At 48.2% G+C, this 139,137-nt stretch overlaps 8 protein-coding genes, 2 long non-coding RNA genes, 1 other non-coding gene and 1 pseudogene across 36 annotated transcripts; 7 read left to right on the forward strand and 5 right to left on the reverse strand.

Moving 5' to 3' along the window:
• The first annotated feature begins 19,767 nt into the window (after positions 1–19,767).
• LOC120641310 (ATP-dependent DNA helicase Q-like 5) lies at positions 19,768–27,417 on the forward strand. Its single transcript, XM_039917369.1, has 21 exons — positions 19,768–20,879; positions 20,949–21,068; positions 21,153–21,206; positions 21,582–21,694; positions 21,920–22,132; positions 22,265–22,343; positions 22,453–22,506; positions 22,581–22,655; positions 22,745–22,798; positions 22,910–22,954; positions 23,042–23,136; positions 23,220–23,346; positions 23,966–24,064; positions 24,304–24,359; positions 24,454–24,556; positions 25,550–25,678; positions 26,074–26,252; positions 26,369–26,393; positions 26,482–26,597; positions 26,676–26,850; positions 26,979–27,417. The coding sequence occupies exons 1-20, from the start codon at positions 19,917–19,919 to the stop codon at positions 26,758–26,760; spliced, it is 2,784 nt and encodes a 927-aa protein (XP_039773303.1). The 5' UTR covers positions 19,768–19,916; the 3' UTR covers positions 26,761–26,850; positions 26,979–27,417.
• Positions 27,418–28,644: 1,227 nt separating this feature from the next.
• LOC120641313 (uncharacterized membrane protein YuiD-like) lies at positions 28,645–32,945 on the forward strand. Its single transcript, XM_039917372.1, has 5 exons — positions 28,645–28,950; positions 30,697–30,853; positions 31,163–31,213; positions 31,944–32,036; positions 32,502–32,945. The coding sequence occupies exons 1-5, from the start codon at positions 28,853–28,855 to the stop codon at positions 32,568–32,570; spliced, it is 468 nt and encodes a 155-aa protein (XP_039773306.1). The 5' UTR covers positions 28,645–28,852; the 3' UTR covers positions 32,571–32,945.
• A 40-nt stretch (positions 32,946–32,985) lies between these two features.
• LOC120641311 (malate synthase, glyoxysomal-like) lies at positions 32,986–35,404 on the reverse strand. 2 transcript variants are annotated; one of them, XM_039917371.1, is made up of 5 exons: positions 34,945–35,404; positions 34,529–34,854; positions 34,091–34,421; positions 33,339–33,987; positions 32,986–33,253 (listed from the first exon to the last, which is right to left on the reverse strand). In XM_039917371.1, the coding sequence occupies exons 1-5, from the start codon at positions 35,311–35,313 to the stop codon at positions 33,234–33,236; spliced, it is 1,695 nt and encodes a 564-aa protein (XP_039773305.1). In that variant the 5' UTR covers positions 35,314–35,404; the 3' UTR covers positions 32,986–33,233. The 2 variants fall into 2 exon arrangements, with proteins under 2 accessions (XP_039773305.1, XP_039773304.1); XM_039917370.1 differs by having other exon boundaries at positions 33,120–33,987.
• An 18,900-nt stretch (positions 35,405–54,304) lies between these two features.
• Positions 54,305–57,575, reverse strand: LOC120641314. 8 transcript variants are annotated; one of them, XR_005662223.1, is made up of 8 exons: positions 57,430–57,575; positions 56,973–57,291; positions 56,777–56,895; positions 56,450–56,557; positions 55,929–56,004; positions 55,352–55,410; positions 55,083–55,154; positions 54,305–54,637 (listed from the first exon to the last, which is right to left on the reverse strand). It is a non-coding gene; the product is annotated as an uncharacterized LOC120641314 (long non-coding RNA). The 8 variants fall into 8 exon arrangements; XR_005662224.1 differs by adding an exon at positions 54,948–54,997 and having other exon boundaries at positions 55,929–56,557; XR_005662225.1 differs by having other exon boundaries at positions 55,929–56,557; positions 56,777–56,890.
• Positions 57,576–66,622: 9,047 nt separating this feature from the next.
• Positions 66,623–68,903, forward strand: LOC120641315. 2 transcript variants are annotated; one of them, XR_005662228.1, is made up of 5 exons: positions 66,623–67,429; positions 67,568–67,746; positions 67,915–68,004; positions 68,096–68,150; positions 68,408–68,903. It is a non-coding gene; the product is annotated as an uncharacterized LOC120641315 (long non-coding RNA). The 2 variants fall into 2 exon arrangements; XR_005662229.1 differs by having other exon boundaries at positions 66,623–67,343.
• A 1,315-nt stretch (positions 68,904–70,218) lies between these two features.
• LOC120641317 lies at positions 70,219–74,843 on the forward strand (annotated as a pseudogene).
• Positions 74,844–75,713: 870 nt separating this feature from the next.
• LOC120641316 (U-box domain-containing protein 6-like) lies at positions 75,714–81,155 on the reverse strand. Of its 2 annotated transcripts, XM_039917374.1 has the most exons (6): positions 80,818–81,155; positions 79,581–79,655; positions 78,976–79,161; positions 78,622–78,729; positions 77,000–78,312; positions 75,714–76,861 (listed from the first exon to the last, which is right to left on the reverse strand). In XM_039917374.1, the coding sequence occupies exons 2-6, from the start codon at positions 79,629–79,631 to the stop codon at positions 76,012–76,014; spliced, it is 2,508 nt and encodes an 835-aa protein (XP_039773308.1). In that variant the 5' UTR covers positions 79,632–79,655; positions 80,818–81,155; the 3' UTR covers positions 75,714–76,011. The 2 variants fall into 2 exon arrangements, with proteins under 2 accessions (XP_039773308.1, XP_039773309.1); XM_039917375.1 differs by lacking the exon at positions 78,976–79,161.
• A 90-nt stretch (positions 81,156–81,245) lies between these two features.
• TRNAL-UAA lies at positions 81,246–81,328 on the forward strand. Its single transcript has one exon. It is a non-coding gene; the product is annotated as a tRNA-Leu (tRNA).
• A 10,701-nt stretch (positions 81,329–92,029) lies between these two features.
• Positions 92,030–95,271, forward strand: LOC120641318. 6 transcript variants are annotated; one of them, XM_039917380.1, is made up of 12 exons: positions 92,030–92,382; positions 92,495–92,743; positions 92,836–92,891; positions 93,041–93,195; positions 93,374–93,448; positions 93,618–93,710; positions 93,841–93,945; positions 94,023–94,107; positions 94,204–94,296; positions 94,399–94,541; positions 94,637–94,712; positions 94,790–95,252. In XM_039917380.1, the coding sequence occupies exons 1-9, from the start codon at positions 92,230–92,232 to the stop codon at positions 94,250–94,252; spliced, it is 1,020 nt and encodes a 339-aa protein (XP_039773314.1). In that variant the 5' UTR covers positions 92,030–92,229; the 3' UTR covers positions 94,253–94,296; positions 94,399–94,541; positions 94,637–94,712; positions 94,790–95,252. The 6 variants fall into 6 exon arrangements, 4 of the variants coding, with proteins under 4 accessions (XP_039773314.1, XP_039773310.1, XP_039773313.1 ...); XM_039917376.1 differs by having other exon boundaries at positions 92,032–92,382; positions 93,305–93,448; XM_039917379.1 differs by having other exon boundaries at positions 92,032–92,382; positions 92,845–92,891; positions 93,305–93,448.
• Positions 95,272–95,617: 346 nt separating this feature from the next.
• LOC120641319 lies at positions 95,618–97,886 on the reverse strand. 9 transcript variants are annotated; one of them, XR_005662238.1, is made up of 6 exons: positions 97,694–97,886; positions 97,485–97,583; positions 97,157–97,358; positions 96,833–96,936; positions 96,450–96,647; positions 95,618–96,137 (listed from the first exon to the last, which is right to left on the reverse strand). XR_005662238.1 is itself a non-coding variant. In XM_039917381.1 (5 exons), exons 2-5 carry the CDS (start codon positions 97,182–97,184, stop codon positions 96,050–96,052), a joined length of 468 nt encoding a protein of 155 aa, XP_039773315.1. In that variant the 5' UTR covers positions 97,185–97,583; positions 97,694–97,879; the 3' UTR covers positions 95,618–96,049. The 9 variants fall into 9 exon arrangements, 2 of the variants coding, with proteins under 2 accessions (XP_039773315.1, XP_039773316.1); XR_005662235.1 differs by having other exon boundaries at positions 96,833–97,027; positions 97,680–97,881; XR_005662233.1 differs by having other exon boundaries at positions 96,833–97,027; positions 97,694–97,880.
• A 3,101-nt stretch (positions 97,887–100,987) lies between these two features.
• On the reverse strand, positions 100,988–108,418 carry LOC120641320 (transcription factor bHLH129-like). 2 transcript variants are annotated; one of them, XM_039917385.1, is made up of 6 exons: positions 107,711–108,418; positions 103,036–103,376; positions 102,422–102,547; positions 102,053–102,118; positions 101,797–101,865; positions 100,988–101,514 (listed from the first exon to the last, which is right to left on the reverse strand). In XM_039917385.1, the coding sequence occupies exons 1-6, from the start codon at positions 108,312–108,314 to the stop codon at positions 101,455–101,457; spliced, it is 1,266 nt and encodes a 421-aa protein (XP_039773319.1). In that variant the 5' UTR covers positions 108,315–108,418; the 3' UTR covers positions 100,988–101,454. The 2 variants fall into 2 exon arrangements, with proteins under 2 accessions (XP_039773319.1, XP_039773318.1); XM_039917384.1 differs by having other exon boundaries at positions 101,782–101,865.
• Positions 108,419–129,389: 20,971 nt separating this feature from the next.
• On the forward strand, positions 129,390–137,845 carry LOC120641321 (diacylglycerol lipase-beta-like). 2 transcript variants are annotated; one of them, XM_039917387.1, is made up of 14 exons: positions 129,390–130,032; positions 131,030–131,168; positions 132,058–132,277; positions 132,362–132,462; positions 133,358–133,479; positions 133,564–133,655; positions 133,970–134,075; positions 134,542–134,696; positions 134,927–135,045; positions 135,162–135,292; positions 135,799–135,896; positions 136,021–136,241; positions 136,374–136,773; positions 137,172–137,845. In XM_039917387.1, exons 1-14 carry the CDS (start codon positions 129,580–129,582, stop codon positions 137,257–137,259), a joined length of 2,445 nt encoding a protein of 814 aa, XP_039773321.1. In that variant the 5' UTR covers positions 129,390–129,579; the 3' UTR covers positions 137,260–137,845. The 2 variants fall into 2 exon arrangements, with proteins under 2 accessions (XP_039773321.1, XP_039773320.1); XM_039917386.1 differs by having other exon boundaries at positions 129,395–130,032; positions 134,924–135,045.
• Positions 137,846–139,137: the final 1,292 nt, after the last annotated feature.

Raw genomic sequence — 139,137 nt, forward strand, 5'->3', positions numbered from 1 at the left:
CGTTTCGACAAGACAGGGCATGGCTATGCCGGACGAGAGATTCCCATGGGCAGAGCAAGGAAATCCAGGAATGAGATCTCATTCGCCTGCAACGCCATAATGTCTGTACAGTATGTTATTTTATACTACATCGTTGGGCCCACCTGTCGGGGACTCAACGGTCGTGTACGCGCCTCCCTTGAGATATAAAAGGGAGGCGCTCGCTGCACACTCAAGACTCTCGAGGGCCAGGCGAGAGGGGGGCAGACACAACACAAGCTCGGATTCACTCCGAACAATCCCGTTCTCAACCCCTGAGAGCACAAGCAATACAACACACAGTGGACGTAGGGTATTACGCTCCGGCGGCCTAAACCACTCTAAACCCTCTGTGTTCATCGCATTCTTGCATCGAGATTGGGCTAATCCTAGCTAACCCCCGAGTACCCACCCTCTGGGTTTAGGTGGGTGCACTACGCCACCCGGCTGTGGGTTTGCACACCACGACAAGCACCAATGATTTTTTTACAAAGTACAAATGGATTGTTTAAAAGATGGCATTAGTAGAAGCTATGTTTCATGCATCTGCAATGTTATATATTCATTTAACTTACATATGTACTCATATACCATTTGGTAAACTCAAAATTAAAATATTCTGTATCAGAGCCATTTCAATTCCTCTAGATTCAAAATTCCAGGTTTGTGATGAAGTTTTTTATTCCAACCAAGTGAAACTGGCCCAGTAATATGGCTGACATATGGCTTTTCTTCTCTTGAACCATGATCGTTGAACTACAGAAAAAGATTACTGTGAATCTCTCTTCATGCAATGAGCAATATACAGGAATGCTACCTCATCTGCCGCAGTGAGTTCAGGCAAGAGTAAATGGGTAAGCACAGGGTAGGCAAGTAGGAACTTGCAACTTATTGTGTTCTTTGGACATTTTATCGAACATAAGGGGGCGTCACTCCAGCGACTCAGGATCAATGGAATATCAGCAGCCATGATGAACGCGCCTTGAGGCAAGGTGTTGAGAGTGGTCTCATGGAGGTGCGGAGGAGGGCCAGCCGCCATGCTCTCCTTCTCAGGCGGGTTCCTCGGCGATCCTCGTCCAGGAGCCGCGCCACTGGCAAACGCAGCCGTCCAGCCCCGGCCGTTGTCGCTCGTCGGCCTCAAACTTCCATCCCGAACTTCGCGAGTGGGACGGAGAACTGGACGAGCATGGCGTCAAGGCGGGGTCTCCGCGTCAACCATGGCGGTGCGGGCAGCAACCGAGGGAGACGGCGTGGGGCCAGGGCGGGATTGCTGGCCGAGAAGGTTGCCTACCCGTTGTCCGGGGCGCCTCCCCGTGGAGGGAGCCATCGGTGCGGGGCAGCGAACGGGAGGGGGATGCGGCCGGCTCAGCGGCGACGGCGTGGGACATCGATGAGGGCGGCGAGGTAGGGGCGGGCAAGCGGCAGAGCAGGGGCGACAATGAGGTAGGGAGCGGGTAGCGGCGGAGCAAGGAAGATGGGAGCAGAGGCGTCGGGGCAGAAGACCAAGGAGATGATTTGGATGGAGAGGCGACCCGATCGGACGGCCGATCTGTTTTTGGGCGACGTGGCGCGATGAGAGGCTAGTGAATGGCCGGAGCGCGTACGCGTTTTCGTGTTTTGAGATTTGCACGGTGCACACGCGGAGCCACACAGAGGCTGATTGGTAGTCCGCATGAGCCTGGCCGGCGTTGTGCGAGCCTGGCCGGCGTGGTGCGAGCAGGGATAATTAAACTTGTGGGAATCGGTCCGGTTTCGATTTGGGCTAGTACTAAACCGATCCAAATTCAAATTTTAAATTTAAATTCAAAAAAATGAAAAATTCTCAAAAAATTCCTAAAAATACTTCAAGGTGCGACAAATCTAATGGTGTCAAATTTTCTCAAAAATTCATTCATTTAGTATAGTTTGCGGGGATTTGAAGTTAAACAAAAAAAGTGTGTATAAAAAATATACAAATACAATGTAAAAGTAGTACAAAAGAGGTTTGGAGGGTTCATTTAGGCTAAAATATATTATACAAACATTTATTTAGTATACTTTGCGGGTATCTGAATTTAAACAAAAAAATAAAAAAAATGAATTTGGCCGGTTACCAGTCAAACCGACCGGTAAACCGGTCAAACCGGCCGGTATACTGGTACGAACCGTTCGCACAGCGGATTTTAAATTCAAATTTAACTTCGATCGGTTTGGACCGGTTTCCGGCCAAACCGATCCGGTATACCGGTACCAGACCCCGCCGGTTTGGCCGGACCGGTCGGTAACGTGAACCTTGGGTGCGAGTAGGTCAGTGTTTGGGTGGCGTGCAGAGAGAAAAAAGATAAGAGGTTGTTTGGTTCTACCAGGTTTTTTTAGCTCCTGTCACATCAAAAATAATTTTAATATTATGAGTATAAAATAAAATCTGTCTATAAAACTTTTTTGACAGATGGGTGATAATTCGATAGACAAATCTAATGAGTCTAATTAATTCATAATTTATTATAGTGATGTTATATTAATTATTTGCTAATTATGAATTAGTATAACTCATTAGATTCGTCTCGCGGTTTAGCCCCAAAATCCTGCAATTAGTTTTGTAATTAGATTTCATTTAATACTTCTAAGTACTAAAATTCTTTTGATGTGGCATGATCTAAAATTTAGCCATTGAATCCAAACAACCTCTAATTTGGGTCAGCTGGACAACCAACCAAACACGTTCTCACCTAAACCTGGATATATACAATAACAACCAAAACAAAAGACTGTCGCATCTGGTGAGCCTGACCGGCCAGAGCCTGGGGTGCGTGGTGCGAGCCAAGCTATTGCTACGAAAACCAATCATGCCCAAATAGTAGCTCGTCTTCTTCGAGCCTGTTTAGGAGGAATATTTTTTTTTATTTTTAACCTATTTTCGATTTTATTTTAAAAATAACTCATCCGGATAAACATTTGCAGATCTAATCATTTTGGTCGTGCCGAGCAGTGCGGCGTGACCAAAACACTCTGTCGCGCCATATACAGTGGCGTGACAAGATGCCCACGTTGGCACGTTTAGGAGCGTTCGAAAAGGGTTTGCCAGCGCATATTTCACGTGTCAAGTTTGTCACGCCACTCCCACCGGCGTGACAGTTCAGCCTTGTCACGCCACCCCGCCGGCGTGACAAGGTCTGATCTTAGAAAAATCATAACTTTTTTATACGAACTCGGATGAAGATGATTTTTATATAAAAATTATAGCTCTAAATGAGATCTACAACTTTGTAGTTTTGAATTTTTTTCATTTAAAGTGGTTAAGATGGTTAAATTATTGATTTTTGCTTTTAAAATATTAAGCACACGTACCGTTACGGGAGTCTATTTGATAACTCTCGTTTATCGACCCACATTCTGGTATATGAAATAATGTGAACTAAATAATAATAATTTGATAAGAAATATAATGAGAAATCAAAATATATCATCATTGAGTATGAAATATAATGTAACACCTTAGATATTAATTATAGTTATAACCTAGATCAAGTAACTTTTTGAAAGATTAAGACCTTAAAATATGATAACAGCTTGAAAAGGATACAAATGTGTAGGTTTTATACTACTAATTCAGTAGTTTAGACTAGATTTGTACCCGTGCGTGGGTTGAAAAATTTTGAAGCATCAATTTCACAATAAAGAGTTAAAGAAAGCATAAAAAATAGCTATCCGCCTTGGTCTTCTCCCCACTTGGCCTGCGCGAGCCCGGAGGTTGGTGGAGGTGGTAGAGTGAGAAACAGTCGGGAGACGCGTGAGTGGGAAGCATAGGGCGGGTGAGGCGGGTCCGGGCAGAGAGCGACGAGTGGCTCTACTGGTGGAGCCACAGGAGGCAACATGGATGTTACAAGTTTAATAGTATAGAGATAAAATGAGTATGTTTAGTTGTTCTTCATCTTATATGTCCTTTTTTCGACCATACCATCTCCATTCTCTGGTCTGCGGGATGCTCATCGATTGCACCACAAGCTTGGGCTAGCCAAGACTATCGCTTGAGGTGCCTCCCATAGATCCCAGTATCCCACCACTCTAGACTATCGCTTGAGGTGCCTCCCATAGATCCCAGTATCCCACCACTCTAGATATTAAAGCTATCATTAATAAGACTGTTACGTTATATTCCATACTAAACAATTATAGTTCGATTTCTCATTATATTTCTTATCAAATTATATTTGTTAGTCCATAATATTTCATATATTGAATATTATATAAAATATAATTGGTTGAATCATGATAAACATGTCAAGTTGGAGATGATGCGATAGAGGTACAAGTGTTTAATATGTTGTCGAAAGTTTAAATCAATAATTTAACCATCTTAATGACTTCAAATGGAAAAACTCAAAACTACAAAGTTGTAGATCTCGTTGAGAGCTATAATTTTCATATAAAAATTATCTCCATCTAAACTTGTATGAAAAAGTTATGATTTTTTTAAGGTCAGACATTGTCCAGCCGGCGGGGGTGGCGTGACAAGGCTGAACTGTCATACCGGTGGAAGTGGCGTGACAAGCTTGACACATGGAATATGCACTGGCAGACTCTTTCCGAACGCTCCGAAGCATGCCAACGTAGCACACCTTGTCACGCCAATGCATGTGGTGCGACGGAGTATTTTTATCACGCCACGCTGCCCGGCGCAACCAAAAAGATTAGATCTGCAAATATTTGTCTTTGTGGATTATTTTTAAAATAAAATAAAAAATAGGTTAAAAATAAAAAAATATTCATTTAGGAGGGCTCCTCCAGCGATTTCGCCTGCAGCTTCACCCGGAGCCAAATGCTCGAGTGGGTGGAGCCGGCGCGATGGGAGAGCTGGAGCTCTTATATGAGGTGCTCTAGAGCCGTAAAATATAGCTCCAACTATACTCCAGCTCCAGAGAGTCTTTCCAAACAAGATTTAGGCCTCGTTTGGGAGGGCTCCGCGTGAGGCTGGAGCCGGAGCCGGAGCACATGGACCTGCATTTGTAGCTCCGTCGGCTCCACCGGAGCAGCACATAAAAAAGTTCCAGCTCTCTCAGTTCTATCAGCAGAAGCGCTCTACCGTTTTGGGCGTTTGGCGCGGCTCCGGCCGGAGCTGCCGGTGGAACCGGGGGAGGAGCCGCACCAAACGGGGCCCTACTTTGGCCTCGTTTGGGAGGGTGTTGTCGGTCGAAACCCACCGACGAGTAGCGACAGGCAACACGAAGAGCCGGGAGGTTGCCGGGGCGCTAGCAGGCACTGCTCCCTCGTCGACGGCACGCAATTCCAGCACACGCCGCGGCTTATGAAGACGCAGGGCGTGCCACCTGACCTATACCCGATCAGGAAGGTGCGGACGTGCTTGCAATGGTTTGCCTGCATACACAAACACGTGGAAACATAAGTCCGAGCCGTGGTCGGCTCCCCGGGATGACTCTTCCATCGGCTTTAAAGAGCCGATCGAGTCCCGGTGTCAGATGGGATCTGTTTGCATCCGGATATCGATAAATAAAGCAAATAACTGTAAAGCTGCTTCAATTAAATCCAATTAATCTAATCCACGACAGTACAAGTTTCACTGGTAGATCGGAACATCCTACACGTGATTGGGCCTAATAAACGTACCAGATAACTAGACCATAACCAAAACAGAGGCCTAAGAACTAGCAAGAGCCGATTCCCGGATCAATTCCCTGTTAAGACTAGAGCAGAGCATCTAAGACACCACCGGATCATTCAATCCGTTTGCAAGGCCTAACCTAGCAGATATTACACCAACTCTTAAGAATAAGAGCAAACCATAACAGATTAGATCTACCAGACATAAAAGAAGCAGGGTGTTGCCTTTACGCAGCTAACTCTATGCAACAAGAGCTAGTATAAGATGATGACATGATCGCATAAAGACAACATGATGTTCGTAGATGATAAGCAACAAAGCACAACAGATCTACTAAAAGCCATGCTACGAACATCGAGATAACTAGTACTACTCGCCATCAAAAACGCTTCAGTACGAGTAACACCAAGGTAAAAGCAAGAACAACGCTGCCCTGATCGCGAGAAGCGATCAGGGCAGTATGGCGCTTACTTGGATGAAAACCCTAAGATTAGGGATGGCGATGCGCCGAGAGTTGTTGTTTGTGAGACGTGATGACGTTCTTCCTTCATGAATAACATAGGGTACATATTTATAGTCCGGAGACTTGGGAAACAATCTAAACTAATCTTGTCCCGATCGGACTCTATCTCTAATCTTGAACTAAATCTAAAGATACATGGCCCATGTGGCCCAAATGCTCACGCAGGAGCCGATTTACAAGCCTTCTTATTCTCCTGCTTCAAGCTCATCTTGCTTTCGGCCCATAAATTAATCATGTTAATTTATGGCGATAACACATGCCCCCCTGGTTTTGGCAATGATAGTTCCAAAACCACTCCGTCGCTTCATCTTCCCGTTAATGCTCATTAAACATACTGCAACCACCAAGGAAGATGCAACGTCTCTGCAACTGGCTCCTCGTAGAATGCGAAACTGCCGATCCGTCTTCCGTCTTTTCACTATTTAATCTCACCCCGAATCGGCTTTTCTTCACAGCAAACTCCTTCTTCCTCCCAGAGCCAAGTAGCGCAGAAAACCCCACCCCTCTGCCAGCCATGGCAATCTCTTCTTCCTCTGGCTCCAACTCCTTCGGAGATTCCTCTTCCTCCTCTTCTCCCTCTTCTTCTTTTCTTTCCGCCTCCTCTATTGACTCCATCCCGGAGAGTCGGGAGCCGACTCCCGAATGGGACCCAATAGCAGCCTACGAGGCACTGGCTCCTCTACACTGGGATGCAGAGGAGTTCGACTTCGGGGTCGCCTCTGAGGAGGACGAGCCCGAAACTGAAGGAGAAGAAGACCTCCAGTTCCTGTTCCAAGAGAAACTGGAGAACAGCGAAGACGACGTCTTCTCTTGGGAAGGAGCCGACTCCTCCGAAGAGATCGACTCCTCTTCCAGCGACGACACGGCGGCAGGAGGAAACCCCCACCAATTCCTCAAAGCCCCCACGGAGGGGAGCGAAGAAGGAAGCAGCAGTGGCGGCGGACGAAGCAGCAACAATGCCGACGACGACGGCAACAGCGGCAGCAACGACGACGATGACGACAGCGGAGACGCACCGGCGCGAAGCCCCAAGCGCCGTAGGCACTTAGACACCTACGATTGGTAGATGTAGGTAGCATCGTAGGGGTAGGATCACAAAGCCGAAAGATTAATTCCTTTGTAACAATCGACTTTCCTTGTAATGACCTTTTATTAATGAAATCAATTTCCTTCAATTCTGTGTGTCTGATGTTTACTTTCCAAAAAGCCGATGGCAACGCATCAGGATTCTATAAATATCCAAGAGCCGACGAAATTCAAACTAGAAGCAACTCGCATAAGAGAAGAGTAACACTTCCACCTTGAACCGAACTCGAAACAAGCTCTCAAATCCGAGCGTAATTCGAAAACCCAGCTCTACAAATTCGAGCAAGTACTCTCCAAGCATCCGGAATTCGAATCAGAACCCATAGCAACCAAACCCCAAGTCAACGGATCTGAACCATGGCAGGCTCTGTAGCTCAGACAACAAATCCTACTGATGATGATGCAACCGGTGATGCGGCAATCTGCGGCCTGAAGGTAATATCCGGCCTAATCCTTTAGTTTCCCTCAGCTTATTAAGCCTCTGAAATACTAAACTCTGAAACATGACACCATATGCATACTTCTGAATTTCTGAACTTCAGGTGTCAGACATCCTTCTGCCGCATCCTTCCAATCCAAAATCTTTATGTCTTGGCCCACGAACCTATGAAAATCCCATAGATTTGATTTCTTGTGAAGCAAATAGGATCCCATTCGTGAATCAAAACATCGATTTGAACCTCTGGGCCGACTGCTTAAGAGCCTGGCCCAACCCTCCTGAGAGCTGGATTACATGGTACAGCAGAGTAGCAAAAGCCTATATGCCCTTGTGGCAGGATTTGAACATAGCCGATGCACTTAGCTTATCATTATCACCCCTTGACAAAGATGAAAATCTTATGAAAACCATCGGCTATTTCTGGTCCGACGCTCTGAACTATTTTCTCTTTGGTCATGGACCCATGACCCTTACTCTGCTAGATGTCACCATGATCACTGGTCTAGACATTAGATCTCCCAATCCAGCTGCCCACAAAATGGCAGAAGTCCCCTTCAAACTTTCTTCCAAGGTAACCTGCACAAACTGGGGCACTTACATGAATCAGCACATGAAAATAAAATGTCCAGTGACTGAAAAGGAACACACAGCCTTCTTAAACCTTTGGCTAGAGCACTTCATCTTCTGTGGCCCTTCTTTAGCTCCAACTAAGAACTATCTTCCCTTGGCCTATCACCTGGCCCATGGCAATCACATCGGCCTCGGCAAACTTTTTCTTGGAGAAACCTACAGATATCTCCATTTGATGACATGTAATTTGGTTAACCAAAAGAAACTGAGAACTGGAGGCCCTTGGTGGTTTATTCAGTTGTGGGCACAACTGTACTTTCAGCACCAGATCCCGAACTTCCAAGGCCTAACCAAGAACTCTTTTCCTGATGAAAGTGGCAAACCAATTAGATGTACTAGCTATGGCCAAGCTTTATTTAGTCTTCCTGGCAGCAAACTGAATTCAGCAGATGCAGCAAAGTGGTTCAGAATCTTCTACAAGGGACTGGATAATCCACTCTATTTCCCATTCACTGAATCTGAATCCTTTGAAAACCCAACTGCCTTCAGATTAGATAACTTTGCCGATGACAACAGTACTCGGCATCTATACTCTTTAATGATCCAACCTGGCTTCCTTCCTGTTGGCATTAGTACCTCTAATAGAATTATCAAGCCAGGTTATGAATCTTACCAACCAGTCATAGCAGCTCGGCAATTTGGCCTAGGACAGGTCCCTCCCCACTTCCATATTCACCACTTGGTGGAGAGTAGAGACGATCTGTCTGATGGCCTTACCAGTTCAAGATGCTACATCATGTTCGATGATTTCCACTTTCCAATACCAGCCGATCTATCCTTTAATCCTTCATCAATCGATTTTAGCACATGGTGGGGAATGTGGAAATCACATGCATTTAGGAAAGCTCTAGGTCCTCGACTACAGCAAATTGATCCTGAATATGTGATTCCCGAGGAAGAGGTACCGAATCTATGCACTTTATCCTTTCTGAGTACTCCATCATTCCACTTGTCTAATTCTTGCTCACCCTGTTTGTAACAAGATGGTCCCGAACCTATGACCAGCAACGGGGAGCCATTCCACTTTCTTCCAACTGCCCCTGATGTACTCTTCTGCAAAGGATTGCCATCAATGAAGAAAGTGATAATGACCATTCAGCCAGACTTACTTCAGTCGGCTTCCAAACGAAGACAAGCTTCTGCAATTGTTGCCCCCCGAGTCTTAACCAAGAAAAGGAAGATAATCACGAGGCGCGTTATCAAGAAACCAGCACCAGCTTCCCCGAGTCCATCAGAGTCCAACACCAACCAGGTAATTCATTTTCCTAAAACTTCTTCTTTATTGCATACACACATACTCTGGTTGACTGTAATTCTATTTTCAGGACGCAACTGAAGACATCCTTGAAACTGACACTTCAAATGCTCTGACGGATGTACATGACGAACAGGTTAACACGGTCGAAGCCCCTGTTGTCACTCCCAATCCAACCAGATCAGCCACATCAGAGCCGATCATCACTTCTTGTTCAGAATAGGTAACATTACAAGAACCAATTCAGAACCAGCCGATAGCTCCATAAATGCATCTTGCTATTAACTTCAGATATGTCCACATGGCTTTGACATTTCAAGTTTGCTTTCCTTTGACCCAGCATCAATGGGTCTGACTGCCCCTGGAGCAAAAACATCATCTTTACAGCAATCGGCTAACTTGGCAAATCAACTTCAACTCATCAAGGATCTACTATCTGCTCCACTCACTGCTCTAGTTGGCGATTCCAGTGAAATAAAGAACATCTTCGAGCAAATAGAATCCCAACTCACGGAGCCATTGCAAATCAAACTTTGGCCAGCCAGCAATCTTCCATTCTTTCGAGTAGAAGTGAATAAAGCACAACAAAGAGTAGAAGCACGTCGCTCTCAAGCTTCTCTAAAAACTAACATTGCTCAAAAGTGCAAGGCCCTCAACCAGAAGAAGGCAACCCTATATATCAAAGCTGACGTGTCTGCCAACATGAACCGACTCGACCTCCTGAAGAAAGAACTGGCAGAACTCGAAGAAAAGGTTCGTACCACCAAGAAACTCATCCAGGCCGAGGAAACTTCCATTGCAAACTCCAAACAGGAAACTCAGGAAATAGCCGAGCAGATACAAGCAAAGTTTGCAGAGATAACCACCTTGAGTCGGCAGATAGTAACAAGTGATGACAAGGAAGACGAAGCAATCATAGCACGAGCAGACGCCGTCCGCACAGAAGCCATCCACGCCATAGAAGAATTCCTGAACCAATAGATAGGCTCCAGAAACAATTAGTACTGCCTGTTAATCCTGAAACTTCTAACTGTTTAAAACATCTTAAGTCGATGGTTGCACATCGGCTATCTTGCTTTTCATATGTATTTTTACTAGCCAACTCAACGTGTTGGCCCCTCATTCGATTTTTTTTTGTCGGCCAACTCAACGTGTTGGCCTTTCTTTCTCTTTTTTTTTACCGGCCAACTCAACGTGTTGGCCTTTCTTTCTCTTTTTTTTTACCGGCTAACTCAACGTGTTGGCCTATTACACTGCAGCCAGATGGATCTCATCGGCTTTCGTTACTCGCTTTCCCACATGCTCGGGAAATACTTCTTGAGGTGTTGGCCATTGACAGCGACAGGAAACTTGGTGCCGTCCAATTCCTCGAGCATGTATGCATTCCCAGGCAAAACCTGATCAATCTTGTACGGCCCGTGCCAAGTTGGAGACCACTTGCCATACTTTTTATCTTTAGTTCCCAATGGCAATACTGCCTCCCAAACCAAGTCTCCAACCTGGAAATTCTTTGGCTTGACCTTCTTGTTGTACGCATGAGCAACTTTAGCCTTATTTTCCTTGATCTTCTACAGCGACCAAAGCCTTAGCTCTGTCAGATCCTCCACATTATCGTTTATCAAGGCTGCATACTGTTCAGCAGACAGATCATTCTGAAACTCAACACGCCTTGATCCGGCCGTAATTTCCCATGGTAACACAACGTCTTGGCCGTAGACTAAATGGTATGGCGATGTCTTGGTGGACCCGTGACATGAAATACGATACGCCCACAAAACTTCTGACAACACCTCATGCCAGTGCCTAGGATATTCATCGATCTTTCTCTTTATGAGCTTGATGAGGCTCTGGTTGGATGCTTCAGCCTGTCCATTAGCTTGGGCATAATATGGAGATGATCTGATCAGCTTAATTCCCATGTCATCGGCGAACTTCCTGAATTCCTCTGATATAAAGACCGATCCTCCATCGGTCGTAATGGTTTGAGGAATCCCAAATCTGTGAATGATGTGCTCCTCGACAAAGCTGATCACATCTTTTGATGCTACTGACCTCATGGGCACTGCTTCTACCCACTTTGTGAAATAATCTGTAGCAACTAAGACCCATTGGTGACCCTTGCTAGACGACGGGTTGATCTGACCGATGATGTCCATGGCCCATTCTCTGAATGGCCATGGTTTGATGATAGGATTCATTACTGATGCTGGCACTATCTGAATTTTGCCAAACCTCTGACATGCATGACATCCTTTGTAATATTTAAAACAATCCTCAAGCATAGTGGGCCAGTAATAACCCGATCGCCTAATCAGCCACTTCATCTTATGAGCCGATTGATGAGTACCGCAGGTTCCTTCATGAATCTCGTGCAAGAGCCGATTTGACTCTGAAGGTCCCAGACATTTAAGCAGTAGTCCTTCCAAAGTTCTGTAGAACATGTCATCCCCTATCAGAACGTACTTCATCGCCTTGAGTCTTATCCTTCTGGGTGCCCCCGAGCCGAATCCTTCAAGTAATTGAAGATATCGGCTCTCCAGTCTCCGGGTTCTAGAAACTGAACCTCTACATCGACTCCATCGGCTGTTTCCTTGTACCCAGAAGCCATCTGTGCCAAATCATTGGCTTCATTGTTCAGAGTTCTGCGTATCCAGTGGAAATTGATGTACCTGAATCATGACATCAACTCACGGCACTGCATCCATATTGGAAAAAGAGCCTCGCTCTCACATCTATATTCTTCCGTGAGCTGAGAAATCACCAGCTTCGAATCTCCAAATATTTCCACCGCTTCTGCACCAGCTTCGAGGAGTAGTTCCATCCCTTTGCGAACGGCTTCATATTCCACCAAATTATTGGTGCATGGGGCAGTCATCCTGATGGAAAAAGAGTAAGTTGCCCCTCGAGGTGACACCAACAGAATTCCCACACCGCATCCATCATCACAAGCCGATCCGTCAAAAAACATAGCCCAAGCACGAATAAATAATGCAGCAATATCAGTGCTGATCCTGTCTGCAACAAGATCCGCCAGTGCCTGTCCTTTGACTACTTTCGCAGGCTGATATCGGATATCAAACTCTGATAATGCAAACATTCATTTTCCAAGCCGGCCTTTTAGGACAGGAGCCGACAGCATATGCTTTATGACATCCGATTTGCATATGACAATTGTTTCCGCCGAGAGCAAAATATGACGAAGCTTTGTACACGTAAAGAATAAGCAAAGGCAAAGCTTCTTGATTTCAGGGTACCTGGTCTCGGCGTCTAACATGCGCCTGCTGAGGTAGAAAGCCACCCTCTCCTGGCCGTCGTGCTTCTGGATCAATACTGAAGCAATAGAAGTGTCACCCACAGATAGGTACACATAGAACGGCCTATCTTGCTGAGGAGGAACCAACACTGGAGGCTTTGATAAATATTCTTTAATTTCATCGAAAGCTTGCTGCTGTTCTGCCCCCCAGCGAAACTCATCATCGGATTTGATCTTCACTAAACCCATGAACGGTTCGATGCGCCCAGACAGATTAGAAATAAATCGTCTGACAAAGTTAATTTTACCGATGAGCTTTTGCAACTCTTTCTTTGTAGTAGGTGGCTTCATCGTCCTCACAGCTTCTTGACTCTTCAGGCCGATCTCGATTCCCCGTTCATGCACCAGGAATCCCAAAAATTGACCGGCCGACACACCAAAGGCACACTTCTTTGGGTTCATTTTGAGCCCAAACCTTCGAGTCCGCTCCAAAACTTGACGCAGATCTTCTAGATGCCCCCCAGCTGATTTGGATTTGACCACGACATCATCAATATAAATTTCTACCAGTTTGCCGATGAGATCATGGAAAATGTAATTCATGGCACGTTGGTACGTTGCACCGGCATTTTTCAGTCCAAAGGTCATAACCAAATATTCGAACAAGCGACTGCGCCTGGTATTCTGAACGCAGTCTTGTTCATGTCTTCTGGGGCCATGAAAATCTGGTTGTATCCGGCATTACCGTCCATAAAACTCATCATTTTGTGGCCGGCAGCTGCGTTGATCAATGTCTCTGCAATAGGCATCGGATACTCATCTTTTGGCGTTGCTCTGTTGAGATCTCTAAAATCAACGCAGACATGCCATCGGCCATCCTTCTTTTGTACCGGTACCACGCTAGAAATCCACTCTGCATACCGGCACGGCCTGATGAACCCAGCATCCAACATCTTCTCCACTTCTTTCTTGACTTCTTCTAGGACTTCGGCCTTCATCTGACGTGCTCGTTGCTGAAACGGCCGAAACCCTTTCTTGAGCGGGAGCCGATGCTCGATGATGCTTCTGTCTAAACTGGGCATCTCAGTGTAATCCCACCGAAACAATCCCGGTACTCTTTCAGCAGTGCAATCATCTCCTCACGCAAGACCGGATCCAACTTTTTGCTGATAAATGTCGGCCGTGGCTTATCCCCAGGACCGATGTCAACCTCTTCCAAATCGTCAGCTGACGTGAACCCGTATCCTAGCTTGCCGTCATTTGAAAACCCAGCTGCGAACGCAGGCAAGTCCCCATTATCCACAAGATCAGCAGCAAACACAGGGAGATGACAAGAAAAATTATTTGGCCAACCGCACGGGCTGGCTGCTTCTATACTTTCATCATCATTCGAAACCAAATAGTCGATGAGTGACCAACTGCCAGAGCAGGCCATCGTATATACATGATGTGACAATTCCGACCCCAAATAGGATTTTTCTATTTTTTGGGGCCGGTCGCTGGGACCGGCCTCTCCTACCCTATTACACCCCGTAGCATGCCAGGATATGTCTACTCTGTGAGGCCAGTGGATAAGACCAGCCTCAGTCCGTTTTTTGTCGCTTCGATCCGATCACAATCTTCCAGGGCGATCCCTGAGATCGGCTCTAGTCCTTCTGCGTCCCAGGCATTCATATCTGCAAGCGAGACTTCGCTGGAATCGTCCGCAGGGACCACTTCCACTTCATCGCCATCCCATTGGACTAGATTCTGATGCATTGTGGAAGGGATACAACAGTTGGCGTGAATTCAATCCCTCCCAAGCAGTACCGTGTATGTACTCTTGCTATTGACGATGAAGAACGAAGTCGGGATCGTCTTGCGACCCACTGTCAGCTCCACATTAAGAACCCCCATTGCCTCTGATGGTTGTCCGTTGAAGTCATTAAGCATCACATTGGTCTTAATTAGGTCGGCAGAAGAACGCCCCAACCGGCGCAGCACTGAATACGGCATCAGGTTGACTGCAACACCGGTGTCAACCAACATCCTGTTAACGGGTTTGCCGTTGATGAAGCCCTTGAGATACAACCCCTTCAAATGTTTGTAGCTTTTTTCCTTTGGCTTCTCAAAGATGATCGGCTGGGGGCCAAGATCCAACTGTGCAATAGGCAAATCCTCCGGTTGGGGTGCCCGGAACTCTGATGGGAGCACGAACACCATGTTCACATCAGCCGATGGCTTCTCATCGGCTTTTGCCTGCTTGGGGCGCCACTCTTTTCTTGGAGCGCGCCTTTCCACCCTTCGCGAGTGTTTGACTTGTTCCGCGAGATCCGGACGCACCTTCCTCAGCACGTCAAGGTACTTTGCTTCTGCTTCTTCTAGATTGCGCAAGCGCTGCACTCTGCGCTTCTGCGAGCGATTAAGCCCGTCAGGACACCACCGTGGGCGATGGTACCTGTCTTCTTCTTCTGGCTCGGAATCACCCTTGGTCGACCGCTCAACATGTTCATTGTGACACACTTTGGGCCCCAAGCGTCGAAACACCGAAGTATCGCCTGACTGGCGTGTCCGAGGCCTTCACTCCAGACAATCATCTATAGTGGGCAATCGGCTCATGCTGGAATTCCAGCAGTACCTGAAGAACGGGCAATGCCAGTGGTCGCGTACAGCCTGGCGCCTTCCCAGCGTCCTCCCTATGCGGTACTCGTATTCCTCTTCTTCCGATTGATATCGGCGACGCAGCTTGTGCTGATATTCATACTTTTCCAAAAGCCGATCGGAAGCAGGAAGCTGATTACGGATGTGACGCACTTGCTCTTCAGTAATATGCTGTCGCCCTAGCTCAATTTGGTCCTGGGGCCATTTGCCAGAAATGGCCTATCTCCTTTGCTCGTCACGACGACGTACAGGTCCCGCCATGTTGATCTGGAATGAAAAATTCTGGCCCGTAGGAGTGAAGTCTGACAGTTCTACCACGTTAGCTTGCGGGAAGGGCTTCGTGTCAACCTTCATGGTGTGTTGGGCCAAGATTAATCGGCCCTGCTCGATAGCCTATTGAATCTGACGACGGAGCTCCTTGCATTCACCCGTGGCATGAGTGAACGAATGATGCCATTTACAGTATAGCCTCCCCTGCAGCTCTTGTGCGGTTGGCAACTTGTGATTCTCTGGGAGCTTCAGCTGTTTTTCTTTGAGTAGCAGATCAAATATCTGCTCTGCTTTGGTTATGTCGAAGTCGAAACCCTTCACAAGCCCCTACTGTTTGATCCATTTGCACGGGACGGGGTTTGCCCCTCGAGTCCACTCTGCCACGGCCACTTCCTGCTCCTCGCCAGAGTCATCAGATTCATCTGTTTGGGCCATGTTCACATGGCGCTTGAACTTGTCCTGGTATAGCTCAAGATGGTAGTGTTCATATGCCGTAAGCTTCTGTACCATGTGTGCCAGAGAAGTGAATTCCAACTGAAAAGCCAGATCCTTGATCGGCTTAGCGAGTCCCAGAACCGCCAGATCGACTGCCTCCTTTTCTGTGATGCGTGATGAGTAGCATCGATTCTTGACCTCTCTGAAACACTGTATGTATTCCGACACAGTCTCTCCTCGCTTCTGCCTGACTTGGGCGAGGTCGGCAATCCCAGCTTCGGCAGCCTCTGAGTGATACTGGGTATGGAACTGATCTTCCAGCTGCCTCCAAGTTCGAATTGAATCTGGAGCCAATAACGCATACCATCCAAAGGCTGGGCCTGTAAGAGATTGGCCGAAGAACCAGACCCTCAACGGATCCGATACTGAGATCATCCCAAGCTGCGTTAAGTATCGGCTTACAATTACATGCTCGATGGAGCTGGCTCCTTCTGACCCGTTGAACTTGGTGAACTCAGGGAGCCGATACTTGGGTGGCAATGGGATCAAGTCGTAGTCACTCGGATACAGCTTGGAATAGCTGATCGCTTTTCTCTTGGGCAGGATGCCGAACTGGTCTCTCAGTATTGCACTGACCTGCTCCACACTAAGAACTCCTGGGGCCGATGGCTCAGCACTCGGCCCGGTAGCGTACTTTGCCAGACACGCTTGTTTCTCCGCGTTTGCTACAGAAGCTCCTGAGTTTGCCAACTGCACCAAGCGTGTTGGATTGACGCTGTCAGGGATGTATGCGCACGTGTAGCCGTGCGGGATCTCCTTGGGTAGCTCGGTGAGGGACTGGCCTTCTCCAGGATCACCGCAGATCTTGTGGACGACGTAGATCGGCGAATTCTGCTGTATTGCTGCCGCGAGCGAGTAGGACACTGGCGGTTTGGTTTGCAATGCAGCTTCCCCCTGTGACTCCCCAGAGTTGGTCCTGATGGGGAGTACTGGTTCTTGATTACCTCCTGGACAACGCGATGTGCCACGCGCACAAGCTTGTTCACCAGGCTTTGTGAGTGCCGATGGAGCGTGTGAGCCACCATGTAGTTCATCTCCTGGCGTAGGGCCCTGGTACGCTCCTCTGACGGCACAGACAGATCGACGTTGTCGAGAGCGCCTTCTGGTGAGAACCCCTTCCACCTAATGCCATGGTTGCGGGTCATCTCAAAAGAGCCGATGAGATCGGCTTCGAACTGAGCTTTGATCTCATCATATTTTAGCTTGTGTTCTGGAGTCAGCTCTTCATACGTGATCGGCTTGGGAGCGGGTTCTTGATCTTGAGCTCATGCCATCTCTGCGGTGGGCGTTGTTGTTGATGAAGGTCCCACTGGGCGTGCCAGAATGTGTTGTCGGTCGAAACCCACCGGCGAGCAGCGACAGGCAACACGAAGAGCCGGGAGGTTGCCGGGGCGCTGGCAGGCACTGCTCCCTCGTCGACGGCCCGTAATTCCAGCACACGCCGCGGCTTATGAAGATGCAGGGTGTGCCACCTGACCTATACCCGATCATGAAGGTGCGGACGTGCTTGCAATGGTTTTCCTGCATACACAAACACGTGGAAACATAAGTCCGAGCCGTGGTCGGCTCCCCGGGACGACTCTTGCATCGGCTTTAAAGAGCCGATCGAGTCCCGGTGTCAGATGGGATCTGTTTGCATCCGGATATCGATAAATAAAGCAAATAACTGTAAAGCTGCTTCAATTAAACCCAATTAATCTAATCCACGACGGTAAAAGCTTCACTGGTAGATCGGAACATCCTACACGTGATTGGGCCTAATAAACGTACCAGATAACTAGACCATAACCAAAACAGAGGGCTAAGAACTAGCAATAGCCGATTCCCGGATCAATTCCCTGTTAAGACTAGAGCAGAGCATCTAAGACGCCACCGGATCATCCAACCCGTTTGCAAGGCCTAACCTAGCAGATATTACACCAACTCTTAAGAATAAGAGCAAACCATAACATATTAGATCTACCAGACATAAAAGAAGCAGGGTGTTGCCTTTACGCAGCTAACTCTATGTAACAAGAGCTAGTATAAGATGATGACATGATCGCATAAAGACAACATGATATTCGTAGATGATAAGCAACAAAGCACAACATATCTACTAAAAGCCATGCTACGAACATCGAGATAACTAGTACTACTCGCCATCAAAAATGCTTCAGTACGAGTAACACCAAGGTAAAAGCAAGAACAACGCTGCCCTGATCGCGAGAAGCGATGAGGGAAGCATGGCGCTTACTTGGATGAAAACCCTAAGATTAGGGATGGCGATGCGCCGAGAGTTGTTGTTTGTGAGACGTGATGACGTTCTTCCTTCATGAATAATATAGGATACATATTTATAGTCCGGAGACTTGGGAAACAATCTAAACTAATCTTGTCCTGATCGGACTCTATCTCTAATCTTGGACTAAATCTAAAGATACATGGCCCATGTGGCCCAAATGCTCACGCAGGAGCCGATTTACAAGCCTTCTTATTCTCCTGCTTCAAGCCCATCTTACTTTCGGCCCATAAATTAATCTTGTTAATTTATGACGATAACAGAGGGCTCCGCGTGAGGCTGGAGCCGGAGCCGGAGCACATGGAGCAGCACATAAAAAGGCTCCAACTCTTCCAGTTCTGATAGCAGAAGCGCTCCAATGTTTTGGACGTTTGGCGCGGCTCCGGCCGGAGTTGCCGGTGGAGTCGGGGTGGAGCCGCACCAAACGGGGCCTTTGACTCCGTCCTCTAGCGGAGCCCTCCCAATCTCTCATTTTCATATTCTCCTCACTCGCTAAGGTCATATTTAGTTTTTTTTTAAAAAGTCTACAGTACTCATCATATTAAATCTTTAAGCACATACATGAATCACTAAATACAGTTGAAAAAAATAACTAATTATACAGAATAAGTGTTTCATACGATATGAATCTTTTAAACTTAATTAATTCATAATTGAACATTAATTATCAAATAATAACAAAATATACTATAGTATTAAAATCCAAACTTTTTCGCGAATTAAACAGGGAGTCTTCTGAGGGGTACACAATCCTATCCAACGCTCCGTGAAGTGGAGCGGCTATGTCCAAAGATTATGAGAAAGTGGAGCAGACGGAATTTTTTTTAAAAAAAACCTAACTCTGCCTGCTCAGGGCCGTATCTAGGCACGTGCGGGCCGTGCGACCGCACAGGGCCCCTAAATTTTAGGGCCCCCAAAATATAATAAGTATACTAGGTATAGTTATATAGTAGATTTTGTTTTAGTTATATTTTGATCTAATACGAAGCAAACTGTAGCCCAAATATGTCATAGAAGAGAAAATATGCCGCTTGACCATTGTCTTTCAATCAAATCTGCAGATCGCAGTGCAATCTTTTTCGCTTCCACTATAACTGCTCGCCAGGCACGGCACAAGTCACGTCTGCACTTCCACCTTCCGGATTTCACTGGGCACTCGCAGGCACAACAATGGTACTAGGGTCTTCACTGGGCACTCGCAGGCGCAACAATGATACTAGGTCCAGTTCATAATTTCGCACAGCGCCTTCGAATTTGCCGGTACGCCCTGCCTGCTCCGATGGAGCCGGAGCCTCCAAAGGCGCCCTCCACAGCTGCCTGCCGGCGTCTTGGCGGGAAGTTTTGCAAATCTCCCGCAAATCCCTGGCTTCCCCCGCTCACGACCACGGCAACGAGCGGACGAGCGCCGCCCCGACGCGCCACCGCCAATGTACTCCCCGCCGCACGCCGGGGAGTCCGATTCCGAGGGATCCCTCCTCTCCGGCGTTTCCGTCTCCCCGCCACGCGGCCGCTCGCCGCCTCCCCCGCCGCCACCCAAGCCCACCGCCACCGCGAAACCCAAGCCCAAGCCCAAGGCGAAACCGAAGCCTGTATCATCCGCCTGCGCCGCCGCCGCGCCGCCGCCTCCCCTCCCATCCGCGGCGCTGTCCGACCCGCACGGCCTCGCCTCGCGCATCGCCGCCGCGCCCGCGCTTGTCGCCGCCACCAGCACCGTCTCCTCTTCCTCCTTCCGCCGCCTCGTCCAGTCGCGCAACCCCTCCTTCGATCCCGTCGCCGCCTTCAGCGCCCCCGCCCCCGCCCCCGCCCCCGCCCCCGCCCCCGCCACGGCGCCCACCCCCACCCCAACCGAGACACCAACCGCAGCGGCAGCGCCGTGTCCTGAGCCGGACGCTCCGCCACGGGCCAGGCCCAAGCGGGTGCATCCCAACTCGGTGTCGGAGGTACCCCCCGCGGCTGCCGAGGCGGAGCAGCCGAAGCGACCGAGAGGGGGCGGCGAGGGCAACTTTGTGCGCCTCAACATCAACGGGTACGGTCGGAAGAGGACGTTCAGGAACGCGCAGGCGAGGCGCCCGACGAAATACCGCTCCTGGCGGCGGCAGCGGGCTGGTGGTGTGAAGCCTCAGGGATGCGGCGACGAGGAAGGAGATTTATTGGCCGAGGCGCTGATGGAACGGGAGAAGAAGGGGGCTGTTGGTGTCGTTGGTGTCCTTAAGGCCGTGGAAGCGGCCAGAGAGGATCCATCCGAGCAGAATCTCGAGAGCCTGCTCAGGTTGGCTTATGGGTATGACTCTTTCCGCCAGGGGCAGCTTGAGGCAATCCAGAATGTTGTTGCAGGGGAATCGACCATGCTTGTGCTGCCAACTGGTGCGGGCAAGTCACTATGCTATCAGGTGCAGTGAGAAACTTTGAATTGAGTTTGTGTCTGTAAATTCTGAGCTAATGGCGGATGCTTTGTTTAGATTCCTGCTATGATTTTGTCTGGACTGACACTGGTGGTGAGTCCTCTACTTTCCTTGATGGTGGACCAACTGAGGAAACTTCCTGCATTTTTGCCAGGAGGTCTTCTTGCAAGCAGTCAGGTAAACAAAGATGTATATATTTACTTGCTGGTAGTTGCCGTACTTATTCAATTTTGACAATGTGTTCATTATTTCATGACTCAGACAAGTGATGAGTTTCATGAGACATTGCAAAGGTTGCGTGCAGGGGACATAAAGGTGCATTTACTTGACTCCTGTTATTTGGACCACCAATGTTGCATCCTCTTTGATTTTTGTTTGAGTTAGTTGGGGATCTGCCTATCAGGGCTATTTTTAACGCAATATATTATGTTTTGCTGAAATAACATGGAAGTCAACATTAAATCTAAGAAGGACGACAACAACAACAAATCGTGTTAGTCCCAAGCAAGTTGGGGGTAGGCTGGATTCTTGAGCTGAAACACAACCTGAGCTGAAAACTAAGACAGACAGTTGCCTAAATTTATATTGAAAAAGAATCCAATCTGATACATATGCTGCTTCATCCTTTGTGGTGATAATGTTGACATGAACCTGTCTGACTATTCTGAATCCCTTTCCATTTGTGACCAGGTGCTTTTTGTTTCCCCTGAAAGATTCCTGAATGAAGAATTTTTGCTAATATTTAAAGATGCACTACCGATATCTCTTGTTGCTATTGATGAAGCTCACTGTATTTCTGAATGGTAAGTCGATTTGTCCTTGTAGTTCAGTTGATATGCTGCACACTCGAAACTTTTTGGCAGTGCACCAGCAATTTTTTTTTAACTTTTCTGCTTTGTGTTTGCTTATTTCCTCTTATACATCATACTGTTACTGTTCTTCTCTATTTGTGCTTATTATGTGCTTGCTGCTCCTTGTTTAGTGTTAGTTCAGAAAAATTTATGACTTCATCTTGAACAAATGGGCAGGTCTCATAATTTTAGACCTTCGTATCTAAGGCTCCGTGCATCACTACTTCGGAGAAAGCTTAATGTCCAATGTATCCTTGCAATGACTGCAACTGCGACAACTCAAACGTTGGAGGAGATAATGAATGCCTTAGAAATACCATCCAATAATCTCGTTAAAACATCTCAAATAAGGGACAATCTACAGCTATCTATTAGCATGAGTGATAACAGGTAGGTCGCTTTCTATCCTACTATCTTGATTGCAATCAGGCAACACTGGACTGTTTAATTGGTTTACCTATGAGGCTATGAAAGAAGCAACATCACCTGGTTACTGTGAGCGCTTTTTTTTTTTCCCAACAGACTGAAGGACTTGATGCTGTTGTTGAAATCTTCCCCTTTTGTTGACATGAGGAGTATAATTGTCTACTGCAAGTTTCAGGTAGACTTTTTTTTCCCTGTTTTCTCAAGATTGTTCACACATTTGTTCAGTACCTAAATCCTTTGGATACAATTCTGTTGCAAAAATATAACATTTTTGTCTTCAACAGGGAGAAACTGACTATGTCTCAAAGTACTTATGTGACAACAACATTAGTGCTAAGGTCGGTATTCATCCTTGACATGACAGACCTTTTGTTGCATTTATTGTTTCTTGACATTTGATTTTGCTTTGTAGAGCTACCACAGTGGACTTTCTATGAAGAATAGGAGTCGTGTACAGGAGCTCTTCTGCTCTAATAAAATAAGAGTGGTAACGGAAGTTCTTTGTCAGTGCCTATTTCATTAAATGTATTATGCAGGCATTGGTTAACTTTGTTGTCTGCCTCACTATGACCAAAGGTTGTTGCAACAGTGGCATTTGGAATGGGTCTTGATAAAAGTGATGTTGAAGGGGTATGACTAGCATAAAATATTTACATATTCTTTCAAATGCGACAGTTTACAACTTTAAGCAAAGTTATACTCCTTACACTTGGACTGATTTAAGCATTTCCCCTTTTAAAGGTGATTCACTATAGCTTGCCAGAAAGCTTGGAAGAATACGTACAGGTACTGAACTTCTAGTTCAAGGAATGACTTTTTTTTTAATTTTATTTTCCTTTCTGGTTTCAATGCATCTTACTGTGCTCTTTCCAGGAAACTGGCCGTGCTGGAAGGGATGGGCGGTTGTCACATTGTCATCTACTTCTTGATTCAACGACATTCTATAAGATCCGTAGTCTTTCACACAGGTGAATCTTATCGTCTTCTAATTTATGTGGTCAATCTGCTTTAAGCTTCCTATGTAATGTTTTTAATCAACCTTTTTTTACAGTGACGGTGTTGATGAATATGCGATAAGCAAATTTCTTTACCAGGTGTTTTCTTGTGACAATCCAATGGGGTCCATTTGCTCATTGGTTAAAGAGCTGACTTCGCGCAAGTTTGATATAAAAGAGGAGGTTCGCAGCTATCAGCTGAATGCACCTAGTTTCTTTTTCATTTTGTTCATTCTACATTTCAGTCAGTTATGTGGCTATATTCTAGCGTAAGATTGTGTTTCAGGTGGGTGTGTTCTGTCTTCTGTATGCATGTCATAGATCTTAGATACTCTTTTTTATGATGTGGTACATTTAATGACTTTCATCGTATTACTATAGATCTTATCCTCTGTTCATTTGTTTAAAGCACTACATTAGTTGACATCTGCGGATCTGCCTCTTGACATTTCTGGTCTGTAATCTAGGTGTGTTGCTTCCAAATGCTACAGAATTTTCTGTATCATAGTTATATGATTGTAGATCACTTTGCTATGGTGACATGGTGTCAACTTTAGGGCAATCATGGTCGTCACCATGGTAGCTGTTTTCTGCGCTACCTATTATTTAGTCACCTTGAGCCAGTATCTAGACATTCTTTTCTTTCCCTCTTGATTTTTTAACAATTAATTATGGGTACTTGGAATTCTGACCCCCCAAAGTATCTATTGTTATTGCATCGTTATCCAATATGGAATATTGAGTAGCATATGCACATCTAGTTTCCAGATGTTAGTATCAAACTTGATCATTTATCCTGCAGGTGCTTTTGACAGTCCTAACACAATTAGAAATCGGTGGTCAGCAATATCTCCGTTTACTTCCTCAGTTCAGTGTTACCTGCACTTTATACTTTCACAAGGTAAATCTAATTCTTCTAGAACGATCCAGTGATCTGGAATTCTTGATGTGGTTGATTCTATTATGAATCAAAATCTTGCTTAGTGTGCTCAGCTGTACCATGGTACTAGACCAGTAATCACTAATCAGAGAAGAACCCTTAAGGAGACACCTTCACTTATGTATTGTTCTTTTTTAAGCTATCATACTTGTCTCCTGTTATTTTTACTTCTCCTGATTCATTGAATTACGTTGATGCAGACATCACCACAACTGCTTGCAGACAAGGATGTACTAGTTAGATCGGTTCTGAATAAGTAGACATGATCTGCTCTTGTTTCTATGTCCTCTCCTTTCCTGTTGCACTTCTGACTTCTGAGATTCTGATTCTCCATTCTTGGTAATAATTAGGTCAGAGACAAAGGATGGAAATTTTGTCTTCGAAGTGACAAAAATAGCCAATGATCTGAACATCACAGTGAATGAAGTTATTGATCATTTGCAACAGTTAAAGGTTTGCCCGAACCAAGTACATTTTTCTTATTATTAATACACATGTTGTCAAGGTGTTCATTCAGTTCTCTTCATGCCTGGCTGTCTACTGTTTTCCTTTTTCAACTATAGTGTGAATAGTGCAGGGTGACTGGATGAGCAAATGTTATCGAGTAGTGAAACCAAAATTTAAACCTTTTGAATTGAATTCCTGGCATTATATTTGGTGCACTGCACACATGAGGATGAAATTCGTGTGTTATGCATGTTTATACTTATTTGCCCCTTCTGTCTGTAGCCAAATCTGAATGCATTGTTCGAAGTACCAAAATTAAATTGCTGTGCCTTTTTTTTTGTGTGTGTGTGTGGGGGGGGGGGGAGGAGGGGGTATTATATTACAATAACTATACAATACATTAAGATATTGTGATTACAGGTTGCATTTACCGTTTGTACATTCATATAGATAGTGCAACTTGTTTCTAGGAAAATGCATAGAGCTTGTACTCTTATTAGTCTTTTTTTTAAAAAAAAAGTACTCTTATTAGTCTTTACCCATAGCATTCGCACAGTACTCTCTCTCTCTCTCTCTCTCTCTCCCTCTCCCCCCCCCCCTCCCCCCCCCCCCCTCTCTCTCTCTCTCTCTGTGTGTGTGTGTGTGTGGTGGTGGGGGGGGGGGGGGTAGCTGTTACATTACAATCACTGCCTTAAGATATTGAATTGTGATTACAGGTGTACATTCATATAGATAATGTTGCTTGTTTCTAAAAATACAGAGTCTATACTTTATTCCATAGCATTTGCATAGTATACTTTAATATTTTATGATGTTGCTCTCCTTATTGAGAGGAGACTCTTAAAGATTGATTCTGTAGCTACAGGTTTTTGCAGTTAAGAACAGAAGTTTGACTTCATTTACGTGCCTTTTTGTTTAGCGATTTTCTATCTCCTTTGGCCTCAGATTTCTGCAATTGCTTCTATGTTGACTATATATTTTCTATCCTCTGCAAATCAGTTCTCCGGAGAAATTTCATTTGAGTTAAAAGATCCAGCCTACTGTTACGTGATCTTAAAGAAGCCAGATGACTTGAACACACTTTCAGCGACTATCACAAAATGGCTTTCTGAAGTAGAAAGTTCAAAGGTGCAGTGCAAGGCCTTTCGCTGTCTTCTCCTAAAATTCTGATCAATGTTCTTACGGCGTTAAGGCGAGTTGTGGCGAGTCACCACCGCCTAGCCGCCTAGGCGGGCTAAGGCGACGCCTAGGCGGGCTAAAATGCCTAGGCGGGCCAAAACAGGGGAGCGCCTTGTCGCCTAGGCGTCGCCTAGGCGACGCCTAGGCGACGCCATAAGAACATTGATTCTGATGTTTCCTTACTCCATAAATAGCAATTTGTTTGTTTCTTGTCCAAATGTTAGCTGACAAGACATTATTCAGTATCCAAGATGTTTTTTCATTTGATTGGCCAGCACACTGGCAGCTCTCAGCACGTTTCTAGTTTGCCTTAACTAATCCTTGATGCTTTGCTGTGAAAATAGATCATGAAATTGGATGCTATGTTTGCTCTGGCAAACTTTGCTGTCAAGGGGTGCCAAAGGACTGATGGTTGTTCTGGTTCCCAACACACTCAGTGCATCCAAAAGAAGATCACGGAGTACTTTAGCAAGAACAAAGCCACCTCAGACAATGACTGCCGTGCTCAGCCGCACAAGAGCAGGTTTGTGTCCTCCATGTTCCCAATGGATACAATACATGATCTTTCACTTCTCTTTTTGGGCTGCGCTCTTCTGATCCGAAACATCTGTTTGACTTGGCATATTTCGCTTGCTGCAGCCCATTCTTACAGGCCGATATCAAGGTAAGGGCCATCTGTGCATTTTCTATGGTGATATTCATCTTTTTCACACCTCACAATGCACAATGATAACACCTTCACTGCACCGCAGGTGTTCCTTCAGAGCAATTCATTTGCGAAATTCACCCCGAGGGCTGTTGCCAGGATTATGCATGGCATATCTAGCCCCGGTTTTCTATCCGCCACTTGGTCCAAGAACCACTTCTGGTCTGTCTAATCCCTTCCATGTCTCCCATCTAATTTACCTTCCCACCAATTTCTCACGGACCAAAGTTTTGCTCGCAGGGGGCGCTATGTGGAGGTTGATTTCCCGGTGGTCATGGAAGCTGCCAAAGCTGAACTCGTCAAATTTGTCGGGAAAGGAGAGTAGTTATCGTCAGCACGTCAATCAGAACTAGGGTCTTCGCTTGCTCCATTCCCTACAGAATCGAATGCTAGCAAGCCGCAACTAACGAAACGGGTAGGCAGATAACACAGGTTCTTCCCAGCTTCCAAGCTAGTCTGTCTGTCGGTTAGCACTCTGCATGCATCATGCAGTTAGCCGTTACCCTGTTACTATTTGCCATCTTTGCTTCGTGTTTCATACAGGTACTTGGACCAGGTGCTAGAAAGCGTCCTCCAGAAAATGAAGCACCAGCCAAGAACAGGCCTGTGTTCCGTGCAGCAGTTGTATTTATTCGAGCAGTGCTGTCAATCAAGCTTTGCTAGTACGTGGGACTTCTGCTGTGTGGGGACTGGGGGTACGGTTCGATTGAAGGCGCTGGGCCATGAAAGTGATGGATCTCCGAAGTCCGAACCGTAGAGCCGTAGAAATTATTGTATCAGGAGGGGAGGAAAAACGCGTATGATGGTAGGAGTGTCCAGGAAGCAAAGATGCAGAACCACGGCCGTGTTTGGTTACAGTCACATCAAAATTACACAAAAAAGACGAATGTCCGTATGAAATACTAAATGAAGTTTATTTGTAAAATTTTTTTACGGATGGGTATAATTTTTCGAGACGAATCTAATAAGTCAATTTTCACTATAATTGGCTACAGCGATGCTACAGTAATCACCTCTGATCATTCTCTAATCATGTGGTCAAAGACTTTATTAGATAGAGCATGTGTTACAGTACTGTAATTATGAAGAATATTTTGTAATTACATTTCATTTAATACCTCTGATTAGTGGTCAAAGGGACAATTTTTTTTTCACTTTTTCACCTCCAACCAAACAAAGCCCACCGTCGCTGTAAAGTAAAGGCGTCGGCTGATGAGGTGATATGCTTGATTGATTGTAAATAGTTAAAAACTGTTGTTTCACCACGACGGGGATGTTAGAAAGAAGCTGTGCATTATCCAGGTCCATCGCTTTCATCTGGTATCCTGATGGCTGCTCCCATTACTTCGGTTGATTTCCAAGGTCGTTCGTGGGCGGTTTCGTGCCGGATGCCCATCCGTGAAGACAAGACACCCGGTCCAAATTTGCTTTGCCTGGTGGGTCTCGCGGTTTCTGCTCGCTAGATCTGGTCCGGCATTGATGACTGCACGCCGCTCTGCATCTCTCGATCGATCGCTAGCTTGCCTGGACCTGCGTCCGTCCGTCTGTCTGGATGGATGGGACGCCGCGGGCTGCTGGGTGATGACCTGCCTTCCCCCGGCGTTTGGCTTCACGGATTAGCAGCGATCGAATTAGTTATGAGGAGGGGCGATCAGATGCATATCCATCTCGTCCTTGTTTGTTATTACTACTATCCAGCATCCATATCAGAGCCTCTTTTTAGCGGCTTTGATAGGAGCATGTTAGCGCAATTAGGACTGAGCATACCGACACACGGAGTACCTGTGGAATTCAATGGAGGCACCAAGGCAGGCAGCATATTCCGCGGCTCGAATCTAGCGGCCGGAGCATATCCGGCCGGAGGGACCACGTACCAGTCTAACAGCGCCGCTTGAAGGAGGAACCGAGCTTCAGCTTTGCGTGCTACGCGATTCGTTTGGAGATCCATTCGTTCGCGTTGATGATGTGCGTCCATGGTAAAAAAACAGCCGGTTTGGAGTGCAGAAGCGTACATTGACAAATTACCTAGGCAGTAGTAGTACTAGGCTACTAGCTCGTAGCCGTACGCGCAAGCGTGTGGACGTAGCGGATCTGTACGCAATACGGCGGCATTTACAAGTGAATAAAAGGATGGGGAAAAAAAGAAGGGGGGTGGGGTGTGTTGGGTGGGGTGGGGGTTGGAAATAATAAGGCGGGGGCGCGGGGCCGGGAACAAGTGAGAAGAACCTACGAGTCTACGACTACGAGACGAAAAGCACAAAGGGGAAAAAAGGACGAGGCGCTCGCGAAATCAAAACAAATCGTTAAACAAGGCTCCTTTCTCCCTCTCTCTCGGTTGCTTCCTCGCGGCGGATTCAAGTCTTCCGCGGCAGGGGAGGGTTCTCCGCCGGCGGGAAGGAGAGGAGCTCGAGGTGGCGATGGCCGCCGCCGCCGCAGCCGGCGTGGTGAACTACCCGCTCGTCTCGGCGCTCCTCGCGTTCGCCGTCGCGCAGTCCTCCAAGGTCTTCACCACCTGGTGAGTCCGAGTCGCCCCCATCAGTTCAGCGGCCGTACACGTACCTCCTCCGCTCCTGCTCCCGTCCCGCCGCTGCATTTCTGAGCCGGTGATTTCGGGCCCGCTGGTGGCGCGCGTCGCTGCCGCTCGCGCGTTCGGTGCGCCCCGTGCGGGCAATGCTTAGCTGAGGGGGGAGTCATGTGATTATTTTGGTGGTTTTGGGGGTTCGTAGATCGTGCTATATGCACTGGAATTATAAGGATTTGGGCCTGTGGGTACTTGTTTTTAGTATTTTTTAGGTTATTATTCAATTCTCTTGCTCGGTTTGGCAGCTAGGCTGCAGATCCTCTGGGTTGTTCAGCGAGACCGTTCTCCTATATCAGCGTTCTAGTTTTACTTCACGATAGTGTGATGACGTCTGCGTTTTGGAATATTTCCTACTGTCGTCAGTGCTCATGACTCAGAACTTCCTCATAGGATATTTGGTAGCTGAGATGCAACGAAACGCCTAATTCATGCGGTTTGGTAGCTGGACGGCAATTCCAACGGCTTAAATTTTCCTGTGCCTTTTAGGTATTTTTTTTATACTGCTGTAGTGGAGACACCACTTGGGGGTGCATTATTAGTTATTTGGCTTTTGCTGTTACCTGTTAGCACTCAGAACATTTTTAGTGTTATGCAGATTTGGTTTATAGTACTCTGCTGCCCAAAACCTGTATTTGGTTTCTATTGTGAATGCTAAAACAAGTATCCCAATACGTTCGAAGATGGAGCAGTTTGGTCTATTTGCGTAGCATGATTTTGTTGCATACTATTTATGGTGGCTACTACGGTTCAAGGCCTTGATAATATTGGAAGATTATCTCAACATAGATGATAGTTTTGGGGTATATGGCATCAAATATATCCTGCCTTTGCATTTGAATTTGAGTTATCTCAGCCTTTTGTTTGCAGCTACAGAGTACCATTTGCCATTTGGCGCATTCTGAGATGCTGGAATTTTTTAAATTAAAATTAGTTGCTTGGTTATCCTGTGCACACCTTATTGGCATCAGGGCAGAGAAATTGGGGGCACTTTGTGTTTATTCTTGTTAGCGCGCCCCACCTAGCCAACCCGACCATAAAACCCAGGTGTTATAGTGGGAGGGGTGGGGGCTTTTATCCATAGTCCATCATTCCCCCTACGGCGTGCGAGCCCGGCGTAGCCCGCAGCAGGTCTCAGCACACGAGAGGCGCAGCGGAAATCGCGCAGCGGAAATGCGTGACCGGGTGGGTTCGAACCCGGGACCTCGGCTCTGGTACCATGTTAGCGCGCCCCACCTAGCCAACCCGACCATAAAACCCAGGTGTTATAGTGGGAGGGGTGGGGGCTTTTATCCATAGTCCATCAATTCTTACAGGAAGTTGATCACTCATATGGCTTGTTTGGGTGTTTGTTAAGAGTTTATTTCCTTTGCTCTAGTCATAGCCACTTCTTGCTGTATTTCAAAAGGGAGTGAGAAAAGTCATAGAAGTCAGTAAATTACAAGTATTCTCTGACTTATGAATGACAAATTTTTATATCATTATATACTCTGCAACGGAACTGATTATAAAAGCATAGGAAAAACTATTAAAGATATGGAATGCAAAAACCAAATTCAAATACTATCTATATCTACTCCTGATTGCCTTGGTGTATGCTATGATGTCAGCAATTCTATATTATATGCATGTTTTTTCCCCAAAATTTTCCTGGCATTTACTCTAACATTGATTTTGATGTAGGTACAAAGATAATCGTTGGGATGCTAGACAGTTTATAGCTTCTGGAGGGATGCCATCATCCCACTTAGCTACAGTGACAGCACTTGCAGTGGCTGTAGGAATCCAAGAAGGCTTTCGTAGTGCCACCTTTGCAACTGCACTGGTCTTTGCATGTGTGGTACGTATTATGCTTCAAGCTATTTATCCATAATTCTATTGCTTGTTTGGCATAATGATTTTACTGTAGACAAGATTATACCAGTTTGCATTCATTTGTTTGGTTTCATCTTGGTTTAGCTCTTCTGCATCTAGTGCATCCGGGTATCCTCTTATATATTGCTAAACTTCTACTAAAACTGTTTTACGTTAACAGGACTCAGTTCATTTCTTTGAACACTTAGTCAAGGATGCACATATCTTGCTGCAAGTTAAATAATTTTACGAATGCAAGCTCTGATTTTGAACCTGCTTAAATTTTTTTCTGCAGGTGATGCATGATGCATTTGGAGTTCGGTTACATGCTGGAAAGCAGGCAGAGGTTTGTCAACCTCACGCTAAAATGTCATTTGGCCTTGTTTTTAAATAAGAAAAACTATTTAAATAACAAACACTATTATTTAGTGCAAAGTATATTTGGCTTTAGTTACAATGTTACATAGATAAGTACTTGGCTTTTTGTATAAAAATTTGGATATTTTCCATGGATGATATTTACCTTGTTTGATGGGACATTTGACAATTTGGTGATGAATATCTTTGTCTGAAATTAGTTCAGTTGTCAAGTACTCAAATATTACCCTCTGTATGAGCAGTAATGAATGATGAAATTCACCATTGATATCCAAATGTAATTGGCATTAAATATGAAGTCTTGGGGCGTGTTTGGCATGGCTCCAACTCTAGAAAATTCGTGGAGTTCATGGGGCTGCTCATGCCCAGCTCAAGAAATTCTTGGAGCCAGAGCTGTAAATAAATAAAGGGTCTTTTGCTGAGTCATTATACTTTATTTAGATTTAAAATAAAAATATAAAATATTTAAATCTACTTTACAAACTCCAGCTCCAGCATGGATCTCAGAGCTGGAGCTGTGCCAAATAGGAGATTCTAACTTTTGTCCTATCTGCATGCTTCATCGCAAGTTATACCAAATTTATTTGGTTATTCTGCTGATGTATTCTCTCTTTCACCGCGTGATTTTTTCTTGTTTCTCTAACGTTAAGGCAAGATGGAGACTACTATTGTTTTCACCAAATTGCAAATCCTTTCAGGTGCTGAATCAAATTGTCTATGAGCTGCCAGAGGAACACCCATTATCAGAGACAAAGCCATTGCGTGAAATCCTTGGACATACTGTTCCTCAGGTGAGATTGAATTCTTTGTGTTGCCTTTCTTGATGTTCGTCTTCATCTATGGCCTTGCGAATTAGTAAAGGCAATAATTGATTCTCAAAACAACTTATCCATTGGTACAGACAATGTATATAACTATATATCAAGGTACTGGATGCACCTTTTAGCTGCATCACAACCTGTGATTATCCATTAGTTTCAGCTTATCCTAGTATTATTGACAAACACTTCAAATGCATAAAAACCTATGAACGTTTCATAAGTTCATATGTATAGATAACTGATTTCTCAATTCTCATGCTTATGACAAAACATGCCCTCTTTCCACATCCTTTTATCCTCTATACCACCAAGATCACCTAAAAGGATTTTCCCTTTTCTTCTCATTGTCTGATACAATAGATTGACGGCAGTTGATAACAGATACATGCATTATGCTAGGTGTAACATGTTCTCTCTTTGGTCATCTCATCTCAGGTTGTGGCTGGTTGCATCCTTGGAATCCTAATGGCTGTCGTTATGCACTTAGCTCTTGGACGTCCTTAATCAAGTGGTGTTCCTGGATATCTGCGACACATGGTCTCCAAATATCTCTTTGGTGATGACTTGTAAAGCGTAAAAACATGATCTTACTGGTTTGCCCAAGTGGTTGGATCATCAGGATATATGAAGTTCTAACTGATGTAGATCTTCTCTATAGGATAATAGTAGGTTGTAGCTTTAGTTGGTACTGTAAATCTAAAATGGTTAGTTTCAATTGGAGCCACGTAACTTTCGTCATACAATCTGCCAGAACATACAAGGCAAAGATCAGAATGGTTGATACCATTTCATCTCTGCTGGCTTAGCTTTTACAGTGTGATTCATTGCTAGTGGTACCTTGAGAATTGCAGAGTTATACCATTATTGGTTTTCAGACAAGCCTCTTTTGAAAAGTCAGATCTGGCCAACTGCTACAGAGTGAACTCATTCAGGCTACTCTGTATTTCTCAGCAATCCTCTGGCAAGAAAATTCTCTTCCTACCTTTCAGTGAACTGCACATGTTTGGTATTCCCCAGTACAGTCATCTTTAGGAAACCTCTTCAGCCTCAGTGCAATGAAGTACCAGGTAAATGTTCTTTATTACATACTCAGCACCTTACTACATGACAACCTCAGAATATGCTGTGAGCATTACACTGCTGTTCATGTCTATCAAGCTTGAAGCTTTATTCAGCCTTATCGGCAGCTGCAGCAAACGGCAACACGTTATTCGAAGGCAACGACAATGCCGACAAAGCACGCACACGCTCAAAGCTTGCACGGCGACGCACCTCCGGGATGGTGCACCACGATGAGGTTGTACGCGTCCAGCGTCAGGAAGTCGTCAAGCTCCGGCGCCGTGCACTGCCGGCTGAAGATCCTCCCGGCCTCCACGTACCTCCCCTTCCGGAACCTCTCGGGCCCCACCTCGCCCTGGATCCTGGCCATCTCCTCCTCCATGACGCGCGCGAGCAGCTCCGGCGTGGCGCGCACCTCGACGCCGCCGGCGTCCAGCGCCGCGCCGTGCCGCAGCCACTGCCAGTTCTGGACGCGGCTGATCTCCGCGGTGGCCGCGTCCTCCATCAGGTTGTAGAGCGGCACGGAGCCGGAGCCGGCCAGCCACGCCGCGAGGTACTGCACGCCCACGCGGGCGTTGAGCCGCAGGCCGTCCACCGTGCGCGCGCCCCGCGGCGGCTGGATGAGGTCCTCCGCCGTGACCGTGACGGGCTCCTGCTCCTGCCCCGCGGGGGCGTCGCCGATCTGGTTGGGCCTCCCGCCGAGGTGGCCCTCGAAGACCTCCCGGATCGCCGGGATGAGCCCCGGGTGCGCCGCCCACGTGCCGTCGTGCCCCGCGCGCACCTCCCGCAGCTTGTCCTTGCGCACCAGCTCCAGCGCCGCCTCGTTCGCCGCTGCGTCGTCCTTGATCGGGATCTGAGCCGCCTACAGTCGTCGTTGCACACACGGCCGGTGTCAGACAGTCAGTCACCGTGATGAGCTTTACGCTGCAGGAGGCGTGGTGTGAAACTGCTGTGAGCTTTGTTACCATGCCGCCCATGGCGTGGACGCCGCGGCGGTGGCAGGTGCGGATGAGGAGGTGGGAGTAGGAGCGCATGAAGTGCTGGCCCATGCCGACGAGGGCGCGGTCGGGCAGGAGGCGGTCCGGGTGGGCGCGGAACGTCTTGACGTAGCTGAAGATGTAGTCCCAGCGGCCGCAGTTGAGCCCCATCGAGTGGTCGCGCAGCTCGTACAGGATCTCGTCCATCTGGAACACCGCCGGCAGCGTCTCCACCAGCACCGTCGCCCGGATGCTTCCCCGCTCGATCCCGGCCGTCTGCTCCGCCCTCTCGAACACGCCGTTCCATATCCTCGCCTCCCTGGCATGAAGGAGCACGTGTCATTGTTGTTGCTGTTGTTGTTACAAAACCAAGAGTGCGATCGATGAGTCGTCGCGGCGCACGGGCGTGTCGTGTCGCGAACGAACCTGGAGTGCTCCATCTTGGGGAGGTAGAAGAAGGGCCCGAGCCCGGCGCCCTGGCCGGCGCGGAAGGCGGCGTGGTTGTGGAAGAAGTAGAGGCCGAAGTCGACGAGGCAGCCGATGGCCGGCTCGCCGTCGATGAGGATGTGCGCCTCCGGGAGGTGCCAGCCGCGGGGCCGGACGAAGAGCTTCGCGGTCTGGTCGTTGAGCCTGTACTCCCGGCCGCGCGCCGCGTCGCGGTAGGTGATGGTGCCGGCCACGGCGTCGCGCAGGTTCACCTGCCCGTTCATCAGGTTCTCCCACGTCGGCGACAGCGCGTCCTCGAAGTCAGCCTACCACACGGCACGGGTTCGATCCGGTCGTCTTAGAGAAACATCGGAGTGTGCTTCATCATTCGCACGCCGCCACGCAGAAATGCTTACCATGAAGACCTTGGCACCGGAGTTGAGCGCGTTGATGACCATCTTCCGGGGCTCGGCGGGGCCCGTGATCTCCACGGTGCGGTCCGCGACGGCCGGCGGCACGGGCGCGCACCTCCAGCTCCCCTCCCGGACGAACCTCGTGGCCGGGTCGAACCGCGGCGACTCGCAGGCGTCGTACCGCCGCTGGGCCTCCCGCCGCTGCTCCATGGCGTGCCGGACGGCGCCGCGGAACTCGCGCTGCAGGCCCGCCACGACCGCCAGCGCGCCGCGGGTCAGGACGGACGCGAACGCCGGGTCGTACCGGCCCCGGACGTCCACGCCCTCCGGCATGTCGTAGCAGCCTGGCGCCGCCGCGGTGCTTGCAGCCATCGTAGCGTTGGGCGTGAGCAGAGCAAGCGTTTGGCGGCAGTGGGACGTGTGCGCAGCTCGAGCTCGGTGTGCGGGTTTCTGCTTCGGTGCCCAGGGTCGAGCCAATATATACGTGCCGTGCAGTGTCCAATCTGATCAGTGCAGTGCAGTGCCGTGACAGTGGCAGCGCTCTCACGCAGTCACGCCCATCCCGGCCACTGCTCTCACCCACCGCCAGGCGCCCGGCGGCGGCTGGTGGCAGTGCCAGTGCCACCAGGCCCCAAAGCGCCGAAGAGGCTGACATCACGCGTGACAGAGCTCGGCGGCACGGCCGAATTATAGAACAGATAATAAATAGTGAGGCGTTCAGTGAAGGGTGACGAAGCGCCCATTCATCGGAAAGAAAAAGAGAGCAAAAAAACAAACAAACTTGGCATGGAAGCCCGGGACGTGGTGGTTACGATAAAGGCAAGTTGCCTTGCGCCGCGGTGCATCAGCATTCAGCAGCGACTCAGCGCTCGGCTTGTAGTTCGACGGGGATAAGCATAGCATGCGTGCGTAGCTTGCCGCTGCGGCGCACCGCGAGCAGGAGTGTTGGCTCAACTTCCAACAGCCGCGTTGGCCGCTTCCGCCCCTCTTCTTATCCGATCCGTCTGCCTGCCCCCGGATGGGCGTCGGCGTCGCTAGCTGCCGCTGGAGAGAGCCGTGGCGTCCCGTTCGCGGCCTACGCGGTGCCGTGCCAGCGCCGGCGGCCGGGACAGATACCCCGGCACCGCTCGGGCTGGGAGACTTGCACGGGTCTTGCGTAGCTAGCGCCGGGCGGGCCGTGAAACGGCGAGGCTTCGGGGTCTGGCTCTCTGAAAACGGCGGCCTTCTGCGGTTCTGCCGTTCCGCGGCGTGCCGGCCGGCGGTGGGGGAACGGGACCGGCCAGCGCGTTGTGGGCTTAGCGAGTTTTTTTTTTTTTTTTTTTTTGAGAAACGGTAGTCATTCATTGATGCAAACGGTCATTACAAACAGAAGGCCAGAGAAACTCTGGCACACCATGAAACCAAACTGATACAGATAGTTGATCAGCTGATCTAGCTAAAACATGAGCAACCTCGTTACAACATCTAGTTACATGAGCAAAAGAGTAGACAACAGTGGAAGCTTGCACAGCTGTCTTAATATCTTGAATTATAATTCCCGTATGCGAATGATCCATGGCTTCTGACCGGAGCTTTTGAACCAAAGAAAGACAATCAGTAGCAATTATGGCATGACTATGGAAGCTCCGAAACAAAGAGAATTGCCTGCCTGACAGCAATAGCCTCTGCTAATTCAGGATTTGTGATCGTATCAATGCCCTGTCTGCAAGCAGCCAGAACTTCCCCTCTATGGTCTCTGACCACAATGCCCAATCCCATTCTATTAGCCTTCTGAAAAATTGCTGCATCTACATTCACCATAACCCATCCTCCCGGCGGTGGACTCCAAAGTTTAGGCTTAATAGAGTCACACCTATTAGGATCGACAGGATCATACATATGCAGCAGCACCATATCAACATATGCAAGAATCTTTTCAACTAAACAGTGGGGGTGCACTTCTTTTTCTCCATTACGAACAACATTCCTGGCCTCCCAAATATGCCAGAGAAAAGTCACAAAAATGGTTGCCTCCCTATCTGTGCAGCCAGCCAGGATTTCAAAAATACATTGCCGGGTCAAAACAAAAGGTTTGAGCAATCTGCTGAGGCCACATCTTTTCTTCAATTCCTTCCAAACCTCAACAACATATTGACAAGTGAGAAAGGTATGTTCTGTAGTTTCATCTCCCACAGTGGCAACAGAGATCATAAGCTGGGATATTTCTCTTTCTAAGCTGTTCTCCAGTTGGTAGGCAATTGTGTGCCAATCGCCACAACACAATTTTCATCTTGGGAGGAACTTTAATACTCCACAAACTCTTCCATTCTTTTGCAGTGCTAACTTGATCAGATGGCTCCCCTGTACCCCTAATACTGGCCTTTAGATGTACTCTCACTTTTTGCCATGGTATATGCTGATTTCACTGTGTATGTGCCTGTTTTTGTGAGTGGCCATGAAACATAATCAAGCACCCGGTTATGGCTCGGAGGAATATTTAGAATACGGTCAGCATCAGCAGGGTTAAAACATATGCGTACCAGCTCCACATTCCATTTTCTAGAAGACTCATCGATTAGAGAGTTCACCTTAAGATCATCAGGAATGTCAACAATCGGGCAGATTGGATGGCAAGGTGCATCAGGAATCCATTTGTCCTTTGTGATTCTAATTTCTTCTCCATTACCCACTCGCCAAAGGATGCCACGTTCCAAGAGGCTTTTCCCATACATCAAACTTCGCCACGTAAAAGAGCTCAACCTTGTAGAAATAGAATCAATAAAGGAACATTTTGGGTAGTACCTTCCTTTAAGAACCTTTGCACACAAGGAATCTGGCTCTGTCATTAGCCGCCAACATTGGCGCCCGAGCATTGCTTCATTAAAAAGCTTCATGTCTCTAAAACCCATTCCTCCCATGAACTTTGGAGTTGTCAAGCAATCCCAGGATCTCCAATGCATTTTCTTTTTCCCTCCTTCAAAACCCCACCAGTGGTTTGAAACTATTGTCCTCATCTTTTCACATATAGCATCAGGGAGCTGAAAACAACTCATTACATAAACTGGTATGGCTTGTGCCACAGATTTAAGCAATACTTCCTTTCCAGCTCTAGACAAAGGCCTATCACTCCATCCCTGAATCCTTTTCCATATCCTCTCTGAAATAAAATTGAAAGCATTCATTCTTGATCGACCCACATAAGTTGGCATGCCAAGATAACTAGATTGGATTGTTTCATTATGCACATTCAGAGAGTTCATTACCTTTTGTTTAATATCATCTGAACAACTAGAGCCAAAGTACAGAGTTGATTTATGTAGATTAATCCTTTGACCCGACCCCTGGCTGTAAGTCTGCAAGACATTTTTCAGAGTATTAACACATTTGTCATTTGCACGTGTAAAGAAAATACTATCATCTGCAAATAAAAGATGTGAAATAGGTGGTCCCGAGACACTATTTCTCACCCCCTTGAGACGACCAGCTTGTTCCTCCTTTTTTAATAGACATGAGAGACCTTCAGCACAGAGTAAAAAGAGATAAGGGCTAATAGGATCCCCCTGCCTCAAACCTCTTGTTGGTATAAAAGGTTTAGACAGTTCTCCATTCACTTTCACTGAGTAGCGGACCATGGAGACACATCGCATAACGCTATTAATCCACCTCTGTGCAAAACCAAGCTTCTGTAAAACTCCCCACAGGTAACTCCACTCAACACGGTCATATGCTTTCATCATATCAATCTTGAGGGCAAAAAAAGGTGTTTTAGCATGCTGCCTTCTAATTGTGTGCAAACATTCATAGGCAATAAGCACATTATCAGTGATAAGTCTACCTGGAACAAAAGCCCCTTGTTCTTCTGCAATTATGTTCGGTAGAAGCCCTTTTAGCCTATTAGCAGGCACTTTGGATGCAATTTTATATAGGACATTGCAAAGGCTAATTGGTCGGAAATTTGTTAGATGTTCTGGCCTCGACACCTTCGGGATGAGGACAATTGTTGTATCACACAAACCCACTGGTATATCATCTCCTTCTAGAAAATTTCTCACTGCTTGGCATATGTCATCATGTAGTATGCTCCAGTGCTTCTGATAAAACAAGGCTGGAAAACCATCTGGACCCGGGGCTTTCATTGGTCCCATTTGAAAGAGTGCATCCTTGATCTCGTCATTAGAATAAGGCTTGCATAAAGCATCATTAGTAGCTTGATCAATACGGGAAGGGATTGCCTCCAAAACATGGCTCACATCAGCATGTGGTTCAGTTGTAAATAGATTTGAATAAAATGAACGAGCCATCTCTCTAATTTCTGATTGGTCCTCACATTTCGTCCCATCTTGCCGTAGAAGATATTTTATTGTATTAGTCCGTCTCCGAGCTGTGGCACGTGCCTGAAAGAAAGATGTGTTACGATCCCCCGCCTGGAGCCAATGTACTCTAGAACGCTGCATGGCCATTATTTCTTCTCTCTCGAACAGCTCACAAAGCCTTCGTTCAATATCTCTTTCTTCTTGGGAATAGTTCCTTGAGGTACTGTCAGATCTCAGCTTCGCCAGACGTTTTTCAAGTTTATTGATCTCCTTATGGGGAAAACCAAAGGATTCCCTGCTCCAGTTAGATAATGATCTTGCCATTTTGGTAAGATTGTCCCAGGTATTTTGTAAGCTTTTTGGTCCAGCTGAACCATCTACCCAACTTTTCTCGACTATTTCAAGGTTATCTGGTGACCTGCACCATGCTGCCTCGTATATGAAAATATAGCCTTTTGTTTCCCTAAAGCTTCTCTCAACATGCTTTGAGATAGATAACAGCACTGCAAAGTGATCCGAGGATGTTGTAATAATATTTTCAACTTGGATATCATCAAATATTTGTGTAAATTGGCCATTAGCAATTGCTCTATCCAGCCTGACCCTAATATTATGATCTCCCTGTTGTTTGTTGGACCACGTATATTTTGGCCCACAAAAACCCAGATCCAGAAGTTGGCAATCCTCCAAACACTCACGAAACAGCCTCGTCTGAGCCTCACATCTATTGGTAGGCCCCAAGTGCTCCTTACTACTTAAAACTTCATTAAAATCCCCAATGCACACCCACGGCCCTGTCCACTGGGCCTTAAGGAAGCGTAGCCGGTCCCAGAAAACATATCGTTATTCAGTTATTGGTTCCCCATAGACAAAAGTTACACGCCAAATCACACCTGACTCCTCTTTAATGTGCACGTCAATAAAGTTTCGGCATAAAGATTGCAAGCATACACAGACTTTAGATAACCAAAAAAGCACAAGGCCCCCACTCCTCCCTTTACAATTGACAGGTAAACAACAATCATATCTGATAGCCTAATAAGCCTAGTGTTTGTATCTTAATTATGCATTAGCTTTATGTTTAAGACTTTTGGCTTCCAAGTTGATGAGTCGGGCTACTTTTGCTTTAAGCACTTTAGTGGGTGAGCTCCTGCTATATAGGCAGAACATCCCCCCTCTCTTTGTAACTGAATTCCATTTCCAATTCAATCAAGCGGCCTCAGGTCAAGCTGACCTCCGGCTTTTACCATGAGATTGTGAGTTACCTGGGCAACAATTGGCATCAAGAGCTAGGGTTCTAGTGTGCTTTTCCCTCCCCAGCCGCCGCCGCCGCCACCATGTCTACCTCCAGCTCGAGAGGTCGCCGCCTTGCGGACGCCTCCAAGGCCTCTGGTGCGGGCGGCGACGACGATGCCGCACAAGCGCGGAAGGTGCGTCTCGAGGCCACCGAGGCAGCTGCTGCGCAGGCGGCGCAGGCAGCTGCAGACGTAGCGGCCGCGGCCAAGGCCGCGGTGGAAGCCGCTGCAGCTCTGCGAGCGGAGATCAAGGCGGAGGAGGCGGGAGAAGAGGAAGGGGAGGCGGAGTCAGAGGAGTCCGACGGATTGCGCCAGTCGAAGAACCACCGCCGCCGCATGTCGCCGTCTCCACCGCGGCACCGCGGGCGTTCGCTGGCTGCGCACATCTACCGTGAGATCGGCACTGGGTGGCCGATGCTCACGCGGTTGAACTACTACGAGTGGAGTCTCCTCATGAAGGTGAAGATGGAAGCTCGCTTCTTGTGGGACGCCATCAAGTACGACGACGTCGACTTCGAGCAGGATCGCCAGGCGATGGAGGCCCTCTGTGCCTTGGTCCCGCCAGAGATCGGAGCCACCCTCGCCAACAAGCCCACCGCCAAGCTCGCCTGGGAGGCGATCGAAGCCAGGCGTGTTGGGAGTGATCGCGTTCGCCGCGCCGCGCTCCAGCGTCTTCGCGGGGAGTGGGAAGGTCTCACCTTTCGCCCCGACGAGCAAATTGAAGATTTTGCGGTTCGCCTCACCAACCTGATGGAGCAGATGGTGCGCAACGGTGACACTGACCTCGACGAGGCACGCGCCCTGGAGAAGTTTCTCCGGTGCATGCCCAAGAGGTACGAGCAGCTCGTCTTCTCCATTGAGACCCTCCTCGACATCCAGGATCTCTCCATCGACAACGTTGCCGGGCGGTTCAAGGTGGTCGAGGACCGCGAATGTGCATCGGAGTCAGAGCAGGGCAAGCTGCTGTACTCCGAGCAGCGGCGCGCCGGCGGCCGGAAGGGAGACAACGCCACCACGTCCAAGGACGGCTAGGAGCGGCGGATGCGGTGATCGTGGAGGTGACGCCGGCGGCGAACACAGAGCGGGCCGTGACGACACCTGCCACAACTGCAACCGCGTTGGGCACTGGGCTAAAAACTGCCCCCAGCCGTGGCGAAATCGCGGTGCCGCACATGTTGCGGAGGGAGGCGTCGACGTTGGCCTCTTCCTCGCGCACGGCACCATCGAGCTGGATGCAGAACGTGCAGCAGCGCACGGTCTCTTCCTCGAGCTCGACGAGCGGCGCGCCCGAGTCGTCCTCAACACCGCCGTCGAAGAGGACGTCAACGAGTGGTACCTCGATAGCGGCGCGACCCACCACATGACCGGGTGCCGTGAGCTCTTCACCGACCTCGACGGAGATGTGCCCGGCTCGGTGCAGTTCGGCGACGCGTCCAGGGGTGGACATCCAGGGCGTCGGCACCATCGCGTTCGATGGGAAGAATGGCGAACGGTGGCTGCTGCACGGCGTCTTCTACATCCCGGCGCTCAAGAACTCGATCATGAGCCTCGGGCGGCTGGACAAGGACGGATTAGAAGTGAGGATCTGAGACGGTGTTCTGAGGGTCTGGGATCAGCGCGGACGTCTCCTGATCAAAGTCCTACGCGGTCCCAACTTCCTCTACACCCACCACTTCACCGCGGCCAAGCCGCGCCGCCCTGAACAAGTCGAGGACCAGAAGCTCTTACTCGTCGTGCGCAAGGATGATCAAGCGTGGCTGTGGCATGAGTGCTACAGTCATCTCCACTTCGACGCCCTGCACAAGCTCTGCAAGGACGACATGGTGCGCGGGATGCCGGTGATCAAGCACACCGGCCACCTCTGTGACACGTGCGTCCTCACCAAGCAGAGGCGTGCGCCCTTCCCTGCCCAGGCCCAGTACCACGCGTAGGAGCTGCTGGAACTGGTGCACGGCGACCTGCACGGACCGGTGACGCCGGCGATGCCCGGCGGCAGGCGCTTCTTCTTGCTGTTGGTGGATGACGCCACGCGCTTCATGTGGGTGTCCCTACTGACAGCAAAGTCAGCTGCCGCGGATGCGATCAAGCGCGTCCAGGCGGAGGCGGAGAAGGCCAGCGGGCACAAGCTGCGCGTCCTCCGCACCGACAACGGCCGGGAATTCACCGCCGCAGAACTCACCGACTACTGCGCCGACGAAGGCATCGCGCATCATTACTCCGCTCCCTATTCGCCTTAGCAGAATGGCATGGTAGAGCGGAGAAATCAGACTGTGATGGCCATGGTGCGGGCTCTGCTCAAGCAGCGAGCCATGCCGGCCAAGTTCTGGGGGGAAGTGGTGGCCACGGCGGTCCGCCTGCTGAACCGATCGCCGACCAAGAGCCTGCAAGGCAAGACGCCTTACGTGGCTTGGCACGGGCGAGCTCCGGCGGTGGCGCACCTGCGCGTCTTCGACTGCCTCTGCTTCGTCAATGTAACATCCCGAAAATTTACCTAATCAAAACACGCGCCCAAATATTTTCAAAACCTCTTTTCAATCGTTGAGCTCAGTCCATTCAAAATAGATCCCCGCCCGATCTCCCGAAAACACGGTCCCGACATCTAATCGCTGTCCCGCCTCCCTGTTCGTCCTTGTCCCGCGCGTCACGCCCGACCGGCGCGCGTGCAAGTCAGTCGCGGTCGCCGACGCGATTCCCGCCGTCTCTCTCTCTCTTTCCCCTTTTTCTTTTTCTCCATTTCTTCTTTTCTTTTTTCTTTTCCCATTTTCCTTTTCCTTCTCCCTCTCCTCCCTCCCTCTCCCCAGCCGCACGCCCGCGCGCACGCTCGGCCCGCCACCGGCCGCTCCCTGCCCGCGCACGCCGCCCCCTTCTCCCTACCTAGCTCGCACGCGCTCACTCCCGGCCGCCTCCAAGCGCCCCCGCGCACGCGCTCCGCGTGCCGCGACGCCCGCCACGCCGCTCGCCGCGCACCACACGCCGCGACACCGGATTGCTGCGCGCGCGCCCGTGCCACGCCGCCCGCCGAGACGCCCGCGCGCGCCACGCGGCCGTGCTGCTCGCCGTGCCGCTCGCTGTTGCCGGACTTGTCCCATCACCTAGCCGTCTCGCCGCTCGCGCCGCCGTACTCGCACTGCTCGCGCACAGTGCCGTCGCTGCGCCGCCCGCCGAGCCGCACAGGCCGACGACAGGCACTGCAACCAGCCCCCTCCTCCACGTGCTCGACGACGTCCTCGACACCCACGCCACCGCCCTTTGCACGCCTCGTCCTCACAGCCGCTACGCGCCATCGCCTCCACGACGCCGCGCCGGCCCCAGCCACCATTACTGCCCGTGCACAGAGCACCGGCCGGCCATCGTCGCCCCCCCCCTCGCCACCGCCTCTCCCTGCCTATAAAAGGGTCCTCAACGTCGCCCTCGCTCCCACAACCCCGGCCGCCGCCACCAGCGCCCCTCCCACTGCCCACAGCGCCGCCACCACCACCACAGCCGCCACCTCCCGCCGGCCATCGCAGAGCTGCCTCCTCGCTCCACCCCAGCCCGAGCCAAGGTGGGGAATCGAACCCCCTCACTCCCCTCTCCCTTTTCCCCCTGATCCCGGCCGCCGCCGTGCCCTGGGCCGCCGGCGCCTAGAGCCCCCTCCCCTGTTCTGCGTCGAGAGGAAGGGGATGAAGGGCTATTTTGCCCTTAAGCCCTCCCCTTCTCTCTATTTCCTAAAGAGTCCCTCCCTCTTTCTAACCATTTTGCAAAAGAAACCCCCTCTTTTATTATATTTCAAAATAAACCCTTCCACCATATAAACTTAATTCTAAATAAACCCCTACCTTTTCCAGAATAACCCAAAACACTTCCCAAAATTCTAATCAGGTCCTTTAACTAATTACAAACAAGTCCCTGGATCCTTGTTAGACCCTAAACACCCCGTTAACTTATCATTTTATGCGCCAGACAATCTCCGATCGACCTGAAATTTTATCACGCCATTTCTAACATAGTTTTGGCCATGCCATTAGAAAATCTTCTAAAATATTATTCCAGTCCCCATATCTTAAATTGTTTCCAATTCGAGCTCATTTTATTTTTATGCTTGCTTATGTTGTTTGTCGGTTGTGCTGTTCCCACCGCGTATGACGAAGTAGAACCGATTCTAGAAGAGAAACCAGAGGAGCCGGGAGATCAGGAGACCACCGCCGCCGACGCGTACGAAAGCGAAGGCAAGTCTCATCGATCCCTTACGTCGACTATGATTGATCCCAAGTAAGGTTAAATATAAAATTTGCTAGACTTAGGGATTTCATGAGACGATACACTGAGGGATTGAAAGAAACCATTGACTGAAGCCATGTTGCATATTGATTTACTGTCAAACTGGCATATTATCAGACCTTGTTAATTGATGAAACTGGAATGGGAATGAGACTAGGGCAGTGTGGAATGTGTTGGTGCAAGCGCAACCGTGGTGGTAGACTTGCGACCGAGCTCTGTCGTGGTGACATCTCGGGTTTGGTTGGTTATGGTTGTTGGCTGCCCTGATGAACCTTAAGGACCGTGTATTGTGGTGCCATCTCACCTAACTTACTTTCAGTACGACCACATGAGTTTGTATGGGCAAACCTTAGTCTAATCCCACTGGCTAACCTGGCAGTCGTCCGAGGTGGATATGTTTTGGGGTGAGACCTGGATTGGTTCAGACCCGAGGGGTTTGTGGGCGACTAGTCGGGGTTGAGCCATGGCTGGGTGTCGGCTATGATGGAGCCGTCTCTGGATGGTGAAGTGCGTGTGGGTAAAGCGTACAACCTCTGCAGAGTGTACAATCCATTCGAATGGTCCGTGTCCTTGGTTTGGACAGGTTATGGTGTGGACATCTCAACTAGTTGAGCCACCTAGCCCCTGAGATGGATGAGTGTTTGGGATACCTTTAATACTACATTTGTTATTTATTCTGGTTGATTAATGAACCTTTGCATATTAAACTGTAACTCCCTCCCCCGTAAGGGTGAGGTGGGACTTGCTGAGTAATTTCGTACTCAACCCTTGTTGATTATTTTTTTTCAGAGGATCCTGACTTTGTGCCTGAAGATTACGAGTAGATCGTGTTCGCACCCAAGCTGATCGAGTGGAGCCGTGATGGACGAAGAGCTAGTCTTGCATGTCGTTATGCTACTCGTTATCTTGTGATTATTTGCGGTAGCTTTGTGTTGTCACTTTACTCCTCGTGTACGGGTTGAATAAATCTCTGTATGAATTTGGACTCCACTTGATGTAACATGTATTGTACCGGAGACTTGCTTTGGTTATTAATACATGGTTTAGCCTCGATCTTTGGGGTCGGGGCGCTTCAGTCAAGGAGCTGAACCAAGTGCGGAAGCTCGACGATCGCAGCAGGCCGGGCTTCTTCATCAGCTACGCGGACGGCGCCAAGGCGTACCGCGTCTACGACCCGGTGTCGCGGCACGTGCTCGTGTCGCGCGACATCGTCTTCGACGAGACGCGCGGATGGGACTGGAGCAAGAGCGCAGATCATGCTGCGTCGATGACGGAGGAGATCGTCTTCGACGATGAGCTGATCGACGCCGGCGGACCAGGTGCGCAAGACGCTTCGGCGACCACGGCCTCACCCTTGCCTCGATCTCCATCTCCGTTGGAGATTGGGAGCGCAGCATCAACGGGCGGCGCGCCCTACTCTGCTTCCGCTCCGTCCCCTGTTTCCGCGCCATCCCCTGCTTCGGCGTCGCCCTCGCCATCCCCTGCTTCGGCAACTCCTGGAGGGGCAGCGCAGACTCAAATTGAGTCAGCCACCCCTCTGCAGGATGATGAGGACTGCCTCGATGCGTTCTACGATGGCGTGCCTCTCCAGTACCGCAGGATCGACAACATCCTCGGCGACGAAGCTGTGCCGGAGGTGGAGCCGCGGGTGTGCGCAGAGCTAGATCTGACGCACGCTGGCGAGCCGTCCAGGTACGCGGAGGCACAAGGTAATCCAGCGTGGCGCGAGGCGATGCAGCTGGAGCTCGAGTCCGTAGAGAAGAACAGGACTTGGGAGCTCATGGATCCGCCGGCCGGTCACCGCCCAATCACCCTGAAATGGGTCTTCAAGCTCAAGAAAGATGAGAAGGACGCCGTGATCAAGCACAAGGCGCGGCTGGTGGTGCATGGCTTCGTCCAGCAGGAAGGGATTGACTACGACGACACATTCGCGCCGGTGGCGAGTATGGAGTCCGTCTGTGTCCTTCTCGCGCTGGCTGTAACACCCGATTTATAAAAGGACATAAACCGAGCAATCATATACGTGCCAGGATCAAGTCACATGTATATATAACAGAATGAACAGTATATCACAGCACATATCACGAATAAGACATAATAAATCGAAATACGAATGTTATTTATTACATTAACGACAAAAATGTCTGATACAGCGGAAGCGAAGTACAAATACGATAAAGACTCTCCGAAGCTGAAGCAGGGCGCCACAGGGACGTCGACTGGGAGACAAACGCATAGAAGTCCTCGTAGTCCTGGAAGCGCTGAGCGAACTCCCTCGAGTCGGCAGGAACTGAGCAGCAGTAGCGTAGCCAAGAGGAAAAAGTAGAGAAGAGGCAAGAGTGAGTACACAACTTGTACTCAACAAGTATAACACAAACTATGAGGCTCTAAGGTTGGCTGACTCAACTGCATTAGCTTTTAAGTGTTGGCAAAATTTTATTAAAGCTATTTACTACGAGTTGATGAATTACCATTAACCCAGTTACATAGTAATTAATCAGAATCAATTAAGAAACTACTGAGAACCAAACCAAAACCACCAAGGTAACCCCGGGAAGCACCTCCCTCGTCGGAAGGAGATAACTCCACTAATCAAAAGGAGGATCTGGGCCGCTCATAACCGTGAGCACGGCTAGTATACCAGTTTTACACTCTGCAGAGGTTGCACATCTTTACCCACAAGTCGTGAGCTACGCCAGTTGTTCATCACACTTCCTTAGGTGAGATGACTAGCGACTCACTACGAGGCCTTTACAAAGAATCTCGTTGGTAGGGAGTAACCGCGAGGGTTGGATCGGCGACCATGTAGCAGGTCTAGTGGGCGTCAAGAATACCACAGACGAGGCCACTCAGTACGAGGGACATAGAAGCTTACCACCCTTGCCCCGCAGGTAAGTTACTCCAAACCAAAAAGACCTAATTATTACGCCAAGACCGTCCCATTCCAGTCTTGTGGTAGCGCTGTTGTCCCAGGTTGTCGCTCTATGAACCGGTCCTTATGGAGAGTGGCCAACCAGGCAGTAAGTACCGTGCTGGCCCCCTAAACCATGTTTCTAACAAAACCAATTTTAACGAGAAGTGAGCCACTCAAGCCACACAGAGGGCCACTCTCAGAATTAAGTTGCATATACCATTAATCAAATTAATTAAAAAGGACCATTATGTGTTATAGCGCGGCACCTAGCACAACTAACCGAAATGCAACCCAAGGGATATATATAAAGAATATAAAGTGGCTAGGAAATCCTTATAGGCATACAGTATTAAAATGCAGTATGAAATTGTAATTAAAGGTGATAGGTTGTTCATGTTACACTTGCCTTCCTCGTACTGCTCCTGCTGCTGCTCAAAGTGCTCGGAAGACGGCTGCTCCTGGTACTGGTACTGAGGCTCTTCAGATGGATCAACGTCTACTCACGAACACATGGCCAAAACAATACACGAAATAAGCATACAAGCAAACACTAACAAAAAGCTAAGAAACAGTACATCAATACATAAAAGCAGCGAGAAAAACTAAGCTAAAACTATTCTACGCGTTACAACGATCGCGTGGACATAAAGAACACCTAAAACTGAGCTAAAACGCATATTCTAGGCTAAAAACAAGGTTCAGGGACTTATTTGCGAGAAAAACTAAGTTCCAGGGGGTTTTCTGCAAAAACCGAGGACTAAAACGTGAATAAGGGATAGTTCTGGGGTCTAACTCGCAAAATTACCAAGCTAGGACGGCGGGTTCTATATTTAGAAAGCTCAGGGTCTAAAACATAAAAGGAAGGGCAGATTTGGAATTATTTTTCAACTGAGATGGACTGCGGGTTAAATCTAAGAAAGCTGGGGGGGTCTTTAACAAAAAGGCTAGGCGAAGGGGTACATCCAGATCTGGACCGCCGGATCTGGATCCGATGGCTCAGGATAGACTAGATCCCGATCTAATCTCAGGCGTTGAGACGAGATCTGACGGCTGGGATCGGTTGGGGCACGGAAGGCGGCGGTGCTGTCGCCGAAGCAGAGCTCCGCGGCGGCGTGCGGCTCGGGCTCGCCGGAGTGCTGCGATTCTGGGGTTCCCGGGCTCGATTTCGACGCGGCTTCGGCCTAGGAGCATCTCCATGGCATGAGTAGTCCTCCTGGACACTCATGGGAGGGAATTAGGGCGCGGGACGGGGTGCTCGACGGCGAGGGAGTATCTGGGCGGCGCACCTCGCCGGCGTGGGCACGTTCTAGGGGTTCTGGTGGTCTACTGGGGACGAGCTAGGGTGCAAAAACATCAGGGAGGCGGGCCGAACTTTACCAAGGGCGCGGGGTGGTCGAAGTAGCAGCGGAGTGGCGTCGGCGGCGTCGTCTAGCGGCGGCGCACAGACGGCGTCGGGGAAGAGGTCGAAGCAGAGGCTTGCCGGGCTCCTAGATTGCACGGATCGACTTCAGAGGTGCCTGTGAGGAAGATACGGCGGTCAGGGTGATCGGAGGGGCTCCAACGGCGTTGAATTTCCACGGCGAAACTTCTCACCGGCGGCGGATCGGGGCGGAATTCCCGACGTGGTAGTGGCGGAGCTCGAAGATGGCTGCCTCGGGGCTGATCCTGGATCCAAGGAGGAGCTCACGCAAGGATTTGCAGGGGCTAGGGCGCTGCGGAGCAGCGGCTCCATGACGGCGCAGAGGTTCTGTTCCGGCGGCAAGGCGCGGCGTGGGGGTGGGGTTGTGGTGGCGGCTGCGGGATGGGGTTTTGGGTTCCAGGGGGTGCGGCCTGGGGTGTTTAAAGGGGGTGCCGGGTTTCTGGGCGTGCGTGCCCCGTGAAAGACGCGGCGAGATCCCCGGCGGGGATCGTGGGGCTTCCGTTGCGTGCGCGCGGCGAGGGGAAGGGGATGACCCCGACGCATGGGCCCGGCCAGGCGGTGAGGGAAAGTGACGCGGGCCGAGCGCGTGGGAGGGAAAGGAAGCCTGGGCCATGTGGGGAGCGGGCCTTTGCGCGAGCGCTTGCTGGGCCGCGCGCTGGGTGAGGCTGGGCCGAGTGTGTGCGGGTGGAAGCGGGCCCATGCGGTTTGAGTGCTGGGCTGCTGTGCCCGCGGGCTGGGCTGAGGGAGAGGGTTGGACTGGGCTGAGGTTTGGGCCTTCCTTTTCTATTCCTTTCCTCTTTTCTAATTCTAATTCTAATTCAAACGAAGTTTGAATTCAAATACAAATTTGAATTCAAACTACACTCAAATAATTAAAACTATGCACCAGCATGAATGCAACAACAAAATTTTAAACTTAGTCAAATTTTAATTACTTTGTGAAACAAAAATAAATTAAATGCAAGGCTAAACACATTAAACCTTAGAAATTTAAATAAAGCCAATTAAATTTATTATTAAAAGCTGGAATTTAAACTAGGGTGTTACACTGGCGGCCCAGGAAGGATGGGGCATGCACCACATGGACGTGAAGTCCGCCTTCCTCAACGGGGACCTCAAGGAGGAGGTGTACGTGCGGCAGCCACCCGGCTTCGCCGTCCCCGGAGAAGAAGGCAAGGTGTATTGCCTGTGCAAGGCGTTGTACGGGCTCAGGTAGGCGCCGCGGGCCTGGAACACGAAGCTGGACGCCACGCTCAAGGAGATGGGCTTCCAGCAGAGCGCGCACGAGGCGGCGATGTACCAGCGGGGCAGCAGGCGCTCTGTCCTGCTGGTCGGGGTCTACGTCGACGACCTCATCATCGCTGGCGCAGATGCAGGGGAGGTGGAGAAGTTCAAGGCGGCCATGAAGCAGAGGTTCGACATGAGTGACCTCGGGTTGCTGAGCTTCTACCTCGGCATCGAAGTGCACCAGGGCGCCGGCGGCATCACGCTCCGCCAAGCTCACTACGCCAAGCGCATCTTGGAGCTCGGCGGCAGGGAGGGCTGCAACCCCGTCCACACGCCGATGGAGGAGAAGCTCAAGCTCAGCCGCGATAGTGAAGCAGAGGAGGTTGATCCTACTCACTATCGCCGGCTGGTGGGCAGTCTCCGCTACCTCGTCCACACCCGGCTGGACCTGGCGTTCGCGGTCGGGTACGTGAGCCGATTCATGCAGCGGCTGACGGCGGAGCATTTGCAGGCTGTCAAGTGGATCCTGCGCTACATCGCTGGGACGCTGGACTTCGGCCTGCACTACAAGTGCGCCCCTGGTGCGATGCACTTCACCGGCTGCTGCAACAGCGACCTCGCCGGCGACATTGACACAAGCAAGAGCACCAGCAGGACCATGTTCTTCCTCGATGGCTGCTTGGTCTGTTGGCAATCCACCAAGCAGAAGGTGGTGGCGCTGTCCAGCTGTGAGGCGGAGTACATCGCCACCGCATCAGCCGCCACACAAGCGCTGTGGTTGTCCAGGCTGCTCGGGGAGTTGCGGGGCAGCAGCGCGGATATGGTGGAGCTCAAGGTGGACAGCAGGTTAGCCTTAGCTCCGGCCAAGAACCCCGTCTTCCATGGGAGGAGCAAGCACATCCGGATCAAGTACCACTTCATCAGGGATTGCCTGGAAGACGGGAGCATCAAGGCTGAACACATTCCCACCACTGATCAGCTGGCCGACATCCTCACCAAGTCGCTGGGCAAGACCAAGTTCCAGGAGATGAGGGAGAAGATCGGGCTGAAGCAGATCACTCAGCGCTAGGCTTAGGGGGAGATTGATAGCCTAATAAGCCTAGTGTTTGTATCTTAATTATGCATTAGCTTTATGTTTAAGACTTGCCTTGGCTTCCAAGTTGATGAGCCGGGCTACTTTTGCTTTAAGCACTTTAGTGGGTGAGCTCCTGCTATATAGGCAGAGCATCCCCCTCTCTTTGTAACTGAATTCCATTTCCAATTCAATCAAGCGGCCTCAGGTCAAGCTGACCTCCGGCCTTTACCATGAGATTGTGAGTTACCTGGGCAATAATATCCCAATGACCACATTAATCGCTTTACCCTTTCTTCCCTCATTTTGGTTTCAGCTAAAAACAGGAGGGAGGGATGGTATTGCTTCACTAACCAGCGAAGCTCTCCCACTGCCGAGTCCCGTCCCAAGCCTCGGCAGTTCCAACTTAGGAGATTCATTGCTCCCGGTGGGGCTGCCCAGCAGCCACCGCCGATCTATCTGTATGTGGGCAATTAGCCATCCTCAGCTTCTTTGCCATCTCATCATCTCCTTTATCCAGCTCGACTTCCGTGTTCAGATGTTCTCTTGCTGAAATGAGCTGCATGGGTGGGCTTGCAACAATGAGCGCCATAGCATGTTGCCTAGGTTCCACGCTCAGTCCTTGACTGTCATTAGCAGGGCAAGAACAGGGTGTACTTGCTTGCTTACGTTTGGTACCCTGACTCCTTGGTGGGCTTGGGACCAATTCATCATCCACACTCTTCATCTCCCTGTCCTCTCTTACCTTTTCCTTCCAACTTTGCCTCCTGAGAGGAGAGAGAGCTTCACCCTCCCGGCCACTCTTATCTCTGTCACCCAATGTATCCGAGCGGCCTGTAAATCCACGACTTTCGTTTCTTAGCAAGGTTACCAATTGGAGCGGCGCGTTGTGGGCCTTCGCATAGCCTATTAATAAGTACTTAACGCTTCCAAGCGTGAGCCCGCAAGAACTCTCGGCAGTTCTCTCTCCGGTGAAAAGAAGAGCGAGACAGAGAGAGAAAAAGAACTGTCAGGATTCATAAACAGAAGTGACACTGATTTGGTCAGACCTCTCATCTAACGGGATTGGATTCCAACAGACGGCCTCGCTAAAAATGAATTACTGCTAATCTACTGGTACCTTGAATTATTATCGATTCTAAGATGGGGCCTTACTAGACCCTAACAAGTCAGATACCGAAATTGCACTTCAAGCTTGGTGCTGTCTCGACGCTCCGTACGACATTAATTACCATGATTTAAAAAAGAAAAGAAAAGAAAGAGAGGTGCTTTAAAATGGATGTCGCCAACTCGAAAGGAGAGATTGATAGTGGTAATGTAAAGCTCCTCGTTATGAACTCCAATGGCAGAGGTGAAGCTGGGTTGTTTTTTTTTTTTGAAAAGGAAAAGTTGCTTTTGTTTGGGTCCTCAAATTTTTCATTTGAAAATAGGCAATTTCAATCCCTCAACTTTCTTTGAAGCCTCAAATTCAACCTTTAACTATTAAAAAGGTCAATTGAGTCCTCAAAATTTTCATTTGGGCTCAATTTCAACTCTGGTGCGATGTAGTATGCCTATGTGGCATGTGAAATCATCCCAAAGTGCATGTAAAATTCTTGGTATGTTACCAAGTGCTATATTAACTCATAATTCATTAATATAGTAAAAATAAGTTATTGTTGATCTTATGTTTATGAATAAAAGTTTACACTTTTATTTATTTATGTATTCTTATTATCCATTGAACTATATTCTTTAGAGATATTGAACATGAGGAAAAATCAGAGACTAAAGAGTTTATTTATATTCATTGACTCATTTTACGTCACTCATTATTGGCTAGGCATGCCACGTAGTATTGGGGATGAGATTGAGTTCAAATAGAAAGTTTGAGAACTAGATTGACCGATTTATAGTTGAGGGATAAATTTAAAGCTAAGGTAAAAGTTGAGGGAACGTCGAAGGACTATAAGTCCAGCGTTAGTTAGGCTCGATCACTCTATACACAAAATATGAAAATGTAAGTTACAAATACTCTATCCTTTTCTAACTAGTCGTTTTAATTTTTATAGGTGCTTAAATTTCTATGCACATAGAAAAAAAAAACCAAAACGACTAATTTAGGGCGAAGGGACCAGTAGTTGAAATGCCCAATCAAAATATCAAATAGGTTCTTTAACTAAAAGAGGCCAATTTGGCTGACATGTAACATCTCACATACATAATCCAATCATCTGATGAGAAAAAAAATATATATATGGGAGATTAACTCAAGCAAAATCCAACAGCCGTCGTGCTACCATATTTTCTCATACTCTTACTACTAGTAGTAGGGTGGCCCGCGCGATGCCGGGCATCCCGCGTGCTGTTGATATGATAATTTAAAATTTCAATATAACAAGATATGTTAGTCTTATTCATGCGAATCATTCAAAAAATAGCATTTGTAATATAAAGCACTCCACTGTATTGATGGTCTTATAAGCTAGACCAACATATTCATCAAAAGATGGGATGCGCTGTATCCCTAAAAAGTTTGCAAATTGCTCTTGATTGAAACGGCAATGGTACCACATGACTTTAGGAATGTAAGTGCTTGTTCACAACAGTCCAACACTGATATCCAAATGCTTGTTTCACGAGTTACAACATTGTATCTCGTCCTCAACACACAACCTTCTCGTTACTTGCACTCATTATTTTGAGCATTTTTCTACAAGATCACCCAAATTATCTATTTATTCTGTACAAGACAAACACAAGGCATTCCTATTACCTGTAGCCAATGATGGCGTTATTCAGATGAAATTCATCATAGAAACAAGAGAGATGTATGACTCATCGTACCATTTGTCATTAACTCCTTCATTGTTGAATCTTTTCATCAAGAATGACAAAATATTATAAGCAACAATAAAAATAAACTCTTTTGCTTATTATAATTGCCTCCACATTATTCACTTAAGGTTTCTCATTTTATCATTTCATCTCTCGAATGCATAATACAGCCCCAAACTCCAACACCAAAAAACCATGTGCTTACATCTTCATACTCAGAACATATTATATTAGTATAATAAACTAACTAATACTGCCAAACTAATGTTCATTGAAAAAGAAATAGATATACATTAAAAGATGTGTTCCAAACTCCAAAACATTCTCTTTAAACATAGCTTACTGAGACATCACTCCACTGTGTACTTCAGGCTTGATTTTGCAACCATCAGGATGAACCTGCCCAAATAGTCATAGTTAGGTGCAAAAATTAGGAGACAGCCAACAATAGCATAGTGACTTTATAGAATAGCATTTTGTTCCAAGCATAGCAATCCAAAGGAACAGTGTGGAGTTGATCACAACAGGATGTGTGCGGTGCAGGAAAGATTGATGGGATGCTGAGGAAATGCCCGGCCCTATAATTTGTGCATGCGTGTGCGGGCGGGTACCAGCTGGTCCTGTAATTTGGCAAGCCATACACTAACAGTTGATGTGTACACCACCAAAATCTACCTACTACAAATAACAGGAACCGAGATATATCTACCTACTACAAACTCAGCCATGTGTTCTGTTCAAGTGACTAAGCAGTGGATCCTGCAAACAGTAGAGCCTTTAGGAGTGGCAAGGGCACAAACTGATACAAGCAGATCAACCGGTACATCGCTTGCCTGCTACCCACCCTTATCATTGGCTCCATCCTTGCCGACCTCTTCCTCCCAAGCATTGACCAAACAGTTGTGGTGCAAGCCAGCTGCACAATTTATTTAACATAAGCAACTATAGAAAAATTAATCTAGCAGTACTCCTACCATGAAGGCCATTGATACTTTAAGAGAAGCTCATTGATCTACCAAGAATGAGAAAATATATTAAATCAATCAACAAGAAACTACTCACACATCTAGCAAGATCAGGAAAAATTCAAAATAGGAGGATTGCCAATTCGACCTTAAATATGAAAGATAGGAAGCCTGCACCAGTGAATCCCACTCCTTGATGAGCTTAGTCTGCACCCACAATGCAAACACCAAGTTAAGTAGAAACGAACCAGCATTAGAATGGGCCACACATTGTTTGAAAACTTACATAACCACAATCAAGTTTGGAAACTTACAGCCCCCCTCCCTCCCTCCCTCCCTCCCTCCCTCCCTCCCTCCCTCCCTCCTCTCTCTCTCTCTCTCTCTCTCTCTCTCTCTCTCTCTCTCTCTCTCCCAATTCTATCACGAGCTTTAAATAATCAAGCTGGAAATTTTGATAGGAAACAATGCACAAAATCCTAAACCTATATCAAATTGAATCACAAACAAGGCTGTCACATGGTGCTCTTAGATCATAAATCGTAGAGGCAGTGCTTGATCAAGAACCTGCAAAGAAATGTTATTTCTCCACTGTCGGAGCACGTGTCGTTAATCAGATATTTGGTACAGAAAAAATAGCTTCAGGAGATTTTCATCCAAGACAATATCAGAATTAAATTCATGACCGTATGAGAAAAGACCGGCAGGATGAATAGAAAAGCTCAGACCTGCATAATGCAACATCCAAGGGAGGTGCCAGAATGCGAATTTAGTATAACTCTCAACATCAATACAGTGAACTCACTGAAATAAGAAAGTAACTGTACTATCTCTGAAACAAAAAACACTGAAAGGAACACAATTCAATAAGTAACTATATGCAGACTATATATGCAACTGAAGTCATAGTACCACACAAAGACATTGCTAGGAATTACATGCTGGTACTTGACATCGACACGGTATGGATTCATAAACAGCATAAAGTTTACTTGGGATTCTTGTTTCAGAAGTATTTCTTTTTCAAGGTGCAAAAAGATGAAACATGCGCTTCTTCAGACAATGCAACATGGCCACAAAATCACCACATCCAAGAATAAGCTTTGCTTGCCTCAGTGATGAAATAGTAAAAAGTAACTACTTAATTTATGTACTATATTGTCAAACCATTACTAAATATGTTGAAAGAATTAGTATCTTGATCTTGTTGTAGTGATCGTCGGCTAGCAGGCTGAGGATATGGATGCACCTGGCTCGCATGGGCACTGGCCTAGGCTGTCCTTGATGATAATTGACAAGTCAAAGTCCTCGACACGGTAATTGACACCTGATGCATGTAGACAGCACCTTCATAAACCTGAAATTGAAGATAGTGAAGCTTTACAATGTAAGCTAATCTACAGTGCATACATATGATTCCATAAAAACAAACTTAAGTTGTGTTAGTCATCTAAAACCTTTTATGGTAATTCGAAAATCAATCAACTTATCTGTCAGTTTTGCCAGCAGCAGAAAAATATTTAAAGAGTCCTACATGTGTAGCAGATTCTCATGGTCAAGGAACAGTTACATGTACCTGAAAAAAGGCCTTACTTTCCTCAATTTCCTCAAGTAATCGATTATTTAACTTGTCAATCACTTTGTACTTTTGTCATGCTCAATTGCCCGTATGATCACTGCATGTGAAGGACTTCTCTGCAGAAAGACAAAATCCTTCTTGATATTAAAAATATAGTTTGCGTCACAAGATAAAAAATAAAGAATAAACAAACCTCAGGTCCAATGTAATTCCACCCCGCGACGCCGCCATGGCACCTGCCTCCTCACCCCTCTGCGGCTCCTCCGTCGACGCCCCGCTCGGCTGCGCGCGCCTTGAGTACGGCGGCTGCCGGGCGGCCTCTTCTGTGCCAGCTTGACCCCACCCGCTTCCTTGCCGCCGGTCGAGGGCGCACTCGAGCCGGCAGCGAGTCGTGCCGGAGCTGGCCACGAGCGGGGGTGGTGCTAGCCCCAGTCGTCGCTGCACCATTCGAGTGGAGCCAGGCGGAGCTCGAGTAGTGCGTGGGATCAAACCTTACTTGCATGATCTTCATACTGTATATATATCAAGGTTACGGGCGCTCGTCGGTAACCGTAGGAATTTTCTATTGGACAGAAATTAACAACAAAAATCCTAATTGACCACGGACAGAAATTGTAGGAACAGAAGAAGATGATGAAATTGAAGAGTACCTTGAGTTGGCAGGGGAATCACCAACAATTCATCCATGAGCACGCGTCGATCTGAATTCAATGAGGTATATGTTGGGGGGCACGCCCGGCAGTGCACTCCAACCATAGATATGTCAGGTGGTTCTGTCCAAAAATTCAGATATAAGCAAACTGCAGAACGAATTGATGTAACACAATTCCAACCATTGCAGCAACTTCCACATCACTAATTGTACTTAGATACATGGCCACATGGGTTGAACAACTATTAGCCTATTAGGCAAAAGTTCCTCGGAACATCTGTCGTGGTGTGCAAACCCACAGTCGGGTGGCGTAATGCACCCGCCTAAACACAGATGATGAGTACTCGGGGGTTAGCTAGGATTAGCCTAATCTCGGTGGAAGAACACGATGAACACAGCAGATTTTGAGTGATTCGGGCCGCCAGAGCGTAATACCCTACGTCTACTGTGTGTTGTATTGCTTGTGCTCTCCAGCTGAGTCTCGAGAGAGTCTGAGAATGTGTGTCTGTGTAGCGAGCGCCTCCCTTTTATATCTCAAGGGAGGCGCGTACATGGCCGTTAGGTCCCCGATAGGTGGGCCCAACGATGTAGTATAAAATAACATACAGTTCAGATATTATGGCGTTGCAGGCGAAGGAGATCTCATTCCTGGATTTCCTTGCTCTGCCCGTGGGAATCCTCCGTCCAGTATATCCATGTCCTGTCTTGTCGAAACGGCGCCAGGGTGTAGTTTGCGGCGTTGCCTGCAGCGTAGCTGAACGGGCCGTGTAGCTTGCGGCGTAGGCGGTATGATGAAAAGGTGTCGTGGCGTCGTATCCATTTAATGCGGCAGACGGGCTCTGCGCGGATGCGGCGCATGCGGCTGCACTGTGTACCTCGGTAATATGCGGTCTACAGTGAGGCCCGACAAAGGCTGCCCCGCGTGCCGCGGCGGCAGAGCACGCCTCAACCACCCGCATTGAATGCGGTGGGTGGGCGAGTCTTCCAGCGGAAGACTCGTGACCGCGCCTGCGCCTGCGGGACACGTGGCGCCCCCGGACCCCGCCCCAGCGGTATGCTGGTTCTACGCGCGTGGGAGGTCCGAACGGACGCGGGGAGGTCCCGAACCCTTATGGGGGGTCCGAGCCCTTGGCTGTTGGCTCGGAGCTTCCCCTCCTCAGGGACACGTGGCGTCATCGGACTCGTCCCAGAGCGGGGTGCGGGTCCGGGGCCGTTGGCCCGGTGAGGTAAGAGCTTGACCCGTGGGGCCCGGCTGCTCCGCCCCTTATGGCGTAGTTACGGATGACTACGCGAGTCCTGTCTTGCTACAGTAGGAGTGAGTATCCTGCTACAGGGTACCGACAGTGGCCCCCGGGCCCATCTCGGGAGAGGTGACGAACTCGCAGGTGGGGCCACTACTGTGATTTGGCTCTGCATAACTTGAAGCCTCTAGCGTTAGACTATGCATACTGCAGGAGTCTTGTCCGGCTTTGACCATCCATCGGGTTTTTCGCTGCCTCATCACATCGCAACGGCTTACTGACTCGTGGCCCCCACGCACAGTGGTACACCTAGTCACGCGAGCGACGCTCGGCATTATTGCGGCCGGAGTAAACGGGATTTTTTTACCACCAGCGCAGTTCCCAAAAAGCCTGGTCTTGCCAGCACTTTATGCGCACACGTCTGCTCAGCTTCCGCCTCGCTTCGCGCGTGGGCGACGGTTCAGATCCTGTCTTTTCACTGCTTTGTTTGTTACCCGCCCTCCCTGACAGGCGGGCCTGGGCCCCCTTGTCATGGACTGGGCGGCTAACACCAGGCGTGCACGTCGCTTGGCTTTCAGCGACGGTTCCGGGGCGCGCCGGATGGGTCAGGCTTCATAAAGGGTCGAACCGCATACCGTGGCTACTTTTCCGCATTCGACTTCTTCCTTCCAAACCTTTGCGCCCCTTTGCCTTCGAGCCTCCTCGCCCCTTGCTCTCCTGCGCAGATTGCTCCTCGCCTCCATAGCTAGATGGCGTCCCTCGTTCGTCCCCGTCGTTTCCAAACCGAGGAGGAACTGAACACGGTGCGCCGCTTGCTTGGGTGGAGTCCACAGGAGACTGCCTGGGGGATTCGAGCAGGCTCGGTTCCCCTCGGCGATCTGTGCGCCGGTGAATTTGTGTTGTTTATTTCGCACATTTCCACCGGCTTGGGGCTACCGATCTCCTCGTTCTTCCTGCTGCTGCTGGAGGATTTCGGCCTCCAGCTCCAACATCTCACGCCCCACTCCATCCTCCTGACGTCAATCTTTGTCCACTTGTGCGAGATGTTTGTGGGGGTGCGGCCCTGCGTCATCCTCTTCCACCACTTCTTCGTCCTGGTGAAGTCCGGGAAGGGCAAGGATGAAGTGGGGGCGTACTACTTCCAGACGAGGAGCGATTTGCGGACCCCCTACATCCCGTGTCTTGCTGGCGGGAAGTGGGAGGATTGGCGCAAGGAGTGGGTAATCGCCACCATTGAAGCCAACGAGCGCCTCATCATGCCGACCGGGGGACCCGCCTCCGACCGCCAGTCCTGGAGGGCCAAGCCGTCCCTGCCGTCGGAGTTCAACTCCGTGCTGGGCAAGATCAGGGCGCTGGCGGAGGGCGGCCTCACCTCGCTGCACGTGCTCGGGGACTTCCTGGAGCGCCGGATCGCCCCTCTGAAGCAGCGGTCGCGTCCTGCCTGGAACTTCACCGGGCCCCAAGACTGCAGCAAGACCCACCGCGGGGAGGACAACGATCTGACCCAGGAAGCCCTGGAGGTCCTGGTGCGGGCGGTGACGGGGGAGATCTTCATCCCAGAGCACCTGATCCTTCCTCAGGGTGTCGTTCCTCTCTGCGAGGACTCACGCCTGAGGACTGCGGTGCTGGCCACCCTGCCGACCCTCGACGACGGTGGCCTAGCAGCGCGCCAAACTGGAGGCCACCCGGACCGTGGGATCCGGATCCCTGGTACGTCCGGGGAACAGGCCGTGCCGAGCGCCACGGGGTCTGGCCCTTCTGCCAAGGGCAAGCAGGCCGTGGCTGGTAGCTCCGTCACGAGCGGTCCCAACCAGGCCCGGAGCAGCTCCGGCACATCATCGGAGGAAGCGAGCCGGCGCAGGTTGCACCAGGCGACGGGACCCCAGTTATGAAGCCCGCCGTAAAGCGTCAGAGAACCCCTGAGGACGCGGGCCAGGGTAGCTCCCGGGCCCCCGGCTCTCGCGGGGCCCCTGTAGTAGCCGTGCCGCCACCACCACCGCCGGGAGGTGCCTCCCCCCGGCAGCAATAGCAGCAGCAGTAGCCACGAGGTGCGCCTCCACCACCGCCACGGCAGCCACCACCCACCACCCGGAGGTGCCTCTCCCCGGCAGCAGCAGCAGCAGCCACGAGGTGCGCCTCCGCCGCCGCCTCGGGAGCAGCAGCAGAAGCAAAAGCAGTCGCAGTAGCCACGAGGTGCGCCTCCGCCGCCGCCTCGAGAGCAGCAGCAGCAACAACAGCAACCTCCACCACCACCGCCACCACCAGGGCAGCAGCAGCAGAAGCAATCGCCCAGACTCCGTGGATGCTAGAGACCCGGCGATTCAGGGTAAGTGTTCTTCCGTTTACTCCCCTTATTCCCGGTGCTTCGCTTTTTGCTGAAGGACTTTTTCTCTTTGTTTGCCAGGGCCTCTCGCCCAGGCAGCTCTTCCACCGCCGCTGGCTCGTCAGCAGGGGTCCAGGCGACCGGCGCCTCAGTGGCAATGGCGAAAGCGACGGCGGATGTCGGGAGCTCAGGTGCGGAGACTTTCGCTAGCCCGATGGCGCCCAACGCGGCTACGGCGGCAGTCGCGCCGACACCGAGCTTGGCGACGGCGAGCACAGCGGCAGCGGGTGCAGCAACGGTGAGCACCTCGGTACCCGAGGTCCCGACATCTGTGCCGGACGTCCCCACCCCCAGCTCCGAACCTGCAGCAGAGGAAGAGCTGGAGGTGGTCTCTGGCAGGCGGCTCCTGCAGGGTCCCCCAGAGGAGGATGCGGTTCCCCTCCCCCGGGTGCTGGTCCAGGTCCGGCGGACGATAGAGGAGGCGACCTCTACCACCGAGGCGGCATTCCGGCGGGAGTGGGCAGCTCTAGAGAGCGAGCGTCAGCGCCTCAGCGACTGGCATATCCGCCTGGAGGAGCGCACGAAGGCCGAAGCCTCCCGTGCCGCCGCCGCCCGGTCCGAGCTTGAGGCCGACCTTGAGTCCTACAGGAAAGGGCTCCGGAAGGTGTTCGACCGGGAGTTTGTCGTGTCAAGAGGGGAAAAAGCCCTGGTGCTGCGGGAGGAGGCTATTGCCAAGGAGGAGGCCAGCCTCGCGGCCCAGCGATCCGAGTTTGAGTCTCGCAGCCAGGGACTCGAGGTCCGCAAGCTGGAGCTCGACAAGCTCTCCGAGTCTCTGTACCAATGGCGCCAGGAGCTGCAGGAGACCGCAAACCAGCAGGCCGTTGCCGAGATAGAGCTCGAGGGGGGAGAGGAAGTCCCTTGCCCGGCGGGAATCCCTCACCACTAGCATGGAGCAGGCCCTTGCGCGCCAGCGCGAGAGTCTTAAGTCCTTGAAGGAAGCTGCGGCGCGGAAGGGGGCCTCGCTCCAGGAGAAGGCCCGCCAGCTGGAGGCGGCTCAGGCGGCACTGGATGCCCAGGTGCAGGAGGCGGTCCAGGAGGCAGTCCGGAAGCTGCAGGAGAACCAGCGCATGGGGGCCCAGTGAATCATCGACTGGGCGAGCGAAGCAAGCTCGGCTCTGGTGCCACTTGGAATGAGTCCAATCCAAGTGGCGGAGCCGCCAGCTTCAATTGCTGACGCCCTCCCAGTGCTGAACTCTGCTTCAGATAGACTCCGGTGCCTGGAGCTGATCCTTGCTGGCCATCTTGAAGCCGAGGGCCGCGAGCTATGCCGGATGGTGACGGAGAACATTCTGACCTGCCTCTAGAGCCACGACCCAGCCATCTCGCTAGCCCCCGTTATCGATGGTCCAGTGGCGGAGACGGAGGCTTCTGCTCGGGAAAGCGTGCGGGATGTCGTTGACTTCATAGCTGCTTATTTCAAGCGGGAGCCTGCAGATTCCTGAGCTGGACCATCACAGCAGGCGAACTTTTGTTTTTTGTGTTATGTAAAAAACATTGTACTTGTTGAAACTTTAATAGAAGAAAATTTCAACTTAGTTGTTTGTCAGTTGCTCTGGTTTGCGGTATGCAGCACCCCGGCGCCCTGGCCCCCTAGTAGATAGGTTTAGTTGTTAGAACCTATCTGCCATCGGAGCCGAAGAAGACACTCCGGACCCCCGTATGAGGTTGAGCAAGCGTTCTTGGGCATAGGTGTAGCATAAATTGTAAGTCGAACGAGCGACTTATTCCCTGTATAGCAGAAAAACTACAGAGAGGAAAATTAAACTCGCTAGGATGGTAGTAATGTTACTGCAACTTAGCTATTTGATGCATGCAGAATCAATCCTTGGTGTCTGGCTCAAAGCGAACGCTCCGGGCCCCCTGGGAGACAGGCTCAGTTGTTTTGAGTATGTCTACCACTGAGACTAGACCTCGATCTGCATGAAGTTTTAAAGTGGATGCCGGGACCCCCTGGTAGGTAGGCTCAATGGTTTGAGGCTAGCTACCACCCGTCAAAGCCTAATCTGCATACCACTCAAAGTCAAAGCTTAGTAGCAGGCCCGCGAGACTTATTCTGGACTGGCCCCCAAGCTAGTACGAGGTCCGGGGCTCCAGATACGCAGGTCCGGGCAGCTCAATGCTTGTTACAGAGTGGTGTAGTGTGTAGACTTAGGGTACGGAACCAGGCTAAGGCGCTACACAGGGCTCCGGACCACTCCAGGAAACAATCACGACTTTACCGGACCTGGCTCCGACGTTCCGGATCCCTCCCTAGCAGTGGGTGAGGCCATTCAGTTGTACTCGATCCTTTGAGATATGGAGCTGGACCTGCCGTGTAGGACTTAGGAAGCCAACCCTTGAGCTAGAACGAGGTCCGGGCCCCTAATTACCCAGCTCCGGGTACTAGAGCACTCATTACAGGGTGGTGGAGTGTGTAGGCTTTGGGTACGGAACCGGCTAAGCGGATACACAAGACTCCGGACCACCCCAGGAAACAAGCACCCCCTCTCCAGAGCAGGTCCCCAGGGGTCCAGACCCCTCTCCCAGCAGCAAAGGGGGTCCAGACTTGTACGGCAGTCCAGCAACTCAATACAGATCTTAGTTGTAGCGACAAGAGTGAAAGTCTGCACGGGGGTTAGAAAGGTAAAAGCTCGAGAATTGAAATGCGAAATAAAATTTTGACATAAAGACAGAACTGGGGCCAAATCTTTCCTTTGGAACTTGATATACATGGCTTGCGCGATGGAAGCTAGAGGCCGGGTTTATGAGGGCGGACCTCTACCGCTCTGGGCCGCGCATAAATGCTAGCCGATGGTGCGATGGATGCCAGAGGTCGGGTTTACGAGGACGGACCCCCACCGCTCTGGGCCGCACTCTAATTCTATCTTATTACAAAGGAAAAATTCATTTTCCCGCTCTGTCTAAGTGTAAAACTTACGCAGATGCTCTATGTTCCATGGGTTGGGTAGCGGCACCCCTTCTTCTGTGGCAAGGCGAACACATCCGGGCCGGCATACTTCTGTAACCTTGAAGGGACCCTCCAAGCTGGGGGAGAGTTTGAGGAGCCCTGCTCGGTTCATAATCCACCTTAGGACGAGGTCGCCAGCCCGGAGCTCCCTACTGTGCACGAACTGTTGATGATAGCGCCTGAGCGCCTGGTTGTAGCGTGCATTTCGGATTGCTGCTCGCCACCTTCGTTCATCAATGAAGTCCACATCGTCACGCCGCAGTTGTTCCTGCATGGATTCGTCAAAAGCCTGGACCCGTGGTGAGCCCAGGTGTATTTCCGGGGGAAGGCATGCTTCAGCCCCGTAGACCAGGAAGAATGGGGTCTCCCCGGTGGCTCGGCTGGGTGTGGTCCGGTTGCCCCATAGTACGCACGGAAGCTCATCAACCCATTTGGCACCATGCTTCTTCAAGCAGTTGTAGGTGCGGGTCATGAGTCCCCTGAGGACCTCTGCATTCGCTCTCTCGACCTGTCCATTGCTGCGGGGATGTGCCACGGACGCAAAGCATAGCCGGACACCGATGTCCTCGCAGTACTCTTGGAAGAGTCTGCTTTTGAATTGGGTCCCGTTGTCCGCGATGATGCGGTTTGGGACGCCAAATCTGCACACAATGGACTTGAGGAATGTGACTGTTGATTTTTTTGTGATGTTCACCACAGGGGTAACCTCCGGCCATTTTGTGAATTTGTCAATGGCGACGTAGAGGAACCGGTACCCGCCGACAGCCCGGGGAACGGCCCCAAGATATCCACTCCCCATACGGCGAATGGCCATGAGGGCGAGATCATTTGCAGAGCTTGAACCGGTGTGTGTATTTACTTTGCATGGAACTGGCATGCTTTGCAGGACCTTACCAGCTCAGCCGCATCCTGGAGTGCTGTCGGCCAGTAGAAGCCATGCCGAAAGGCCTTACCAACAAGCGTGCAAGATGAGGAATGACTTCCACACTCGCCTCCATGGATCTCTGCGAGCAACTCGCGGCCCTCTCCCTGGGAAATGCACCGCGTGAGGATACCATTAGCGCCACAGTGGTAGAGATCCCCTTCTACCACCGCGTAGTGTTTAGCCAATCGTACTATGCGCTCAGCGGATGCATCGTCATCAGGGAGGATATTGTCTTTTAGGTAGTCCCGGATCTCGGAGATCCATGCATCAGGAGCTCCCTGAGCAGGTGGGAGTGGCTTTATGAGGTCTCCAGGATCCTCAACAGAGCACACAACCCAGGTCGGGCACCATAGGTGGAATGCCGCCGGGACCGCTAGCTTCGAGGTGCTAGCTTGATCCCCTTCACCCAGTTCGGCAGGCTGGGCGGTAGGTCTCAGCAACCGTCTTTCGAAGACGCCCTCGGGCACGGATGCCCAGGTAGATGCTCTCGCGGAGAGATCATCTGCTGCTGAGTTGAATTCGCGGGGAACATGTTGCAGTTCCAAGGCGTCGAAGTCCTTCTCGAGCTTCCTCACGTGAATGAGGTATGCCTCGAGCTGGGGATTGTTGCAGCTGCAATCCCCTCGGACCTGCTTGATGATTAGCTGAGAATCTCCCTTCACCAGCAGCTGCCGGACCCCCAGAGACAGGGCTTGTGCAAACCCACAGCCGGGACCCATCGGCGAGGGCTTGGCGGCGGCCTCTCTGACGGCGGCGGAGAGGTGGTGGAGCTGGAGCTCCTCGAGCTTGTGCTTGTTCGCCTCCACCTGCCTCTGTCGCTGCTCCTCATACGCCACCGCCTCCGCCATCTCCGTCCGCTGTGCTTTCCCCACCCCGAGTTCTTCTGGGAGCAGAACGGAATCGAGGAGCGAAGGAGGGAGGCAAGGCGGGGAAGGAGAAGACCTTGGAGGCCCTCCTCGCGCAGCGGCCCATCGCTCGCCGCCATGTCGCCTCTCCTCGCGCCACACACGCCGCGGCCTCGCGCCTCTCCTCGCGCAGTGGCCTCGCCGCTTGCCGCCGCCGGCGCACCGACGCCATGGGCGCCCCACCTTCCCTAGCGCCGTGACCCCCAGCCCCTCGCACCGTGATCCCGCGGCCCCTCGCGCCGCTTCAACCCCGCGCGGCATGCGGCCGCCTGTCGTTGGCCTCGGTGTGGCCGCGGCGGCCCCAGCGGGGGAGGAGCACCGGGGGAGGGTATGGGTGCCCGAGGGAGGGGAGCAGCTGCAGGGAAGGGGAGGGGACTGGGGAGAACGCCGGGGAGGGGAGGGGAGTGGAATCGGGGAAGGAGAGATAGGAGGGGAAGGGCATCCCGCGGCGCGATCTCGGCGGTGATTGGGGCGTGATGAGCGGGCGGGTACGAGGTGAGGGTAGAGAAACCATCGGTGAAAAATAAACTGGCGGAGGGGGGCGCGGGATCGCGACTGAACGGGGTAGTGCGACGATTTCAGTCTGCCATCCTCCCCTATCAAATATTTGGTACTTCCAAGTGGACCTAAAAGTGGAGTTTGTGAGGTGGATATGGGGGTGATCTTGGTGATAAAGATTTCAATTTCTATGAATCCTTATCCTTATAGTATAGATACGGCGTGGAGAGGGAAGACTGGGAGCAACCGGGTGCTCTCAGAGCGACACGTGGCTTTGGCAGGGAAAGCTGAGACCAGCCACGGAGAGAGAGACGCCCGACGCGGGCCATGCATTCGCCGCGCCGACCTGCCGCAGCCGCAGCGCCTCGGCTGCGCGTTGGGGCCACTGGGGTCCCCCAAACCCATCTCGATGCGCGCGCCGACTTGCCACACCACCTTGCCTGCGCATGGATCCCCGCGCACCGCCGCCCCTCTGACCCCGTCGTTCGCTCCGCCCCACCGCCGGTGGGGGATCCGATTGGCGGCGTCCCAGTGGAGGATTGGTCTGCTCCGTCGCCGCCATCCCCATCCTGCTCCATCCCGATCGTCGTCCACCGAGGTCCACGCCCCCTTCCCCCTCCTGCTCCATCCTAGTCGCCACCGGCTTCGGCATTGGTGGATCCCGGCGTAGAGGCGGGGGATCCAACCGGTGGCGGATCTGGCCAGCAACGTGGAGGAGGAGGCGCGCGGGCCGCGGATCCAGCCGTTAGTGGCGGCATCTGGTGGACCTGTGCTGGATTTCTATTTAGTCCCTGGAGGCAGTGAGTTCTTGCGGCGGCGGCGAGGCGGAGGCACGGGGCGGCGGCCTGGAGGCAGAGGTGCCGGACGGTGGGTTTGGGTTGACACCTATCCAGCACCACCACGCATCTGTGGAGTGGAACCTACAGACGTACTTGCCTCGACCTATCATCATCAAGGTCCTTCACGGCAGCAACCTCCTGCTGCAGCTTACGTCTCCAGTCGTGCTAGCCAAGGTTATCTTCCTCAATTCATCTAATCAGGCCTAAACCACCTTTATCACATTTGCTCATCACGAGTTCAGTGCCAATTCTGGGTACAGGTAGCCCTCTCTCTCTCTCTCCACAAATGGTGTAGTAGTTCGGTAGTTGATTGAAATCCTTTTTGTATACTCTTTTGTTCCCCAAATTGATCTGCAATTCCTAACTGTAGCATTTTGTGAGCTCATGATTTGCTACAGGTCTGTCAAGCATATGTGATAGAGAGCATGCTGCATGCAGCGATTCCCAATGAGGCATCTCCAGCGATTCCCAATGAGCCATCTCTGTGGGTGATGAATACATTGAATAGCAAAAGGATAGATGATAACCTACATCTATTTCATCACTGAGATGAATACATTGAATAGCAAAAGGAAAGGTGATAACCTACATCTATTTAATCACTTTTGCCAATGTTGCATATCTTATTACAACATGATACAAATATGTTCATCTACCTATTTCTATGGTTCTGAAATCAGTTTCTTTTTTAATTAACTCTGCAATCTTGTGGTCGGTACGCCTGAAATGCTTCCGCTGCCGTTAGCTGCTTCGCTTCGGTCTCAAGAGCGGGTTCGTCGTGCTGCTCCCGCTGGTTCGGTCGCCGTTGTCTGACTGCTCCTCCTGTCTGGATTTGGTTGGGCCTCTTGCTCTGCCTGCTCTGTTCTTCGTTTCTTATTTTCTGCTTATTTGGTGTTTGTTCCTGATGGTGCGCGTGCTATATCTAGGTGGTCTGCTTGTGGGACGCCTTGCCCGTGCCGAACTTCTGCTGCAGGTTATAAGGTGTGTGCTCTTTCCATTGTTCAGGTCTCGAGTGTGCAACCTGCAGATATGTGCTCAGTATGCCTGTCATTGCAATGTTCCCGGTCCTTCAGACTGCTCTGCCTATTCTTTGTTTCCCTGTTGTGTGGTCTGTTTGGTTTGGCCCCTTGTGACCCTTGTGCTTGATCTGTTCTTGCCGTTCCCAGCAAAAAAATATGGTAGATTGGTAAAGGGTTAGCATGCATTGTCCATTACAGTTTGGCACTTGCCTTTAACAGGTGGCAGGACCTACAAGGCCTACAACACTATTTTGTGAGGGTGTTGCATAATGAAGCACCACTCAGAACAATGATCCGAAACATGGTTCGGAGAACAGCTCTGCAGCAACTTCACACACAAAGACTTAGAAACCAGCTTCCAGATCTTTTTGGTTGTTTATTTTGGCAACAAAACCTGAATCATAACGCTGCAGCAAACTGCCTGTGTTACACAATTTCTCAACTGAGGATACCGCTGCAGAAAAACATTAGCTTTGTGTGTGTTTAGTTGACCAAAATTGGTATTGCACCTGCAATTCACAATATGTCTGTTCTGTGGTACCACATCTGGCCTCATCATAGCAGCTATGCTTATTGGATGTGGCTAGGAACTTCTGAATGAAAATGTATTGTAGTCACCGAACTGCATGGTGCATATGATCCTGTAAACTAAACCCGAATCATATATGCACAGGTATTCCTTTTGAAATATAATGATCATCTCTGCTGTTGTTTATGCCAAGTGCTATGCTTGAGTATTGTGGCCAGTTTTCTTTCATTTTGTATAACCTTTCATTTTGTGGATAGGTATTTCGTTCTGTGTCATAAACTACAGATTGGTATGCATGGCGTCAAAAATAATCTACTGACATAGAAATTCAAATCTTTATATCCATACGACCATACAGCCAGATCAACTCGATTACCCATTCCAGGGCAAACAAAACGTTGCTAAACATTCTGGATAATCAAACAAACACCTACAGAAACTGAATGGCACACAAGCAAAAAGAACCATATTAGTTTTCATCCATGACGTCCAGGGACAGCTCTTCCATCGCAGCAGTGGCAGTCCAAACATTCTCTTCGGCCCAAACCGCAACTCCATGAGCAAGTATTCCAATAGACGTTCTCGAAGAACCGCCAATGACATCGACGGTGATCTGTTCGAGCATCTTTTGAACCACGGCCAGGTGATCCACTGAGCGAACCCAACCAGACTTGAGCAGGAGGTTGTTCCTGCGAAGATTTTCATTCTCCTTCGCCAGAAGCTCTGCAGCATTCATAGAAGGATTATTCACCACAATACCGAAATCATGCTTTGCTGCAGTAATCAATGCACTCGCAGCGGCCTCCTCTGCTCCATCCTTCGTCGTTGATGCGTGGCCTGTTGCCTCCAGAAAAGTAAATTCATCAAACTCATCAGGTAATGGAACGATCACAAAACCCGTGGCCACATAGAAACTGTGAACTCTGCTTAATGAATAGAAAGGACTCGAACCCTCTAAAGCCTTGACCACATCATTCAAAATACAACGGCAGCAAACATGAGAACCGAGAACTCCTAAAAGAATACAAGAACGCGTCACTTCCAAAACAACAACTAACATAGCATAATATCGTCTCGACTTCGAATTGGAAAAGGATAAGTTCAGTGTACACACCGCCGGCTAACGCCATGGCCTCAACACAAAAATGCACACCCTATCTTCAGAGACAATTCCAATGGTTGGGTCTAAAAAAAGAAGCCCTCTCTTATGTCCTGCAAACTGGAGGGCACTCTCTATTAAAGCACAGGCCCTGCCTTGGCACCAGCGAAATCATAGACGGTAACCTCCCTGCTCCACACCGCCCCCTGTCTCATCGCTGGCAGGGAACCGAACTCCTTCGTGTTACATAGCAGAAACAGCAAAGGCAACATGTAGAAGCGGCCCAGTACACAAGCATACACAAAGCACAATCCACAAGCGACCTCAAAAGAATCCAGTCCACAAGCTAATTCCAATTCAGACAAAATATGAAACTGCAGCCCGCTGCCAGGCGCGGCGTAGCGCGCTGCTGACCTAGTTCTCTCTACGCACCCGTGTCCACCGAGGCACCGGCCAGTCGGCCTCTGGCCTCCCCCGCAAGGCAACTCGCTCGCCGCCGCGCCGGTTCGCCGTTAATGCCACGGACGCGCTCCACTCCCCTCCCCGCCGCGCCCACCTCCTCTAGCCTAGCCGCCCGCCCATGGCGAGGCCGGCGGCGAAGGCGCGGCCGCCGAAGCACCTGGTGGCGCTCGCCGTCATCGCCGTCCTCGGCCTCGCGCTCGTCGTCGACTTACTCTGGGCTTCCTCCTCCTCCTCCTCCTCCTCCTCCGCCTCTTCCTCCGCCGTCTGGTCCTCCAAGCTTACCCTCTCGACCCCCGCCGTGCAGGCACCGCCCGTCGCGAAGAAGGTGAGGACTCCCTCCCCTTTCTGGGGCCCAATGCTAGATTGCCGCCGCTGCTGAGGCTCGAGCGTCCTGTCTTCTGTGCTTTGGCGTAGGGTTTGGGGAGCGTAGTCACGACGCGCGTACGGGATTGGTGAGATCTGGTGGGATTTGGGAGGAATTGGGTAACGTATGCCGTATGCATGCTGATCGGCTCAGTTGAACATTTACTTGGTTTGGGAGTTTTACTCGATCTGCTTCAGTCCAGATGAGCCGCCATTAAGAGTTAGGCGTAGACTTTAGCAATAAATTCATGTGTTTATTTGCATTTCACTCTCCTCGTAGGAATGGAGATAGTCTGGTTTGATAATCTTTTCCACATATTGCTACAGCTCCTTCTTGGGACTGCCTGCATCAGTTTCAGCTAGTATTTCTCGGTTTCTCCAGTGCTCTGCTTTGGGTTTTCTTGAGTGACGTTTGCTAACTATCAAGAGTTCTGTAATGTTTATAATTCATGTAGGCTTGCTTGTTTACTTTGTTTCATACAGTAGTACCCAATGTGTAAAATTATGTGCTGTGAAGAATTGTCAGTTATCATTATGGTCTAAAACTCTGTTAGATTGGATTCTATTTGCAAGTTTACTTTGTTTGTTTATTGTCATTATGTTGCTACAATGGTCTCTCACAAAACTAGTCCATTTTATAATTTTCCTGTACAGAATAAGGACAAGAAACCTGTAGGTTCGATGGACGTAAATGCAACTTTTGCAGACTTGCCAGCTCCAGAATTAAAATGGGAGGAGATGGCTGAAGCACCTGTCGTACGTTTGGATGGTGCTGCTATACAGATTAAGAATCTCTTATACGTCTTTGCTGGATATGGCACAATTAACCATGTGAGGAACCTGCTTGATACGTCTTACATAGTTTTATACCTTGATGCTTTGTGTCTCAATATATCTACTTTCCTACAATCTATGACATCTGGTGCATGAAAAAGTGGAGCAGTGATGCCTCTTGCACCTGAGAATTTTGCCTTATATTTTGGAATGTTTAAGAAAGAAGTATTTGCCAATTTGGATTTGAATGATAGTTCAAATTAGCTACTTATACTCTTCAATTCATTAAAGAATGTACTATGTATTAAGTTGCTAAGTTATGAAAGAGACTGATAGCACTACTCTTATACTCTATACATTCAACTGATGCAAGTCACATAGAGCGAATTGGGATTATGCAAGGTTCTAGTAAGCCTTACTAATTCACTGTTGCCTTCTCTTACATAATGGAATAAACTTGAATTACCTGTGCTAGGTATGATAATTGGTACTCTGGTCCCATCTATTGAACAAATAATAACTTTGCTGGACTGTCAATTACACTAGTAAGAGCAGAATGCAAATTTCACTGAAGAGATCTACAGTTAGTTATGAGTTATTTTAGTATGTTAAGAAATTTGCCTTCGCTGAGATTTTTCTTTCTCTTTGTTTTTTTATTTGCAGGTGCATTCTCATGTTGATATATACAATTTCTCGGATAATACATGGGGTGGAAGATTTGATATGCCCAAGGACATGGCACATTCACATCTGGGGATGGTTACTGATGGAAGATTCATCTATGTGGTAACTGGACAGTATGGTCCGCAATGTAGGGGGGCCTACAGCTCGAAATTTTGTATTGGACACAGAAACAAAAGAGTGGCATGATTTGCCTCCATTACCAGTTCCTAGGTGCTAGTTTTGTTCTTCTAATTTAAATATAACTATAAAATTGGGCAACCACCCATTATGCATCTACAGATTACTTGCACTTGAAAAGCTGTTGCCTTGTTGGTCCCTTGCTCCGTCAATGCAAATATTATGTTTGAATATTTGGCCAACTTGTAGTCTGTAAACAATTTGAACCAAATCTCTTTCCAATTTAAATTCTTTTGTTTAGATATGCTCCAGCAACTCAACTATGGAGAGGCAGACTTCATGTGATGGGTGGCAGCAAGGAGGATAGGCATGAACCTGGGCTTGAACATTGGAGCCTCGCAGTAAAGGATGGGAAGGCATTGGAGAAAGAGTGGAGGAGTGAGATACCAATACCACGTGGAGGTCCTCATAGGTATACAAGTTCCCTTACTATATTGCCCTAAAAAAACCTTTCCTTCCTATGTTATGATCAATTGTTATTTTCATTGAAAATGAAAAGCAATGTTACTAGATGCCTATGCCCTAGGTTGTCTTGACATTTTGCTACTGGGTGCATTTCCACCTCTTTTTTTATGGTCTGGGCAACATTTATGCTGCTTGCATATGTTTTCCTATAAATTTGGCTGCATGATTCAAAGAAGTTGGTTTGTGACTTCTGAAAACACTATCCTTAATTGTTTAAATTGCTGAAGTTCTTATAAAATTACTTTGTTTACTACCAGGGCTTGTGTTGTTGCAAATGATAAACTCCTTGTCATTGGTGGTCAAGAAGGTGATTTCATGGCCAAGCCTGGGTCTCCTATATTTAAGTGTGTTAGAAGAAGTGAGGTATGTTGACATGCCAATCTTATAGCTATACGATGCACATTATGTGGGCCCTATGTTTTAAGATCAACTGGGATCAGTTTTCCCTACATAAAGGACAGCTTAGCCATATGCCGTTGTGCTTAGTAAATAAGCATCTAAACACCAAGCATACTGTACTTTGTTCAATAAATGATGGTACACCTGATTTCACCAGAAAGTGGATTGGCATTATGTCACTGCATTTTCTTTTCCAGAAAAACAAAAGACAAGGAAATGTAATTTGGTTGAACTATTTAAACTATCATATTATCGCATATATTCTAGCACTGCCATAATTGATGATTTTGAGTCAAAACCATAATCAATTCAAGTACCTTTTAAATTTGACATATTCTAGTTCAACTATATTCTTAGTAACCTTCAGATTTGCACTATTCTGTTTATCTTTGTTAGTGCCCTTCAAGCATTGACATAATTGATGATTTTGAGTTGAGGCCAGAATTCAAGTTTCTTTTAAATGTGACATATTTTAGTTTCACTGTTTTCTTAGTAACTCTTCAGATTTACACTATTCTGTTTATCTTTTTTATTGCCCTTCAAGCACTGCCATAGTTGATGTTTTGAGTTAAGACCAGAATCAATTCAAGTTCCTTTTCAATGCAACATATTCTAGTTTCACAAATTTCTTAGTAACCTTCAGATTTGCACTATCTTGTTTTTATTTGATATTGCCTCTCATCTAGAACTAATATTCTACTTGTGCAGGTTGTGTATAGCAATGTTTATATGCTTGATGATGGGATGACGTGGAAGGAACTTCCACCTATGCCAAAACCAGATTCTCATATAGAGTTTGCTTGGGTGAATGTCAACAATTCTCTCATTATTGCTGGAGGAACCACTGATAAGCACCCAATAACTAAAAAGATGGTCTTGGTTGGTGAAGTATTTCGATTCAATCTGGACACGCTGGTAACTATTTTTTCCCTTTCTTTCTGCATTTTCCGTTTTATTGTAAAGATAGTTCAGAAAAAGGATGGGAAATTGGAGGAAACAAAGTGTGCTTACTGCAGATATATTTCTTGTTTCTTGTCATCGTGGGTTTGGGGTTTTCATGCTTTTCTTAGTAACAGATATCTGTTAACAGCATTCATCTGTGTAGTTAATACAAAGGCAACTAAAATTGTGTTAAACTTTCTATATTTCCGCGATGCTGAAAAACTACGTAATAAGGTAGTTGATGGAAAGCATGAAACACGAGTATCAGAATTGCATTGTGTAAATCATTGAGGCCCTTGATTTGTCATTGTGATGCTACTGAGCCCCATCCACAGGAATGGAGTGTGATTGGGCGGTTACCTTTCCGAATCAAGACCATGTTGGTAGGATACTGGGATGGATGGCTGTATTTCACTTCTGGGCAACGAGACAAAGGACCGAAAGACCCATCTCCTAAAAAGGTTGTCGGATGCATGTTTAGAACTAAGTTACATCTTTGATTTCCTTAGAACTGATATGACGAAGCCATTCTTTGTGTTCTTTTTTTTTTTGGTACATAACTGTTTTGATCCCCTGTTGCGAGCAAATTCCTTGTTACCATAGCGAAACAGGTGGTTGCCACTGATATGTTGTATGCTCACTCTTTTATTTATTGTAGAAAGAATCACCCACTTTTGCACCATTTTGTACAGAGAGAATCGATATCGACTACACAGTGGCCGTCACAATCTTGTACCAGTAACATATATTGCTTTTTGTTCCTTTGAGCCCTTACGCTCATCTGTAGTGGACTAGCGGGTAGTGAATCCATTGGTTATCTTCTAAAATTAGTTTCAACATCAACTTGAGCTATTCTTAAGGTTGACTAAGACCCAACCTTCAGTCACATGCTTTCTGAGAGTGATGAAAGTGTTTCCTCTGATTCCTGCAGTCCTGCTACTTTATGCCCGTGTTAAAATCGTAAAGCAGCTGGATGCTGGGCTCCTTGCCATGCGATTAAATGTGCCTGCCGAAGGATTGCGCTCCTTGCGTTCCTCAACTTGTTTGTGACAAATTGCTGGGCTTGTTGCTGTTCATGACCACAGAATCAATTAGATTTTGAGGTTTTAGCCTGCTTTCCCTAATTAACCGACCAAGGGTTTTGTCTCATTTTTCCTAAAAATGAGGCCTTTGATATATGGTTTGCCACACTATTTGAATACAATTCATGTGGGATCTCCCCGGTGACCATACAAAAAAAAAAAAATCCATTCGATTCCCATTCAAACAGTTCGTGAATTTTACTCACATTTCACGTAATGACTTTTTGCTGGCGTTGATGTGTTACTACCTTGGGCGCATACAGATAGAGTTGGCCGAAGGAAATCCGTGTCATGAAGGCAGAAGGGAGGAACCTTCTCAGTCAGTGGTGTGCTGGTAACTGGTCTGGCCTCTGCCCCTCTCTTGGCAGAGAAAAAGCATAGATGAAATCACCGCGAACTCTGACCAAACTCCATTTTTATTAAATTCCTTTTTAGGCATCTTTTTGTTAAATTCCTTCATGGTGTTGAAATCATTTTTTGCATCAATAGCCTATATCGTCCAGTTCTAGCTCCAGGTGCATTATAGTTGTGATAAAACATATCAGGTGCAAACCAAACTTCGTTAGTTGCACCTGATATATTCCCTTATAGTTGTCCGTGCTTACATGACTGAACTGCGATCAGTTTAGACTTTTGCGTGTAGCTGACCGATAGCAGCAGCTCGTTAGAGCCCCGGTTTACTCGTATCACAGCAGGTGTGCAGCTAGTGAAGGTACCAGGGCATCTGTGTTACTGTGTGTCAGACAAAAACAACCTTGATCCTTCGTCAGGGAGAAATCACCATGCCAGCATGGTGCTATGGTTAGAGTACACTTAACAGTTACACCGGCCGAGATGCAGATCCCCCTCAGCGGAAGCTCCACTTCTTGAGCAGGCAGGTGAAGGCCTTGGTGAACCTCCTCGACCCCGACCTGCGCAGCCGCGGCTTCTTGCCGCTCGCCTTGCTGGGCGCGGCCGGCGTCACGGCCAGCACCATCTCCTCCTCCTCCTCCGCCTGCTGCTGCTGCTGCGCGGCCGCCGCCTGGCTCGCCACCTCGTGCAGCTGCACCCGCGGCTGCATCTCCTCCAGCTCCCGCTGCCGCTGCTCCCGGAACAGCCTCAGCAGCCGCTGCGCCTTGTCCCGGGCCCGTGCCGTGCCGTTGGCCGTCACGGACACCAGCGCCGGGATCACGCCCTCCTGGAGCACCGTCTGGCTGCTGCCCTCATCGCCGCTGCAGATCACGTACAGGCACGACACGGCCTTCTCCATCTCGACGGGCTCGCCGTTGTCCAGAATGAGCACGATGGCGCCCACCATCGCCGCGTCGGCCGCGATCTCCATCTTGCCGACACGGGTGAGCGCCAGGTTCAGCAGCACGGCGAGGGCCTTGTCCGTCCACGAGGAGGATGGCGCCAGCACGCTGCGGAGGCTCTCGATGATGCCGGAGGCCATGAGGACCGGGACGTTCGGCGCGTGCAGGGAGAGGTTGTACAGAGTGAGGAGCGCGTCCAGGCGGCAGGTGTCGCTCCGGGAGCCGTCTTCCCTCAGGCCTCCGATGAGGAAAGGGATGGCGTCGCTCAAACCGATGATCGCCTGGGCCTCGGAGATGCAGGAGAGGTTCAGGTACATTGCAATGGCAGCCTCGCAGGTTTCAGGTTTCTGTATCATCTGCTCGATCAGGGGGATTACTCCAGCTGAGAGCAGCTGTCTCTTGTTCCTGCATCCAAAACGCAGAGGTGAAATAATGAGGGCAACTGAGCTCAAGTCGTTTCGTTATGGTGCTACTGAACCGTAGGTGATCACCCTTTTCTGACATTGTCTATGGTTCAGCAAGAAAGCAAAGTTGATATTTTACCTGTCGTTGTTGACAGCAAGATTGAACAGAGCCATTGTACAAACCTCCTGAGATCGCACATCTTCTCTGAAGATAGCCATCTTCAGAAAATGGATAAGTGGTTCGGTAATTCCATTAGCACCAGCATAGTCCCTAAGTTCATCGTCATTCTTCAACAGCAGCCTGATCTGCTCAACCAGCTTATGTTGCTCATTTGTATTATCACTGCTGTTCTTGTTCAACACATGAAGCCACTCTTCACATATCTCAGGCACGGTCTCTTTGGAGTTCTGATGAGAGCATTTCATCAGAGAGTCCTCAATTTCACATATCTCAGATGTGGCCTTGTCGGAGTTCTCATGAGAGCACTTCTCTGGAGAGACTTCATCTACATGAATCTTGGATGTGGCTTCACTGGAGTTCTGTCGAGAGAATTTCTCTACAATAACTGCAATGTCTGACTTGGCGTCATCCTTTGCACTTGTGTCTTCAAACAAAACCGTGCTAACACCATTAGTTACCAGACATGTGCTACTTTTCAGGGACGAAATCCTCAAATATTTTAGCTTGGGAGATTCAGGCGGTGCAGAGGGAACTAGAACCCCATTCTGTTCACACCAAGATGCTATCAGACCCTTAATGCAGTAATTGGGTGTCATCGAGAGGTGGGGCAACTGTTTGCGGGTTTTCGGGCAGGTTGTGTTCCCACTGTCAAACCATTTCTCAATGCAAGCTCGTTCATATGTTTGACCAGATGCGATAACAACAGGATCATACATGAGCTGCAAGGAGATCGGGCACCTCAATTCCTCAGCTGGCAATGGCATGCTCCCTGATAACCCTTTAATCTGTTTCAAATTGAAGGAGCCAACCCTTGGAAGTTGTCTCTCAAGTGCCTGACAATTTCCATGGAGATCAACCGAGCTGGACAGTGAACGATGGAGACCGATCGAGCTGGACAGTGAGCTGGAGGAACAAGAAGGGCTTGAGCACTGAGAGTTGGTGCTATCTGTTATTTCACTCTTAAATATGTTTCGGTATTTCCTCATGAGGTGAAGTAGGTAGGACGCAATTGATTCCTTTTTCAAGTCCTCCTCTGCATGGGCTCTCTCAAGCAGCTTCCTAAGTGCTCTTCTTTCAGTAAGAGCTGCTGTAGATGATGCAATACCGGCCCGGAAAGCAGTTTGACGGAAAAATTCAAGTTCATTCTCATCTAGGAATCCATTGAGTTTTGATTCATTCTGGATTAGATGATTCACTTCGTCACCTATTTGCTTTTCTGACTGGTCCAAGGCAAAAACAACTTTATCCAGCTCTTGTGCAATCTGAGTGATCTGCAATTCCATGAGAAAAGAATATCCAAGTTAAATCAAGATGAAACATTTAATGGCTGTATCATGCACCAGTAAACTCTTCATCAATAAGGAGACCATATTGAAGGTATTAAGGTTCTGAAAAACACTGAAAATATGCTGAGACTACAGTAGTTTTTGGATCCTTACAATAGAGGAATACTGTAAAACTGTATTCCCCTTAGAATGAACAAAGCCATTAGGACCCATTAGTATCTGTAGCAGAAGTCCTAGATATATGGTTCAACAAAATAGCTGGCAAAATCAAATTTATGCAAGATCATGGACAACCTTAGAACCGATGGCTTCTGGAATAGTTTCTTCCACTTGGTGAAGACTTTCCAGAAGTGCTTGTCTTGAATTCTCAAATTTTGTTAGAACGGATTCTGCTGTAGCAGCCTGCAACGCAGTATTAAGTAAACACACATTGTATTTAATAAGCAAATGTTCGTCAAAACTTGTTCTCTTCCATGAAGGACAGCTAGCAAATTTACCAAGCACTTATATCGTTATACAACTAATAACCTTTGGTTATACGATTTGCTAAAATAATTCATGTGTTCATCCTATATCACATTATCACTTCACGAACTAAGAAAATATATAACACGTTCATAGATACGAAGATTATATAGGATTATTTACCAAATAAAGCTTGCTACACTCTGAACAATACTGCAGTAAATTCTTGGCTTTCTCAGCAGCTATGCTCAAGGAACTCAATGCCAGGAGTCGAGAGCTGCATCTTGGTCTTGTAGTCTCAAGGGAAGGAATGGCATCCAAAACTTCATGGACTACTGTGTAAAGTTGGTTGCACAGTGCCCCATGTAGCTGCAAAAAGGGCAAAGAACAATCCAACTTACTCTACCCTCCTAATACCTTACATTATTAAGTAAGAAAAAGATATGTTTAGAGGAAACATCAGGAAATAGAAGAAAATAAGGGAAAGATATATGGTCCTCTTATCTATCACACTTATGGACTTATTGTTTGATAGTATTCACGTAAGAACATTCAATAAGATTGATCCAAAGTTTTGGTCTAAATATTAGTAATACTTAATAGGGTGCACTTGTTTTCTCAAAACTGAAGTGACTTAAATAAACAAACATCACAAGCAGTAGAATGGAAGTGTATCTGTGTCATGTAAAGTCCCTATGCATAAAAACAGTCACAAGCAACAGGATTCCAATCACACCAACATTGCAGCATTATCACCATTAGATTAAATGAGAGATCAAATGGATTACCTTCCAATTGCCACCAGAAATAAAGTCCCCGTCGACCTCAAGTCTCTCCATGGTATTCTATTAGTTAAATTTCATCTGGCAAGAAAAGGTTGGCGTCAATTTCAATTCACCTTAAGGAATTAGGGCTAAGCACATATATGTGCTGTCGAATCAAGAAAACTAGTGTTCATGTGTATCCTGCAATTTTATTTGCCATCACTTAATAGAAATATCAAACCCATCACCATGCATGCAAAGTGGTTATAGAAAAGCAATATTGTTTTTACAACTGCAAAAGTATGCTAACATATGAAGTGTAATTTCATACAAAGCCAAAAGAATAGAGATATATCTTGTATTATCGTAACAAAGCAAACTTTAGTGAAACATAAAACTGAGTTTCAATGAAATGAGGGTAACTCAAAAATGGATTTGAATGTCATATAAATTGCAACAAGTCAATGAAATTACGACCTGAAAGTAAAACATATCAGCAGTTACGCTCAAAACTGTCCAAAGCTGCAGCCCCAAACAAATCGGACATTGTCATGAAGCAACATCAGTAATAGGTGAAAGCAGCATATTCACTGCTCGTGAGACAGGGTAGTTTGGCAACCATCACTAAAAAAAGGCATAACAGTACTGCTGGCTTATATAAACAATGACTAAAATGCATACGCTGCACACTTATCAGCTAAACTAAGATAGAAATTCTTTTATTACAAGCACACATACACAAGCTAGTTTTTGATTGGTTATATTATAGTTCATATATTTCTGGAACAAACTGTTGGTCCAATTTCTCATGTCATTTAGCATCAACATCAAATCAAAGGCTAGAATTTGCAGGCTAGACATTTGAGGTGGAGTTTGGCCACACGTAGAAGAAAGAAATTGGTGAAATTGCATAAACATTTGAGATAACTGAATCTAAACGACCAAACATGACCGAATACTGCATCCATTCGAATTTAGAGGGCAAGCACAACACGTTGTTATGATGTCACAACGAAATTAAGTATTATTCGCTGCATAATTCCAGGAACCGTACTGTCTAATGCCAAAAAGTAACAAATTCAGCATTCTGACCGATGAACATGCCTAAGGACCACCGACATTGCAAGCCAAATATCAACATGGGATCACCATTTGTCTGAACATTCACCCCCCCCCCCCCCCCCCAAAAAAAAAAAAACAGAAATTCAGCAGAATGCATCGGTTCAGGCTGAAGAAGCATGACGATGTGGAATGATCATACCAGAGGCAAACCAGGTGGAGAAAGTGCAAGCCCTGAATCTCTCCATGATCACGACAGGTTTCGCCGACCGTGCTCCCCGCCCACCTTGGCGATGCTGTCTGAGAGGCAACAGAACAAAGGGGAGGGGAACGCGGGGGCGATTGAAATGCCAGGGCACCGTCGAGCCGCGAATGACGCCCTGACGGTTCCGGACGGAGGCTAGCAACTGCCATTGTCGTCGGGGTCCGGAAGTCCCGTGCGCCGGCCCGGCTAAATTTGGGGGGAGGGCGCGAGGCTCCTCTCCCGTTCCCCCTGGCGGAACCAGCGAGGAGCCGGCTGCTTGGACAATGGGGGTCATAGCGCGCGTGCGCATGCGGGTGGTGGGCATGACAGGATAAGGTCGTGTTGATAGTATTTATATTTTATACAAGATGAATTTAGCATCATCAGCTGGTTTGCCCGAGTGGTTAAGGGGGAAGACTTAAGATCTTCTGCACTGAAGTGCGCGTGGGTTCGAACCCCACAGCCAGCATCTATTTTCTGTTTTTTTTTTCGTTCATGTTTTGCGGCCAACATTTTTAAATTTTTATTCTTCGGTCAGCATTCAATATTTTTATTTCTATTTTGGAACCCTCAAAATTTTGCTAATACCTTTTAACGCCTATTTGCAAATTTCAAGAATGATTTTTTTTTTGTATTTATAAAATGTAGTAGCTGCTTTATCTACAAGTAACTGTAACTTTTATGTCCTGCCTAGGTAATGTGGCAACAATAAGCAGAGAGAAGAAAAGCTACCTTTATGCCTTCCAGGTGACCTCCCCTCTGAAGGCAGTGACGAAATCCGGTAATGATTCAGCAGAGGGGGAGAATTGAATCAGCTGAAAGCTATTGCTAACTCAGGCCCTGTTTAGTTTGTGAAAATTTTTGGATTTTGACACTGTAGCACTTTCATTGTTATTTGATAATTAATGTCTAATTATGGATTAATTAGGCTTAAAAGATTCATCTCGAACTAATTATTTAAACTGTATAATTAATTATTTTTTCAACTATATTTAATACTCCATGCATGTGTTCAAAAATTCGATATGACGGGTACTGTAGAATTTTTTTGGGAACTAAACAGGGCCTGAAGAATCATTTCTATTGCAGGACTGTTGCATCATGAATGCCTGTGCGAGTACCATATATATAGTCACTCACGGCCCCACCTGTGTCTCTTCTCTGAATTACCTATAACCTCTTCCGTAAAGCAGATTTATTCACTGAAATCGTGGGATTAACTGAAAGCAAACCATGTTTTACTCGATCAGCACACCTGATTGTTGCGAAGGTTGTTATTGGTAGGTCAGTTGCAAGAAAGGCGTGACCGTGTTTTCCTCAATTGTTCCTCTAATTCCACGGATTTGGCTATAGAGATATACATATCCTGGTGTCTAATCTGTCAAGAAATAAGAACACGCAAATCTGCAATGTTGATGACAGATGAGTTATCTGTCTTTTTTGTCACAAACAGATTTTTTTTTTAGATTAAGGAAATAAGTCTGGCCTCAGCATTTTGCAAACAGATGAGTTCCATGTCAAGACTACATGCATCATACATGTGGGTAAAATGCTCTCGATGAATACATGTCATGAATGCTGAATGAAATTAAAAAAACTTCCATTAGTAGAAGCAATGGAATCATGCACTCACACAGTCTTGAGACATAGTTCGATCGAGAGAAATGGGCACCTGTTGGTCCAAACACTCTATTCTGATTCATTTCAGTTGCTCAGGCGTGTTATTTACCTTGCTCGATTAAAAGTGGATTACACCTGCCAGATTCATTGCAGATTCAGCAAGTGCAACGAAAGATACGCCACCCGCACTCACACGAGGCATCGCATCCGCCATGGGCCAAGAGCCCAAGACTGGTTGGAAGAGGTGCTCAGGCAGTCGAGCTACGTTGATCTGATTCATGGCAGCGCTGGCGGCCATTTCGGTCTGCAGATTGGGATGCAAGTTGATCGCCGTTCGGAACCAACAATTCCAGCGTCCCGGCCTTTTCAGCTTCCGCCCTCATTTCAGTTTGCAGTTCTTGGAACTTCTGTGTGTCCACTCCAGCGAGTTGGTTCAAATGGGCAGGGGGGACAGAGGGCCTTGTGCTTCCTTCTCAGCGGCACCACCAATGTTTTCAAATCGTATTATCGAACCTAGTCGTAAGACCATTGATAAGATAATTAGTCGTGATTAGTCGTCGATCAGCTCGATTAGTCGAGTCTAGTCGGTTCTAGTCGTAGTCTAGTCGTCCTGTATATTCTATGATCTTTACTATACATATCGGATCATCCATATTCCATATAGTATGTTATTTAAAGTATATATTAATATAATATTGATGGTTAGATACTCAGATGGTCACTAACTTTGTAATTTATGAGTTTTAATTTGTGAATTAGATCAAAAGAGCACCAGACTAGAGCTAAAACAACGGCAAGATAGAGGAGATACACTGACCGTCAGAAAAATATTACTGCAAAATCAAAACTCCAAAGTATCCAAACACAAAAAATCAGGTTGGCAAGTTGTTGCTGCTGAAATAATAAATTACCAGCCCAAAAATTGTCATGGCAAAAGTTGCTGCACACTAAAACTAGTCGTTCACACGCTAATCGGACGACTAATTGTGGTTAGTCGACGATTAGTCAGACGACTACAGTTCTACTCGAGGTAATCGAGTCGGTGGCCCTTATCAGTAGCGGCCGATCGATAAAGACGATTAGTCACGACTAATCGCGATTAGTCGGACGACTTAACATTGGGCACCACAGCAGACGCAAGAGGTTGTTCGGATGAGAAAGAGATTAGCTGGTTGAAGAAAAAAACAAGAGGAGCTAATTAGCTGGTGAGATCTTTGCTGATGCAATGTCCATGCTTCAGAGCTCTCAGCCCAACAGGGACAAAGGACAGGCGCAGGAGACAAGGATGTCTACAGCTTACCGGAGGGACCGAATACATACATCACAATTCCTATTATTTTGCTATTGTTAGAAAAAATAATTATGATTTTATTTTTTCAAACAAGCTCTTGTTACCAGGTATAAATAGCAAACAACATGTTGATTTTTTTCCCAGTTAGCTCACAGCTGAAGAGGCTGGTGAGATGAAGTAAGCAACAACCCCCTGCAGACACTCTGCAATGCACAAGATTCGATCCAAACAGATACATGGGCACGCACAAGAAAACTAATTCATTCTTCAATTGTACTTGTTTCTGAAATTTGTAAATGTTTGCCTGAATGTACTCCGAAGAAATTGTAAAACAGATACCAAACTGAATTCTGAGATTTGTGGCAGAAGCGATAGAATCAGTAGCCACTTACAGTGCTTGACACATAAATAGGCTGGGAGGTTTGTGCACCTTCTAGTTGCAATGCTATGACCTGATGCATTTCAATTGCTCAGTTGTGTTGGATTACCTTGCGCAGTCGAAAATGGATAGTATGACACATTCCATATTCTGCAAAGTTGCAATTGTGGGGGCAAGGAGACTTAAAAAGCAAAACTAAGTATGACAAAGTCTATTATTATGCTTCCATCCATGGCTCACAAATAGTTCTAAGGCTACCATCTCCAAAAAAAGTGCTGGCCTTCATGAACAGATCATTTGTCCTCTCCTCATGCTGCAACATTGACCAAAATCACAGCCAATAAATCCCCCTAAAAATAGCCTGCACAAAAGATGAATGTTTAACAATTTTTTGTGGACGTAATGTAGTTGTTACTTGCCCATGGTAACAAGGTAACCTGCATAATCTGAGGACAAACATTGGAAGAAATGAGATTGCAGCAGCATGTTATGTTGGTTGACAACTCCGTCAGGTACTACGCGAGAGCAGAGAAATTTGTTTGGACAGCAGGACAAGAATAAACTTCCTCACGGACGCTCTCTTGCATGAGATCGCAGGAGGAGGTACTCGAACACCTGCAAAGGATGGCTGCATGTGATTAAGCGAAGGGCGCTGCTGCTCGGCTCCAATGGTGGCCGCCAATCCGCCATGATGGGGACTTGACTTGCTGCGTGAGCAGCGGAGTGTGAAGGACTGAGATGCTAGGGCTTGAGTGCATCGGATGGAGACGGGGATTCGCACTCTCTGCGAGCAAGGAAGATGGCGAGGGCAGCGACAGCGAGGTGCCGCCGGCGGACAAGCCGGAGGTGGTAAATGAAATACCGTCCACTCTGGGCTTGTACCGTTCGTTGGATCATCCTCATGCGGCCAGGATCGACCTGACCGACAAGTCTCGCTGTCCTCGCTCGCGGTGCCGCCGTTCGCCACTTCGCCTCGACGAGGTTCGTCGTCGTGCTCTGCACCGGCGGCCTTTGTTCCCCATCTCGCATAACGAGGAAGAAGAGTGACGATCGATGCGGAACTCAGCCACGCTGGCTCCGGCGAGTCTCGCGGTTGCGTTCGTCTACGCTGGCTCCGGCCTCGCGGCGCCATCTGTACACGCGAGCGGCGCCACAGAGCACGCCGGCCGGCGCCGGAGCTGACGGCGATCGAACCGCGCGCTCGCGACGGCGTCGAGCCGGAACACGCACGCCGCGTACTATCCTGCCGAGGATTGGTGGTTGCTTCCCGCGCCACGCACACGGATGGCGCCGGACGGCCGCGACCGTCACTCCGACGGCCTCGTCCAAGAGCTCCGTCGCCGTCGCCAAGATCGAGAGTCCCGTGCCACGCCGGGTGGCCTCGCCGAAGATCTAGCGCCTACCTCCCGTGCATCCAAGCTTCGCTGCCGCCGTCGCCGAGCTCGAACGTCCCGCGCCACGACGGGCGGTGGCATGGCCCCGTTGAGCTAGCAGGGACTCCCATCACGACGCACCGGCACGCCGTGCCGGTTGGGAGAGTGCGGGAACGTGTGATTCCGGTCTCCGGGCATGCAGTACGGCAACCGGCGCTCCCGGGCGCCTCCGGTGAGCTGCGCGCGGCGACGGATGCTGGACTTCCAGGAGGACGGTATTTGATTCCCTAGGCCTGTCCAGGCCGTTGGGTAAGCTTCCTGCGGCGGAGATCGATTTGAGAAGTTGCATGCAGGCAGCGCGACCAGGTTGTCGCCTTCTTCTTCCTCGGCCCCGCCCCCGCGGGCGCGGCCCGACGCTCTCGCATCGAGGGTGACGTCCGCGCCTTGATGCGGAACTCCGGCGAGTCCCGCGGTTGCGTGAGTTGGTCCGCTCGGCTAGGCGCCGTCCCGCCCATCTGTACATACACGCGAGCAGCGCGACAGAGCTAGCACTCCGGTGCCGGAGCTGACGGTCGTCGATCGAACCGCGCGCTCGCAACGGCGTCAAGACGGAACACGCACGCCGCCGCGCACCATCCTTTCCTGCCGAGGATTGAGCCATTGAGACCGAGCCTGCTGTACTGTACGCAAAGCTACACTGCGCGTGGAGACGTCATGTCATGGAACTGAAGAACGGCGAGGGAAGTGGTGGTTGCAGTCTTGCTTCACGAGGAGGAGAGAGGAGAAAACTTCCTGATCGACACCCTGCGCCGGATGGCCGCGACCGTCATTCAGCCGCCTCGTCCAGGAGCCCGTTGCCATGCATCGTCGGGCAGCTCCAGCGTCCCGCACACGGATGGTGCCGGACGGCCGCGACCGTCGCTCCGGCGACCTCGTCCAAGAGCTCCGTCGCCGTCGCAGATCTGGAGCATCCCGAGCCACTTACGCGCTCCGGAGGAGCAGGGAACGTGTAGCCCGGTGGCCGGAGGAGAAGAGCGGGGACCGGCACTCCGGGGCGCCTCCGTGAGCTCCGGGATGCCGGACGGTAAATGAAATTTGTTCTTAGGCGAAACTTGTTTGGACCACAGGACAAGGATCAACTTCCTCACGGACATCCTCTTGAATGAGATCGCAGGAGGAGGCCGTACTCCAACACCTGCAATGGATGGCTGCATGTTCTTAGGCGAAGGGCGCCGCTGCTCGGCGTACTCACTCGGCTCCAATGGCCGCCAATCCGCCATGATGGGGACTTGCCTTGCTGCGTGAGCAGCGGAGAGTGAAGGACTGAGATCCCAGGGCTTGAGTGCATCATCGGATGAAGATGGGGCTTCGCATTTTCTGCGAGCAAGGAAGCTGGCGGGGGCAGCGACGGCGAGGTGGACAAGCCGGAGGTGGAGCGGAGGGACGGAGGCATTCCATTTACCGTCCGGGGGTGACGGTATTTCATTTACCGTTACCCCTGGCCTCTAGTGTTCGTTGGATCATCCTCCTGCGCCCAGGATGGACCGACTAGCTAGTTGCAGGAAGCGATAAGTCTCGTGGTCCTCGGTTCCTCGCTCGCTGGGCCGCGTGCCGCCGTCCGCCACTTCGCCTCGACGAGGTTCATCGTGCTCTGCTCCGGCGGCCTTTGTTCCCCATGGAATCACGAGGAAGAAGAGTGCAGCTCGATGCGGAACTCGACCGCGCGCTCGCGACGGCGTCGAGGCGGAACATGCACGCCATCCGGCCAAGGATTGGTTCTGCCGATCACCATAAACTGGGGGCTGCTCTATCCACACGATTCGACTAGCACAACGCATCGCAGAACATGCTATCATACTATTATTATAAAGGGGTCATTTAGCTTACACCTATGATGGTCAGATAATTTACTCCAGGCCAGAATCTACGGAAACTATTCTATAGAGATAATAGGCAAGACGAGTAAAAATCTTAGAATTCAAGGAATATAATAGCAAAATAGTTTCAGCAGACAAGGCTTAGAGAGAAGAGGACCTAAAACTCAACCAGTTCTATCTAGGCTTTCGTCCTACAGCCGATACGGCTCTGATACTACTCTGTAACATCCGGTTTATAAGAGGACATAAACCAAGCAATCATATACGTGCCAGGATCAAGTCACACGTATATACAACAAAATGAACAGTATATCACAGCACATATCACGTAAAAGATATAATAAAGCGAGTACGAATATTATTTATTACAATAATGACAAAAGTCTGGTACAGAGTATGCGGAAGCGTAAAACATTAACAATAACTCTAGTCAGAAGCTGAGCAGGGCGCCACAGAGACGTCGACTGAGAGACGAACGCCTAGAAGTCCCCGTACTCCTGGTAGCGCTGAGTGAACTCCCTCGCGTCGGCAGGAACTGAGCAGCAGTAGAGTATCCCCAAGAGGAAAAAGAGTAGAGTAGGCAAGAGTGAGTACACAACTTGTACTCAACAAATATAACACAAACTATGAGGCTCTAAGGTTGGCTGACTGACTGCATTAGCTTTTAAGTCTTGGCAAAATTTTATTAAAACTAATTACTACAAGTTGATGAATTACCATAAACCCAGTTACATAATAATTAATCAAAATTAATCATGATACTACTGAGAACCATACCAAACCAAGCCACCCGGGGAAACCTGCCTCGTCAAAGGAAGATAACCCCACTAATCAAAAGGAGGATCTGAGCCGCTCATGACCGTGAGCACGGCTAGTATACCAGTTTTACACTCTGTAGAGGGTGCACATCTTTACCCACAATTCGTGAGCTACGCTAGTTGTTCATCACACTTTCTTAGGTGAGATGGCTAGCAAGCACACTACGAGGCCGTTACAAAGAATCTCATTGGTAAAGTGTAACCGCGAAGAGTTAGATCGGCGACGATGGGGCCCACTTCCGGGGGTACAAGACACGAAGCACAGACCAAGCCGGAGGAGCAGGGACCATAGAAGCTTACCACCATTTGCCCCGCAGGTAAGTTACTTCAAACCAAAAATACCTAATTAGTAAGCCAAGACCGTCCCATTCCAGTCTTGTGGTAGCGCTGTTGTCCCAAGTTGTCGCTCTATGAACCGGTCCTTATGGAGAGTGGCCAACCAAGCACAAAGCACCGTGCTAGCCCCTAAACCATGTTTCTACAAAAACCAATTTTAACGAGACGTGAGCCCCTCAAACGGGCCACTCTCAGAATTAAGTTGCATATACCATTAATCAAATTAATTAAAAAGGACAAGTGTGTTATAGCAAGGCACCTAGCACAACTAACCAAAATGCAACCCAAAGGATATATATAAAGGATATAAAGTGGCTAGAAAAGTCCTTATGGGCATACAATATTAAAATGCAGTATGAAAATGTATTTAAAAGTGATAGGTGGTGTTCATGTTATACTTGCCTTCCTCAAACTGCTCCGGCTGCTGCTCAAACTGCTCAGAAGCTGGCTGCTCCGGGTACTGGTACTGGGGCTCCTCAGATGGATCAACGTCTACTCACAAACACATGGCCAAAAACAATACACAACAGTAAACATAAATGCAAATAGTAGCAAAAACTAAGAAACAGTATAACAATACATGAAAATAGCAAACAAAACCATGATAGAACTATTCTACGCGTTACAACGATCGCGTGGACATAAAGAACGCCTAAAACAGAGCTAAAACGCAAAATCTAGGCCAAAAACAAGTTCCACGGACGTATTTGTAAGAAAACTAGAGTTCCAGGGGGTTTCTGGGCAAAACCGAGGATTAAAACGTAATTAACGCATAGATCTAGGGTCTAACACGCAAAAACATCAAGTCTGGACGGCGGGTTCAAATTCTAAAGAGCTCAGGGGCTGAGCGCTAAAAACAGGGCTTATATGGAATTACTTTTGAATGCTCCTGGACTGCGGGTTGATTTCGATGAAAGGCAGGGTCTCTTTAGCAAAAGCAGCAGCGCGAAGGGGTATCTACGGATCTGATCCCTTGGATTTTGATCCGGCGGTTCAGATCTAAACGGTTCGCGATCTAATCTAGGTCATTCACTTCGGATCGGACGGGTCAGGGTGAAAGGGCGCGCGGGGCACGGCGGCGCCATCGCCGGAGGTCTGATCCGCGGCGGGGGATCGCCGGAGAAGGCGGTCTGGGGGCTAAGGGGCTCGTTTGGTTTGCGGTTTGGTGCAAAAGAGCGAGCGCGACACACGTGGTCCACTGGGGTTCTGTACGCGGGTCAGGGATGGCCGGAGTGGGGTGTTAGGCGGCGAGGGCGGCGCTGCGGCGGTAGAGAACGCCGGCGAGGGGCGTTCTGGCCACCAGAGTGACCTACACGCCACCACAGCATGCGAAAAAGGAAGAGGGGCATCGGGAAGTGCTCACCGAGGCTCGAATCGAGCTGTGCGGACGTGCAGGGGCGTCGACGGCGGGCGGCGGCGCAGGAACGGAGTCGGGGAAGAAGTGATGTGGTGGTGCTCGGAGCCTGCTGATCCGCCCAATCGATCCGTACGGGTCCTGCGGAGGTGTTTCGGGGGTCAGGGAAGTCCGGTGTACGCCGGCGGCGAGGATTTGAAGTAGCGGGGCTACTCACCGGCGGCGGCTCACGGGGAAAATTCCGGCGCTACGCGGGCGGAGCTCGGGGAAGGCCGGCTTGGGAAACTTCCTGGCGGCACGGCGGATCTCCTGCGGGTGTTCGCAGGGGCGGAGGTGTAGCGAGGCGGCGTGGCCGCGGCGGTGCACGAGTTCTGCGCGGCGGAGCAACATGGAGGCGGCGGCTAGGGTTTGGGTGGGGCTGCAGACGGAAGGTGGGATGTGGGGGAGGGTCAGGGGCGCGTTTAAAGGGGGAGGCTGGGCCTCGGCGTGCGGGCCTGAGGGAAGGCCGCGGAGAGATCCTCGGCAGTGATTGCGGTGAAGCCGTTGCTGCGCGGGCGCTGCGCTGCAGGGGAAGGAAGACCTGGCAAGCAGGCCCGGCTGGTCAGCGGGTGCTGGCGTGGGCGCGCTACTGCGGGCTGAGCGCCGCGCGGGCTGAAGCGGGAGGGGGCGGGAGCGCGCGGGGGAGCGGGCCGAGCGGGGAGAGGCGACCTGGGCCGGGCGCGGGGGAAAGCTGGGCCGCGGGAAAGAGAGGGAGTGGCTGGGCCCGCGTGGGGAGGTGGTCTGGGCCGCTGCGCGCTGAGGTTTGGGCCAGAAGGGAAAGAGTGCGGGTTGGGCCAAGGAAGAGAAAATAGCAGGCCGGGCTGGGTTGCTTTGGGTTTTGGGTTTTCTATTTCCTTCTTCTTTCCTTTTCTTCTCTAACTCAAACCACTCAAACTAAATCTACTCGAATTCAAATTTAAATTTGAATTCAACCCTAACACTCAAACAAATAAAACAATGCACCAGCATGAATGCAACATCAAGATTAAACCTAGAAAAATTTGATTACTTGTGAAACAAAATTAGAGTAAATGCAAGTATAAACACAATAAACCTTAGAAATTTAAATAAAACCAATTAAATTTATTATTAAATGCTGGAATTTAAATTAGGGTGTTACAGACAGGTTGGCTATCCTTTACCAAGCCGGCACACGTCTTGCAGGCCTCCGTCATCATCTCCTCGGCAGTTAGGCGGCACCCGTCCGCGACCGTCGCTCCTGCGGCCTCGTTGAAGAGCTCCGTCGCCATCGCAGAGCTGGAGCCCCCGGCAATGCCATTGGCACGCCCTACCGCCTTGAAGAGTGCGGGAACGTGTAGCCCCGGTCGCCGGAGAAGCAGAGCGACGACCGGTGCTCCGGGGCGCCTCCGTGAGCTCTCCGCGACGGGTGAATGTTTTCCACCGGCGCCGGCCCGGGCCGGCATCTTTCCCACTGTTGGATTGTTTTTTTGAGATTCGTGCGTCTACTCGGAGCTGTGCCTGGACGGCAAATTCATGCCTCGCGCGAGGCTGCACTTGGGATGGCAACGGGTATATACCTTCGGGTAGTGGCCACCCATATCCGTACCTGCTAGGGTTAAATTTTACCGGTCGGATTACCCGTATCCACACACGGATAGAAACATGCTTCCATACCCGTACCCGACGGGTAATTTGTACCCGACGTAACCCGTACCCGAAAATTACATATAAATATTAGACATTCTCATACAAAATAAATCATTTCAACCACAAACTAATAGAAATATGGTAGATGGCTCATTGACTCATCATCCCAACAAGCTAATAGAAATTGAATTGGGCCAAATTCATATACCATATGGGCCAAAATGAGTTAGAGTGCACTTAGCCTGTTTATTTTTTGCGGGTATTTTTTACCCGCGGGTAGGCGGGTATGGGTAGTATACATTCATACCCGTATCCGCTATACCCGATGGGTAGAAGATTTTACCCAATAACGTACCCACGGGTAGAAAACTTGTTCTATACCCGTCTTTTTATCGGGTAAAACGCATCGGTTACTCGGGTTTCGGATACCCATTGCCATCTTGAGGCAGTACTGGCCCTCCCAACGGTCCCAGATGTCAGTTCTGTCCTCTTCCCCCAAACTCCTTGGCGCTGGCAAACTCGATTCCCTTTCTATTCTGCACCTCATCCGGTCATCCCCATCCTCATTCCCCTCTCTTCCCTGCAATTCATCCCTAATCACATCTTCCCGTTCGTGAAGTCTTCGTCTTCTCCAATATTTTACCACGGCCCAAACTCCCCGCTCCCAGATTCACCATGGATCCGGTATGCCCGGGTCGATGTGGGCAGCCATTGCAAGAGCCCGTGTTCCGTTGCTTCTGCGGTGATCCAGCTTGGTCCCTTACCTCTGGAACAGAGCGTAATCCTGGCCGCAAATTCTTCATCTGCCAGAAGGCATCAGTTGGGAGGGTTTTGTACCGATGATTTTAGTCTTGAACTCTTGATTCACTCCTCTGCTCTCTTTTCCCCTCTTTTTTTTTCATTTTTCACTGAGCGCAGATCTTTTTTTTTTGTTTGGTAGGGCTGCAAGCTTTGGATTTGGGAGGATGGTCTTTTGAGATATGTTGCGGAAATGGTCGAGTACAGCGCCGCATCGACGCATGATTGTCTCCATGAGCAGCTTTCGATTGCCCGTGAAGCTTTGGTCAACTGTAAGGAGAAGCTTGCTAGTGTCTCCGAAGAAGCTGATGATTTGGTGCTGAAAGTCCAAGATTTGGAAGTCAAGTTGCTAGAGTCTCAGGACACCGTGCATCGTTTGCATCAGGATCAGGCAAGCTGGCTGAAGATTTTTGCCACCTTACTTGTGGTGCTTGCATTTGTTTCTTGGTGCATGATGAACTATCCTAAGTCTATAGTTGTCAGGAAGTGAAGATGGTATTTGTCAGTAGCTATCCTGTTTCGGTACCGAAGGAGAATTGGTGAGCATACTGCTCGAAGTAGAATTTTTATGCCACTCCATTACGTACTTTATATGCCGTGTTTAGAGTAGGGTAATTTTTTCCTATCTGTCTTTACCAGGTACTCTTGTTCCTATCTCAACTTACGTTCCCAATCATACTGAATTCAATGGCGACGGCGAAATCCTTGGACCTGAAGAAGGTGAACCAGACCACATTGTTCTCAGCGCTGCTGCGACCATGGCGATGTCTGTCAACAGTCCTATTATGAATGAAGATCTCTTTGGCTGCTTGTTAGAAAACAATGCCACTGACATGGAAACAGGTAATGAGTTGACATAAACTTTTTTTATTTGCCCTAATGAAACATGTCAAAATCAGACAACTGCATCTCATTCTTTCAATCATTTTATCCTTTTCCCTCACTGGAACAGCCTTCCAACACGTGGGGCTGAATGACAACAACTTGGATTATGGAATTGATGATCATTCTTCTAATGCAGCAAGTGATAATTCTTCTAATTCAGAAAGTCTTCTGCCTGTAGCATATCCTTGCAATGCAGTTTCATGCATTAATGGTATGTGCCGAACAAAAAATTCAAGTAAATGGTTTTTCTTGATTATGAGCTATTCATTCGTTCCAACAAACCTTTTTCACTGTAATGGAGTTCTCCTACAAACTCCCCAAACATTCACCTTTTTCCTAATGGAGTTCTCCTACAACCTTTGCCCCCTTATTCTTAACAGAAACAACTCCCCAAACATTCACTACAAACAGCTTACCATTGATTGCCTTGCATCCTTTCGCCGCGCAAGGGAGCCCTGAAACATCTAAACCAGGTTGGTTTATTTCAGCACCATCTCAAAATAAGGATTAGATATGTCACCAACTAAAAGTTTGTACCAGAAAGTTCACCCTAATACAATGCTTTATATACTGTGCAATTAACATAAGTATGTTCCCATTCAGGTTCAGATGTTTTTGGTTTTGGTACTGGCCTACATAATGTCAACAGACCTAACGAATTGAACCTAAACTTGTCTCAAAGTGCAACTGGATGCATGGATGGTATGAGTATGTGTTGTACACCTATCCTAACATAGTAAACTATCTGTCATGGTCTGAGGTCTGAGCAATGTTTTTCCCAATAGGCCCTGGAATCGAAGTCCACCACAACCCGGCATCACCAGAATTCACCTTGCATCGTTCTATCACTGAAAAATTCAACATTGTTTGGTTAGTGTGTGAACCATATTTCATTCCCTTTCATACCTTTTTTATTCATGTATTTTTGGTTGCTAATCTATGAATTTATGATTGCTTTTCCAACAGCATCCCTTGGTATTTGTCGCGATACAAATTCAAGCAACATGGAAACTGAATCTTCACTGCTGGTGCAACTAGTCACTGATGATAATGCATCAGGTTAATTTTTTCAGATTTTAGAATGCCTCAGCATTTTTTTTAATAATGGAGTATACATTTTTTTTGGAACAAACTAATATGTTTCTTTTTCTCCCCAAATAGAGGTGGTTGCTAGTCAGGAATCATCGCTCAGGGTAGACATCTCATCTGAGGTTGCAGAGTTGAATTGTCATACACGTGTGGACAGTAAGCATGACTGGATGGGATAGATGCTTCACAGTTGGTCTTGGCGCTAGTTGCCACAGGTGTGGTGCACTAAACACCTAGAGTATATGTGTTTCAAATTCATCTCAACTGTGTGTTTGAAATTACCCCTTCTGACCTCACAAATTTAATCCAGGAACAACTCTGGTCTTTTTGCCACTCATTATGCTCGCGCTTTTGATGGGCACCATCTTTTATGGGAACTTAAGACGGTAAACATTCTACTAATCATCACATATTAAAGACAAACTTCTTCCTAGTACACATTCTGAATTCTTTTATTCTGCAGCCTGACCACGGAATAAATCGTGCCGAGTTACTGTACCAACTCCTTAGCATGCCAGGAAACTATGGAGACATCCCAGAATTGCTGATTGACCTGATGGAAATTTGAAAGATGATGCTTCTGACCAGGACACAAGAGATCATGCACAATGTCTACTTGTTTTGGTATTTGTGGGAAAGAAAGTAGAATTGTTTAGTTCTCTTGTTTCAGCACCATTCTAGTAAGGTTTCCTTTTGGTTCTTTTGAAATGAACACTGTGTAAGTGTTAAGAACTTTAGCTTCTCCCTGTGAACTAGTTCTACCTTATCGTTACCAGCAGCTGTGCAACCAGTTGAGACCATGTAACCTAAATAGTGCATCGGTGCTTAGTGCTATGTCCTTCAATGCCACTAAGTAATCTTTTTTTCTGACACTTTTGAATGTATTTCTGGTGATACTCTAAATTATCTACTTTATCTGACTATTATAGAAAGTTTCTGTAGTTATTCCTTGTTGGTTTGCTGAGTAGGTGCAATGACATGCTGATTTAGGTTCCCACTAGTTGGTTTTACCAGCTTTATTGAGTTCAAACAGATGACTACGTTGCAAAGCTGGTTGCACACAACGAATAACTGCTGTGCAAATAGTAAAACTTCGGAAGATTCCATCCTTATATTAATTTTGCATCGGTGCCTCGTGCTCCTTCCTTCCGTACCACTGAGTATATGTTGGTAGAACCATCTTCCTTGTTATATATCACTGCAGATCCTCACCAAAACAAAGTGACAACTAATCAAACGATGTTAATGCACCTCACATTAGTTAATACAAAGACAAGTCTGTTTGACTATATTTTGTAGGAAAACAATTTCCTAAGATCCACATCCAGGTCATTTTAATTCCAATCGGTTAATACATAACCATCTTAGATGGTCTGAACAATTAATTCAGTACCAACAAAAATAGATAAAATAATGCATTCCTGAGTCAATTACAAGAGTCACCATTCCAGTACTCCAACAAATGAAAATGTCTCATGTGCGTTACAAATGTAACATGACCTGCAAACCGGAAAACATTTACGTTCAAGCTTGCGATCTAGGAACACCAGAAAATCAGTTCTACCTTCAGTCAATATTATCAATGCTCTTGGTTAGACATTCCGACGCCTTATGGTAATCAAACCCGCATATGCCACAACACTTATTATTTTTTCTTTTTCTTCTTGCCAACCTTCCTCCCTGACTGCTTCAGTTTCTCCCTTCAGGTGCACTCTCTCAATTATCACTGACACTTATTCCGGAGCGCTCTCTCAATTGCACCAATTAAACTTGGTGCGGACCCTTCAGGTGCATCTTTAGGGATCCTTTTACTGAAAAAGGTAGGAAACCAAATATATACATTAATGGTTATGCTGAAACAAAGGGATTTGGTTATTACTCAGGGACCAAGGTGCTGAAAATTTTTGTCAACCAGATGTAGAAACTGTACTATACGTATTGGATAATTATATGTTTTTATAGAACAAATCATATACCATGCACAGGGGTTTTCCAATTGATGTTAATGCAGACAAACAACACATACCTTTTATTTTTCGCCAATGTTATTTTTACTTTGCTCCCAGAAGAATTTGTGCATTCAACTAATTATGGACAAAGCAAAGTAGATAGATGGACCATACCCCTTAGGCCATGGCTGAGCTAAAACTTGATCACTAATAATGGTGATGTTCCCAGACGCATTCCCTTCCGGATGAATTTTTGATGAAATTGGGTCTGATCCATCCATTCTTCCATACAATGTGTCACACGGCTCTTGTTCAACCTGGCTGCCCTTTCTTGATTGAATTGGGACTGAATTTATTCCTCCCTCTCCGGCCCTTAACAATGTTAAGTTAATCAACACATGTTGGGGACATAAAACAGGTGGTCAGTAACAGACATATGTAGACCATTTAGGGATCATGATGCTGATAACTTCTAGCATACTGAATTACTGATATGTCAGCAGTAGTTGTGCATTTTTTTAGTATGGTCAAAAGAAAAGCAAATAACAGTAGCATACCCATTAGGCCTTGGTTGAGTTAAAACTTCAGAATCAAACACTGTGATGTTGCCTGAAGGATTCCATTCATGTTCAATTTGTGACGACATTGGCACTGATCCATCCTGTTTGCCAGCCAAGTTGAAACAAGGATCTGGTTCAACATGATCCATTTCTGTTGCAGCAATTTATACTGAATTTGGGTAACCCTGTTCGCTGCTTAATAATGTTCAGATAATGAACACATTGTATGAACCAGAAAACATGTGGTAATTAACAAATACCACAGAGGAAATGAATGCACCAATTGAAATGACTGCCAAAGTGATTCAGAAAATGCTTTACCAAAAATAGGAAGAAGCACCGTGCACATCTCTGTTATGGTCCGTTGGTGAATTTTTAGTATTCTGATCAACTACTGCATCATCCCAGCTATGTTCATGTTGCACATGCCCAGAAACAGTTTTACCATCCATTTTAGCAGCAGGATAGTTCAAAACTCCATTGGTGGTTCTCATTACCATTTCCTGGAATGCCAACCCTCGACCTGATTTGCTCGTGAAAAAAATACCAAATGAAAACAGCAAAAACATGTCACAATAACGCGGTGGATGCAGCACAGATTAGCCTGAAAGTTTTTATTCTCCAACTTGGATGCGAATGAAACACAAACGTTCGATTACACATCTGGTGGTTGATGTGCGATTGCAGCACCAATGGGTAGCAGTTCAGAACGGCCGCCTCTTCACCGAAATGAAACCACTAGCTCGCTCTGCAAGTTCAAGACCAGATTGAGCAGAGATTTTGTGGTCGGAGAATAACCAAATATGAAGCTGAATGGGGAGCAAGATTAGTAGATCTAAGGTACCAGAATGAAACTACCTGCACCATCGCTCGAGCTGGTAGTGCCAAGCTCGCCCCAATCGCTTTCTTCCTCGCTACCATCCGCCATTGTAGGTCCTCACCAAGTTCCGGGAAAAGCGGATCTAAGGCAAGGAGTCAAACTCCACTACTGAGTTCGTGAAGAAGAAAGCGGTCAAACGAGCAACGACAACGAGAATCCAATGCTGGTAGTGGGTCCCAAACAACTTGCCCCCGCGGTGTGCCTCGCGCTTCAGTTCGGCACTTGCCTAGCGAGGCCTTCACGGGGCAGGTTTTTGGTGGACGGCCTGAAAATGGTGGGACCAGCTTCGGCGGCTGATCGGGGGCGCGAATGTTGAAGCTTCATCCACGGTCGAGAAGTTGCCGGCCCGGGCCGGCGGGGGTGGAAAAACCACACTCCTCCGCGACCGCCGGACTCGGGGTGGTCGGTATTTGATTTCCCGTCCGGGGGCTGGACCGTAAATAAATACCGTCTATCCCTTGGGTTTTCCTGGTTGTTGGATGAGCCTCCTGCAGCCAGGATCGACGAGACTAGTCGCAGGCAGCGCCAGCCGCCAGGTCTCCACGGTCAGTCCTCGCGCGCACTGGGCCGCCGCTCGCCTGGACAACGCGCGGCACGGAGCTTCGTCCAGGGCGGTCTGGTGGCCGGCGCCCGCCACCCAGCAAGGCCGCAGCTGGCATGCGCACAGGGTCTCGCCATGATCTTGCGCACGTTGCCGGCGTGGCTCGTCACCGTGAGCGCGCGCACAATGCCAGGGCGAGCAGAGCGCGAGCTGCCCCTCTAGCGCGGCCGGCGCCGGAGGTGGCCGTTGAGACGACGCGAACGCGCGACGGAGTCGCGCCGGAACACGGCGCGAACCATCATGCGCCGCCACGCACTCGCTGGCGCTGCATGGCCGGCACTTGCCGCGCTCAGCTTGCCGGCGCTCCCAGCGATGCCGGCGACGACCAACGCCACGGAGCACGCGGGCGTTGTCACAGCCCGTGGGTCGTTTGGGCCGGACCGAATACGCCACACTGTACCAAAAAGTTATTGTAGCGTCGCGGGTGCTGTAGCAGCGGTACATTACTTCCCAGTTAGTCCCATACCGGAAACGGAATGAGAGACAGACCAGCTTAAAAACGTGAGCCTGGGAAGTTAGTAACTCCGGTTCGAATTTTTTGCGCGAAGCGAGGACAAAAGCGCAAGAGGGTTATTTAGCAGGTGTGGTTTACTCAACGTGTAGAGTAGATTTTAGCCGTTATCCACAGATGCCACCAGCATGTGGACGGACACACATGGGCTGCTGACAGTGAACCCACGGATACATGAGCACGTTGTGTGCGCGTGGAAACACAGATGCCACCAGCATGTGAACGGACACACATGGGCTGCTGGCAGTGAACCCACGGACGTGGCATGTGACCGTTAGTACTAGACGTATGGAACGTGGCCCAAGAGAGGAGATCCTGCTCCTTTGTCCCATATGGGTAAGCTAGTTCGATGTCTCGACGAGGACGTCGAGTCCTCAACGGGGGGTGAATGTCACAGCCCGCGGGCTGTTTGGGCCGGACCAAATACGCGACACTGTAGCAAAAAGCTACTGTAGCGTCGCGGGTACTGTAGTAGCGGCACAGTTATTCCCAGTTAGTCCCATACCGGAAACAGAACGAGAGACAGACCAATTTAAAAACGTGAGCCTGGGAAGCTAGTAACTCCGGTTCGAACTTTTTGCGCGAAGCGAGGACGAAAGCGCAAGAGGGTTATTTAGCAGGTGTGGTTTACTCAACGTGTAGAATAGATTTTAACCGTTATCCCGGGCCGGGACCAGCTTAAAAACGTGAGCCTGGGAAGCTAGTAACTCCGGTTCGAACTTTTTGCGCGAAACGAGAATGAAAGCACAAGAAAGTTATTTAGCAGGTGTGATTTACTCAACGTGTAGAGTAGATCTTAGTTGTTACTAACCTTCGTTCACAAATACTTGGCAACTTTGAGTTTTACTATTACTACTTTGACCGCTAATTATTTAAAAAATATCTTGTTAACTAGAACACTTAGAGTATCATTGTATTTAGTGCCAACAATACTTTAAGTATGATGCATGTTTGAAATGGCATAACAATGAATTTATGAGAAAATTGAAGGTCAAACTTTGAACAGTAAAATTAAAGTTGTCAATTATTTGTGAACGGATGTTAGTATCCCGGACCGGGTCGTTAGAGGCGTCGTGGGAGCTGACGCCGAGGCCGTACCGCGCGGCCGCGATGGCGTCGCGATGAGCACGCGTACGCTGTCCCGGGCCCCTCGCCGAGGATTGGGACGGACCGTTGTTCGGGACGTAACTGCTCAGACAAACGGACTGGCCTTTTCATTCTGCACACTGCACACATGGTAGGTGAATCTCTGTTTAGAACTCCGTCCGCCAAAAATTCCAGTTTTCACTTTCATTTCCCCCGGTTCTTGGTTCTGAAAAGAACAGGCCATCAATACAAGATGAACATTCATGGATATCGAACTAAGGATCTGAGAGGGGGATATGAATGTGAATCTTTTGTTTTGGTCCACCTAGTTGGTTGAAATGGGCAGGGGGACCGAGTCTTTTGCTCCCTTCTCAGTGGGAGCTCAGCAAACGCAAGAGGTTGTTGGGACCAAGAAGAGATGGAAGATTAGCTGGTGAGATCTTTGGTGATGCAATGCCCGTGCGTCAGAGCTCCCAGCCCAACAGTGACGAAAAAGAACAGGCACAACAGAAAAAAAATGGCTAGAACTTGAAGGACGGATCTGAATACAGACATCAAAATTAGAGTAGGTTTTGTTGTCAGACTCAGACAGTCTCGTCTCCTTTTCAGTTCGCTAACAATTGAAGATGGCGATAAGAGCAGCAATCTACAGCATACAAAGCACAACATTCGGTCAAAACAAGTACATGGGCGCGCACAAGAAAATGAATTCATTCAGTGAAGAGCTTGTCAGGTCGCTGCGAAAAAATTGACGAACGACCAATATGCTTAAGCGAATTGCGAGCACGAGGAAAACAATTTCAGCGAAGCAAAGCCATTCTCCAGGTGGTTATGACACTGTTGGTTTCCGGTGATTTCTTTTTAGCTTCTGTCACATCAAAAGAAATTTTATTATTCTAAAGTATCAAATAAAATCATTTTATAAAACTTTTTGTACAGATAGGTGCTAATTCGTGAGACGAATCTAATAAGCCAAATTAATCCATAATTTACTACAGTAATACTACAGTAACCATTCGCTAAACATGGATTAATGTCTTATTAGATTCGTTTCACAGTATAGTCCCTGGATTCTGCAGGTAGTTTTATAATTACTTTGAAAATGACGAACGGGAGCTACTACATTTCTAGGCATAACAGCAGCTAGCACGGACTTGCAATGAAAATATTCTTGAAATGTAGTAGCTCCTTACAACATAGAGTAGCCTAAGTCATCTTGCAATATCAAAACCTCCTCCTACTCCTACTCCTACTTGGGAAAAAGAAAAACGCTTCTGCTTATCCATATGAAACAACACAAAAGCTACTTCTTCTAGCTTGAAGCTAAACACTAGATCGAATGAATGCAAAAGACCTCGCCCCCGATCCGCTAACAATCAAGGTCGTTGGACCTTCCTTAGATGATGGATGAAGTTCGGCAGCTTTCTTGTGGTGAGATATACATGCCAGCAGACACCTTTTTTCATGCTGTCCAATAATGATGTGCAATGCCGTTGCATATATTATATATAGGATCGATCGTGAACCTATTTTAGCATGTGTTATCTCCCTGGTGGATGATCGCCGCGGCAAGTACACTTCTCCTTGTCTTCCCTGAGAGCCTGCGTGCATATATATATAGGGGGAAAAATCAGTGTTGCTCTGTTTGCATACTGATCGATTCTATAAAGTTCATGATGGCACTGGTTAAACAAGATGCTCTGGCATAATGAAATTGTGATTATTGGGGATGATGGGCCCACTGCGATGCTGAAATCAAGATACTCAACGCCTGATCTCGTCTGCTTTGCAGTTGCGATTTGCGAATTAAAGTAGCATGATGATTGACAGGTTCGTTTTCTGACAGTATGTACAAGCGGATCACGTACGTGCGCAGTGCATACCTGCAGCTCGCCCTGGAGTCCTCTGATGTGGTCGACTGCTAAGTCCAGCATATCCGCTGTACTCGTTTGCTGCCACATTTTAAAGAACAAAAATAAATGTGTATTTGAACTGCTGCATATATGCCTGTAAATTAAACCTGCTGCTGACTGCTGTGCGTTCGAGGGATAGACGACTAAACAACGACTAGAAGCGGATGAGATCATATCATCTACGCGGCAGCATGCAATGGGTAATGTTTAATTTACGACTGATCACCTTGTCCATGTTAGGCACAAGGGCCTGCAACTTCCTGAGCTTCTCGCTGATCCTCGTTCGTCGCTCCTACAACATCATTAATTAATCACAAGCCTTCTGAGATTAACCTTAAATAATCTAGAAGGCAAAAGGTATGCATGCAAGCTGTGCAAAGGTGCAGAAGATCATCCTGAAAGACTGCAGTATGACTACTGTTGTATATTACGATCGAGGTACTCCATGGTTTCAGAGCTTGTTTAGCACAGTACATGCAAACTTTTTTAGAATATTCAGGGCATGCAAACTTCTTATAGCAGCTAGCTTGCCATCATTTATATCAAGAAGATGGTGTCGGGATTTGGAATAACTTCATGTTTATTAGTATATTACCCGCTCTGCGATGCTCCTTGGGTGCGTAGCACACCCGCGCTTGGCTCGTACTCTGAATGGAACCTGATCCTGCTGCATCTGCATGTATTTATCCATGCCGCCCGCCGTCTCCTTGGTCACACCAAACTGCATGCACATATCCATAACAAAATTGAAACCTTGCAATGTTCTTATTTCAAAAACATCTTGCAGTGTTAGACACAAATATTTTCCTCGCATGACTCAGTACTTGTAGATCGGTATAATTAATAACATCAGATAACTGATATTTCAAAGACCTTAACATGCCGTGAGCTTTAAAAAAAAGAAAAGAAAAGAAAAGAAAGGTTGTACGAGGTACTAGACTAGGGTGATTCTAAAACACAGGCAACTACTGATATCATGGCGTCTGCAATAATGTGGTCTTCTCACATTCTCTTTTACGAATATGGTCATAATCATAAATGAGATTTGTATCAAGAGACTTCTCTTTATGAATAGGATCATATATGTCCACATTTCTTTCAAGAAACTCCCTTTCCAGCAAGAAGACATATGCAGAGAACACATGTAAAACAAAAATATAAACAGCACACTATAAATGGCAAGAAAAGATTTTTTGACAGATATACTACCTGTAATTCATAATTACTAAGGCTGGCTATGATGTCATTGTCATCATTGTTGTGTATTCCTGCTTTGCTTGCTGGGTTGGAGAACACAATAGAATTTGAATCCTCCCACGGTCCGATTGAGAACCCACTGGAGAAGGAGCGTGCTACACCGTTGGCCGTGATGTTCTCTTCAGAGTGGCCAATACCAATCACATTACTGGTGAGATCCGGGATTCCATCCTCTGAGATATGAGAGAGGGTTCCTTGTCCGGCTAGGTTCATCGGGGCCTTCATCTTCTTGTGATAGCTACTCATTGCATGGGGAACCTCACCACCAACACCAACTCCAGTTCTTGGAAAACCTGCTTCCAAAGATAAAACAGGGGCAAGATATCTGTTACTGCCGATTGTTGTCAGGATTAATACTGGATCGAGTTGCTAAATGCTATACATGTACGACGTCTGTCTAACAATTCAAGTAGAGAAGTAAATAAGTGTTTGCACATTTTGTACCCGTTACTGGATATAGTAAATCAAACACACAGCTGGTTTAACTGAGTTTTACGAAATAGTTTAAATTTTATGAGAAACATGAGTCAATGCTTCAAGCATTAAAACGAAATGTAGAGGGGATATAATGAATTTGAACAGAGAAAACTTCTGTTTCTCAAATTCAAAATGATTTTCAATTAATTTCTGAACTTCCACCGTTTTCACAGTTGCTCATTCCTATATTATAATTAGTCTCAAATATAATCGTTTTGCCAAAAATATACAAGTATGCTATTCTTTTAACTGTCCGTACCAACATCTTATCTTCAAATTAATGAGTCCTAATTAAATCGTAAATTATTCACACAAAAAGGCACTGTAGAACTTGGTATTTACTTCCACTTTTTTGTAGTGCTAACTGCTAACCAACTATACACTGTCTCTATTTGTTTGGCATCATCCTAAATTTGAGCTCTTTTACAATGATTGTAAAGTACCAATGGGTACTTTTAGATACTTTTACCTTGAATTTTTTCTAGCCGTTGATCTATGAAAAGTATTTATAAAAATTAAATTAAATTAAATTAGTATTCGGTCCCATTTTTGTTACTTAGTTTCACATTTTAGAAGTACCAGGTACTTTATCCTAGGTACTTCTGGGTACTTCCTACCTTCACCACCGTAGGATTTTATCAGATGGACGGCTCCTATTTTTTCAATCATTATAAAATTTCTCTTAACTTTTTATGGTTAACGCTGTTCATCTTAATAGTAAGTTGATCAGATTTCATTGGAGATCAGGATGGTCCTGTTTGTTCCAAAATTAAAAAGAAATGCAGTTGTGTCGGTGTTCCGGATCACCGGCTAGTAAATTTATGTGCGCGTCACAGGATCGGATGGTAGTACAAGTAAATACACAAGGTTTTATACTGGTTCGGGCGGAACGTCCCTACGTCCAGTTCGAGCTCTCGTGTTCTTGTACTCAAATGTTTGCAGTATGGGTTACAAACGGGCGAGAGAGGGAGCAAGAGTCCCAAGTCTCTGGTTGAGGGAGTGTGTGTGTGTGTGTGTTCAAGTGCGGGTGCGAGTGGTTCTGTTCGGATGCCCTGCAAGGGGCACGCCTCCCCCCTTTTATAGCCCAAGGGGTGAGGGTTTACACACACACACACAGAGAGAACGGGGGTCGAGCGACTCCCGACCCCTGTTTGCTAACTCAATGGTGGGTCTTGTTGACCTATCTTGACCCAAAGCATCGAGGATGTCCTATTCGTACATTCTGACACAATATTCCCCGTATCGTCGTGGGAAACGGGATTTCCGCCTGCCGGCCGGATTTCTGCCTGGCCGCTGCGTCCTCCATTTGCGGGGCATGGCGTTGTGTCCTATCCTGACGTGACGCACATCCCTTGGTTAGTGTTGATGGCTTCTGACAGAGTGGCAAGGCCGTGTCCTCACCCGAATCCACGCGGGCCGATCTGTAGCCCACCCTGTGTCCGTACTGGAGTGGAGGACGGTCGTGTCCCTGACTTCCTGGGACCACCCTGGCGACCAGCTTTTACTCGAGGAGTCTCCTGATTTCCAGGAGACCCACGTCCACGGGTCGTGCGGCCCCTCCTGTGGGGGTCGGGCGAGACGGATCTCCTCCCGTGAGGGTCAGGCGAGGCGGAAGTCCTCTACAGGAGGGTCGGGTGAGACGAAACCTCCCCGCCGAGGTCGGCCGTGTTGGGCCCCCTTCTTCGGGGGTTGGCGTCGGGTAATGGTGGCACCCTCTTAATGGGAGTGGGCTGTCCTCTTCGCGCTGGGCCTTCCGGCCCATCGGTTGTCATGCCGGACCCTGATGGCTTCGTATCGCTATATTATTATTATTTAGCTTGATTGATCTTAATGGACTATGTTTGGGGTACCCGTAATCCTTATCCCCAACAAGTTGTAAGTTAATTAAAATCAACATAATCCATCTGATCGAATTCTGACATACATGTGTACATATGAAATAGTTTAGCATAGTGCAGAGTTAGATTTATACTCCATCCATTTTTATAAGGTATGATATAACATGGCACGGTCTTCCAAATAACACTTTGACCATTCATTTATCATATATTATATTTTTTTATGATTATAAACTTATAATCATTGTAAAAATAAAAAACTAATAATTAAATTATTGGTCAAAGATTGCAAAGTTTGAATTTTGATATGCGTGTGCGCCTTATAAAAGTAGATGGAGGGAGTATTAGCTAGGAGTTTAATAGGGTAGTCGTTTGACATACGTATTCTTAACATATATATGTAGCTTCAAATATTGCATCAGATTCATTATGTTTTTCCACACGACTAATGTTACCAAGGACAAGAAAACAATCACTGCATCATTTGTGCCATAAAAAGTTTTGCGCTGGGTTCTTCGTCCTCCAGTCTACTCTATACTTGTCTTTTTTTTGCGAAAACTTCTTTCTACCTCGCAGCAAAATGATTTAACTTTTAGGCGATGGCTTCGTACTTATTTGTCATTTATCACCTGAAAATTCCCATGCAACAAAATTTTTTTGCCCCATGCTCCTAGCTGCAATGATGCCTTGTTTAGTTGCACCTAATTTTTTTTTGAAATGGAATCTTTTTATATTTAAAATATTAAATATAAATATAAACTAATCACAAACATAATTGCAGAACGCGTCTGTAAACTACAAGACGAATTTATTAAGACTAATTCTGTAAACTACGAGACGAATTTATTAAGACTAAGTAATCCTTCGTTAGCACATAGTTACTGTAACGTGGGTTTCTCATAACACAAGAGTACGAAAAACACAAAGGAGAGATCGATGTTGCATGTTACTTGCAGTCCTACATGAATTGAGAATATGGTAAAGTTTCTGATGGAGTGTTTCGATGCAATACAGGAACTAGCTAAGAGAGAATAGACACAAAGTAAAGTTTTGTGTGAGACAAGCATCGACAAATCCAATTATGATGGATCACAAGGATAGATATGCGTAGCATCTTATGAAACTAACATAGCTATATTTATTAAAACAGTGTTCAAAATGAGTATTTAGAGACAGAGTAAATGATAACACACTTGATTTATCCTGAAAAGGAAGCATGCATGCATGCACTGCTGACATTATTAGTAAGATTTGTTTTTTACCAAATTGGGCAAGGAAAATCTTCTGTCCACCACCATGCGCTAACACAGTAACACCAGCCTTTTTGCCCATCTCCAAGAGTTTGCCATATTTTACTTGGCATATCTTGTATTTTGCCAACTTCTAAAAAGATATGCCAAATAAAAAAAGAATTTATCTCCAACAGTTTGGCATAATTCACTTGCCAAATCCAGATCTAACTTACATCAGAAACCCTGAGAGAGAAACAAAATTATATTTATGCTCTTCCACCTCTTGAAAATTTAAATCAGGAACCATTCTCTGTTATTTATTTCTTTTTTCACCCTCCCACCTGACTAGAAACCATGATGCCAACCGCGCGCTGCGCGCGTATATTTACGCGCTGGAGGCTGGTTTTTCCCAAATTGCCAAAAATTGCCAAGTCTTTTGCCAAACTGTTGGAGGAGTATTTTTAACGTTTTTGCCAAAAATCAAAGATGACAACTCTATTTGCCAAACTGCTGGAGATGCTAGGGAGCATGATGCCACTGCCCCCAAATTAAAGAGTTTTACTGTGTTAGTTGCATCACCCCAAAAGAACGAAGAGCACAGGAGTTGCAGCTCCAAATTAAATCTCTTCCTAACCACGCATGCGGTGTAAAGAAAGGGAGATCATCAAAGGCATGCAGCACCTGCTGCAAAATGTATTGGATTACTACATTGCTCGGATCGACGCTGACGAGGTTCCATTCTTGATACCTCCGCAGAGGCAGAAATATTCCTCAAAACACTCGGCCGGATCGATTTCAGAAAGAGAAAAAGGACGACAGGCAGACGAAAGAAAGAAAATGATCATTATTTCCTGTCAGGCAGAAATCCTGGGGATTCGAAGGAAGTTCGAAATGCCAATGGCACAGCCAGCGATAGTAGATTAACTCGGTCGACAAGATCGAGCTAGCTTATTAGCTCATCAAGAATCATGTGAAGTTAAGCCAATAAAGAGCAGCGCGCGCGGTTGGGAGTGGAGTAGTTGGTGCGAATGGAGAGACAAGACAAGACAAGACAGCAGTATAGCAATGACGCGCACTTACCGTGATCCATGACGGGGCTGGAGAAGAACTCCGGCGGCGAGCTGCTGTGCCGCGGCAGCGCCGCCGCCGACGGGCCGCCGTCCCGCTTCCCCTCCACGCCGAACTGGTGGTAGCGATGATGCATCGTCCCTTGCCCGTGCCCCAGCGAGATCTCGCCGTGGCCGTACCGCTGCTGCTGCTGCTGCCCCGGCAGCGCGCGGTCCCCGGACGACGACGGCGGCGCCTCCCCGCCCGGCGCCGGGAAGAACGCCCTCACTGCCGCCGCCCCCGGCGCCTCCGTGGGGTCAACGACGAACGGGAACTGCTGCCACGATGAGCCGCCGCCGCCACCGTAGCGCGAGCGGCCCCGCTGCGGCGGCGGGTCCATGGCCTGAGCCGACCGCCCCCACCCACGGCGGCGCGGGCAGCTCGCTGGTTCGAACTTCCCCGTTCGTCGGGCGCCACTAGCCGCGCGCTTTAGGTCTGAACTCTGAAGGTGTGGAGGGTTGCTTTTGCGCGTGTGCCGCCGAGCGAACGCGGCCAAGCTCGAGCGAGCTGCTGTGCTGAGAGCAATCACACGCGATCGACCAGACCAAGCCTCTCCAACCCCAACCCACGGGCACATGCGGGGCGCCACTGCGCCGGAGTAGAGCGACCAACCAACCAGCACGCGCGCGCGTGCGCACGGAAGCGAACGGATTGGTGGGTCGGCGGGTCGCGGCGTTATCGTCGTCGCTCCGCCACCGGGACGGGAGGGGGAAATATATATGGGGCTCCCGCTCGGGTCCCTGCGTTTTTTTTTTATATTTTTCAAAATCATTTTTTACAAAAATATATTTTTGATTTCATAATTTACAGATTTATACCCCTACCGCCCGGCTGCGGGGCGGCCGGCCCCCTGCCGCCCTCCTGCCGGGCGGTAGGGACCTTAATGTAAATAAAATTTATTTTTAATCGCATTTTGGCTACTGGGGGAGCCTGCCGCCCGGCAGCCGGGCGGCAGGTACCCGCCACCCGGTGGCGGGGCGGTAGGCCTACCCGCCGCCCGGCAGGGGGGCGGCAGGTCCCTCCTGCAAGTTAAACCTTGACCGTCAGTGCGACATTAGATGTGGTTTTAAATATTTTGAATAGAAATAAAAACCGTTAGTAAAGTAGATGAATATGAAAAGTATAACTTAGCAATTCATACACATACGCAACTGAGAACGAAACAGGTGATGCATGAGAATGAAATAAGTATAACATGACGATATGTTCATAACAAAAAATACAGAAACAACTAGAAGCACCTGCTAACCACTCCGGCCATGTCGACCTCTTTTACGCTGTGCGTGGACGTGGTCTGTAGGGTATGTGTGTCGGTCTGGAGGCCCTACGTCTCTACCTGGACGTCCGGTGGCCACAGGTGTTTGGAAGGTAGGATCGGCCTGCTGGTAGAGCCGGGCGGTAGGGGTATAAATCTCTAAATTATGAAACCGAAAATATATTTATGTAAAAAACGATTTTGAAAAATATAAAAATAAAAAAACGCCGGGTCCCTCGCGCTCGTGACTCGTGCGTGATCCGCCGCCCTGGTGGTGGTGGGGGCTGGGGCTCGAGGGCGTGTGGTGGCTGGTGGGCTGCGGCGGGCCGGCGGGGGGGGGGGGGGGGGGGGGGGGGGGGGGGGCTCGCCATGCCTTCCCTTGGTTGGCGCCTGGCTTTTCTTGACCGTGTTGCTCAAAGCGGCAAGTGGTGGGCGCGCGTGGGGAGGAGGGAAAGGTGGGCCTCCTCCTCCGATGCACCGCGGCGGCCGATGACGGGTGGGCCCCCCGCACGCATTTGGAAACCCACGGCCGAAGCCGCGACCGGGACGGCGGGCAAACCGAGGCGGCAGCAGCGCGCGCAGCCGCGGCCGCGGGTTGACGCCGGGGTTCGCCGCACCCCTCACTACGGGGGCCTCGCATCGCATCACGCGACGCGATCAGCTCTCGATCAGCTGCGAGCCTGTGAGCATGGCAACTTGTTGGCGTGCTGTATACCGGGGGTGTGTGGTGGCTGGCTGGTCTCTAGCTCCACCCAGCAACCAGCGGCAACTTGCCGCCCCCGGGCCGTAGGTGGTCTCCTTGTCTCCCTCGATCTCCATCTCCGCTCGTAGGCGGCAACTTGCGGCGTGTGCGTTCGTTTTCCGTGCGACGACTGATCTTAGTAGGCGCCACGGTTAGTAGCGGCCTGGTTCGCGAATTTTTTTGGATTTTAATGCTGTGTAGCATTTTTATTGTAATTTGACAATTAATGTCCAATTATATAAATTAATTAGGTTTAAAAGACTCGTCTCGTTGTTTACAGTTAAACTGTATAATGATTTATTTTTTCAACCGCATTTAATGTTTCATACTTATGTCCAAAAATTCGACGTGATAGGTAATGCAAGATTTTTTTTGGGAACTAAACACGGCCGGCTGCTGCATTTGCCAGGCTTGACCGACTCTGCGTGGGGGTTGTTGACTCCGAACCCCCAGTCCAGGCCATGGTGTAGCTAGTTTAGTAATAGGTGCATGCACACATGACACAACGATGCGCACGGGCCAAAATCAGCACCTTGAAGCCTTTGCACGCTAGCGTGGAAATTCCAAGGACGGTGATGCGAGTTGGGAGTTGGGACACGGACGGACAATGTCCACGGGCTTCCCTTTCGGATCCGACGGCAAGTTGATCCCCCTCATTCAAACAGCCTGAGATTTATTTGCGCCTCATCGACAATTCGGCACCGCGCGTACTGCATCCCTGTACTGCTACTGTACTACCTCCTCCGGCCTGGATGTGCATGAATGCATGCTAAGTCACGAGCAGAGAATAACACAGTAGTGAAAAGGCACGACCCAGAGCTAGCAAAACCGAAAACCGATCAACCGCCGCCGCGGCGCCCGCCGCAGCCGGAATTCAGATTGCGGCCGGCCGGCGGCAGTAACCATCACCAGGCACGCAGACAAGCGTGTGACACAGGACGTGTGGCACGCTAGCTGCCTGCCGTCTCAGCAAGAGATCGAGCAAGAGAGGCCTCCTCCCTGCTGGTGCATCCCCCCTGGGAGATGCGGGGACGCGCCCAGCGGCCGCAACTTGGGCAACTGGACCCCTTGTTTATCGCCAACTTGGGGCCATACTTTTACTCGCCCTCTTGCGTGTACGAACCACTTGCAGAGACGCATTAACAAACGGCCGGACCGGCCGGTGATCGACATCGTCGCCGATCCGCCGTGGCGACGACGTCGTCGTTCAACGCAAGCCTGTGATGGCCGGTCGTTGCACTACTAGAATCCTATCTAACTTTAGGAGGAAGACATATGTTCCTTCCACCGGGCGTTGCAAATGCCCTAGCTAGCTAGTTTTATGAGCGTTGGAGTACTGAGGTCATCATCACTTTGCACACTAGCTATAAAGCCCAAAAGCTATTCTGATTAATTAAACGACTATCACAACGACTCTAATAAACAAAGCTAGGCAGCATATTTCTGCTAGGATATATATATTAGTTTAATAAGATCCAATACGGAGTCATGATTCTGAAATAAAGTATAGATTGCAAGAGTAATCAACACACATGTTTTTTTTTCAGATATATCTACGCCTTTACGTACGTGCTATGTGAGGAACCAATATCCTTGCCTCTGAAAACGAACTCATTAGTTTCTTGTCAGGGACAGTACGTGTGTCCAGCAAGTTGCTGATGATCCAACCAGAATGAGCTGTGGCAAACCTATAAGCATCAATTCATGACAGTGCGCGCAGCAAGCAAGTTGCCCCACAGGGCCAGATGAGCAGCAAGCAATGCAATATACTGTATCATCTTATGCTGTGTCGGATGTCTGATGCAATCGACCAAATTAGAGAATGTCATCCTGACGAGGTTGAGGACGCAGATCGATCGACGACCCATGCTAATGCTAATAATCTATATCTATTACTAAAGCGAGTAAAATTTTCACCCAAATTATTGGTTTGGTATATTGGTTTGGTCCGTCTATATTATTGACAGGTGAGCCTTAGCCCATCTTTATATGAGTCGGACCAACCCCCTCCATATCTGATACTTATACCAATTTTGTATGTAGCAACGTACGGGCATAATTGCCTAGTAAGAAGAAACATGTGATTTCGACGCTTACCAGAGAGGCAGAAGCTGGTGCAAATAATATATGTAAAAAAACTTGTCAAACGGGTAGATATCGACATCCTAGGACAGTACTCTCTCCGTTCTACATTATAGGTCGTTTGATTTTTTGACACTAAATTTGACCATCCGTCTTATTCAAAAAAATTTATGCAAACATGATCAAATTTAAGTTATTTTTGTATTGGTAAAGCAAGCCACAATAAAATTTTGTATTGGTAAAGCAAGCCACAATAAAAGAAGTGATATTTTGCATAGATTTTCTAATAAAATGACTGGTCAAATTTAGGATAAAAAGTCAAATAATTTATAATTTAGAACGGAAGAATATTATAGCTTTACAGAACTGCATACTCGGATCCGCCCGCCGACAATAATCAAACGGACGCGCCGGGGTGGTGGGTGGGATGCGATTGATTGCAGATAGAGACGAAAAGCCCTCCGGCTCGTATTGATCATTCATATATCATACCGGCCCCATGGCATGACGGCTGCTTGCTTGCACGCTTCGTGCCCAGCAGAGAACTTTTGGGGGCATCCTGACCTCGATCGTCCTAGGATGCGAGCGAGGGCCACCCATAATGATGATGGCTAGCTACTTAGCTCGGCAGCGGAAAGAGATAGATGCTACCCTTGAACCTTAATCTACGCAAACTAAAGGATCGATCAGCTGTTCGCAGGCGGCGGCGGGCGGAGCATGTACTCCTTCGGAAAGGGATCGGGAGTCAGAAGTGGAGGAGCATGCATGCGCGCGAAGAAGGTCGAGCAGGCCGGCGCGCTGGACCGACCAGCTAGCAGACACCGGCATGGCGACAGGCATGCAGACCAAGCAAACGAAAGCGCACAAGCTAGGTGGTACTCCTAGTAGTTAATAAACAAAGGAGGAATTCGTACTACCTGACGGCAGATGCGAGGAAGAAAAGGGAGATCAATGGATGGAGGACGACACCTGTTGCGTGTTTGCTTTTGCTCGTTGTATAGGTTTGAAAATCGGTGGGATTTTGAAAGGGACGCGACTGGGTTTGATGCGATCTCATCATATCATACCCGTCTGCGAGCTGAGATAGCGAGCAGAGGCAGACAGGACCGAACGCGGTATGGGACGAAAATCTGCGTTACTACTGCGCTGCCGACACTCGTTGGTACCCACTGCAACCCCTATTGGATGCGCGTGCATCGACCGATCGCAGGTCGATTCATCTTTTTGCCTCGATCTTTCCCCGTGATTGAACAGTCGCCTAGCTGCCGTGAGACTGATCAGTGACGAGCTCGACTCTCTGGTGAGAAAAGGAAGAAAAAAATGGACTCGCGCGCGTCAGGACACGCGCGCCCCACACTTGCTCTCTCACACACTTGGATGCTTGTGTTCTGACAAATGTCTAAAAGATTGGATATGTGGCCTCAGGTCTTGTTTAATTCTCTTCAAAATTCCAAAACTTTATAAGATTCCCCATCACATCGAATTTTTTAACGCATGCATGAAATATTAAATGTAGCTAAACAAAATAACTAATTACACAATTTGTTTATAATTTGCGAGACGAATCTTTTAAGCCTAGTTAACTCATGACGGGACAATAATTACCAAAAACAAATGAAAGTGCTACAATTCTTTACACCTAAAATTTTATGCATCTAAATAAGTCATAAGTGGCAGGGCATCGCATACCTTGTGAATGTCTAATAAGCCCTCAATCCGTCCACGATGATTAACTTTTGTGCACCGGTAGAACAAAGAGAAATCTGCTGGGCCAATGTTAGTGGGCCTTACCATCGTGCAGGAGGAGTGGGTTTCCTGCCGGACGGCCCACCTGATTATCTGTTCTCCATGGATTTGAAACTTTAAATTTCATCTCAGAAACCCGCTCGAAAACAAAATGCCCATCATCGTCTGACGTTTCCATCCCGATTCCCCTTTTCAGCACAACACGATTCTAGTCCCCTAGACGGCTAACTGGTCGCGAGCAGGGACATAGATGGACATCTGGAAACACGAGTTCTTCTAAAAGAAACGGAATTTCTATACATCCCTCGGGTGTTTTCCTGTGTCTTTCTCACTCGGTTTTGTGTGGTCGAGATTGTTCCAAAATTTGTGCATCATTTTTTCACATCAGTTACTGTTTCTTGGGCCGTCTTTTATTATCTGTTGGCCCATTCAATTATATAGTCGGCCACTCGGAGCCTGATATGGAATCCGCCGCCGTGCTCCCAGTACCCTACCGGCGGCCGGCGGCCGGCGGCCGGCGGAGAGACGTGTGGAGGGCTGGAGGCTATGGGGTTGGCGGTGGCCAGCGCCGGCCCATGTCATGGTCCAGGAAACTAGGAACGGTTCCTGGTGGGGGAATTGTCAGGAATGATGACACGATTTTCAGGGTACTGATAGTGACTGAAATTGATGAGCACCTGGGAGCCATCAACCCTAGCAAGCAGGGCTGAAGGACCAACAAAACAATGTGCTTAGCCATTAGTCTTATCTGCATCTAACAACTTCTGAAATTTCAACTTGTGACTGATTACATATAGTGTTATGGTTCATCCTTTTCAGTTAACAATTTTGAATCAGTCTTTTAGTTATTGTGAGGAATGTTGAGTACTCTATCCTGCTTGTGATGAGTGAATTGTCAACCGTGCGGTGTGATCGTGCGCTTGGTCTTTGGTTGCAGGTACACGGGCGTCGAGTGTCGACGGAGAGCTGCCGTGGAGGTGTTCTGGCCGATGGACCGTGCGGTGGACGGCGGTGAAGGGCAGCCGGGACCGGAGCTCAGGCCGGGCGGCAGCTATGGCGTCCACTCCTGGATCGAGGGTGCAAACGGCGTCGGAAGGCGGGTTTCTTGGTTTGCGCCACAAAACCAAGGAGACGGACGGCGGTTGAAGACGCCAAGTCATGGAGGCACGGGCGTCGGTCTCGGGACTTGGACAGTGAGGTGGTGTACCAGAAGGAGTACAGGAGCATGATCGGCTCCCTCCTGTACTTGACGGCGACGCGGCCGGACATTCAGTTCGGCGTCGGCCTATGTGCGAGGTACCAGGCTTCTCCGCGCACCTCCCATAGGCAGGTGGTGAAACGCATCTTCAAGTATCTGGAATTCACCCCTGAATTTGGTCTTTGGTACTCTGCGGATTCTTCTCTGGTTTTGGTGGGCTTTTCTGATGCCGATTTCGGTGGGTGTCGGTTGGATCGCAAGTCGACATCCGGCACTTGTCAATAGCATATGTACATCTTTGGTGTCTTGGTCCTCTCGCAAGCAGGCTAGCGTAGCGCTTTTTTCCACAGAAGCTGAGTATGTTGCCGCTGCTAGCTGTTGCTCCCAGATACTTTGGATGAAACAAACCTTGCAGGATTTTGGACTGAGTTTTGATATGGTTCCCATCTTTGTAGACAACATGTCCGCTATTAGCATTGCAAAGAACCCTATCCTACACTCCAGAACCAAACACATAGATATCCGGTTCCACTTCTTGCGAGACAATCATGAGAGAGGCCACATAGACTTGATCCATGTCCCTTCAGAGAGGCAAACCACAGATATCCTAACCAAACCTCTTGAGCAGGACACCTTTGCTCGCTTGCGAGGGGAGCTTGTGGTTTGTTACACCTTTTGATCGCTGACTTTTCCTTGGTTAGCTTTGTGTAGCGAAAATGACCTCTCATGCCATATTTCAATATATTATTTTGGCGATTGATGATACACACACAACACTTGGACTAATATGATTGTTAAGATGATCATTCTCAGGCTTTTAGGTTCAAGTGATGACAAAGAGAAGATAGGCAAAGTTAGGCCCGAAGGGAATCGAAGCCAAGTCAGCTTATAGGCACCAGATGAACCGATGGTTCAAAAAGGGGCATCGGTGCATTGAGCGTACTGTGTTCCAGAGACGATGCAAGTCGCGCAAGAGCCAAGTCTTCAACACTGGTTGAACTGGTGAAGCATCGGTGCATACCATCGGTGTAATGACGTCAGATGTCAGGAGTTCAACGGCTACTTCGGGTTATGAGTGACCGGATGAACCGACGCTACCCCAGCCAGAGGCATCGGTTCATCCGATGATACGCAGATTTTCTACTGACCGTTGGAGCAACGGCACTTGGTGGCCTATATATACGCCTCACCACGGCCATTTGAAGCTTGCTGGAGTTGCTGAACATCCCACACACACCCAAGAACATCTCCAAGCCATACAAGAGCATCAAGATCATATCCTTAGCTTTTAGCACTAGCTTGTAAAGTGTGAGTGCTACAATAGCTCTTAGTGAGTGAGATTGCAAGGCCTTGAGCCTTTGTGCTGTGGTTCTCTAGTGAACCAAACAAGAGCTTGGTGCGCCGGCCTCCTTGGAGCTGCGAAGCTCGCCGGCAACGTCATCGACCCTCCGATTTGGTGTGGAGCGGCGACGACCTCTTTGTGCGGGGGACGTGGAGACCCCATCCTTTGTGGAGAACCTCCTTAGTGGAACCCGGGGCCAAGATGACCATGATTGTGTTCACAAAAAAAGACTTGGTGGCCGAGTAGCAATACTCTTAGTGAGTGCTACAACAACGTGGATGTGGGTGTGCCTTTGTGGCTAACCGAACCACGGGATAAACACCCGCATCAAGAGTTTGCTATCTCCTATCCCACTCTTTAAGCTTCCGCATTTAATACTTGCAACCTTTGTGCCTTTACTTTCATAGAATAGTTTCTTGTTAGGAAAGGCTATAGGGTGCATAACTCTTTTGGGATAGGGGTTTCACACTAGAACAACCTAGTTGCACATCTAGATAGCTTGAATTAGTTTAAGTTTTGTGCAAACTAGTTGGAGCCATAGGTCAAGTTTTTTATTAGAACCTAATTCACCCCCTCCCCCTCTTAGGTTAGAGCACCCGATCACTTTCACTTTGTAGGTCTTGTTTGCTTTTCTCTTCATTTTCTAGATTTGGTAGTTGCATTGTGTATATGCATTGTACATTTATGCATTTTGCATTGCCTCACTTGCACTAGCATTCCTGTATACATTGTTATGATCTTCTAGTGTTTGCTAGTATGAGTTTATAAACATGATCATAGATAGTTTGCTCCACTGTGTTTATGACATCATCTGAGTTAAGCTATTTTGATTTGAAAATGTGAAAACATGGTCACCCTGTCTTGGCTACTAGCATGTTAGGGCGTGATTGATATGCTTTGCTATCTCATTCATGCTAGTGTAGCCTTTCGTTCAGCAATTCATACTTGACATGATCTAAAATTGATGAAATTGCTTGAATTGTGCTTGAAATGGAATGGAAAGATTCAGGTGGGATTGCTTGTCGCACTGATCGAGTTTTCGGGACGGCTCATTTTGCACTTGTGAGAACCCGGACAAGGCTGTGCATAATTGAAATGAGTGCCTTAAGCTTCTGATTGCCTTTGGCATAGGCTTAGCCTCGTTGCTAAGTAAAGCATGACAAGTCTTGAACCCCTGGCATTAATAATTGCTGGATTTAATTCGATTGCAAAATGAATGTTTACAACATGCTTTGGCTGAGATTGGCTCACTTGTATGAGTTTGATTAGCACTGATTTCCATTCCCTACTTGTTAGTGCTAGATCATGGGTGATGCTCTTATTTCTCCTAAACTGAACTTGCCTAGCTCTAGACGGATTTGATATACCCTGTTGAGCTAGATGCAGGTCCTGTTTATGGATGCACACGTGCTTGTGACTAGTTGTTGCTCATATCATTGTATCCCTGGATGCTTTCATTTACAACTCCTGCATTGCATTCATTGCATAGCATATGTTCAGGGGGAGTCTCAGTTTCAGGGGAGCTTTAGGTCTAAGCCTTGATGTGTGCATGTGCCAACAAGGGGGAGAATTTTAGCGATCGAACAAGAGGGAGAATTGTTTGATTTTTGAGAGAACCAAAAACTTGTTGAGCACAGGGCCTTGAGGGTGCATACATTTGGTGAGAGTTGCACTGGTAAGGGGGAAATGCATTCAGTGGGAGTTTCTGCTTTGTTTAGCTCCTGTTTTTCCCTCTGCTTCTGCCATGACTGTGTCGAGCCCTGCCTCTGTCTTTGAGGAGTCATGCATGTGTTTGATCGATTGCGTCGAGCCGTTGCCCTTGTCTGAGGGAATCGATCTTTGCTTGGTCAAGTGACTTGTTCTTGCTTTTTTCGAGCTTTTATCACTTGTTCAAGTTCTCTCTTTCTTCTTTGTTCTTCACGGTTTTTGTTTCAATCTTGGTTCGTTTGTTGTGTGTTGACAATGCACTCATCAAGGGGGAGATTGAGGAATGTTGAGTACTCTATCCTGCTTGTGATGAGTGAATTATCAACCGTGCGGTGTGATCGTGCACTTGGTCTTTGGTTGCAGGTACACGGGCGTCGAGTGTCGACGGAGAGCTGCCGTGGAGGTGCTGTGGCCGATGGACCGTGCGGTGGACGGCGGTGAAGGGCAGCCGGGACCGGAGCTCAGGCCGGGCGGCAGCTATGGCGTCCACTCCTGGATCGAGGGCGCAAGCGGCATCGGAAGGCGGGTTTCTTGGTTTGCGCCACAAAACCAAGGAGGCAGACGGCGGTTGAAGACGCCAAGTCGTGGAGGCACGGGCGTCGGTCTCGGGATTGACGGAGGCGACGGGCGTCGACGGCGTCTAGGGCCTCGCTGCGGGCGAGGAGGTGATGGGCGTCAGGCGGCGTCTAGGGCCATTAGAAGGCCGAGGCGGGAACGGCGTCCAGGGCCACGGCGTGGAGGCGGGAATCTTCCCGCGCGTGGAGTTTTGGCGGTTTTCTCAAAACCGGCCACCTACCCGGGTTTCGCGGACCCCCCAAAAACTGTGAACCGGATCTTCATCGACATGACGGCACCGCGGAGAAGACTTCGATCCGAAGAAAGAACCTCGGCCGTCGGATGTGTCCATGTATCTTTTCCGGTTTTGCCCCTACGGGCCTTCTAGTTTATTTTCAGCTCTTTTGGGTTGAGAGTTGTTGGGGTTAAATACCCCCTCACCATCTCTCTCTTGCTCTCTCTTTTTCCCTTACCCCTTGCGCACGAACAGAGCAGGTAGCTCCCCTCCCAGGCGCCCTCCTTCTCCTCTCTTCCTCCCTCTCTTCTCTAGGAATTAGAGGTATGGATTTTTGAGGATTTTGTACTGAGACTGATTGGGAAAGGAGGCCCTTCCCTCCTTGTGCCCTCCGGGGTTTTGAATTCATCTCGTTCTTGCTCATCTTGTGCCTCGTTTGATTGAATTTCTATTTTCTTTTGTCGATTCATGAGCACAAGTTATTGGCTTGATTCTTGATGATTTCGTGACTCTTTGTAGTGATTCAAAACCATCTAGCATCGTGCTATATCCTCCGGAATCACGAGTCCCCCCGAATCGAAGTTGTTGTGTTCTTGAGAAAACCCCAATCTTGCTCGGAATTTCTTCGATTCCTCCCAAACCATGGAGTGATTCGTCGATTTCTTCCGTGGTCATGTTCAAAGTCCTTTGTGATCGTGCCTACGAATTTTGGTGAGATTTGGACTTGATTTGATCCTTCGATCATCGAGCTTTTGGGCGAGGCGCGGTCTGAAAAATCGTTTCTGGTTTCGAACAGAGTTTTTCCTATCACCGGATGAACCGACGTTTTGAATGTACCCACGTCGGATCAACCGGTGAGTAGGATTCTCTACTGTTAGGGTTTAGCTATTTTGACCATTGCACCGACGTATAGGTTTTTCGTAGCGTCGGTTTAACCGGCGTTCACAACGTGGATTTTACAATCTCTCTGATCAACTGCACCGGCATTGGGATTTGATTTTGTCGGTTTAACTGGTGCGTTGTTTTTCTCGTGCTGTCAGTTTAGTCTCACCGGATGAACCGACGTGAACAAATTTGGTCACGTCGGATCAACCAATGATACTACTGAAGGTGATCGTTTTGTCTGTTGCCGGCTCTGCTCGTCGGTTGAACCGACGACATTCAAACTCAAGCGTCGGATCAACCGGTGAGTTATACCGTGCTGTTTCTCGTGCTGCTTTTCAGTGTTTGCTTCCGCGTTGGATCTTGTTTGTTCCGAGGGCTTTCTGGTGTTGGTGTAGCTCCTCCATAACTACTTCACACTGTGCATAGGATTCTAGGGTTGGGCGTGTACTTCGGTACTAAGCCGATCTTTCCGATTGCAAGAATTTTTAATCGGCTCCCATTCACCCCCCTTCTGGTCACCCTTTCGGTCCCTCATATTGTTTATCTTTAAGTGTTTCATTATATTGCTGTTTTTTTTCTATCTGTTGTAGTGCAGTGCCATTGTCTTTCATGTCGATAATTCAATGACTCATTATTCAGTTTGCTTCCTGTTTTTTTTTTCTTTTAAAAAAGTCAAGCTGCATCTGTAACTGCGAAGGGATCTCGGCTCTAAAGTATCCATATTTCAGATTTAGTTGTTGACTCAGTTTTGTATTAATTATGTTTACATTCATGTTTCAGGCGCCAATGCATTGTTGTGGGTCAGTATACTGTATGATTCCGTTTCCTTTACATTTCATGGTAGATGGCTTCTTTATTTGAACATGTGAACTGGAATTTCTCAAGTTTTCTCTTGCACTCTAGGGACTGCAAGATAAATATCTGTCACTTTTTGTTGTATTATCATTATTGATCCAATTTTTTCTTACTACCAGCATGTCTTCGTTACAAAAGAGTCACATGGGGGTGAAGAAAGATACGTGAGTTCAGTTTGTCGCTAGATCGATCTCGCACAAATAGCACAGCACGACAATCACGGGGTATTCATGTTTTTCTGAGTGATTTTTTGGGCTTCTGATCACTCAGTTTTTTTGCTATAAAAGTTTGTATCTTTTCTGGGTGATAAAAATTCTTATATCACTCAGATTTCCTTTTCGTGTTTATAGTATTAAAAGTGATTGATAACAATAAAGGAAATCACCCGGATGATGGGTTGACACTCAAAAAGAAACTGGAAACACGAGTTCAGTAGTTTCAGAAGCTGGGGCTAAGGCTAATTCCAGTGGAGGGTTTTATGTCGATTTTTCAAGGTAGTCACATAAGCAAAAAGACTATAAAACAATGGTTGAAACCACCCCTCTCGGCCCAATGCATAGTTTCATATTGTGGTTTCATAGTATCTATGTTGCATTTAATTTTAAGACTGTGTTGGTATTCGTGTAAAGAGAGTTTCATTTAGATGAAACTGTTTCTTCTCTTTCTTCTTAAATTCTATGCTATGTCATCATATAATTCTACTTGATATGCTAATTAATGTGCATGAAACTCCTATGAAACTCTCATTGGGAGTGGCCTAAGGTCAGTCTCAATGGGAGTTTCATGGAGGATTTCATGACATTAAATACTACTGTCATTTTTGTTGACATGGCAAGGAGAGAGAATACTCGAGTTTCATGAGATGTGAGGAGAATTTCATCACCATAAAACTCATCAGGTACAATTACCTAATTTTTATTTTAAATAACTGTGTCCATAAAATTCTCGTTGGCAGCCTACCATGAATACATCCCCGCAGCGACCAAGATAGACTTCTCCACACCACCACACGTCATCCTGAGAATGCCACCTGGCGCGGACACTGGCCCTCCTGGCTCCTGCGCGTCCCCCACTTGTCCCCACGTCATTCTGCAGTGGAAAGCGTGCGCTGCCGTTGCATTTTGCATGCAGAGCAGCCCAAGCAAAACGGATGCAGAGCATAGCATCCTACTGGACTGGGCGAGGCGAGCGCGCGCGCGCGTGGTTCACCGTCCTCCTCTTACCGGCTTCACAAGTGGTGTACACGAAGTCCACCTTTTAAGTCGGTTGAGATCCTCCTCAATTCCCGGTACGGAATTAAGCATTGATTCCCTAGCATTAATAGTGGGCTTTAAATTCTTTTAATGCTTTAGAAGTAATGGGCCAAGCCCATTACTCCAACACGTTCGGTGGCCGCGGCCTGCGGCGCCGGTCCGTGGCGCTGGTCGCCACGAACCTGGTGGCCGCGGGCGTCGGGGCCGCGGCGTCGGGCGCGCGGACGCGCTGCGGGGCGGTGGCGGCGGCAGGGGCGGACGCAGTATAGGTGCATGGGTGTACATCTGTACACCCAATAATTTTGACAAACAAAGATTCAATTTGTATGCATATACATATAGGTATACCTGTAACCAGGTCAAATTGTATTTATTTGATCCTAAACAAAAGAAATAGACCTTTCTCAACCTGTTTGCTTGGCCTGCTGCCTCACGATCCAAACCCCGTTTCTGTCTTCCACGAATCTCGTTAGTTCGGCGTCTGCTTGCCTTGCCGGCAGTTGATATAACGGAGGATAAGTCTGTCGCAGCCGTGGCGCCACACTCCCACGCTTGCTGCACAGCTGGCAATGGGAGGTGCAGAACAGATCACGGCAACAGTGCGCATGCGGAAGGCCGACAGCCACAAATGCGGAGTCGCCGAGGATGAGCAGGCCACATCGATGCTATACACAGCTACAGCCACAGCGTGTTTAATTACTGCCCCACCAATGGTTCGTACGAAACCAAATTGGCTATTGTTTCATTTAGCTATGAATTTTTGTAAAGAACAAGCTAAGAAATAGTATGGATGATCAATATTTAAATATTTCTTGGTTACATTTATTAATAAGAAATCTTTCCTACTTGTTACTGACGAAGACATCATCTCTCGTTTCCAAAAGCAGCTTTGTTGCGTTAATTTATAATTTTGTTTTATTTGCAGTGTCTAAGGTATTGTTTGGATAATGGATTAAGAAACTATTTTGTGTTGTACCATGTACCTTTGTATGATTAGGGTTTACTAATTTTTATGTACACCCAATATCAAATTCCTGCGTCCGCCACTGTGGCGGCGCTGGCCGTGGCGAGGATCGCGGCCATGGTCGGCATGGCGCGCGCGCAGGAGGTGACGGCTCTCGCCGTGGCCTTGGACGCCGACCGCGGCGACGGGCCGACGCAGGACTTCGCCAAGCGGGAGACCAGGGTGGGTCCTGACGTGTTTCCCTTGCTTTCTCTCTAGACTCTATCTTGAGTCAAGCATCGCGCGTGACTAGCTTGGATCGATATAAAATAGAGAGAGGTTCATTTGACCCTCTGGACTTGTCACGAAGTTTGAAACCCCAAAACTCCAAAACCGATACACCCTCGTCTCTCAGAACCAGACAAACTCAGAGCGCTTTGTCAAATGGTTTTACTGACATGGCATATGTGAGTCCTAATGTCACTATCTTTTTTTGCCACGTCACTCGGTTAGAGCTACAAGAGTTTTTTTTAAAAAAAAAAGAAATATCATTTACGTGGACATTATTGACTGCATTTAGTAAATGCACCAAGAAAATATATTTCAACCGGTAATATCAAATCACGTACACCAACACGCAAATACAAATTTTGGAGAGTATGTTAATCTGTAAAGCCCTACTATACACAAACAAAATTAAAGAGGGAGAACAACGCTATAGGCTGCATATATGGGAATCCCAGCCAGGGTTCAAATTTTGGGCGGAATTTCCTACTTTTCTCTAGTCAATGAAAACAATATTTCTCTGATCAAATAATTCTAATAAATTTAAATTTGTTTGCGTTATGTAGAAGTTAGAGAAGATAAGGGTAGCCACTTGCAGTTTGTGCCGCAATAATGAAAGGCTCCTTAACCACATGGGGCTGAGAGTGAGAGGCCCTAGTTTCGATTCTTGCTTAGGCTGAACTCACAGGTGGGAGTGGGAGGGAGGTGGGAGGCTGACGTGGATGTTCTTTTCACTGTTTTGTACTGTAGCATGTACTATTTGCAGTGTGGAGTTTGAAATGGGAGGTGGGATGGGAGATGGGATGGGTAGGCTGGTGAGTTCAGCCTTAGGCCTCATTTGGGAACGTGGGGTGGATCAGGCCCCAAACCCACCTGTGGAAGCCAGCCCACATCGGGGTGAGCTCCCCCGCTCGGCCAAAATTGCATTTGGCAAGGTGAGGGCAGGGTATAATTTACCGACCGGTCCGGTCAAACCGGCACGGTCCGGTAGCGGTTTACCGGACCGGTTTGACCGAAAATCGGTGGAAACCGGTCAAATTCAAAATCAAATTCAAAATCGCATGTTCAATCGGTTCCGACCGGTTTACCGGCCGGTTTGACCGGTAACCGGCCAAATTCAATTTTTATTCTTTTTTGATTTAAATTCAAATGCCCGCAAAGTATACTAAATAAATGTTTGTATAACATATTTTAGCATAAATGAACCCTCCAACCCTCTTTTGTACTACTTTTATATTGTATTTGTATACTTTTATATGCACGTTTTTTTTGTTTAACTTCAAATCCCCGCAAACTATACTAAATGAACGAATTTTTGAGAAAATCTGACACCATTAGATTCATCGCACCTTGAAGTATTTTTAGGATTTTTTTTGGGGAAGTTTTCATTTTTTGAATTCAAATTTGAATTTTGAATTCAAATTTGAATTTTGAATTTGGGCCGGTACCAGCCGGACCGGTTTGACCGGTAATAAACCGGACCGGTTCCCACCGGTTTGGTGAACCCTGGGTGCGAGTCGGTGTGGATCGCGATCCGATACCCATCAACCCAAGGGGGGAGACAAAAATCGTCACATCAGGCGTGGATCCCTCGCCTCCTCGTGTGCCCGTGCATCGCCTCGCATGCGGCTCCTCCCATGGCGACATTGCCGCCACTGGCCCACCTCTCTACTACCGGCAGCGGGTTTGACAACCGCGGCCGGGTGCACCTCCTCCTGCGCCCCTCTCTCTATTCTAGCTTAGCCGGACAATAATTAGAGCAACTCCAACAGCTTCTTTAAAAGAAGTTGGATAGCTAAAAATAGCCCAGTAAAAATAAAAACAGGATCCAACAGCTTCTCTATTTGCCCATCTTCTCTATCTGAATAGGCATTCTGCTCCCCCTGCCATCTATTTTTGCATCGGCACATGGCTTCTCTATTTCCATCTGGGCCCACCCTCCCTCCTTCCTCCCAACTACGCCGCGTCGGCTCTGCCATGGCCCGGCACGACCAACCATGCCCACCGCCGGCCCTGCCATGCCCGTTGCCTACCTCGCCGGCCGCGCCCCACCATGCTCGTCGCCGACCCCGCTGGCCGCGCCCCAACATGCTCGAGGCCGGCCTCGCAGCACCCCGCCATGCCCGCCGCCGGCTGTAAGGATCACCGGGATGTCCGATCCTAGAGGGGGAGGGGGTGAATAGGGTCACTAATCGCTTTCTATCCTAAGGCTCAATCTATTTACATAAGATAAACCTAACACGTCCTACACATGCTAGTTATGACTAAGGTTTATCTATGCTACTCTCTACTTACCCCTAAAAGACTTGCAACCTATAGCCAATCCTAAACAAACTAACTAGGAAAGTAAAGGCACGCAAGATAGAGTAAATGCGGAAACGTAATACGGTAAGTAAAGAGGTAAGGGAGAGAATATGCAAACTCCCGTGAAGACACTAAGACACACGATTTAACGTGGTTCGGTTAGGACACCAAGTCCCTCCCTACGTCCACGGCCACTTGTCCAACACGAACAAGTGTGATGCCGAGTCTCTCCGCTTGATCACCGTCTTGCGTTCGCCACCAAGACTCCCAGCAAGCAAAGGCTAAGTGACCCCAAGTCACCAAGACAAGGCCACCGCCACCGTCTCTCTCGAAGCGTCACCCACGACACCGTCTTCACTATCAGAGCTTCTCACCAAGAGGGGTCTCATTCCCCGCACAAAGTGTCGTTGCCTCTCCACACCAAGTCGAAGGGTCACACGACGAGTACACAAGATGCTTTCCGCAGCAAGATTTCTCTCAAGGGAGCTCTCACAAGAACTAATCCCTATTACAAGCACTAAGCACTCTCACAAGTGTGCTTAAGCCTCTATGATGTACAATGAAACTCTATGGTGGTTGGAAGTGTTCTTCAAGTGTAGTATGCTTCAACAACTCCAGCACTCTCCAGCAACCTCAAATGACCCGGCCTTGGAGGTATATATAGCCCACACACCCCAAAAGAGCCGTTGGGAAAGGCTGACAAAAATTCTTATCGTCAGTTAAACCGACGCTCCAGTTCTGTCAACACCGGATCAACCAGTGAGTGTACTTTCCCTTCTTCTAGCCGTTACTGTCTTCCAACGGCTACTTGATCAATCGACCGACGCTCTTGAACTCACCGTCGGTTTAACCGGTGAGTGCAAGCTCAGAAACCCCCGAAAAATGGAGTCTCTGCACAACTGCACCGACGCTCAATTTTGAGCATCGTCGATTTAACCGGTGCTAAACCCTAGCCTCAGCCTCTGGGTCCATTGCACCGACGCCTTCATTTTTCCCGTCGTTGGTTCAACCGGTGCACTCTGCTGACTTGGTCTCCACTGAGCCCATTGCACCGGTGAGTACAATTTTCCTATCGGCGGTTTAATCAGTGATAGTAAATTGTCTCTGTTTTGATCTTTTTGACTTGGATTTTTCACGGTCTCTTTGATTCTTGTCCTTTGGACCGAAGAGGTTTCAGAGCACTGCCCTGAGACCACCGTAGGGACGGCCCTTCGGGCCTTGCTATGCCTATCTTCTCTTTGTCATCACTTGAACCTAAAAGCCTGAGAATGGTCATCTTAATAATTGTATTAGTCCAAGTGTTGTGTTGTCTATATCAATCACCAAAACATAATAGTAAAATATGGCATGAGATGCCATTTTCGCTACACCTGCCCAATCTCGCACCCGGCCGCGTCCCGCCATGCTCGCCTCACCCCGCCATGCGCTCTGCCGCGCCCCTCGCCATGCCCGTCGTCGTATTCGCGCGCCATGCGCGCCGCCGGCCCGACCGCGCCGTCCATGCGCTCTGCCGCGCCCCTCGCCATGCCCGTCGTCGTATTCGCGCGCCATGCGCGCCGCCGGCCCGACCGCGCCGTCTATGCGCTCTGCCGCGCCCCTCGCCATGCCCGTCATCGTATCCGCGCGCCATGCGCGCCCGCCGGCCCCACCGCGCCGTCCATGCCCACCGCTGGCCCCGCCATGCCCGTCGCCGACCGCGCCAGCCGCGCCCCGCCATGCCCGTCGCCGACCCCGCCAGCCGCGCCCCGCCATGCCCGTCGCCGACCCCGCCAGCCGCGCCCCGCCATGCCCGTCGCCGACCCCGCCAGCCGCGCCCCGCCATGCCCGTCGCCGACCCCGCCAGCCGCGCCCCGCCATGCCCGTCGCCGACCCCGCCAGCCGCGCCCCGCCTGCCCGTCGCCGACCCCGCCAGCCGCGCCCCGCCTGCCCATCGCCGACCCCGCTCGCTGCGCCCCACCGTGCCCCCGGCCGGCCCCGCAGCGCCCCGCCATGCCCGCCGCCCCGTCCCTCTCGATGCTGCCCCCTTCCACTGCGTACCTGGCACCGCCACCATGCTCGTTGAGCTCGCGCCGGCGCCCTCCCTTTGCTGGTGCCGGCCGCCGCGGTCACTGCACCCGCCGCCGGTGACGTGCCATGGCCAAGGACGCTCCAGGCCCACCTGCAAAGAGAGATTTTCAAAGGGGTAGATCTGGTTGGGTGAAAAAAGTATAGCTTTGCATAGACCAGTCCAATTTGGCCCACTTTATTTGGCTAGTCTGTCGGAAAGAAGCACAATATAGAGATAGAATTTTAACTAAATGGCTAGCTAAAATGCAATTTAGCTAATGAGATTTGGAAAAGCTGTTGGAGTTGCTTTAGTAGCTGAGGATCTAACCCCTGCGTGGACGTGGATTGGGTGGGTGAAGGGGATCCACCCAATCCCTCCTTGGATTGGTTCTCACGTGGGTTGAATCCACGTATTGCCAAACGAAGCCTTATGGTTCTATTTCAATTGACTCATGTGTTTTGAGATTCTTGCTAAGCTCTGTTTGTCTCGAAGCATATGGGGAGCAACCATGTTGTGAATAATAAATGTATAGGTGTCCTTCAAAATATTTTTCATAAACTAGAACTATAAAATTTGATCAACATTATTGGAACAGTTTCATGAATTCCACAAATTTAGGACCTCTTTGGGAGGGCTCCAGCTCCGGCTCCAAAGCCGAGGCGCGGCTTCAAGGTTGGAGCCCCTGAAATCACGCTCACTGGAGCGGATTGGGGGAGGCGGAGCCAGGAAACGGTGGCTACGTTCGGCTCCATGCTTCTCTCCATGCCCTTTCCCAGCCCTGCCCCCGGGCGCGGACTGCAGCGCAGGGGCGAGGCCCAGCGAGGGCGGACAGAGCGACCTCGCGGCGGGAGGCCGGGCGGCGGCGGGCCAAGGTGGAGGCGGCGGCGGGCCCGAGGCACGGCGAGCGGGAGGCCGCCGCCGGCGGGCCCCGAGGCACAGCGAGCGGGAGGTCGACGACGGCGGGAGCGGCCCTGAGGCGTAGGAGGCGGGAGGCAGACGGCGGCGGGAGCGGCCCCGGCGCGGTTGGGCGGCGGCAGGAGACTAGCGGGTCGAGACGTGGAGGGAGGATGCGGGAGAAGGGAGAAAGGATAAGGGGAGAGAAGTGAAAAAATAAATAAGAAGAATGAAAAAATAAAACGGAAGGGCATGGTGGTCATTTCATATTTTCTCTGTATTTGAATAGCTACATGAAGTAATTTTGTCAAACGTTTTTTGAAGACGGCTCCAGCTTTATTAGAGAAGCCGCTCCATCAGAGGAGCTAGAGCCGGAGCTTTTTTTGGAGGAGCCGGAGCTCTGCCAAATAAGCCCTTAGATGATTTCGTTGGACAATGAAACGAGTGAGTATAAATTCGAAACCTGATTCGCATCAACCACAGCACATAGAAGCGAAGTGTATTAGAACTTAGAAGAGCCTACACTCTTAACACCGTGGAGCTTGCTGGCCGTTTGGAAATCCTGGAAAATTTTATCAAAAAACAAATGATATATGTTGTCACGTCTTAGAGTCAGATCCTATATATGAGGCACAAATTACTGTCCTGTGTGTTTAAACATATATAGGATCTCAATTGATATAACGGTATGACTAGAGAAATGTAGAAAATCTTTATGATGTGTAGTATATGGGTATATTAAATTAAAGGATCTCACTTGAAATAATCGTACAACTAGAGAAAATACGAAGAATCGAGAAGTTTGGTAGTTGTAGAGAAATTGTATACTTCCTCCGTTCCCAAAAGAATACACTTCTCGCTTTTTGATAAGTCAAATAATTTGAATTTTGACTAAAGCTATATCAAAAAGTAATGACATTCATGATACAGAATAAGTGCCATTAGATTAGTTATAGAATATATTTCATAATAAATTTATTTGAAACTATAAACAATAATACTATTTACTATAAATTTATTTGACTTAATTTGTTTAAATTTGAACTAGTTTCACCGGTACAGGTCTCATAATTATATTCTTTCATGGACGGAGGAAATATTTTGTATGAAATTTGCATTCATATTCGTGCGTTTGGAGTCCCTCCAACGCGATATTAAATGGGGAACCAAAAGTGATCTTTGCTTCGGATGAACGTCTGGTGGTCCTCATCTCATTCCCATCAACAATGGAGTCTCAGATCCACAAGAACGAATTGCAGAAGAAAAAGAGAAAGTGGAAAAAGGAAAATCGGAACCAGCCGCGAGCTGCCAGTCAGCAACAGCTCAACCTCGGAAACATCCCCAGTCCAGGGGGAGCCGGAGACGCCGCGCGACTCGTCCTCCGACCGCGCCGAATCGAACCACCGGCCCCGTCCTCCGGGTTTCTATTTCCGTCCCCGTCCCCAGCCACCCGAGCCCCCCGCGTTCCGTGGGCATGGCCGCCGCGCGGGCGCAACCACCTCCGCCGCGGCCGGATGCCTAGAAAGACCCTCCTCCCCACCCGCGGGCCCACCACCCCCTCCCCCCCGCTCCTCCTCCTACGCCGCCTCCTCCCCCGCCGCCGCGCGCCCTCCTCGCCGCCCGCCCGGCGGAGGACCGCCGCCATGGCCCCCCGCGCCGGCGACCCCGCGGCGGCGGCGGCGGCCTCCTTCCGGGTCGGGATGGTGCGGGTGGTTTCCTTCCTCGTGGGCGGGCTCAACCTCGCGGTGCTGCTGCTCGGGCTCTACCTCGCCGACGCCGTGCTCCCGTCGGGGTGCCACGGCCTCCTCGCGTTCGCCGCGGCGCCCGCGCTGGCCGGGGTCCGCGTGCTCGCCATGATCGGCGCCGCGCGCGCGCAGCACGCCACGGCGGACGCCATCGCCAGGCGCCACCTCCACGAGGACGACGCCTCTGTCGCCGCTGATGCCGTAGCTCGCCATGAGATTAGGGTGAGAGCTCAACTTCCTGGTTCTGGTTCGGATAGATTGCTTTTGGTAAGGGGAAGCGGGGTTTGGCGAACGAGATTTAGCTTAGTGTTGGTCTTACACTAGCTCGTGTCCTGATAACTCGAGCTGCTGTTGTGGTCCTATCGATGTTTTCTCCTTGATGTGTTAGCTTAGTTCAGGTGGTTCTAATGTAGATGTGGCGTAATTGATGTGGTTATAGCTTAAGTTGGGACGAAATTATAGCATTTCTCTAGCATTGAAAAATCAGTGAACATTGAGTTTATGTTAATAGCTAGTGCCTAGTGTTGGGAGCTCAATATGATGCATATAAGTGAACTGAGTAGTCGATATGGTTAAGTATTATAAGCCTATGAGGTATTGAGGTGGCATACGTTGGTTTTGCTGTGTGCTCAAGGAAGGAAGCTTCTGATGATACAAGAATCCTTAGTTTGATGCGGTTTACGAGACATTACTGGAAATCTGATTTCATGCCTATAGGTCTACTGCTACCGTTTCCATTGATTTGGTTTTGGTTGTATTGGCTAGGGTGTAGTTGTCTATCTATTTTCATGGAGTACAACTCCATCTCTGAGCTACGAAACCCCTCAACTATGAAAAGTGTGCGGATAGCCCCTTGCTGTTATGATGTGAATCGTTGTCATGTTTCCATCTATAGGAGCGTAATGTGCTGTTGCATTTTTAACCATGTCTTTCTGCCAAAATGTTCAAAACCAACACTAACATAGCAGCACTCTCTTAAGAGATCAGACACATTAATATATCCTTGAAGGAGTTCACATTAATTGTTGCATTCTGCCAAGAAAGTAGAACATGTAGGAAAAGACGAAACAGGAAGGTTATAAAATTTGAATGAAACAATAAGTGAAGGGATAATAATGGAATATGAACATTGTTTGCATTCAGCTATTGGATTTCTACTTTCATTTGCTCAGGAGTTGCTACTAAATTATCGCATTGGTACTTTCATCTTGCTGAACAGGTGAGGTATAAACGCTGGTTGTGGTGGACCAGATTTGGCATGGCAGTTGGCGTGTTGCAATTGGTTGCGGCAATTTATCTCATGTTTGTCATTGTAAGAGATCTCTCAAAAGAAAGAAGATCCACATCCTGCTTCTTTGGTATGTTTGAAACTTTGAATTTGTTTCCATTATTAACTATTTATTTTTCTTTTAATTGTGGACGTAAGCTTTCACCTTTGACAATAAATTCTTGTTTGCTGATAGCTTATATGCCAAGTGAATTCATACATACACACCAAAAAAGAAAAAAAAAACTTGCCAGAGGTTCCGTGCTGAATGTTCAAGTAAATATATCCAGACAGCCAGACCATAGTCACAAAGTCCCTGGGTCGACCGGGTCGAGGAACGGGGTCGAGGGTCGTCACTTTATAAAATTGTGGTACGAAGGGGGTATATATCTATGGAACGATAAATTATTATGTGTAACGCGACCCTGATTCATCGGGGTCGATATCTTCGGATCGATGTGTCTTTATAAAGACAAAAACTATATATGTGCTACTAATGAAGAAACTAATCTGCACAAGCATATAAGAAACGTATAAAAGAGTACATTTAGACCATGCTACACGTACTCAGCTTATTGTCTAACAAAAACCATACCAATCCACAGTCCTTAACCTCCTTAGCCCAATTAAATCTGCTAGCAATGGGGCTGCGACCCCTTTCAAACCGGGACACGATCCAACCTTGAATGGGACACTGACCCTCTTCGACCCCGACCCTCGAATCGGAACGGCGTTCCCGGGTCGAGGGACGAGGCATCGACCCCGAATCCTGTGACTATGGGCCAGACATGATATCCGCTTGTACTTTGGCAGCTTGTGCCTCTAATAAATTTGATATACTGAAAGAAATTAATACAATTTAGGAGGAAACATTTAGAGTACTTTTATTTTCTTTCTACTTTCCGAAGTTTTTTTTCTCTCTGTTAGTTCTATGCATCTACTTGGGCATGAATAATTGGTTTGCATGGCTTACAATCTAGGACAGGATGAAGCTGATCGGAACTCAGGGCGAACCCTTATTGCTTTATTTCTTATCCTTTCCTGGGTTGTGGTCATCATCCAGTGCTTCACGGGTTCTGACATATTGAGGTGGCGATCATTTTATGCGACACATGATATGGCCTGGAAAGCTCATTACAGGGAAGTGTTTGACCATGGAATTCGAGAAGCTTTGTGCTGCCTAGGGCGCGCAAAATATCTGTAGGTCACAATCTTGTGATTTTACACTCTGTAACTCCAGTATCAAATAGTTATTTGAAACTGAGTGTTTTATTTACTGTTTAGAACCGTACTAGAAGAAGACGAGGTTTATTCTGTTGCAAGACTTCTTGGTGATTTGGTTGCATATCGTGCTTCTGGGACGGGACATCTGGAGCTCTTAGCAGGTTAGATCTTTGACCCTGTGCTTGTATATCAAATAATCTCAGTGCCATATCTGTTTTTAACTTTTTTTTATTCATTTGACTTGCAACTAGTCAACACAAGCATTCTGCAGTTTGCTGCTGTTTAACTGGCAAAGCATGTATATAGCCATATTAGGACTTTCTGTTCAACAAACAGGGGCGGAGCCAGGGCACATGCTGGGCGTGCTGTAGCATGGGCCCAGCTCAGTTCACCCATGTAAATCTCTATAGTAATTAGACCTAAAGCAATATTATTTAGCATAATTTTAACCAACCTAGTACTTGTCCACTGATTTATCCCAGGCTAGGGGGCATTTCCAGCCCCGCCTCTGTCAACAAACATGAACAAGTAATTTCTATTAGAGTTCCTTTTAAAATTCAACAAACAAACCTACAGGATTCATCAGTGTGTACGCTATGCTCATTTCTACCTCAAAAAAGAATATGAGGAGGATGCTACCTGATTGGATCTGTGTGGCCACCCTCCTTTTTTGCCTTCTAATTCGGGTAGTTGACTTTTTTTTTTGAAGAAAGAAAACTACGGCAACCCTGGGGTTGACTATTGACTGCTAGATGCTAATACATATTGTATCGGTACGAGCAAGCTCGTTTGCTTTTATCCATGCATATTAGCATTAGCTCCAACAACACTGGATTGTATTGTATTCCTTTTCCTACAGACGGGTTGCTTTAGCTTAAAAAATCATTAGATCTGAATGTTCATTTTAAAAATGGGGATTGGCAGCTGGTACCTTTAACAACAATTACATTTTTGTGAAGGTATTACAAAATCTATACATCATCTTTAATTGAATTGTTGTTTGTTATTTGTGTATCTAGAGCATACTGAATATTTCCTTTATTGCACATGCCATAGGGCTCGCTCTATTGCAGAAGCATGGGAATTTACCTGAATCGCAGACTGACCTTATGGAGGCATCCCATGAGCTTATGCAAGAAGCTGCTTTCCTCCATCCATTTGCTGAAGCATGTTACACGGTTAGATACTGATACTGTTGGGTTCGGACATCTTTTTTCCTCTGCCAGCCATTTATGATTGCATCTCACATGGTTTTAATGCAGGGGCCACTTCTTGATTTTGGAAGAAATCCTATTTTGTTTCCCTGTGCATGGGTTTATAGACAAGGTGTGTTAACTCCGTGGGCACGCAGAAGGTATCTCATAATCTCTGATGCTTCAATGGCATGTTAGTTTTCAAAAAAAAAAAAACATAGTTCTGACCTTCAGTGCAGTCCAGCTTGGAGTCTTGTTCTTTAAGTTGGTCAAGTGAATTAAGCTAAATTTGATTCATATTCTGCTCAAGTCAAATTGTTTTTATTTTTCAATCTAAAACCCATTTGGTCCTTATGATTTTGTTGTTCTGTATTGTTTCTCTTATCAATTGCACTGGAGGATCCTTCCATTGACAAAAAGTAGAACACACTATAAATATTTTGCTATATAACAGCTGCATATAACCTTTGTGCAGGCGCCCTGCACTTGATGGTGATAATTGGTGGCGAGGCCATGCTGCAGCTTTCCTTAGATTCGTTAATATACCACCAAAAGCACTTCTCCGAGGACGTGTTTGCCAGGTAATACTATGTTTTTAGTACAATCAAGGTCTATGAATGCAGACTTAAGTGAAATGATGTGATTATTTCAACCAGTTACACGTAGCACTCTAGAGTTCATTTAGGTTTTCCTTTCATTTTTCTTCTTTTTTTTAATCATCCTTAGTAACTGTTGGATTCTGCTTGTAACCTAATGATGGTTTTTTTCTGTATCATTATTTTATGAGTTGGTTAAAGGAGCATCATCCTTTTATGGTCCATGAATATAAACAATCAATCTACCTTGAGTACCTTTGAACCTGACTGTTGCATGGGTGATCCATTAAGTTTGAACCCCTATTTTTGTGTGCATTTTCCTTGCATTTCATTCATTGAAGCCATTGTGACACGATTTAACAACCAAAGTTGGTGGTGAGCAAATATTTGTTAATGTTTTTTTAGTAAAACATTGGCCTCTTATGATGACCCATTTTACTCATTAATGCAGAGCAAGCGTGAAGCTGCTTACTTTGTTGTGGTCCTCCATGACAAAAGAACTGTTGTTATAGGGGTTCGTGGAACAGAGACGCCGGAGGATCTCATAACTGATGGATTATGTAGAGAATGTGCTTTTACTATGGAAGATTTGGATGGACTAATAAAGTAATTCCCTCGTAGTTCTGATTCTTATGTTCTTACCTATCCTCCCTTCTAATGTGGTTGAAATTAATTGTTCACACTAGGGTGATCGAATCAACAAATTTTAGAGCATAGAGACCAATTCATGGAATATGCCTCTACCTTTTCTGGTCCCTGTTATTAAATGTTATATGATTTCTTGTTCTTTTTATCATTCACAACCTTTGGTTTTGATACTATGTTTTCTTCAGTAGTGAAAAAACACCTGCAGCTACACGAGAGAGAGTCATTTCAACATTTCCACATTATGGGCATGGCGGAATTGTGGAGGCTGCTAGGGAGCTTTTCATGCAACTAAACGAATGCACAGGAGGTTTGATTCTTTTATTGCCGATCATTGTCGCACAGATTAGAATACATGAATAATCTCATTGATTTGATATGCCTAGTGACTAATTTGGTGTGTCTCTGACCACAATGGCAACTCAGAAAACACGTCATCTGGAAGACTCGGATTCCTCTCCACACTTCTGGGGCAGGGCAGTGAATGTCATGGATATAAAGTTCGTATTGTTGGGCATTCTTTAGGAGGTGCTGTTGCTACAGTCCTAGGAATGATGGTATAGATGTTCTACTTTCAGTCATGTTTCAGGTGTTTTCTTTGTTAATCGTCATCATTATACAACCTCTATTAACCTTATTTCCTAATTTGCCTGTTCACATAAATTTGGGTGCATTGTTGTAACATTTGGCCTAAATTAAATAGCTAGGTATGTGGTGCGAGCTTTTTGTTATTGTCTACATGTATTACAGAATACTTTTGGGTTTATCATAGTTAGTCACTCCAGTCAAGGCAATAAAACTGTGAGGTGGACCAGTCCATTAATTATATTTATGCCTTTTTAGTGGAAACTTACATCCTTTTTGTTACTTCTCTCATATGAGTATATGACTAAACTCAATTTTGTATCACAAACTACAATATATGTTATATTCTATCAACTTAAAATGCAAATCGGTACATTTTAGGTCATATGGTCATTTTTAATGTTTTCTCTAAATGTTTTTACCTTTTCTGTTTCCCTTCATGTGATTTCTGATCAGTTTTAACTTTGTTGTTGACCAGCTCTTTGGCAAATACCCAGACGTGCATGTATATGCATATGGACCTCTTCCTTGTGTGGACTTTATAATTGCGGAAGCATGTTCACATTTTGTCACCAGGTACAAATAACCTGAGATCTTTCTATGGTCTACTATTATCAATGGAACTTCAATTTTGATGGTGCTTCTCTCTTGTCAAGGTTCACTATTCTGAGATAACTAAATATGGTCTGCTTCTTTGCAGCATCATTTGCAATTATGAGTTCTCCTCTCGCCTTTCAATCAATTCGATCCTCCGGTTACGATCTGCTGCAATAAGTGCTCTTTCGGATAACTCTCCAGCTGATACAGCAATGATACAAAAGCTTGCTCGAAGAATTTTGCATGTGAACAGATATCATGATAATGGAACTCATGGTCCCAATGATGACATAATTGAGGGCTATTCTGATCGTAGGACGGCAGGTAGGCATATATTTGTGTGAAATTTTCTTGCACCTTCTCTCTATGCAGTCTTAAATTTGTCTTGACTCTAGTTTTGCAAAGCTCGTCCAACTTTTCTTCAATCATCTCCAACGGGTCCTTTGTCCTTTACAGGGACGGCGGTACCTAATGAAACGCAAATTTCTCATCAGGATCTATTATGCAATACTGAGCCAGAACTCCAAATTATGCAAAATGGCTTTGTTGGGTATAGTGGATCCAGTGGTGGCCTAAATAATGACCATGATGTCCAAATAATTCCAATTGATGGGTCTGATTCTGGTTTCAAAGAGCATCCGGCGTCTTACAGAGGAATACCAGTGGAGCCTCCAGAGATGTTTCTTCCCGGCTTAATTGTTCATATGGTGAGGCAAAGAAGAAGCCTCCTTCCTCTTTGGCAATGCTGGAACGTTCAGGAAACTGAACCACCATACAAAGCTGTTTTCGCTAAAAGGGAGAACTTCAGGGATATAGTGGTTACTCCTTCCATGTTTACAGATCACTTACCTTGGAGGTAATATTAAACTTTACTTTTCACTAAATAAACTAACACGTGGTGAATTGCATTTAATAAACTCCCTGAACCTCATTTCTTACAATCCATGGTAATATTCTTTAGGAACTGCTTGTAATCCCTTCAGAAAATACCACACACATTCATATCTAATTATAGTTTTGACTTGTCGAGTGTCAAGGTATTACATCAGTCTTCCAGTGCCATGGTATAGCACATCAAGCCATTGCACTCTCATTTCTAGGATGCATTTGAGTCACTTGAACAGCTATGTAAGGCCCTATGTACCACACCTGCCCTTAACTGAATGCAAGGCATCAAACCCAGTGTCTAGGCATTTGTTCTACTGATTTCATCATCTGCAATCATGCTGACAGCTTATGCTTATGCGATTTCAGATGCCACCTTGCTATGCAGAAAATTCTTGAAGCCCAAACGCCTAAGAGATCCGCAAATTCTGGTTCGCACATACAGCATTTGGTCTGACCAGGATAAACTGTTGACCCATGTACTGCGAAATGTGATGGAGACAGAAATTATGAATATCACATCAGTAGCACGGTTTATTCCACCCTGGAGGCATATTTCACGCATTTATTTGTTTAGGATACAAGATACATGAGATATCTGTGACAGACCCAGCATGGTGATGAGCTTATTGTCAGTTAGAGGCGAATGCAGGCACATGTCACTGAGATCTGATCTCCGGCAGAATAGACATCTGGTTACTCCATGTACAACAATATCTAATGATCTGTCTACTCACCCTGGCACTGACCTGTGCGTGTACATTGATTTCTGACGCAGCCGCCAGCCTGAGTACACATCCCTGTTAGCCCCGGATTGTTCCCTCATTCATTGTTCTGCAGCTGTGTCTGCATGTTCAATACCATTTTTTATTCACGCCAAGTTGACAAGATGTACATAATTCACACAGCAAAATTAGCTGGACTGACTAGCAGACAAGTGATGGTCATGTTGTGACTGTCCAGCAAAGCTGAATACTGAACTTACCAAACAAAAAAAGGAAGGTGAATACTGAATGGAAGTTGTGGCTTAAGTTGGTACATTATCAGAACTGTACGGCCTTGAAGTGACTGAATATTCACTTATGCCACAGCTATGACTTAACCATTGGGTTGCTATATTTCCATTCTTGCATGGTTCCTGAATGCCAGCCTACCGCGTCTTTTTATCGCAGCATAGTATCATCCTTGTTTCACTCGTACCCTGGTGATCAAATTCTGACCGAAATTCGAGTCTGCAGAGCCTTTGTTATGTGGCCTGTTAAGCTTATGCACCCCTTTCCCTTCGTTCACTTTGACCGCAACAGCGGTGGTTAAGCCGCTAGGTTCGCAATGAATACCTTCTGGTGCTTACCAGCCTTTATGTGTGCATTGCATAAAGTTTTACACCCAACAAGCCTGTTACCTGTGTACGTGCATTGCATAAAGTTTTACACCTAACAATTCAGTTCGATTCGTGAAAGCAGGGGGCCAATCGTGACCAGAATGTGACATGTCCCTCCTTTGCTTGAAGGAAAAACCTACCTGGAAGGCTGGGACAAGGGGCGTGCGGTGATCATCCCGCTCTCGTAAATGCGTCGCGCCAATGGACAGCGCACCGGGCACTGCAAACCAACGGAACGGCACTTCCGCATTCTCTCCTCGGGAGTAATGGTACTTCGCCGTTGATGACCCCCAGCTGGACGCCGCCGGTACGAGTGCGTAAGCTTTTACCGGTGTGGTCACGCGTGCAGGACCACCCGCTCAACGGAGTACTGCGATCAAACTGAACTCTCTCCACTCCTCGGCTGCAGGCGCAGCACAGGAAACGGCCGCTCACGCCGCGGGCGATCGCCGACCGGTGACGCGACGCCGGGAGGAGGAGGAGGAGGAGGAGGAGGCGGGCCGTGGAAAGGAGCGCGCGCGGGCACGGCAAGGGCGTGTGCGTCCCGGCCTCCCAGGGCCGCGCGCCGTCGTGGGCGTAGGCACGCCCCGCTTTCCGTGAGCCTGACCCGATCGACCCTCCAGGGCCAGGGGCCTCCGTCTCACGGAATGCGCGAGGGACCACGGCCCCCGCGAACCCGCAAAGCGGCGGAGGCGATGGCGACGGAGGGAGCTCAGCCCGGGATCGAGCGGCCGAGCGGGAGGCCGTTGCTCTCGCCAATTAACACCTCCAAAGTTGGAGCGCGCGGCAATCAGTGGAACAGGAACGCCGCATCGTTCGTTCCGCAGCGTGATACGGTGGCGCCGAGCCCTTGGCCGGTCGGCACGGCCGCGCTCGCCAGCGACCCGCCGGTCAGGTCGTCCGGTCGGGTGGTGTGGTGTGTGACTGTGAGTGTGACACGGCGCAACGCGAGCC

Source organism: Panicum virgatum, chromosome 7K, assembly GCF_016808335.1.
Source record: "Panicum virgatum strain AP13 chromosome 7K, P.virgatum_v5, whole genome shotgun sequence".
In the NCBI taxonomy this organism is placed as follows: domain Eukaryota; kingdom Viridiplantae; phylum Streptophyta; class Magnoliopsida; order Poales; family Poaceae; genus Panicum; species Panicum virgatum.

Coding starts and splice junctions, on each gene's coding strand:
- LOC120641310 (XM_039917369.1), top strand. CDS start 19,917: ATGTACTCCCCGCCGCACGCCGGGGAGTCCGATTCCGAGGGATCCCTC. Junction 21,207..21,581: donor TGCGTGCAGGGGACATAAAG/GTGCATTTACTT, acceptor ATTTGTGACCAG/GTGCTTTTTGTTTCCCCTGA. Junction 25,679..26,073: donor CTGAAGTAGAAAGTTCAAAG/GTGCAGTGCAAG, acceptor CTGTGAAAATAG/ATCATGAAATTGGATGCTAT.
- LOC120641311 (XM_039917370.1), bottom strand. CDS start 35,313: ATGGCTGCAAGCACCGCGGCGGCGCCAGGCTGCTACGACATGCCGGAG. Junction 34,855..34,944: donor CCGGTGCCAAGGTCTTCATG/GTAAGCATTTCT, acceptor GCCGTGTGGTAG/GCTGACTTCGAGGACGCGCT. Junction 33,988..34,090: donor TCCACGCCATGGGCGGCATG/GTAACAAAGCTC, acceptor CGACGACTGTAG/GCGGCTCAGATCCCGATCAA.
- LOC120641316 (XM_039917374.1), bottom strand. CDS start 79,631: ATGGAGAGACTTGAGGTCGACGGGGACTTTATTTCTGGTGGCAATTGG. Junction 79,162..79,580: donor TTTCTGGTGGCAATTGGAAG/GTAATCCATTTG, acceptor CCCTTTTTGCAG/CTACATGGGGCACTGTGCAA. Junction 78,730..78,975: donor AGTGTAGCAAGCTTTATTTG/GTAAATAATCCT, acceptor ACTGCGTTGCAG/GCTGCTACAGCAGAATCCGT.
- LOC120641320 (XM_039917384.1), bottom strand. CDS start 108,314: ATGTGCCCGTGGGTTGGGGTTGGAGAGGCTTGGTCTGGTCGATCGCGT. Junction 102,119..102,421: donor CAAGGAGCATCGCAGAGCGG/GTAATATACTAA, acceptor ATGATGTTGTAG/GAGCGACGAACGAGGATCAG. Junction 101,515..101,781: donor TGCAGGTATGCACTGCGCAC/GTACGTGATCCG, acceptor ATATGCACGCAG/GCTCTCAGGGAAGACAAGGA.
- LOC120641313 (XM_039917372.1), top strand. CDS start 28,853: ATGGCCGCCGCCGCCGCAGCCGGCGTGGTGAACTACCCGCTCGTCTCG. Junction 31,214..31,943: donor ATGCTGGAAAGCAGGCAGAG/GTTTGTCAACCT, acceptor AAATCCTTTCAG/GTGCTGAATCAAATTGTCTA. Junction 32,037..32,501: donor TTGGACATACTGTTCCTCAG/GTGAGATTGAAT, acceptor ATCTCATCTCAG/GTTGTGGCTGGTTGCATCCT.
- LOC120641321 (XM_039917386.1), top strand. CDS start 129,580: ATGCCTAGAAAGACCCTCCTCCCCACCCGCGGGCCCACCACCCCCTCC. Junction 133,656..133,969: donor ACTCCGTGGGCACGCAGAAG/GTATCTCATAAT, acceptor ACCTTTGTGCAG/GCGCCCTGCACTTGATGGTG. Junction 136,774..137,171: donor ACAGATCACTTACCTTGGAG/GTAATATTAAAC, acceptor ATGCGATTTCAG/ATGCCACCTTGCTATGCAGA.
- LOC120641318 (XM_039917376.1), top strand. CDS start 92,230: ATGGATCCGGTATGCCCGGGTCGATGTGGGCAGCCATTGCAAGAGCCC. Junction 93,449..93,617: donor TGCAGTTTCATGCATTAATG/GTATGTGCCGAA, acceptor TATTCTTAACAG/AAACAACTCCCCAAACATTC. Junction 93,711..93,840: donor CCCTGAAACATCTAAACCAG/GTTGGTTTATTT, acceptor GTTCCCATTCAG/GTTCAGATGTTTTTGGTTTT.
- LOC120641319 (XM_039917381.1), bottom strand. CDS start 97,184: ATGTGCACGGTGCTTCTTCCTATTTTTG. Junction 96,648..96,832: donor ACTCAACCAAGGCCTAATGG/GTATGCTACTGT, acceptor AACATTGTTAAG/GGCCGGAGAGGGAGGAATAA. Junction 96,138..96,449: donor GCTCAGCCATGGCCTAAGGG/GTATGGTCCATC, acceptor TACCTTTTTCAG/TAAAAGGATCCCTAAAGATG.